This window comes from Felis catus, chromosome A1 (assembly GCF_018350175.1).
Source record: "Felis catus isolate Fca126 chromosome A1, F.catus_Fca126_mat1.0, whole genome shotgun sequence".
Taxonomy (NCBI): Eukaryota; Metazoa; Chordata; class Mammalia; order Carnivora; family Felidae; genus Felis; species Felis catus.
In genome coordinates this window covers 43,901,515-44,045,693 of record NC_058368.1, presented here as the reverse complement: position 1 = coordinate 44,045,693, position 144,179 = coordinate 43,901,515, and the positions used below count along the sequence as shown (strand labels likewise).

The 144,179-nt window shown below is 33.8% G+C and overlaps 2 long non-coding RNA genes across 2 annotated transcripts; one reads left to right on the top strand and one right to left on the bottom strand.

Annotated features, from left to right (window-relative positions):
* Nucleotides 1–39,653: 39,653 nt before the first annotated feature.
* On the bottom strand, nucleotides 39,654–143,665 carry LOC123384433. The gene is made up of 3 exons (XR_006595508.1): nucleotides 143,514–143,665; nucleotides 135,282–135,335; nucleotides 39,654–39,893 (listed from the first exon to the last, which is right to left on the bottom strand). It is a non-coding gene; the product is annotated as an uncharacterized LOC123384433 (long non-coding RNA).
* Nucleotides 40,852–51,293, top strand: LOC123384432. The gene is made up of 2 exons (XR_006595506.1): nucleotides 40,852–41,608; nucleotides 50,818–51,293. It is a non-coding gene; the product is annotated as an uncharacterized LOC123384432 (long non-coding RNA).
* Nucleotides 143,666–144,179: the final 514 nt, after the last annotated feature.

The window sequence follows — 144,179 nt, the reverse complement described above, 5'->3', positions numbered from 1 at the left end:
TCATTAGATCTAGTTTGGGCTCTAAAGGGAAGTCACTCTTCAATCTACTGTTGTATTATTCTGAGGAATTAAAATACTGTCCTGAGAAGTCTCCCTCCACCAGAATGTATAAGAAGTACAGTCCAAGGCCTGGTGTAATTGCATCTGGAAGGGTAATGGCAAATTTTTGTGATGTAGAAGAGATAGAGAATTTTATCTTCCTCTGATTTCCCCAACATACGCTCCCATTCACACTAATACACATGAAACCTTTCCAAAGAATTCCCCACTTACTACTCTTCATATTTACATGAAGCACACATTCAGCCAGTCTAGGCAGCCAGTCCTTCATTCCTTTATAGTCCCCTTTTACAGTTACTGTGGCAATGTAACAAATTACTTCAAAGCTTCCCTCAAAACTGTGAGCAAACTACATCAGCAAAAATAAAACACTCATCTATTATGTTATTAGATAACACTGGTTAAGAATTCAGAAAGGCTACAGTGGGAACTTATCACTGTTCCATGATATCTGAGGTCTGAGAAGGAAGGCTCCAAGCATAAAGGCTGAAATCATATGAAGGTTTGCTAATTCACATGTCTGAAGGAAGATGCTGACTGACAGTGAAAAGGACCTTATTTACTATCTGAGCAAATCCATGCAGATGTTCCTTGTTGACTTCCTCACAGGATGGTGATTGGGTTCCAAGGGCAACTACTCAGAGAAAGGTAGAAGCTATATCCTTTTGTGACGTATCCTCAAAAGCCATATAGTATCCCTTTTGCTGTATCTAAAGGTCTAAGTAGTCCACAAGGTCAATGTCAGATTCAGTGGGAGGGAATAAAGACCCTATCTCTCAGTGAAAGAGATGTCAGTAATAACAGAAGTACAACTTGTGAGATGGAGGAAAGGGAGAGAGGAGACTAAAACACTAGGAAATCAGTGAAAGCCTAAAAATTGGTAAGTAGAATCCAAGAATAGGAGGAGAGAGGACACAGAAAGCCAATATTTTAAATGGTAATGGACATACATTTCCAAAATCTGATGAGTCTAGAAAGGAAAGGTGGATGTCTAGCTTGGCAGTCTTTCCTCTAACATCAGGGGTACCTGGAAATTTGATTTTTGATTAAATTCACCTTACAGTATTAACTCAAGGAACTATTAAGGATTTGATTACATTGGATCAATGATAACAGAGACTCCAGCCTAGGGCTATGTACTGAATTAAGCATCTGTATCTCATTGTCAACATTGTTTATCAAGTAATGACTAACTGGATATGATGAGATACAGCTGCACTAGAAAATGGACATTATTATGTATCCCTTGACAGGTTTGAAGCTAGCTCATCACATAGCCTTAAGGGAATAATGTGACCAGCCAAAGGTAATCACTGAAGGGAAACCATGGCTTATTTGAGCTGACCTCTTCCTCAAACAATTATGTTCATCTCTTATAATTACACACATCTAGACTGCAGAATATCTGGGTTTCTGGAAATAGAGACTAGTAGTAATAGACTTTAGCTCTGCTGATTTGGTTCTCTTACTCTCAGAAAAAGAGAATATCCTTTCTTGGCTTTTACGTAAATAAACTTGATATGGAAAGAAGCCAGTTTTTTCTCATGAATCTGTTAATCCCAATCCATGACTACTGCTGCTTAAAAGGCAGAATGGACGTTGCAGAGTAGATTACAAAGGGTAGGGGAGAAGCACAAAAGGTAGAAAATGACTATGAAGTATCATTTTCTCGTTGCTGCCAATCCCTAAGTGTAGTACGTCCACTGATATAAGAAGGCAAAGTAAACAAAATCAAACAAAGAAGTAGTTAAGACATATTTGAAGCTGTGGCAAGAAGAATAATGCCCCCACACACACACACACAACGTGTTATGCCTTAATCCCCTAATCTCTGTATAGGTTACTTTATATGGCAAAAGAATCCACAGATATGATTAAGTTAAGGACCTTGAGATTTTCCTGAATTACCTTGGAGGACACAGTATAACCATGAGAGTGTTTACAAGAGGGAAATAGGAGGCTCAAGGTCAGAGAATTAAGTATGGTAGAAGCAGAAGCTGGTTGGAGTGAAGAGGCCAGGAGCCAAGCAATGCAGGCGGTCTCCAGAAGTCGTGAAGGGGCAGTACGTGGATTCTCCTCTAGAGCTCACTGAAGAAATAGAGCTCTGCTGACATCTTGATTTTAGCCCCATAAGACCCATTTTTGCATTCTGACTTCCAAGAATATAAGATAATAAGGTTATATTGTTTTAAGCCACTAAATTTGTGGCATCTTGCTACAACATTAACAATAGTTATAGGTACCACCAATGGAATATACAATGATGAGTAATAAGGCAAATCAAATGATATGCCCCTGAGGTAGCCAATTATAGAAGTTGTGATATGGGTTGCCGTCACCCCATGCACAAACCTTTATTCAACTCTCCTTTTAAGAGGGCAAGAGACCATACTGGAACCTGGGCAAGACTGACACTAGGCAAATATAGTCTTTAATGGTATTAACAATATTTGAATCATTCAAAATAAGAAGAATGGTTGACATAAAAATGGTGATGATAATAATGGAAATAAGAAGGAGTTAAACTAAGTGGCAATGTAAGATTAAATCAACACGGGGATAATTTAGAAAGAGAAGATTGATGTGGTTGCTACAAAAAACTAGTGACACGTTGTTATCATCGGGATGGAGGAAAACCAACCCCTGATCAGGCAACACAGAAGCTAAAAGAACCTGTCAAATATGTTCCCTTCATCTTTTGGGATACACTTACATCCAGTAATGATAAAGGAGATTAAAAAACAAGCAAGCAAACAAACAAAAAACAAGATATTAGAGCAGGTTACTGAATAAACTCAATCCTTCAATGTGCTAGTGTAGAAGATGAATGAGTTGAGTATCAATATCATTTCACCAAGTTTCCGGCTGGGGTTCCAAGGCTGAATGCTATAGTTAAAGTTAAATAACATAGGGTAGAAAACACCAATTTGGGAAAGAATAGTATTGATGCATAATATACTGGAAAAATACACTAACATTGAAATCTGGATGGTAAATTCACACTATGGCAGCAATGTTAGGGTGCAACTGTAGATTAACCTGCACCATTGAATGGCAGCATCACTTGAACCGGGATGCATAATTGAAATGAATGAGATGGTAATGGGAGCAACCATCATGGATGGCTTATAGTTGGATGTTGGGTAAGTCTGAACTTTGTTTTATCGTTATGCTAAATAGAAACTTTAGGAGTTTTTGAAAGCAGAAAATCTGTATTCAATGAAAGGATGGCAGAAGTAGGCATACTACACCCAAAATATCTCTACTTGCAAGAGTCCCCACTGGCCTCTGAGAAAACTAAATGGTTCCTAAAAAGTAAATGCTCACTCTTATGGCTTGAATTACGTAGTTTCTCTAATAGCATCTGCTGCCAGGTATGATGACAGGCTAAAGTATAAAATTGACTGTTAGGCTGTCATAGAGTTGGCTAAGGTTTCCTTTTATGTTCTATCTCAATTTTGAAGAAAGCCAGGCACATATTTTTCTTCTTTTTTCTTTTCTTTCCTTTACTTCTTTTTTTTTTGTTTTTGTTCATTGACTATTTTTTCCTTAGAGTGTCTGAATTTCCCAGCATACTGTTACAACCTGATGATATGAGAAGTATAGATTTGATTCACTATATTAATTATATTATAGCATTGTCTTTGCAGAAAAGAAAGCCAAGGAATTTTGGAAACGGAATGGCATATATGACTGATTATTATAGCTTATATAATATATTAATGGGATCCATTATATACAGACTAATGGTAAATTAAACCATATAAAATATAGGACCCAAATGATTCTGTTAAGTTTTTAGAATAGCTTAAGCACAGCCCACAAAAGACATTCCAATATGATTATAAAGATGTATCACTGCATTCTTCTAAAAATAAAGTGTTTCAGCCCTACATGAAAATTGTTAGATCTTGGTGGACACATACACATCACATACCTTATTAACATCTATACAAAAAGTTACCAGAAATGAATCTGAATTTTCCTGGAGTTCAGAACAAAAAGAGTTGTCTGAAAGACTTATAATACCAGCAGTGCTATTAGGGAGATCTGATGCTAATGTGGGAACATATCATCAATGATGATTTTGGGTGGCCGTTATCTTACCTGGGGGCTGTTTGTAGCCCTCCCTCTTAGAACCAGTAGAACCCCAGAAGAATTTCACTATCTTATTTGCTGAATGGACTAAATCTTATCAGGTGGTCAAAAACAGCAAGCCAATTTACTGATGGAATCTTCCAAATCTCATTTCCACATTTTAGTTGGAACTCTATTACCATTTTGCCTGCAGAAGTTAAAAAGTAACACTTCAAAATAGGCAGAATTGAGGAAAGCAAATATGGTTGTACAGGAAAACCTGGAATCTTGTCCCTAGCCTGTGATATTTGGCTATTTAAAATCATATGACATTACTAAATATCTTTTCTTATGGCCAAACAAATGGACCCTCTTTAACTGGATAAATTAAAACAGTTATCCAAGGGGAATATAATCATACACATTTCTGTGGAGAACATGAGGGAGAAATATATTTGACTATGTAGCTTCTCCAACTCCAGAAAGGAAAAGAAAGGAAGCAGTTGTTTCAGATGGAGTTTAGAATTCAAAAGCGGATTGCTTTCTGTTCCTTGGAGGCTGCTATTTGGATACATGAAACGATAAGGCATAGAGGTGCTTGGGCTATATAATATCGACAGAACAATATATTCCTGTCACAAACTAAACCTGCTAATGCAGTAAAATGCTGCTTAAGAATAATAAAGAAATCTAAAACTGATTTTGGAAAAAATTCTTGGAGGAAAAGTTTCAGGAAATGGCAGTAGCCCCAAGTGGCTTCAGATGGGTCCTGGCTGAGAAGACACAGCTCTACTTCAGGTGCTGTGTATCCTCTGACCAAAATAACAACCAAAAAAGAAGTAAACGTTTGGAACAAAGGATTTTTTTTTTGCCTCAATGTGTTTCATTGTGCTGTGTTTCAATGTGCCCCTCAATTGGGTTACATGTCTCAATATCAATATAAATGTTTCATTGGAGGCAATATAGAAAAAATGCACAAGAAGCAAAATTTTGTACAGACCTATCATATCCCTTATTACCACCAAGTGTCAGCTAAATTGAGAGTTGAAATGAGGAAATAAAACACTTGTTAGCAGAAAGGCAGCTGTACAGTAGCAGATTATATTTTGCAAAAATGATCTCTCTCTTTTCTTTGCCTATGTTTCCATTTGTATACTTTCAAGTGACCTATCTCCCAGTTCCTTTTGTTGTTGTTGTTGTTGTGCTTTTGCCTGTATATAATCTGCTAAATTACTTTTAGAGTTCTTAATTCTATATGTCCTAGAACATCTAGATTTTTAAAATTCACTCTGTAGATTCCAATCCACTGTTACATCTTCTATGCATTTCTTTCTATTTTCTAATAATTTTCTGTGTGTTCTGGAACCTATTAAATGATATTTGTTTCTTCTTTGTTACGCAACCTCAATATGTGGATCACCCATGGGTGTAATTCTATTTTTTTTTCTTTGATTTCTAGTCAAGAGGTACATTTTGTGTTTGTGTTTACATGTGTGTATATCGGTGAGCCTAGTAAAGCTTGACAATGTTAGACATTTTCAATAAAGAAAAACTTTATAATCTTCAGATAATGTTATTTTCCTTTAGAAATAATTAACTTTTCCTTCTTTTAGACAAATAGAGTGATGGCTATTCTCGTTAATTATAGACTGTTTTGAGTTGAGTCTGTATTGAGATTCCTATAAATCTAGGTTTACTTTTTTTTAATTTTTATTTATTTATTTTGAGAGATAGAGAAGAGGAGGGGTAGACAGAGTGAGAAAGGGAGAATCCCAAGCAGGCTGCATGTCCTCAGTGTAGAGCCTGATGTGGGGCTTGAGCCCATGAACCCTGAGATTATGACCTAAGTCAAAACCAAGATTCAGATGCATAACTGACTGAGCCACCCAGGTGCCCTGATAAATCTGGATTTACTTTTGATTTGCCCTTGAGTTTCCAGAGTTTTCAACTGCAATTGTCTTGTATTTTGTGGACCTATTGCTCTAGTGCTTTTGAACTCCAATATTTGCCTAATAAATCTTCCAAAAATGTCCTGTTTGCATGTCAGAGAACTTTTGCTGATGATTTTGGTCATAGATCTCAGGTAACTCCATTATTCAGCAAATGTATTAAGATGGAAACAAGTCATGCCTTTGGAGTTCCATATCTCCACCAGAAATTCTTCTGACATTTCTGTCTAGTCACAGTGCTACCTCCCTGGGCTATCATCTGGATCTTTAACTTCCTGCTTTAATCAAATTTAAAGAATTATTTTGGAGTAGAAGTGGCTACAGGACATAGGTAACCACTCCAATATTTCTCTGGCTCTATGCTCATGCCTCTCTAGTTCTGATTGGCACAATTAACTCTGTTGCCTTCAAACAGATCATATCTATGTTTTGATGGATTTTCTAGTTATTTTAGGTAGAAGCACAGATTGTCAGAATTTTCTATTCCACAAAAAGAGGAAATATATCAAAGCATAATTTATTAGACTTTTTCATAATTTATTAGACAGACTTGTTAGAGCTCAATAGCATATTTATGTATAAAATAAATATATAAAACATATCCAACTGATACACGTCTTAAATTCAAAAAATTATAGGAAAGAAGTTGGACACGGAGATCTTATTTTCCCATCCATGCATTTTTGTAAAAAAAAATGTGCATTTTATTGAGCTTACAAACTCTTATATATTGATGGTACATACTTAAATTTTTGAGCAACCAGGCTACTTTGCCCAGTATTAAATAGTTATTAATGATGCTCTCCATGATACATGATGGAAGTATATAACTGTGGTGAGTTTTTGAGTGTGTGTGTGTTTTTTCTTCTTTTTTATCTATGTATAATTAACACATTATGCTATATTAACCTCAGATATACAACATTAATGAGTCAACATTCTATATATTACTCAGTGGTCACTAAAATAGATGTAGTCACCATGAGTGTGTGTTGTGTGTGTTTGTGTTTTGTCTTTAGTTTTTTTTTTTCTCATGAAATATGTCAAGCAAAGTGTTCATATTAGAACACAGTTGCTGCTGTTTAGAGAATGGAAAAAACCCACAGTTTTATCTCATTTGGTTGTAAAATAACTATCCCTTAATAATAACATGTATTATATACATTATTTCAATTAAGAAACATTATTCACAGTCATATTTTACCTAAAACTCTTAATGAATAAGACTGAGTTACTTCTTAGTTCCAGCATTTGGTTCCTAATAAAAAACAATGTGACATCTTAAGTTTTTTTTCCTTATATAATAGTATTCATTGTCTCTAATGCATTTTATCTTTAGTATTTTATTGTGCAAATCATAATCATGGTATTGAAAAAAATATTTAAATTGTTTTTTCTAAGATAGTATTGCATTTTTCTTACCCTTATTATCATTAATGTTATTGTTAGTTATTTTTGACCACCAGGAAAGGAAGCTTAATCAGTGACTAATTAAAATGCCTTCCCAGCTTGATCCAGTCCAATCAACCCCGGGACCAAATGTCCAGGTTTTTTATGAAGCAAACCATATTGAGTTAGACTTGAGCCACAATTCTGTACTGTGGTGTTGTGGCCCTTGATTAAATTCACAGCACCTTCCTTGCAACAGGAAAAGTTTAGTCATATGTTCTGACTTAAAGTGGGGTGTACAAAAGTCCCAATGTGGGCTATTATCTGATCCATTACGATGGCAGGCTTTTTGTTAAAAGTTGATTTGTAGGCTAATTTGGAAATTGTTAGAATGGATTATTTCTGCATGTTATCCAAAAGTGGCCTTGGGCTATTAGAAATTATGGTAGCATAATTATTATCACAGGGAGATAAATTTTGTTTGCCTGAATTCTCTTTCTGGCTATCTTTGTGGATATTCAAATTAGTGTCGTTTCTACTATTAAATAGCACATGTAGATGTTTTATGTGTCAGTAAAAAGGCAAAACAATTATTTTTAAATCAAGTTATTTGATCAATAGGCATTCAGATTGTATGGATCAGAGAAATAAAAATATGATAACACACTTTGATTTTTCTGGTTTAAATAAATGCCTTTAATGACTTTCATAATTTTAATTACTAAAGATGTCTACCTGTTCCATTAATAAATGTATGTGCAGGAAACTCAATTACATATTACTCCTTAGTATCCCATTCTAGAATTTTCATACTTACTCATGTTTTTTTTTTGTTCATTTGTTTTGTTTTGTTTTGGTAACCCAGGCCATTTTAGCAGATACTGTGGTCTCCCTCTCTCTATCTCCATATATATATATATATATAGATATATAGATATATATATAAAATATAGAAAGTGGATAGAAATTTTGAATAAAAGTATCTGTTTAATGTCTCCTCATTTAATTTATTGTTCCAAACAAAAAAATTTCTAGACCCCAAAGATCATAACTGGGTATGAAAAAGAGAGTGATGCTTTATATTAATTACCTCTCAAGTACTATTTCTAAGATATACAGCATAGCTTATTCATACAAAATCAATAGACTTAAAAGAATAATCTTCCTCTCTCACTGACTACCTTCATCTACTATTTGACTTCTATTTTTTAGAGTGGATAAGTTACTCTGATTTTTATGAAGCTGTGCTAATATTATACAAAAGTTCATCATAATTATCATCAATTAATGATCTGTCCTGGCCCATTCAAGTGCACTATTGTTACACATTGTCAGAAATGACAGCTTTCTCTACACAAGATGAGTGTAGAGAGAGGAGGGGTGTGGGCTTTTTCATTTTGAAACAAGTGGTTATTTTATATAAAGGTGCAGAGAGAGAATGAAAAACAGATCATTATTATTGTGGAAGGTTTATTATGTTATTGTAGAAGGTTTTGTTTTTTTCATGCACTAAACTGAAAAAAAAGCCAAATATGGCCATTTATCTAACACATGGAATGTCCAAAATATAACATAACTTAACACCCCAACTGAGGTATAAAGAGTATTTATTTCACTAGATTAAGTAGTAATTTACTGAACTGTCACAAGAAAACCTCCTTGACTGAATTTAAAAGAAAGAAATAAACAGAAAAAAATGAGATTAGTTAACTTAAATTGCTTCTAGTTGCAAGTAACAGAAAAACTGAAAAAAGTAATGTGAAAGGGGGATTTATTGCCTGAAACAAGACAATGAGAAGAGACATTTACTTTTATTACAGTAACAACAACCACTTCTGGTGAATTCTTTAAGAACATCTAGCATGGTTAGTTATACCCTGAAGGACATTCACCATGGTCAACAGTATTTGCACCTCTTTGGGGAAGCTCCAATGGCTCAAGTCCAAAAAATGCTGGGGCTGGGGAAGCAGAGGCCAAGAGAAATTTTGAGATCTGAGAGACCACAGCCAAGCAGGAAAAGGCTCAATACCTGAGTAGCATGGAGGTGGCCAAGGTGCAGAGGGACTAAGAGTTGAAGAAGGCCACATTGGACATCAAGGTCAACACCAGCCTAGCACAGGCTGACCTGGCCAATTAGCTTCAGGTGGCCAAGACTAAGGAGACCAAGGAGTAGCAGGTACAGGTGTGGATGGTGGAGCAGGCCCAGCAGGTGGCAGTGCAGGAGCAGGAAATTACCCCAGAAAAGAGTTGGAGGAAGCCACCGGAAAGAAGCATAATGCTACACTCTGGAGGCCTAGCCAAAGGAGAGAAGTCCCAGCTAATTATGCCGCCAGAGGCAGAAGATGAGTGTGTATATGTGTAAGGAGTCCAAAGCCTTTGCTATAGAAGAAGGAGAGCTAGGTGGAAGCTGAACAGACAGCTAAGAAGTCAAAAGCATTCATTGCAGCTGTACCAGGAGACCACTCAGCTAGGCATGCCGCTAGAGGAGCTGACCCCAGTGGCACAGTGGTCCTTTGACCTTAGCCAATATGATCAAACTGGCGTCCAGTGGAAGTGGAGCTGCAGGGGTGGCTGAAATGCTCTGTAAAGCACCAGACATCCTGAGCTGCCTCCTTGAGAGTGTGCAGAGGCACTCAAACATCACTCAACATCTCCCAGATGAACCACAAGCTTTTACCAACAGCCCAATCCCTCAACTTTCCCTGATGCTTACCTCCATGGATCAAGTGGTTTTAACGGTCCCATTCTGCATAGACTTCAAATGGCCTTCTTGGCATGTTCTTTGACAGTGGGGTTCCACTTGTCATGTCTCTTTGCCAAATAGCTTGTGCCTTACCTTGGAGAGGAAGAATTGTTCTCCTTCCCATTCTTACATGACAAAGATGGCCAGTCCTCCAGGGGTCCCATGCCAATCTTCTGATTATCCTATTCCACTCACAGCTTACTTAACTTCCTAATTAAATCAGACTGTCTGAACCTGTTGTCTAGAATTCTTTTCTCATCAACACTGAGGAATAGCCGGGAGGTTCTCAACTTCACCTGTCAAATAAATTGTTGTTCATAAGTTAAAAAAAATCTGGTTAATTATTTGTAACTAATGTAATCTCCATTCAGTAACATACAATAATGAGTAAAAACATTTTATGCCATTCACTATGATACAAATGTACTATTTTGGAGGGGAACCCTCTCCCCACCTTGACCTCCATCTAATTTGGCGTGAGATAAGGCTTATTTTTCCACTAAAGAATTGAGTGAACATAAAAATCCCTTAGTCTCGTACTGGTGTTAAGGTCACAGACAAATGAAGCTTCTAAGTAAGAGTTTAAGAATTTAAGTCTCAAGGAAATAACTTGAAAACAAAAGGTCAGTTTAAAATTCAGCTGCGGAGCCATTTCCAAAGCTGCAGAAACAGTGACCAGTATGGCAGCAATCTTACCGAGTAGCACCAGTTGCAAGCAATGAGAAAAAGAGATTGTTTTTGGTAGTGTTTAACAGTGGCATGTCTGTGTGTTTGTGTTGCTTATCTAAATGTAGTTACCAGAGAAAACACAGGACACAGGGTTAAATTTGAATTTCAGGTAAACAAGAAATACTATTTTCAAGAAGTATATTCCAAATGTTGCATGGAGCATACATTTCTTTTTTGTTGTTGCTGCTGTTATTAACAGAATTTCCAATATAACTGGGCACCCTGTATTTAAGTTTTTGCTAAATTTGTGATATATCCAGTAGCCTTATATTAAATGTATTTTTGTCTTATGTTAGCAGATTCTTTGCTACCAAAAGCTTTGATTTTATAAGACTTGGTACCATGAAGCTTCCGATAATAGGTACTAGTCTGTTCATTTTAATTAGAGATAGTGAGAAGATTAGAGAGGTATCTGATATATGCTGGCTTTAGAGAATGGCAACGCTTGCTAAACATGGGCAGAACACTTTTAAAGTGTAACATCATTTATTATTGGAATCAGGATTTGGGATCTGAGCAAGAAATCTTCAATGTTGAAGTGTGTTGGTTACTTTAAATCTTGAGTAAAAGGAAGTCTGCCTATGTGACTTGCATGGTACACAGAGAACTTTCCAGAATAAAAGAGAAAAGAGAACAATATGGTATTGCCAGGAAAGGTCCTGTGTCCCTACAGTTAGATATTAAATTTGACTGCTAAGCAAATAACCTAGAACCTTGGCAGGTTTAGAAAGTTGATTTCTCTCTAACAAGGTAATGTTCATATGAGCAGACAGATTAAGACCAGGGGCTGAAAAGAATTATATGGAGTACAAGAGAATCCTGTATATGAGAAGAATCAAATATCTTCTATTTTCCTTTAAGTAGTTCTACCTGATGAAAGGTAAGTTCACTTGTGAAGACACAGCTACAATGGAACCTGAAAGCAAAGTTGTAGGTGAGTCACAGGATGGCGTTTTGATCTCTCCTTAGGCAGATCTAGAAAGAAGGTAAAAAATACTCAAACTGCCAAAGTAAGGGATGGAATTAGATGGTTCACAATTAAATCCTACCTTCCCAATTTTCTAGTCGTGTGATGCAAATTATGTTCACTGATGCTGTTATGAAGTCACTTTCTCTAAATGCTGAGATGTCAACGATAAAAATGTTAATAACAATTTTATATAACCCATAGTAGTCTAGAACAATTAAATTCATTTTCACATCAAAACAACTTGTTGATATAAGTGAAGAAAATGTTAGTTATTGCTAGTCACTTCAAAATACCTATGTCAAAAGATAATATCCTGCATAGTATCAATGTTTTGAACTTTTTTGAGATCCGCTTCATGGACAAGCCTATTGTCAGTTTTTGTAAGGTAACACATGATGGTGGTGAGGATGTTGAGCAATGGAAACTCTCATTCATTGCTGATGGGAATGCAGAATAGTACAGCCACTTTGGAAGACAATTTGTAGTTTCTTATAAAACTAAGCATACTCTTACCATCTGATCCAGCAATTGTGCTCCTTTGTATTTATCCAACAGCTGAAAAATTATGTCCACATAAAACCCTGCACACAGATATTTATAGCAGCTTTATTCATAATTGCCCAAACTTAGAAGCAATCAAGATGCCCCCTAGTAGGTAAATGGATAAATAAACTGTGATACGTCCAGACAATGGAATACCATTCAACTCTAAAAAGAAAAGAGCTGTCAAGCTATGAAAAAACACAGAAGAAACTTAAAATGTATATTATTAAGTGTAAGAAGCCAATCTGAAAATCTGTATGACTTGGAATATATAACATTCTTGGAAAGGCAAAACTATAGAGACAGTAGAAAGATCAGGGGATTTGGGGGGAGGGTAGGTGGTGAGATGAATACGTGAAGCACAAAGGATTTTTAGGGCAGTAAAATACTCTGTATGATACTATAATGATGATACATGCCATTATACTCTTGTGTAATCCATAGGATGCATAATACCAAGAGTGACCTGTAATGTAAACTATGATTTTGATGTGTCAGTGAAGGTTCATCCATTTTAACAAATGTACCACTATGGGTAAAGGGGGTGGCTAGGCATGTGTAGAAGCAAGAGATACATACAAAGGTATGTACCTTCCTCTCAATATTGCTGTGAACATAAAACTGCTCTGAGAAAATAAAGTCTTTAAAAAAATACAAACACACGAAAACTCAACAAGGACATTACAAGAAATTAAATGTACAGGCCAATAATACCATATAATCACAAACAAATTAAAATGCAAAGTAGGTTTAAATTTATAAATTTGGAAATTATTAGGTAAAAAAAAAAAGCCAAAAGTACTCAGCGTAAACTTAAGAAAAAGGGAGTTGAAGGACTATCATATATCAAGAATTATTTAATGTTTAAAATGAGGAAAAGAGTAGGGTGTGGTTGGAATGAAACACAATTGAAAGAGCAGAATCGGATGCGTACACATTTGGTCACTTGTGTTGGACACAGATGGTACTTTGGAGCAATTGGGTAAGGATAGTGCTTCAATCAGCTAGGCAACATTGTATGTCCGTAGGGAAGAAAATGAAATACAACTCCTATTTGACATCATTTAAAATGATAAATTATATAGGAAATGTAAAACAATAAATATACTAAAATCTAAAATAAAATAACATATACATCTCTAGAGTACAGAAACTCTCTTTATAGGATATATAAGGTAACTTTAAGAATAATTGTCTTTTTTTAAGAAAAAAATATTTTAAAAATAGGTACCATGGAGTAGAAGAATTTATTTGCAACATGTGTAATCAAATAAGGTGTCTAGTCCAGAATATATGTTAAGAATCCCTTCAGGGGCACCTGGATGGCTCCATTGGTTAAGCATCTGACTCCTGGTTTCTGCTCAGGTCACGAACTCAGAGTTGTGAGATCTAGCCCCACGTTGGGCTCTGTACTAGGCATAGAGCCTGCTTGGGATTCTCTTGCTCCCTCTCTCTGTCTGCCCTTTCACCACTCGCTCTCTCTCTCTCAAAATAAATAAATAAACTTTAAAAAATTTAAATAAGCTCCTTCAAACCAGTAAAAAAAACCAGACATCACAACATAACATTGGATAAGAGACAGTAGAAGGACATATCAAAATGGCCAATAAACATATGAAAATATTTTAACACTGCTTAATGAATGAGAAAATGAAATTCAAATTACAATAATATATCAGGTCTTTACCCCTACTCCAGATGAGATATGAGAGAGAGAGAGAGAGAGAGAGAGAGAGACCATCTTGATATAATGAAGACAATGTGGACTCTTTTTTTTTTTGGTAAGATTTTTTAAAGTAATATCTACGCCCAATGTGGGGCCTTGAACTTATAACCCCAAGATTGAGAGTCCATGCTTCACTGTCTGTGCCTACAAGATGCCCAGGAGAATGTGGACTTTTAAGCATTGCTTGTGGGAGGGTATATTACAAAGACTCTTGAAGACCATTTGAATTAACTAAATTAAACATAGGCATAACCATTGTGCCAACAATTCAAATTTCATGCATGTGTTCTTCAAAAATGCTTGCACATGTGCAGTGTGAGAAATGTACAGTTTTTTTTCATAACAACATTGTTAATAATAGTCCCTTCCAAAAATTAAAATATCAACAATAGAATGCATAAAATTTTGTTGTATATGCATACAATAGAGTAGTACACATCATGTGTCATGTGAAAACAACCTATAACCAAACTGTAGTTACACACAAAAATGTAGGTAAACCTGACAAAAATGCTGTGCTAAAGAAACAGGCACAGAAGATGCATATATGCATTGTGATTCCATTTACTCAATATTAAGAGGAAGGTAAAAAAAGAAAACTGTACAATAGGTTTAATTTGTGACTATACCAGTAGGCAAGATGATTATTTTCATAAATTCCCACTCTTCAGTATATGTTATGTTTATATAAATATGTTAATGCAGCTGCATGCAACATATATGCATAAATACAACTGTGTGTGTGTGTGTGTGTGTGTGTGTGTGTGTGAATTCCATCCTTCTAAATCTCATATATCCAATATGGCATTAATTTCTTTTTTGTTATTGGTACTAGAATATAAGTAATCATATTTGGCTCTGAGTGATCACATTGAAAAAAATCATCAAATCTTATCTTCTTGGATATAGCAAAATTATATTTCCTCCTGCTCTCATATTTTATGCTTCAGGTCCTCAAAGAACTTTTTTAAACCTAATTTTGTACAAAAAATAGCTGATCTTAATACTTCTTTTTTGGGGTATAATTGAATAGTAGTGTAGCTCATAGCAGTATCACAGGATCAGCATGAGAAGTGGGTTATAGGAGTCAGGATAAACTGGACATGCTGAAGTTATAGCCTGTTCCCTCACCAACCTTAGTGATGCATCACATGTTTTATTTTCCCATGCTACATAACCGCCTCAGACCTGGAGGTTCTGCTTGTTTTCCTAAGCTGGGGATGTAGGCAGAAAATGCTTATCTTAATGAGTCCTTACACCAACTGTATCATGGAAGAAGCAGATATAGAAAATTATATCTCGGCCCTCAGAGGCCTCTAAACAATGCCATGGGTTACTGCCACTCACACTCCAATGGCCAGGGAAAACATGGCCACATCTAGCTTTAAGATGTGTGGGGAAGCTTGGGTGCTTACAAATAGGAGCTCCAAAATATTTGTAGGAGTTCTGATCATTACAATATGGAGGCTTCTTAAATTTAGATCTGCAAATACTAGGTGCTAGGTCTTGGAATTCCCTAAAATGATTGTACCATATTCTTTTTGAATATGTTTTAAAAAGCAAGCACAAAAATATATTGTTAAAAGATGCTGTGCACTTCATATATATATGTAATATTACATATATTATATATATATTATATATATATTTTTTTTAAATGTCTTCTAACGGCTCATAACCATGAGAAACAATTTCTTTTGGTGGTGTACAGTTACATTTTATGTAGTTTACCACAAACATGGAGTCTTAAATTTTTATTTTGAATTTGTCTGTTTAGATGATTACCATATTAAAGGAATAGAGATGTTGAGGATGCTGTGTTACATGATTACTTGATGGGGCAACTTGATTGCTCTTGTAATATATTCAGTAGTTAAGATGACCTCCAGAACCATTTGCAATAGTAAATTACTGCCTTATATTAAGGTTTCTTATCCTCTTTACTCTCCTAGGCAATTAAAAATTCATTATGTTAAACTGCCCAACTCAAAAAAAGTCATTGTTATGAGTTTTCTACATTGTCTTATTTCATGAATACAGTATATATCCATGCATGTTTTATGTATGATTTTTTGTGTGTTGTATTTTATTAATGCAGACTAGCTGATTAATATCTTTTCAAAATACTGTGTGATATTTAAATCCTAGATTCCCCACTTGAATTACCAGTCCCGTTTAGTATCCTGTATGGGAATCAGACAGGATAGGCACAAAAGAAAACACATGTATAGTTCCCTGGGGTCCATTGATTTTTCCAGGGTTGGCTGTGTTGATAAAAAGCTTTTAGCTCTCTTTCCTTAGTCTCCTTATCCCTAGTCCCAGGTGTCAGATAGACTTTTGTTTTCTTTCTCATTTTGTATTTGCCTCAAGTTCTTATCTGTCTGTAGCCTCTTGCTTGTTTGCTTTGGATTCTGCTAGCCTAACGTTATAAACCTTTCAGACTGGATTGGGATTGGGTCCTAAAAAAGGTTTTGAGGCTGACGTTTTTTTGTTTGTTTTGTTTTGTTTTACCTGTATGCCACTAGTTCACTTTCAAGTGTTATGTAAACTTATTCTCATTATTATATCCTGGTGCCTAATTGTGGTCTAGCTTCCATTTCATTTTATTTGGGAAGTATATTTCAGCTTATTTTTCTTTCACACTCAGAACTCCTCCTAGATGAACTGTTAATCTGTATTATTATTGTCTTAGAAAGTGGGCTATAGCTTAATCATGAATCAGAACTATCAATATTATAGTTCAAGACTTGTTCTTCATTGCACTGTAAGACTTGTAAGGGAAAATAATTCACTTATGTTCAAAAGGTAAGCTAATAAAATACTCAAAAGAAAGTAAAAATACATATAATTTTATCACCTATAAAAATATAAACAAAACAATGTTGCAAGAAAATATTAAGTAACAGTTCATAAAAGCCATTTGAGTTCTGATTATGTTTACAAAACCCTTTGCAAAATTTGATTATGGTCAAAGATTTTATGATGAACAATTGCAATGATTATAAGTAGAAAATATATTTCCTAATATATTTAAATAATAACTAAATAAAGCTTTAACCTCAGTATATATGGTAGCTGTATAAATGATAAATATCAGACCTGCCATGATAACAGCAATATAACTTGCCATGGAGGTTCAAGTGAATTATGGACAAGTGTCCTTCTGTCAGAAAACTTATAATCTGGTGTGGTAAAGGCATGTATAATTAACAAGTAATTTCTTTTGAGAAACTTTGTGAAAAAAATACAACAGAAAAAATGTGTTTCAAAGTAATTCAAGTTACATGGGCAGTCAGGTAACAATAGTCATCTAATGCCCTCTGAGGAAATTACACTGAAAATCATTGTCATTTTTGAAAAATAGGAACAAGGGCCAATGTTATCTGCATAATAATAAAGAAGGAGAGGAGGAGAGGAAGCAGATAGGTAAGCAGGGTCTGGTTCTTTTATGACTTTATTGAAAGTAGTAATGAGTAATGAGTTCACTTACTCTTCTAAATGAAATGGAAAATTGCTCTAAAATTTGAGGAAAAGGATTACGTGAACTGAGTTGTAATTTTTAAGACGCTCTGGTTTGTGGATTAGGTTTGACTGTGACATGGCAATAGTGTAAAAAGAAAGGCCACATAGGAGGCAATTTTAACAATCCTTGTGAGAGGTAATTAATACCATAGCAATGACCACAGCCACCTTATCTCTAATTCTAATAAATTTCAAACAATATACTCTTTCAAATGCCAGTAGTAGATAGTCTACAATAAGAGCCCAGTTGGAGAGAGACCAGCCAGCCAGCATCAAAGTTCCAGATATGTTATTGAGATCATTGCAGACCCTCTGGATGCACCTGAGATATTAGCGACTGCACTCTGGAGGGGTTTGTGTGATTTTTCAGGCCTGAGAATAGTCAGTGACAAAGGCTTTACCTGGAGGGCCTCACAGTAGAAAGCTGCCCTCTTCACACAGACTTAGTTCATAAACAGTGCTTTGCAGAGTATGAAAGAGTCGCTATCAAGGACTCAACAACTCTCTCATCCCCTGCACTCACACCCTGCTCTTATGCATATCCAGATACCTCCATTTAGAAGTCTTTCTATGGGTGTTGGGGCGAGCAGGATTTAGCAGAGGCTGTCCTCAGCTGCCACTGTTGAGACCTCCTTATCAAGGAGAGAGGAGGGAAAGTTGAGATGCTTTTCTTTACTCTGATTCAGTACTCACTATTTTCCAGTCCTGGCCCCTTTTCCTTCTCCCTCACCTGAGCCCCAAGATCCAAAAAACTATAGGGGCCTTCTGTTTGGGACTCCTTTACAAAAGAAGGGCTAAAGAACTTGGCTTTAACAGAAAAGGTATAGACTATAGAACCTACAGGTGAAATGAATCTTATCTAAGACCAACAAAAATCTAGTGCAGTGCAACTTAAAGTATGGTTCATGTACTTGCAACATCAGATTCACCTGGGATCTTGCTAGAAATGCAAATTCATGTATTAACCCATAACAGCTAGATCATATTCTCTGGGAGCCAGAGGCAGGGATCTGTGTTTTAACCAGCATTACATTTGGTTCTTAGGAAGGAAAACATTTAAGATCCACTTCTAAGGCATGTTTGCATTCTCTTAGGGTTAGCAACTTAATTTTTTTCAGTCAGAAGAAGGAATTACTGGCATAAATATTTTCATAACCAGGGTACAGAGGTACTCTGAGGCTAAACAATTGCCCAATCCCAACAGTAAATAAATTTTGATTAACATTATTTCCAAAACATGTTTGTTTGCTAGAGGAGAAACTATATAGAATTCATTTATTGAGGTAGTATATACACATAATGAAATTTACCAATTGTAAGTGTAATAATTGATGAGTTTTGATGTATGCATATAATCATGCAATGACCACCAAGATTAGAATGGTCTCATCACTTCCAAAATATCTCCTGAGCTGATAAATCAATCATATGCCCTCTCTCAGTTTCTTGAACATCATCGCTCCTTTTCTGTTCTTACATAAATACATACGTACATACATACATCTATTTATTTATTTAGTTAGTTATTATTTTCAGTTTAATGAATGCAATATAATGTAAATGCAATCATTCAGTATGCAGTCTTCTGTGTCTGGCTTGAATACACTTAGTTTAATGTATTTTTTTTTTCAATGTTTTTTATTTATTTTTGGGACAGAGAGAGACAGAGCATGAATGGGGGAGGGGCAGAGAGAGAGGGAGACACAGAATCGGAAACAGGCTCCAGGCTCTGAGCCATCAGCCCAGAGCCTGACGCGGGGATCGAACTCCCGGACCGTGAGATCGTGACCTGGCTGAAGTCGGACGCATAACCGACTGCGCCACCCAGGCGCCCCAAATGTATTTCAAATTGAGGCATGTTGCATGTTTGAGTATCTAGTTTTCCCTATTGATTTTTCAATAGTATGCAAATGTACTGATACCCTGTAATTTACCCACACAAGCTGATAGGTATTTGGGTTGCTTCCACATTCTGGCTATTATGAATGATATCTTAAACATACCTATACATATTGTTGTGGAAGATACGTATGTATGTATTTCTGCATTTCTTTTAGGTAAATATCCAGGAGTAGAATTGTTGCGTTTTAAGGTAAGTGCATGTTTACATTTGTAAGATAATGCCAAACTGTTTTCTGATTGTTTTTACAGTTTACCTTTTCATCAGCACAGTATTATAGTCCCAGCCAAACAATTCCCTCACCAACAACTGGTACCTTCAATTCTTTTAGTTTGGTCATTCTAATATGTACATAGTAGCATCTCATTTTGGTTTTGATTGAATTCCCTTCATGATTAATGTTTGGCATTAAAGTATTGGGGAAAATAGGCCAATTTCCTCATCAGAGATAAGGGCCATTTGAAGGATTTATATTATTGACTAGATTCAATTTTTTTTCATATTTTGGAAGCCAGAGAATTGAGAAAAATGCCACTGTTTTAACTATCAAGAAGAGAAAACTAAATGCTGATTTCATTTTTTCCATTATAAGTAATTTTGATTAAGCTTATGCAAGCTTCCAGCTAAAGATCATGCACTCATGTTCAGTGAACTCTCACCTCAATAATTTTTATGATATTTAAGTCTGTTTTAGATAAATATTCAATGTCTTAATGCTTTTAGTTTCCACTGAATATAACATCTATGCAGTGCAGATAAACAGCATTAAATCAAACTAGAAATGGTGAGAAGCAATAATACTTTGCTTTCAAAAACATTTTCAAGTATGGCTATTCCAATTATACCTCCATGCTCCCCCCTCCAAATTGTCATAAATAATACAGAGCATGGAACATAGTTTAGTGGGAAACTACAGGTAGCTTTGGTGTCACAAAAGTTTGTTTGAAATTCTCATTCCTCCTCTTCCGTGTTAGCTATGTGATCTTGAGAAGCAAAGTAACTTCTCAGATTCTCAGTTTCTGGTGTGTAACATGGTGAATGAGCTTTGACTGAGTGGGCCTGACTTAAAATGAAAATAAGTAGAAAGTTCCTCTAGACTATCTGCTAAGTAGTGAAGCACGATTAATACATACACATGTGTGCACACATTTACACACACACTCACATGCAGACACACATGATTTAGTTTCGTTTTTCTTCAGCTGCTCTCTCAAATAAATTATTTTTATCTCCTCCCTAGAAAGGAAAAGAAATAGGTTGGTCAAGAGTAACAACAACAAAAATAGATTATATAACTTTAGGGTTTTTATTGTACAATATCTTAAGCATTTTCCATGTTTGCATATATTTAAGTAAGTTTCCTGTGTTCATTAACAAACTTTATAAGAGAGATAATACATATCTGAGCTAAATTATTCTTTAACTGAAATGTTATATTAAAAAATATTCTGTACTTTTTGAGTTACATTTCAGTATTTTTATTGTTTGTCAAAATTTTATATTTTCTTATAGTATCATATAAGACAGCATTTTCTAGTGTTGTTAAATTATACTATAGATGAGAGTGCAATGATCTTTTATGAAACCAAGTATAAAGATGATAAAAATGTATATGATTTCTGTTGATGTCTGATTGTCTAATTATCTCAGAAAATTATGATAAAAAGTTCTGCCTCAGCCTTATTTTAGTGTACTCAATAGGATAATTGGAAAAATTTCTTCATATCTTTATAGAGAAAGAGAAGCATATAAAATTTGATAACGGTTGCTAACATGTCCATCTTCAAAACAAAGTAGAAAGAGACATTCACTTTCAAAATAAATAGATCATGGGGAAACTTTCCCTTGTAAACTGTTTATAAAAAAATACCTCCACAAAGCAGTTCTCAAACCATGTATCCACACTAAATTATTCTATTTGACATCTTCCTTAGGTCCCTCAGTACATCCTCTTCTCATTTCCTGAATTTACCTCTCTTTCTCTTTTCTACTGCTCATCATTTCTATTATACTATTTTTTAAACTTTTTTTTAAAATTTTTTAGTTCTGTGAACTCTGATATTTTATTGCTGAATTACATCGCAACACAGGCTCAGTGTAATCTTACTTAGCATTTTAATTTGATTGGCACATTTTCTTAAGGATTTTGTTTTCCCTCCTTGCTATTCAATAAAAGTGAAATGATTGACAGTAATAAGTAAGCAGTGGGAGTTTCCATAGACTTAGTCACCTTAAGAAGGACAAGGCTGATTTTTGGAAGAAACACTGAGAGGTGCAAGGCAGACAGCGTGATTTCCACACTCCTAAATAATACTTGTTACTGTGTTTTGAAATGTAACCATAGGGAGAGTTCAGAAACATATTAGTACAACATCTTTATGTAACATTAATGCAAACTCAATCTGTAAAAGATTTAACAGTCTCCTGGTCAATCAGGGACACCCACCTGTATAGAGCATAGCTTTTTGGTATCCTTCATAAAGTGTCTATTCATTTTATTTCCCATTCTTTGTGAAGATTTACTGGGAAAATATTTCAAATCCTTGTGGTTTGGGATATACCTACTTATTCACATTCACATCTTGAAAATATATTATTGTTTAGCATTTCATAATTTCCAAAGTGATATGATTCATAGTAGCCTCAGAGATTTTGAGATATAATTATATCATAATGAATTTGGACAGACAATTCATAGCTAATGACACTAATAAATAGTAGGGTGTCTAAAAAGTTCAACATAAGAATAGTTGTATCTATTTCACAATATTGCTGAATTTGAAAAAACTACTAAAGTAAAAGTGCCCTATAAACTGAAAATGCAGTAAGTAAGTGGTAGTTTCTCTCTATATATGTAGGAACAAGGGTGGGAATTTCCTGAGCCTGCACTGATGGGTTAACAAGGCATAAACAATTAGAAAGCCATAGGATGAACACACCCAAGTTTGGGTAAACAAGATTAGGCAAATAAGATTAGGTAAATGGGGCAAAGGCCACCAGTATAGGACAAGGTATAGGACAATAGCAGAAAGCTGCTTCCACAGGAAGGAAGGACTAATTAGGTAAACAGGTAAATAGGGCTATAGACTGCAGAGGGGCAAAGTTGCCCAGATCGGAGCTAATTAGCAAAAGAAAGATGCCTTGTTGCCCCTGAGGTAGTATGCTCTGTCTTTCTTGTCCCTTAGGCCAGTTTAGGTAATCAGAGGGGAGGCCTCATGTTTGCTGTAAACACCCTTCCTCCCAGCACCAGGATCTTGTTTTGTATTTACCCAAACCCCTAACACCACATACCTCCAACCCCCCCCTTTTCCCCACAGCCATGAGTTAATGTTCAGGGTTTCATTTTCTCTTTGTGCATGCCCATCACACTTGTAAGTCTTCTGATCCTAATAAAAATGGAGCAAGGACCCTTACTTGAGGATCTTGTCTTCTGGACATTAGCCTCTCTCACATTTTTAATCCCGTGTCCCACTCTCTTGCTGGACAAGAGAGAACTCCAGACCCAGAGTCTATGACATCTGTATATATAGATATATCACATCTTACTGAATTTTTTTTCATTATTCCTGAGTATAGTTGAAATTTAAAATACATGAGGTACCTGGCTTGCTCAGTTTGTTAGGCAACTGACTCTTGATTTTGGCTCGGGTCATGCTCTCATAGTTCATAAGTTCAAGCCCCCATGTAGGGCTCTGCACTGCTTGTGTGGTCTACTTGGGATTCTCTCCCTCTCCCTCTACCTGTCCCGTGCATATGCTGTTTCTCTCTCTGTCTCAAATGAAGAAAGAAACGTTTAAAAATAAAATAAAATGAAATAAAATAAAATAATAAAATAAAGTCAATAATAAAATAAAATACCATCCACATTTCCATTGTATGTTCATTATCATAGCTTCATAGCTTTATTTGAAGTTTCTAAGACCTCCTGAACTACTTAGCCTCCAAATGAAAATATATTTATATTTTAATGTACCTAATAGTTTTAAAAGAGATAATTCCTACATTTATAAGCATAAATATTTGCTTATTTTGAGAGATACCTTATATTTTTCATGCTATTCTAATATCTTCTTATAGATATTCTGAAATGATACACAGAAATTGATTTTCTTTTAAAGTAAGGCAGTATAGGGGCGCCTGGGTGGCTGAGTTGGTTGAGCGTCCAACTTAGGCTCAGGTCATGATCTCACAGTTTGTGAGTTCGCGTCCGGCATCGGGCTCTGTGCTGATGGCTCAGCGCCTGGAGCCTGCTTCTGATTCTGTGTCTCCCTCTCTCTCTGACCCTCCCCCATTCATGCTCTGTCTCTCTCTGTCTCAACAATAAATAAACATTAAAAAAAAAAAAAGTAAGGCAGTATAATTTTTTGTTTGGGTGTTCTTGAAAGCATAAATATTTGAACCATTTGCATATAGGAAACTGTTCATAAAAATACTAATAGGGTTTTTTTTTTTAACTTTCACTTTAAATCAAGTAAAAGTTTTAATTTTTTCCAATAGGTTGTATTTGACATTGTCTGATTGCTCCTTGAAGAGTTCACATAATAACAAAAGCACTTTGCAATTTTTATCTCATTTATTTGCCAAAACAATCCTTTGAGCTGGATATTATTAGATTCATTTTCCAAGAAAAGAAATTGAAGAGCTTTCAGCAATGTTACCAAATAGATAATTTATAAATGATTAGATTGTCCTTTGAATTGCAATCTTCATGACACCAAATAGTGTATTTTATGGACATACATATTTTTTGTTTATTAGTTGTATCGGAGGTTAATTAGAAACAAAACCATCAGGAAGTCAGGCAGTTGGGAAATGAAGATGGAGGCAATTGGGAGAAGAAACGACAGATGAACCTGTGAACGTGTGTGGGACTCCCAAAGCCAGACATGAATCAGAATTTTGTTCCACTCTGAAATCTTCAACTTTGTTTATGGGGTGATTTGGCAGAAAGCTTGGACATTTCACTATGGAAATGGTGAAATGGACACCATTTCACTTGGACATTTCACTATGGAAATGGTGAAATAGACACCATTTCACTTGGATATTTCACTATGGATCACTCATTGGTTAATGAGGCTGAGGCATCAAAGAAGCCGAAGTAGAAGATTCATCAAGAGCTGGACTTGCAACACATCTGTTTTTCTTCTAGAGAAAAAAAAAGAAAGAAAAAAAGTTGTTCAGCAGATAATTGGCAAGCTATGTCAGTTAAAACAGCTATCTTGTGCCTTGGCCCAAACTGGAATCTAAAAAAGAATGCGGCTGCTATTTCATTTCCACACAAAAAAATCTCTTGTAATTGCATATGTTTGGAAATACAGAGCAAATGTAATACTGGAAAAATACAGTTCCAGCCTAGCTACATTGGCACATTGCTAACCTACCACAGTCCAAATCTTGTCAACTGGGTCTCTACATATACCACTTCTAGCCACATTTAACTTTTAAGTAAAGACATAAACAAAATCATGATCATATCCAAAATCATGAAACTTGTCTTCATATAATCAAAAATATTCACGATTTGAAAGATGTCTCAAAAGTTTCCCCCCAGATCTCACTAACTATCTTTGGGTCTTGTATTTTCCCCTAGCTAAGGCATATGCCCCTTTGGTATTCTTTAACTTAAATCTTGAGATTCAAGATTAAGCAGTAAAGACAATAATGTTACACAATAGGGGAATGGAAGAGGTTAAGATAAAAATGATAAGTACACACACTAATATAACCATTTGTAATTTTAAAAAAAGAATGTTCATAATTATTGGAGCAAGCTACGTATTAGGCATTATAATAAAACTCTCCTACAAATGTGTGGTATTTTAGGCTTATTATTAAATATATTTGGGTTTGTCATTTTTACCTTAAGGTGAATGAAAACCTGAGGACGTAGCTATTCATATGCATTGCTACTTTCACAATTTTTATTTTATTTTATTTTATTTTATTTTATTTTATTTTATTTTATTTTATGTTTTTATTTATTTTTCAGAGAGAGAGAGAGAGAGAGAGACAGAGACAGAGACTGGGATCTAGGGGGAAGGGACAGAGAGAGGGAGACACAGAATCCGAAGCAGCCTCCAGGCTCCGAGCTGCCAGCACAGAGTTGGATGTAGGGCTCGAACCCATGAACTGTGAGATCATGATCTGAGCCGAAGCTGGACGGTTAACTGTACTTTGTTTTTTTTTTTTTTTAACAAAACAAATCAACTTTCCACAATTCCACATTAATAAGGTGATGATACAACTGATTTGGAAGAAATAACGACTTATTTCACTAGTTTCACTTCAAGTAATCTTAAGTATATTGTGTTTGATTGGTAGCCACGATAGATGGTGAAGTCCTAAAAGTGCAGTTCAACTATATAAAGACTAATGAAACAATAAGGCCATTAAAACATAAGCATCATTTATTTAACAAGACCCAGAAAAAACATCAAATCCAAGAGTTCTATGAAATAGAGTATTGGACTAAGACACTGACAGAAACAGATGTTCAAGATTTTGCAAGTAAACATGAGTGTTTGTGGGCTTATAAAGCAGCATTCTAGGACACCTATACTCTAGGTGATGATTAGGTTAAACAGAAAGATGATAAGATAGATAGATAGATAGATAGATAGATAGATAGATTCATGCTTAGATAAATATACAAAAACATATCCAATTGGTAAAATATAACAAAAAGACTACATCAAAGATATTTGTTTAAAATGCTGGTTGATTCTGCAACAAAGAAAGGTAGCTCAAGTACTACTTTCCAAAACCCAATTAACTTCACATCTTCAGAAACTAGCTATGTTATTGAAGAGTAGTTCAGGGGGAAAAAAAAAAAAAAAAAAGAAGCTGGCAGAGTATTTTTATTTCAGTTTAATTAATTTGCTTATTATTAACATCATAAATTGCTGTATATGTGCATTTGAAGAAATGCTCCCTTCAATTTCAAGACTCACAAATTCAACCAGTTCTGATGTGAATAAAGCATGAAGCATTTCATTGTCAAATTTGTGAACTGAAGTTTAAGTTTTGTGTAGAAATATGTTCTGGTTGTTCCCCAAATATAGGAAGTTTCACTAGGCCCATTCAAGGTATACTGATATAAAATGTCAGTAATGAATGATTTATGTATTAATATAAAAATATGAAATACACAAAATCTAATGCATTACATTAAATGTTATTCTCATTGCAGAAGCTTGTATATACAGCAACTATTGCATATTAAGATATGTGTTATTGAAGGGAAAACATCTCTTGAGAAACTTGAATGCACTCTTTGTATTTCTGCAAGATATCAATTTGGTCTCCACTTAAAAAAATTGACAGTCATCCTTGTTTATTTATCCAATATATTCAATATTTTAATGGCTATAAAACCACCTACAAGGAAGGAGTGCAACATGTTTATCAATGTCAGATAAATTTAAAGGGCAAAAACAGGAGAACAGAGGAAATGTGATTCTACAAACATTATGGCATGTTCAAGGAGTTGCCAGTAATTATCAGTGAAGTTTGTGATGATCTTTACATGGTATATCTGTAATCAGTTGTAACTAAAACCCTTACAACTGTAATAAAATATTTTATATTTTATTTTTCAATAAAAAAGATGAATAGAATGCACTGAATATAAATTTTTTGTAACATTATTATTTAAACTTAGCAGTAATCACATAGGATGCATTATTGGAACTGGCTACAGATAGACTGATGATACATTTTCTCACAATTTGAAAATATAACAGCACCTCTTTCATTTGGGGAAAAAAGTTTGAAATGACTTCCTTAAGACTGGCTAAAATTGCTTTAAATGTTTAGTCACTTGTTATCTTTTATACCTCTCTGAGACTTTATCTTATTATGGTTATTATTAAAAGACAGAAACAATTTAATTGTATTGTATCCTTTGCAGAGAGTGCTGCCATGAATTCAACATACACTAGGTAACTTAATAAGCATGAAATAAGGGGTACCTGGGTGGTTCAGTTGGTTAAGCATCAGACTTCAGCTCAGGTCATGATCTCAGTTTGTGAGTTCCAGCCCCGCGTCGGGCTCTGTGCTGACAGCTCAGAGCCTGGAGTCTGCTTTGGATGCTGTGTCTCCCTCTCTTTCTGCCCCTCCCCTGCTCACATTCTGTCTCTCCCTCTCCCTCAAAAATAAACATTAAAAATAAATAAATAAATAAATAAATAAGCATGAAACAAGCTCATTTGTCACATTGGAAACATTTAAGTATTTATACACAAAGCAGTTACTTAAGGAGACATATATAGGATTAATAGTAGAAATCACCCTTTCACAGTATTTTATTCACTTCAATAACAGAAAACAAGCAATGTAATCATAACAGAAATGTAGCATTCTAACTATGCACACAATTTCAGTGATAAGGGACTAAGGTATATATTTTTTTTGTAATTTTGCCCATATTATATTTGTTCTCGCTGTATTTACTGAAATATAATTTTATGAATCTGGAATTAGATAATTTGTTTTGCTTGTATTTTATGTCATTTTTATGTCACCTTCTAGATCATTATGTTGTTACTCAATTCTATAACATGTGTTGGTATAGATTTGAATACAGTGGTGGTAGTAGAAGGAGAGAGTTAGTTTTCAAACAGGTAATTTCACACTAACTTAAGTTTACTGTTGAGTAGGATCTAAAGTTGTGTCCGTGAGGTTTGAAACAAAGTGAATAAATTAGAGAAACCCTCCTAAGTGTAATTGCCTAAAGCATGTGATTAATAGATTATGGGGACAAAAAAAGTTAGTAAATGTCAACAATGCCTCATGTTTCTGTTTTCGACAATAGCAACTACTGGTGTGCTGATAAATATTTAACAACCGTCTCTCCAAAGAGGAGGGAAACAAGTTTATTCAGGACCTTTGCCGATTTCCATGGTATGAATATAGAAACTATGGCTGATTTCGAGCCATGAACACAATATCACTAAATGTGTAGTTGGGAATAAATGTGCACCATTGGCTCCGTGAGGCACTGGTAGCCAGCTGCATCAGACCACTGATTGCTACTGTGTCATTTACAGAAATAAGCAAATCTAGAAGATTAATGTATTTGTAGAAAACAGCTATAAATTTTGTTTTGGATTGTTATATATGTGCAGTATCATTGTATTATTCAAGAGTCTAGCACTCAAGAGATTTCTGGTATACAGAAATAAATCTATATAGAAATTCTCTTTGAAGTCACTGCAATATTTAAGATCATCAAGGAAAAGCTTATAAAATGAAGGCATGCAAAAGCAGAAAAACATTTCAATGAAAGCAGAGAAAGAGAGGGCCATAATTGACAATGAAAAGAAACATCTAGAAAGTTAGTAAACAAATGAGGTGAATGAATATTCACAAACATCAAGTGAACACAACACTTCAATCAGGAGGAAATGGATGGTCTATGGTGACAGTTAACAAACCACAGTTAACTATGAAACTGCATTTTAGTGCCCCAACATGTTTTGCTTACATTTGTAGATTTGTCTTATAACATGTCATTATTGATGCATAGACACTGGATTTAGATCAATGAATAGAAGTCCTTTTTTCTGTGAAGATACAGTTAACAAGAAAGAAACAGATGAATACAAGCAATAAACCACTATGTAGAGATTCTTTTTTCTTTAAGTTTATTTATTTTGAGAGAGAGAGAGAGAGAGGGAGAGAGAGAGCATGAGTAGTAGAGGGGCAGAGAGGGAGGGGGAGGGAGAATCCCAAGCAGGCTCTGTGCTGTCTTGAGAGGCTTGATCCCAGAAACTGTGAGATCATGACCTAAGCTGAAATCAAGAGTTGGATGCTTACTCGAACTGAGCCAACTGGGCACCCCTAAACCACTATGTAGAGGTTCTTAAGACTTCGGAAAATTGGGAATATTATCAAGTTCTTAGAAGTAGGTAGAGATTAGTAAATAAACTTTAGAACACATTTTTATAATTTTTTTTATGTTTTAGCCAAAATTGGGCTCCAAATCATTTTGGCTACTGATTGCAGTGAAATCAAACCCTAAAGCACATTATTTGTCCCTAACGAAAATGTTACTTTGTTGTTATTTTTATGTATGTAGTGAATGTTGAGCATTATTCCAACATGAAGCATAGGAAAGATTTATTATACAGAAAGACAAGTTGAAACAACATATAGAATATCAAAATGAAATTAATGGTATTGGAGGAGCCATATAATTTATGAACATAAAATAACATGTAAATAAAAATATAAAAAATGCAAAAGGAAAAGGAAAAATGATACAAACAATCATTAAACATTTATAAATAGTAGAAATGAAGATTTAAACTATAGACATTAAATGGTAAAATTGCTACAATGGGAAATTGCAAATTGAAATTACTCTCTTAGAATGTAGAGATAAAAGACAAAAAAAGAACAAAAAAAGAAAAGAAAGCATATGGGTTCATTTGGAGAGTAGAGAAATATGATACAGTCTACATACAAATGGAGTTCCTGAAGAGAACATATTATGATTGAACATTCATGATAATAAAAATACAAGGAGAAATGATTTAGGACACTGTGGTTGTTAAAATTTCTCTTAATGTAAATTTACATACATATATCACATTTTAACATTAAAATTACAATATGTTTTTTAAACATGGTAGAAATATTCTAAATATTATTCTAGAAAAAGAAATTAAATGTCAAGGATATCTTGAATTAGAATTGTAATGGTAAGGAATCTATGCTGATAACTTCTAACAGTTGCTCACATAAAATAAGTTAAGTAACTAAATGGATATTGATTGAATGTTAAAATATTTATTTAAAGGTAAAAATAATTTTAAAAATAAATTATTTTGTGAAAACAGCAAACTTTCTTAAGGAAATATAAATCTATTAACCTTTCATTACATATCAAAACAAACTAAACTTCTTACAAATCTGTATTTGCCTAGAAGTATATTTATTTTTCCTCTCTGTTTCTTGCTAGTTGAGTGAAATTGTAAGTGAAGTCTGGGTGTTTGTGTGTGCATGTGTGTGTGCATTAGAAGCAGTTTGTGTTAGGGGTGCCTTCATGGCTTAGCTGGTTGAGCGGCCAACCTAGGCTCCAGTCATGATCTCTCAGCTCATGAGTTTGAGCCCTAAATCCGGGTCTGTGCTGACAGCTCTGAGTCTGGAGCTTGCTTCGGATTCTGTGTCTCCCTCTCTCTCTGCCTTTCTCCTGCTTGTGCTCTTTCTGTCTCTCAAAAATAAATACACATTAAAAAAAAAAAAAGAAGCATTTTGTGTTCAAGCATGATGGTAAGGTGGGATTATGTGATCTCATCTAGAAGCTTGCAGATATCTGATACACCTCTACGATTCTTAAAATGCAAGAAGGCTCTGCAGTTATTTGGGCTGCTGAGTGCTTCCATGAAGTCTTATTCATGGTGTTGGAAGGACACACCATAAATCTGATAGGAGCCTGCCCATCTCTCAGTCAGTCCTGGAGTAAGGACCTGGAGAGAATTCCTCACCTGTGTTGAATGGATTCTTGCATTTTTACCTTCTAGCTCTTCATTGGTATGAGGGAGTCCACTACTGATATTGAACCACGTACTGAGTTCTTTTAGTTTTGGACTTTGTCAACAAAGCAACACGGCCATGATTACTGATGGTCACAATCTCCCATCAACTGTGTTAAAATGACTAAAATTTGATCATTTCAGATGTGTAAATTGAAGAAGGGAAACTAAGTTCAACAAGTTTAATAGTATTGAGGCAAAATCAATGGAACGACTAGAAAATATCTTTAATGTTAATGAGATATTCTGAAGCATACTATATTTTAAAAGTCAGCAAATAAGAGGAGATATTTTTGGTGAAAATAAAAGATAATGTCCACTTTGTAAAGTTTAATATGAATTCCACATGAATGTTTATATCTAAAAAATTGGAGACAAGATGTCCTGGAATAAATAAATGAATAAAGAAACCAGGAAATTAATATCAAAGTTGTAAAAAAGTATATTCTTCCTTAAAAAGAAGAAATACCTAACAATATTAATGAAAATATCAATATGACAGAGCTGAAGTTGACCACAAAGTAAAAATAAATCATCTGAATTTTCAATATCACTGATAAAATGAAATTATTAAGCACATGGGAAAAATAAAAGATCAATGCAATAAAGCGAATGAATAAATTAATAAAAATAAAATCAGACATTAATGTAATAGAAAAAAATAAAACATTTTAACCATCCCAAATAAATCAATACATGAGATAATTCTTTATAATGTTCAATAGAGTTTATAAAGTTTTATCTAACTTAATAAGGAAAAAAGGAGTGGGGTGCCTGGGTGGCTCATTCACGTAAGCTCCAACTTTTGGTTTCAGCTAAGGTCATCATCTCACTGTTCATAAATTCCATCCCCATATGGGGCTGTATGTTGACAGTGGAGCCTTCTTGGGATTCTCTCTCTCTCCTTCTCTCTCTGCCCCTCCCCTGCTCTCTCTCTCTCTCTCAAAATAAATAAACTTGAAAAAAAAGAGAATGTAATTCTGGTTCATTATGAGATCTATTAATTAATTTATTTTTTGAGTGTTATTTATTTTGAGAGAGAAAGAGAGAGAACAAGCCATTGAGAAGCAGAGAGAGAGAAGGAGAGAGAGAATCCCAAAGAGGCTCCACACTCAGTGTGGAGACGACACACGGGGCTAGATCTCAACATTGTGAGATCATGACCTGAAGGGAAATCAAGAGTCTGTTGCTTAACCCACTGAGCCACTCAGGTGCCTTGACATCTATTAATTTAAATGAGCCTTCTGATAGATTTAAGAGAAAGAATCATGCGAAGAAGTTGCTTCATGCTAGAAATAATTTCAAAATTTCAGTACACAATTTTGATAAAATGACTCAATAAAATAATTAGTAATTACTTCTTAACAGAAGAAAGTATATAAATATATATCTATCTAATACCATTTCTAACCTAATAGATTATGCAAGCAGTCCTACTATAGTAAGAAAAAGTAACAATCAATATTTTAATGGAGGGAATTAAGCTAAAATAATTTGGAATTATTATCCCTATTTATAGATGGCAGATGATGTAATTGTATGCCTAGGAAATAAAAAAAATCAAATCAAAACTACTGAAAATTACTGAAATCAAATCAAAATTACTGGAAAGAATTTTTTTTAAATAGTAGAAATAAAATTAATATATAAATCAATAGAATACATTAAAATAAAAACACAGTTAAAATGTAATGTAAGAGAAGACTTCATTCAAAGTAGCACTAACACTTATAAGATGTCTTCTACTAACCTAAAGATAAATACAGACAAAAATATAAGCATTTTTTAAAAAGACTTTCAAAAGACAAAACAGAAAAAAAGACAGAACTCAGAAAATGAGTTGAAGTGTGATAACACCAAAAAAATAATAATTAGCAACAGAGATGAACTGAAAGTTCACAGAAAAACAAAACAAATGGTCCTTAAATATATGAAAATATGTTTAATCCCAACAAGAATAAGACAAACGCTAATTAAACATGCTAGCATAATTTCTAACTTTTCAAACTAGTAAATACTCAAAATGCTGACAACACCATAGAAAAATAGGTGCTAGCTTATATTGGCAATGGGACTGCAAAATGAAAAAATATTTCAGAGAAAAACTTGGAACTTAACCCAATGACCCAGCAATCCCACTTCTGGGACTCAATTCTGTATAAATAGTACACATTTAAACTAAAACATGTTTGTAATTTGGATCATTGTTTATGATTTTTAAGATGTTGGAAACAATAAAAGAAGTCCACCTATGAGTGGCTCATTAAAAAAAATGTATAACCATTAAATGTATATGTAACTGTAGAAAATACTGAGAAATTTCCATGTAACAGAGTATATCAGTATGGGATGATTTCATTATTATGATTTTAAGCGAAAAGTTTAAATCTCAGAAACTAAATCAAAAAGGTGGGAAGTGATAATAAAGTCATATATATTACGAAGAAAAACAGACAAATGAAAAATAAAAGTGATGCTAGATGTGTGGATGCTTTGGTGAGGATAATTTGGTAAAGTATCTTTATACAATTTTAATTTTTGAGCAAAGTGAATACATCGTAATCAGGAAGATAGTTTTCATTAAAAGGCATTTAGAGCTTGAGTAAGTTTTTTTTTTTTTAATTTTTTTTTCAACGTTTTTCTTTATTTTTGGGACAGAGAGAGACAGAGCATGAACGGGGGAGGGGCAGAGAGAGAGGGAGACACAGATTCGGAAACAGGCTCCAGGCTCTGAGCCATCAGCCCAGAGCCCGACGCGGGGCTCGAACTCACGGACCGCGAAATCGTGACCTGGCTGAAGTCGGACGCTTAACCGACTGCGCCACCCAGGCGCCCCAAGGTTTGTTTTTTTTTTTTTTTTTTTTTAAATAACAAGCTGACAAATAGAGTGTATAGTGCTACAAACTATGTTTTCCAGAAACTCTACCAAATGAATGTACTATCTTTCAATACAAAGGAATATAACAAATACATTTAAAAAATGAGTTTAATGATGACATATTTTGGATGCCTAATTTGTCAATAGCATAAAAATAATATTACAAATTATTCATAAATATCCTCACGGTTGAGTTGGGGGTAGCAAAAATGCTCTTAGTTATTAAAATTAGTTTTTAAAATTTTATGTAGTGAAGGTGATGGCTTAAATAAATATATTGGGATAACTACAAGTAGATAGAAGGATCGAACAGGAGTTAAAAAATGAAAATAATTTCTAGTGTTAAAAGTAAGATAAAAATATAAATTAGTTATTGATATTCGTGCCTCAAACTTATGAACCAATAAATAAATCAATTCCTCCTAAAGGAAACAATTAAATGTTTCTTAGTCTGATACTGAGAGTAGAGTGACTCTATATTAAAAACCAAAAGAAAACATTAAAATTTTAATGATACACATTTAATATTTGTTTGGTATATAATACCATAAAATAAGAAGTAAAAAATATGCTAACAATGTAGATGACAAAAAAAGCATAAGTATATAATGTATAGGTATCAATTCATAAGGAGTTATTGAAATTGATGTGATACACAAAACAGTGGGTAAAAAGACAGAAGTGAGTCTTCAAGATCTTTGTGATGCAGAATTCCCCTCCACCCCAGTAAGGACTTAAAGAGGGTCACTTGCAATATATGAAAAGAGGAGAGTGATATCTCATTCACCAATCAAAGTTTGATTAAGCAGTGGATTTAATGAACTGCATCATGTGGCCCAGGCCTACATGAATAAGAGGGGGAAGAAAATTAGAGAATTGTTGCTGTGAATGGTGGTGGTGGAGTTTTTCCTGACAGTAAAGTGTCCTGCAATCTTACCAACTGGCATGGCAAAGATATGTCTCCAGTGGTATTGGTAATTCAAGAATGGGACCCACTGGGAGAGGGAATTCTACCAGAAAGAAATTCTGGAAAATAACTTCTTGTGCCATAATCTGACGTAGAGGAAAAAGTCTGTTGGTGACAAATGCCCAACATTAGATAATTATGCTACTTGAAAGCCCTACAGGGTTCCTGAGTAACAAATACATGAACTCTACCTGAGAACCAACACCTATATATATATAGGTGCTTGTTATCCAGAGTGAAATAGATGGCCAAGCTAAGCCAGAATGTCAGGAATAACCAACCACAAGTATCTATAGCCATGGAAAGCTTATCAAATCAATGTTTGCCCTATTTTTTACTCTTTTTTCTTCTTTTCCAAGCTTCTCAGAAAAATAGTAAGAGCTTTAAAAAGAAAAGAGGAGGCATGTCTGAATCAAAATATACCATTTATCTCTACATCAAAGAGCCAGAGTAAGTAAGAAGAAGAGTAAAATAGGAAGTCAGACACCTTTCTCCATTCAAGTTCCTGGAGATAATATTTTTCCATTGTACGAAGAATGAGAAGAAAATATGTAATGTGGTGATAAAAGATGGGCTTTTAATTTAAAACATGTAAACTGAAAGTTATGAAACTAGCTGCAAATTTTAAGTGAGAATATTTTATACAGCATAAATTTAACATTTATTAGGGAAAAATATATCTTATTTGCACTCTTCTTTGATGAGACTATACTTAGACAATAGCTCTGTCTATTGATGAATATGACCAAAGACTGTCCTAAACTCTAAAGCTTCAAGTTCACATCTCCTTCCACCTTATAAGAAGGCATCAAATGTGGTAGGTTAGCTGTCCTTCACTTGAATAGGGACTAAAACTTGCTTGCGTCCAAGGTGTTTACTATATGGCTGATAGCAATCTCCCAAAATAAAAACTGAATCATCTTTGGATTGTACCAATAAATACTGAAAACAATTGACAGCTTTAGTAATCATGATTTACAGTCTTTGTCTCTAAAATTTTAAACAGACATAAATACATTTTTTCACTCTGAATTTTATCAAAGAGGCTTTATTTATTTGTTTGTTTGTTTATTTATTTATTTTTCTGTCGGATGAAGCACCTCAAGAGTTTTCATTTGAGGATCTGGCATTCAGTTGTAATATGTTTACAATCTATGTAATGTCATACAATCTGTTCATATCTCCAAATTCTCAACTTTTCCAGTTCTGAAACAAGGGTAATATGTTGAAGGTTTCTAAAGTACTTTCATCTCTTTAATTCATTGCAATTTTAAGTATACCAACATGAAGAAGAGAAGATCATTTATGGCATTTTGACAAATTTAAACCACTTTTTATAATTTTATTTTACTATACTTATGTTTCAGCATTAAGATTTACAAAATAGGAGACACATCATTTTATCTGTTTGGGTTTTTGCAAAGTATCAAATTATAGAATACTCACAAAAGAGCTTAGTCACAGTTTCATCCTATCTGTGACCCAGAACATTACAACAGCTTGTGCAGCATGAAAGGGCAAGAAAGGATAAACATCCTTTGCAATTATATAACAATAAATGAACCATAGCTGATCAAGCATTATGATGGGATGTGTCTTGAGAGAATTTATTTAGTCAGTTAGTCATTTAGGAGAATTTGCACAGGGTAAATTCATTGGGCATATGGACAGCATGTGTTCAAGGACTCCCTGCAGCATTGAGATGACACATTATTTTAAAATATAGTGTACCATCCCTGTTATTATGGTGATTCTTATGAGAAAAATAAATCTATGTTTTTTTTATATACACAAATTTCCTGGGAATAAAATAACATAACAAAAAAAGGTGATGTGGAATGTATCTAAAGATATTTTTTAACTACAAAAAGTAGTGAATTAGAATGAAATTTGATTGGGAATGGCATACACTATATAAAGATTTTTTTTAATTTAATTTACCAGATGCCTAATGGTTTTTTGTTTTGTTTTTGCTTTTGTTGTTTAGTTTTTGTTCTTTGTGTCATTTATTTTCTTTATTTCAAATCTAAAGTTCTAATTGACAATTGAAGTTGGGTGTTTTCTTTTTATTATTGGAAATTCAGAACAAACATCTAGGACTACATGGTTTAACTCACTCTTGCAAGAATATTCACTGAGTAACACTGTGTGGGGTATAGTCGCACTTAGATGTTTCTTCTCTAAGAGATTATGTTTGTTTTCCTTTCTTAACACATAATTCACTACTGTAATAAATCCACAACAATCAGTTAAATAAATCAAAACTTTGTCTTCAAAAGAAATGGTTCCAGAAGAATTATTGAAATTCCCAATGTACTCTTTGTACTAAGAACAGTGGAAAAGATAGACTGTACATGTTCACATCATCTTAGGGAAATCTTACATTTGAAAAAAAATAAACAGAAGCATGCAAATAAGAGAGGATTTGTGAAACCAGATGTATTTTCAGTTCTGTGTCACATAGTCACTTGTTTAGCAATAAAGATCAGACAGTGATATTAGGTACTGATATACAAATAATTCTGTGAAGAAGCCAAATCATACCAGCTGTCTAGATCCACTCGTTAAACACAGCCATGATTAAATCTATTTTATACTGATTAAATTATGCTAAAGACAAAGATAATAAAAACTTGAATCTCATTACTTTCTCATTCTTCTTTTTTTAATGTTTATTTATTTTGGAGAGAGAAAGAGAGAGAGAGAGAGCTTGGGGGAGGAGCAGAGAGAGAGGGAGACAGAGAATCCCAAGCGGGCTCCAGGCCCAGCCCAGAGCCTGATGTGGGTCTCAATCTCAGGACCGTGAGATCGTGACCTGAGATAATATCAAGAATCATATGCTCAAACCACTGAACCACCAAGGCATCTCAACTTTCTAATTCTTCTACTACATTCTACTAATGTCCCTTGTCTTGAGGTTATACCTATTCTAGCTGTATAATGAAAATAATAAGTAGCTGCTGCCTTGCATTTTTTTTTCTTACCTGCAAGTGGAGTTAAATTGGTAGCTTGAAAAAGTCTCATGTGAGTGTTTGCATCATGAACCTGGACAAGAGCTACCAATCAGGGTTGAATTTATTGTTCTGTTGATTTTTTAGATATATAAAAGTGATTGAAAATGTTGTGTATGCCATGTCTGTAGTTGTTTTATTATGGTTAGAACAGCAATATGGAGTAATATTCTCTTACTATAAAACTATCACCTGTTTCGGCAAGTAAATCATACACATCATTGACAGACTTTTGAATTTCCAATATAAGTCATCATTGCTTTGCTTAATCATCAATTTAAACAAAATTATCAATCAAATTTCATGTTAAAACTATTCGCATCAATTACATCCATGGATACAAAAGGTTTGGCAAAACATTTTAAAAGCCTTCTTGAGAACTGATTGTCTCTAAGAATTTAGAATAAAGAGAATTGTCAATAGTTGTATATTTGCACTCTACTTCACATATATCAGTAAAATTTGTAATAAATGTATGTATACATGCACACATTTTTCTTTCAGTGAGCTGTGAAATTGCACCATTACCCACTGTATAAACAAAAATGAGGTGACTAAGACAAGTTAGAGGGCAAAGAAAGGGAAAATTAGAAAATAAAGAAAAAGAAATAGGAGATATAAGTTTCTCCGGAAATTCTTACTCTATGGTTAATAAGAGTGAAATATTCCATTTCAAAAAAAGGCAAATGATTCAAATGGACATTTCTCTAAAGAAGGTTTACCAATAGGGTCACCTGAGTGGCTCAGTTGGTTAAGCAGTCGACTCTTGATTTTGGCTCAGGTCATGATCTCATGGTTTGTTGGTTTGAGCCCCATGTCCAGCTCTCTGCTGTTAGCACAGAGCCCACTTCAGATCCTCTGTCCTCCTCTCTCTCTGCTCCTCCCCCACTCGCACATGCATGAGAGCATTCTCTCTCTCAAAAATAAGTAAACATTAAAAAAAAAAAAGGTTTATGAATAACCAATGACCACATGAAAACATGCTCAATAGCATTAGTCATCAGAGAAATGCAAATTAAAACCAGGAAATAATCACTTTACACATACTATGATCACTATAATTAAAAAGAAAAAAAAAGTGGAAAGTAACAAGTGTTATCAAGGATATGGAAAAATTGGAACCCTTTTACATTACTTACGGAATGTTAAGTGGTGCAGGTTTCTCAAGATGTTAAACATGCGAATACTATATATACAGCAATACCACTCCTACATCTATCTAGAAGAAGTTACCAAAGCAGTGACTCAAACAGACATTTGTAAACCAACGTTCATTTGTTATAAAATTTAGATGAATTATTACAACTTACTGCCTACTTGCATGGTTTCCACATCTCTACCTCCTCTTTCCTGCCACTGTAGGTCAGTGCTCACATCCCATCTCTCCTTGAAATTCACCCATATTTTGTGCTAAATCAGGCCTCTATGTATGTGCAGGAAAAGCCACCACAGAGATTAGATACTTCTCTATTCCTGTCTCCAAATTCCCCAATGAATACATGGTCGATAGCCAAGCAGAGGAGCCAGTGAGTGCATGCAAACTCCACTCTGTCTGCAACTCCCAAGGTTCCTATACACACAGCCAGCATATTTTCAGCTTTTAACCATTTGTGAAAAAATGTAGATGAATTCTTACAACTTATACATACTTGTATGGTATCCATGTCTCTTCTTCCTCTTCTCTGCCACTGTGGGTCAGTGCTCACATCAAATCTTCCCATGGGAAATTAACTCATATTGTCTTAGGTATCAGGCTACTTGTTTGTGCAATAACCTCAATTCTCTGATGGATTCATGAAAACTTATGTGATTTTGTAATTGATCCAGCTTTTTCTTATTGTTAGAATGGTATTCATGCTCTTTCTGGCTTTATACATCACAGGGAGAATCTGAAAAAAATTTTGGAAACAACTGTAAACCTTTTATTTTTAGATACATACACTGAGTTCTCTAGGTGAAAGGAGTTAGACAATGGGAGCAAACCATTTGGCTTAACTCACTCAGAAAAAGAAAAGCTCTAGACATAAGCAAAACACCATTCTTTGACACCAGTTTGGAATGATTGAAGATAGCATTTTTTTTTTCATGTATCCGTATAAAAAAAAAATGACTCATCAAGTTCCAATAAATGTTCTTGTAAACCATTTTCTACTTCTAGTTTATCATTTCCAGTGGTGTTTTATTGCCTTTTTAAGTCAATGTCTGTCTTGCTGTCTTCATTCAGGCTGCTGTAAGAGAATGCCATACATGGATGGCCTATAAACAATAGAAATATATTTCTCATAGTTCTAGAGGTTTGAAATTTAAAATCAGGGTGCCAGAATGGTTGAGTTCCAGTGAGGATCCTTGTCCAGGTTGTAGACCATACACTTGTATCCTCACATGTTAGAGAGCAGAAAAAGGAAGCAAGCTCTTTCATGACTCTTACAATGGCATTAATCCTATTTATAACTCCAGGGATTAAGCCACTGAGGTTTTAAAATGTATATGTGAAAGGACTAGTGTAGCCTTATTAATAGAGAAACTGATAACAAATATTGCAGATCCTCTTTGGTAGATTAATGCCACTGGTTTAGTATTCTGGAGGGAGAGGGCAAGGAGATAGATATTTCTGGATGGAAGGGCAGAGAGGCTTCTTATGTGAGAAAACACTGGTAAAACTGTCTCTCTTCTGTGATGATTTTCAAGGCAAATGAAGTGTTTACTGAGGCTGTATCTCTAAGAGAAATGGAAGGATTTCTTGGAAGGATTGGATTTCTTGGATTTCCTTCCATCCTTGAAAGGATTACCTTGTTAATGTGTTTGGCTATTATTGGAGTCTTCAGGCAAGGTATTATAATAAATAGTTCAAGAAAGAATATTGTTTTTCATTTGTTTGCTTGTTTGTTTGTTTGTTTTTAAGTGCAGAGATGAAGAGAGATAGTATAAAGATCAAAGCATTTCATGTTGAAAATCTTTCTGGTTCTAGACCCCAAAGAGGAAATTATAATAATAACCAGTAGAGCAACAAAATTGAAAAAAAAAAAAAAAAGGCTTGGAAAGTGAAAACTTTATAAAATATCTCAGTTGGATGAAGTAAAGCAGCCTTGTATCAAACTTCAGATTAAGTATGTGGCCTTCCAGATGGCTTTGAAAAATGTCATTAAATTGAGGAAAACAGCATGGGGAAAAAGAAACAAAGGAGTAACAGAAAGACTGAAACTTATGTTCAGATAAAACCTTTGTCTTTGGTTGCTTGGCGCACAGAACGGACAATAAACAAGAATATTAGGAGCCAACCACATTTTTCAAGCAATCATACAACCAGAAATAAAAATCCTAGTCATCTGTCAAAAATGTAGAGAATTAATAAAACCTGAACACTGAGAAAGCATTCTTGCCAACATCTTTTTTGGGACAGGCCACAACGAATAATGTGGAATGAAGAATAGGGATAGTTTTGAGTGTGAAGCCAAGGTACATAAAGGAAAGTGTCCAAGAAGACTCCTCCTGGAAAGAACATTCAAGAAATTTTCACCAACTAACTCAATAACTATACTTTCCCAACTTAAAAGTTGTTTTGTACTAAAGTCTGCGGTGGGACTCCTCTTCTTCTCCTGCACAAGTGTTTATTGTACTTATTTTGTCTTTCATTAGCAAAAATTACCATCACTTTACTGGTCGTTGAAAATTAAGACAAGTATTTCCGTCTTATTTTCAACAATTATCAAACCCTCAAAGGAGCCATCCTTGAGTACCCTATCTAATATTATGCCCCCCACAATTCCTTGTGTGTAGGTATAGAACCCCACCCTACCTATGCATGTCATTTTGTATGCCCTTATTCTGATTTATTATTTTATGGCAACTTTAGCAATATGGAATATATTAAGTATATTTGTTTTTTTATTGTCTAAATATCCCTCTAAATTAAGCTTCTTGAGAGGAAGAACTATAGGTCTCCTTTCCACCACTGTATATCCATTGACTACATAAGTGTATAAAACATAGTAAGAGCTGACTAATTCATAAATTGTAGATACTCAGATAAAATCTGCATGTTTTCCACATGCATCTGTGAGATGACTTCCCTGCTATTAAATAAAGAGAGCTGTTTATATTTTGTTTCCTAAGGTTAATTCACAATGGGGTTTCTGAATATAATAGTAATAAATATCTATGAGTTAATATGGAATTACATATCCAATATTTTTCACACTAACATTTTTTCTAACTATATTCCTAGTGCAAAATAAATATGCCAAATGTTAAGTATCCTAGGGAAATAATACCTTTATATATATGCTTTATAGAATTTCACTTTTTATTTCTAGGCTAGAATTTCTAACTAATTATGTATCAGTCGAGGTTAAATTACCTATGCAATAATTCCACCTGCCCAATGTATCATTTAGAAATGGTTACTTTATTTTTCTTTGATAATAAATAATGCATATTTAATATATAAAAATCAGAAAGTGACATTTAAATACTATACATACATAAATAACTACTACTATTATTTTGCAACATTTTCCAACCAGTTTTTAATTACTTAACAATGTATTATGAGCATAGTTCTATGATGTTATATATTCTTCAAAACTATCATTTTTGAAAGCTTACTACAATCTGTCATGTAATTTTACCATGATTAATCAAATTATATATTCTTTACGTTATAATTTCCCTTTATATAAAATACTGTTTTGGCCATATGGTTATATTATTATGGAACACATTCTCAAAAACCTCTATCTTATATACACACATGTGTAACGCATATCATGTATGTGTCAGATACATATATAAAGCAGAGAGGTATCATAAATTTTGATATCATGTATATTATAACATATAGTTGCTTAATTGTTTTAACACATTTACAACTTACTGTGTACAATTACCTGAATGTCCTGCAAACATTTCTTTTATACTAATGTAGCAATTTTCTTAAATTATTTACAGTTTTTAAGGAGAACACTTGAGTTTCATTTTTCCCCTTTCATTTTCACTCCACTGCTAAGCAGTAAGTTTGGATTTGTTTTCATATATATTGGCCTCCTGGAATTCCTCTTTTGTAAATTTATATTTCACATTCTTTTATAATCATCCAAATATTTTGTAAAGAAAATGTGAGCTGAACTATACATATACTGCTAAGATCCTTCCAAAATAAATATTTTAAGACTCTCTATTCAGAATTAATCAAGTATAGCCTAGAGATAGCAAATCAACAACAAAATTAAATATTTTAAATTTGAAAACTTTAATAACAAACTTCATTATATATTTTGGTTATTTTATTTTATTTTTTTATTACAGCTTCAATGCCAAATCACTGGTCTAGCATTTTTGGTATTTTAGGAAACTGTCTGGCCTAGCAGTTAAACAGAGGCATTTTTAGTAGAAAGGAGTGTTGAGATTAGATGCATATTAAAGAGTGTATACACATTCGTTAGACAGAGTAGATGTAGAAGATAATTCAGGTTGATAAATCTAAAGGTTTTGGCATTTAGACATCATGTTTCAGAAAACAATAGAAGTTTTAGCTGTTAAAACTGAAATATTAGTTCAGAAATACACAGAATAAATAGTTTTAGAGAAATCATGGTATTTTAAATCTAGATTATATTGCTCTCTCCTTTAGACTCCTGTCTGTTTTCCTATTTTAGACATTCTGTCATGTCACAAGATGATGTACAATCCCTATGCAAATTTTCTTTTTTTTATTAATGAAATAATTGCTATTTCATTCTTAGTCCTAGAATTGAGAGTTCAATGCTAAAGCTTTGTTTAAAGAACATATTTAAAAAAATGTTGTCTTTCAAAGTGTTATTTCCTTTACAGATTTAATTAAGGAAAATTATGTTTAAGAGATCATTTGCTTATTTAAATTTACCCCAAATTTCATAATTACTTGATGTAGAGAGAAAGTATTAATTCAAATTTAATATATTCAATAATGATCTCATTTATTAACTCTGTATAAGCCAACTTAACTTCATCATATAGCTGGAAGATAAGATACACATATCAGCTATTTATGGGATTCAATGTTTTCCAAGAAGTACAAACATCATATAGTTTTCTGTATATCCAACTGAGTGACAGAAAGTTTATCTAAGATGAAATTATAGAGATAGGTGTGCAAAGGGCCAATTCTTGAGTGACTAACAATAAGAAGTTTTTAAAAATAAATTAACTAATAAGCCACTGGAAGTTTTAAAAATTGTTTTTAGGACTTGCTTGATAAAAGATAAAAGCCAGCCTTGTAGTGTAAAAAAAGGGATAAAGATGTATTAGACTAGGGATTCAGAAGTAGATCTAGGGTGAATAAAGTTTTAAAAATGGGATTATGTTTAATTATAATAATTGATAGAATGGGTTTTAAGCAGAAAAGTGAAAGATGACAATGTTCCCCCATTCCTATATTGCCAAGAACACTCCAATCACAATGACCATCCCTCAGGAACTATAAACCATCAAGTAAACACAATAAACAAATTCCAAGTTACTAGAGATAAAACAACAGTAGACAGTTTTGAATAGTAATCAAGTTGGAAGAATGTAATAACCAAATCTGAGTTTCCATTTTTCACAGATGTTTTGCCAGAAGGCCAAGTCCTACCAGTATGGCATGTGGTAATTAGAAATCTCTAGAGAATCTGCTCTTGTTCTGTGTTCAAGAACTAAAGATCTGATTCTGAATTGCCCAGGGTTGTTGGAGAGTGAGGAGGGAACCCTAGAAAGCAGAGTGCCAGAGAAGGGGATATCAAATGTTCATGTATTATTTGGAAAAAAAAAAATAGATGATTTATACCTGAACCATTCAAGTATGGGACAGACTCACCAGATTTAAACTAAAGCTCAAGAGACAGATTTTGTTGTTTGTGTCAAAAGAAGTCAATTGTTTCATTAAAACATAAAAAGAACACAATAGATTTCAGCATTTCTTACAACATTCATAATGCCCAAGATACAATGAAGATTACAATTTCTGTATTCCAAAGAAAAAGAGTCAATGAGGCTGACTTTGAGATGATCCTTATGTTGAATTGGCACTTAAGAACTCCAAACTATTATAACCATGCTGAATGACATAGAAGCAAAACGTTCATAAATAATGAAAAAACAGAAGTCTCATCAGAAAAAAAATATAAAATATGAAAAAGGACCAACATGAAATAATGGAACCGAGAAATAAAAGCATTTGACATTTAAAAGACACTGAATAGGGGCGCCTGGGTAGCTCAGTCGGTTAAGTGGTGCACTTCGGCTCAGGTCATGATCTCACAGGTCCCTGAGTTTGAGCCCCTGGACAGACTCTGCTGCCAGCTCGGATAGAGCCTGGAGCTGCTTCAGATTCTGTATGTCCCGCTTTCTGCCCCTCCCCCACTCACACTATCTCTAAAAAATAAATACACATTGAACAATTAACATAAAAGGCACTGAATTGGGTTAATCTCAGAATAAAGATGACTGAGCAAAAAGTTGGTAAACTGGATGATACAACAATAGATAGGATTCAGTCTGAAGAAAAAGTTTACCTGGAGTTTGCAATATACGTTTACAACTAATCCAAATTTTCTTTCAAATAGAACTATACAACTTTATAAGTAGTGTCTGTAGTTTAGAATGACAAAGTAATCCTAATTTCCCCCTTCCATCAATTGTGGTAGTGGCAGGTCCCTTGGCCTCTGTGCCTACCTTGGTTCCTGAGTTTGGCCTTGAAAGAGTGAAGAGCCAAACTAAAACAAACAAGAGTTTATTAGAAAGTTTAAAAAGAGAAAGAAATGACACTGCCAAGATGGGAGAGCAGGCAGGCCCAGCTGGCAGCTACACTTGGGGTCGGTGTAGTCTTTTCTTTTTCTTTTAATGTGTTACGGGTCTTAGGTAGGGCGGTTCCTGACTAATGTTGCAGCCAATCATCTAAGGAACCTCTCCCACCTGTCAGGAGGGGGAGTTTTTGACCCTATATGGTCCTTGTCGGAACTGTCATGGCAGCCACGCCTTGCGGGGGTCGGGGGTGGGGGATGCAAACCCCAGTGTAATTGTATTATGAGGAAGCTATATTTTACTGTAGGGCAGTGGTCATAGGGGAGAGTGCATGCGTGTTCCTGGGCATCTCTCCCTGCTATCTGAAACTTGGTTTCTGCCCTTCCTCACCTGTTCCCTACTCACAACTAGCTAACCGCCTACCCTAGCATTTTTATCATTGTTGTCATTTATTTTACTTCTCTTTAAGCATAGATAAATGAATGCATTATTGCTATCATTATTCTGAGCAACTTTTATCTGATAGACAAGCAAGAGTAGGAAAAATATGTTTTTGTCTTATCTTCACTTACTCCTTAGCTGCTCTTCCTTTCGTTCAATAGATCTTAGTTTCTCACATAGCATTTTCCTTCTCCCTAAAGAACTTACTATTTCTTGCAAGAAATATTTAATTTTTCTACTGGCAACAAATTTCCTCAATTTTTTCTTCTTGAGAAAGTAATTCTCATTCACCTTTGAAGGATAATTTCTCATGAAGAAAAGTTCTAGGTTGATGGGTTTTTTTGGTCAACTGTTTTACTACTCCACTCTCTTCTTGTTCACATGCTTTCATGTTTTCTGAGGAGATGTCAGATATAATGCTTATTTTTTTTTCCTCCATAGGTAAAGTGTTTGTTTTGTTTTGTTTTGTTTTCTTCTGGCTCCTTCCATTTTTTTTCCCTGCAAAATGAAAAAAAAAAAAAGAAAGCATCTTTTCTTTATTTTTGCTTTTCTGTGGTTTGAAAATGATATGCCTGGGTGCAGGGTTTTTTTGTTTTGTTTTGTTTTTTTCTTTTTGCATTTTTCCTACTTGGTGTTCTCTGAGCTTCCTGGATCTGTGGTTTGGTCTGACATTAATAGTCCTTGGATATCCTATGCTATTTTTTTCAGTGTTTGTTCTCTTTGCTTTCCAGTTTTAGAGGTTTCTATGAATATACCCTCAAGCTCAGAAGTTCTTTTTTCAACTGTATCTGGTCTTCCAATAGGGCCATCAAAAGCACTATTCATTTTGGTTACAGTGGGTTGTTTTGTTTTGTTTTGCTTTTTATTTCTAGCATTTAAAAAAATTCTTTTAGGACTTCCATCTCTTTGCTTATATTGCCCATCTGGCATTGCATCCTGCTTTTTCAATTAAAGTCCTTAGCCTATTAAGCATAGTTGTTTTAAATTCCTGGTTTGATAATTCCAACATCCTGACCATACAGGTTCTGATGCTTGCTCTATTTCTTCATATTGTGTTTTTTGCCTTTCAGTATGCATTTTAATTTTTTCTTTATTGGCAGACATGATGTACTGAGCATAAGGAACTGCTGTAAATAGGTCTTTAGTAATGTGGTGGTGAGATGTGGGGAGGAGAGGTGTTCTGTAAACCTATGATTAGTTCTCAGTCTTTTTAGTGAGTGTCTGTTTCTCAGTTTGTTTTTTATCCCCTCTTCCCACTTAGGTGGGACAGAATGACTAGAGTGGGATGGAGTTGAATATTTCCATTCCCCAGGTTGCTTAGGCTCTGATACTCAAGCAAGTTAGGCCCTTGTTAGCTAGTTTATCCTGAAGGCAGGCCTTGTCAAGAACAGAGTACTCTGGTGCATTTACAGGTATTTTCCCCCTTCTGCTGTCTGATGCATGAAGGGATCTCTCTCTTACATTTGCTGTGAGAATCTGGGGGACTCAGGAAGTAAAACTCATTAAAAGTGTAGAGGATTCCCCTATGACTGTGGCTCCCTGGATTTTTAACTCTCCAAGGTGTTCACACTGAGCCTCCAGCCATTTGCCAATTACAAGGATGCAGGTTTTCTGACCCCACACTCTTTTCAATGGAGGTTCTACTCATGGGCCTCTCATGAAGTAAGCAGACTCCCTGCATTTGCCTTTCTTCCTAATTTAGGGGACAGGGTTTCCTTTGAGTCTTTACCTCTCTTATCCAAGAAGAGTTTTTGATTTTTCAGTCTGCTTAGCTTTTTCTATTTTGTTAGGATGAACTGGTGACTTCCATGCTCCTTACTTACATGCAGAACCAGAAACTGCCCAGCTAGTTTTTTGAAGCTTTTATATGTTTTCTGTTATACTTATTTCTCTAGCACAATGAATAACAGCTTAAATGCACATACTCAACCAAGCTTGTATTAAATTGTATTGTGCTGATTATTTATTTAATTTATTGTTTATCTTATTCACCAAAATGTATCTTTAGTCAGTCTAAATTGGCTTTCTATGAAATTCGAGCGTATGATTTTATAGGATATTTACAAAGCAGAAAATTGTAGTTTGGCAGAGATTCAAATCGTATCTAGCTCTGAGGTAACTGTCACAGCCTGAAAACTCTACTTCATGAATCTGTATAAAGAAAAAAAAAGGAAATGAACTACTATTATGTTGAATAGGGGTGTTCAGTTCATACAGAGCACCATAGATTCCAAACAATGTCTTATTCATGAGATTATGATATTATTCACATAGGCTGAAATATATTTAAGCATAGAATTCTGACCCAAAGACAGTAATAAAAATGTTTTACCACTTCTAGCGACAAATTTCATAGCAGAGGATCCTTAAAACCAAAAGTCCCTCAGTCAGTATAAGTGATAGACTGAAAAGATTCAAATTGACTGAGATTGATCCTAAAATGGATGCCAAGTGTAAATTTAACATCAAAGAATCCCATGTGACAAAGGATCATGCCAAGAAATCACAGATAAGGAATAACTTTTCTTTAAAAGACAAGTTAAAAAAACTAACTCAAGGCTACTTCTTGAGTAACTTACATAACTAAAATGAATTCCAGACCTTTTTTATTGGTTCTTCACTTTAAGCACTAAGCTGGAATCTTAAAAAAAAAAAAAATCTCTAATTTGTATTTTTGGAGTCTAGATTATCTCTGAAACTTGCTAATCCTCACAGTAAAAATAGATGACTTTCCTGGTTTTTTCCCCCGTTAATATATTTTGAGTCAATTTGATGTTCTCTTTTCCATGTTTTGCCCTAAGTTTGTTATTCTAAAATTTTCTGAATGATGAAAAATAACTTATACTAATCTGTTGGAATATTTTTGCTTCATTACTTCCTGGAGTTTCCTGAACATCACTTGAGAAAGTATTTACATTCATTTTAAAAACAATATCTGAATAACAGTCTAAGATTCTTGATGGAATTCCTTAGACATAATCAGTCAAGTTGAAATGATGCAGATTAATTCACTAAAATGACAGGGACTGTGATTTACTAGATTTTGTAGATTAGTAAGCAAGCAAATCCATGCACAATAAAAAATTAAGGGTAGCACAGCATAAATTGATTTTTTTCATTTATCTTGACAACTATAGTTTAAATTATTTATGACATGCTTCACAGTATGCTAATGAATAGCCTCTAGTATCCTACAAAATAGAATTTTGAAGTTTAGACAAGTAACTAAAATCCTGTGCTAATAAATCTTGTCTGAGAGTACACTGAGATGCGAGGGCTTTGTGAGAAATTGGTTTAAAAAAAGTAAAGAAAAGAAAGAAAAAGAGCAGAAAACTGCTATATAGGTTGGCTTCCTTAAATAGAATTTATTTTAAAGTGTGATGTGTCCCTCTGGCATATCTGATTTCTTTAACATTTCTGTGTCCCAGAAAAGTCTAGTAAGTTCTCTGAACTGCTATTTGATTTTCTTTGCTATATTCCTCTGACAACTTTGCATGATAGAGATATATAGTGTTAGTGTAAAAGTTATCAGAGGTCTTGCAAATCAAAATTAAAGAATTGATATCTCTTTAAAATTCATTTTGTAAAAAGAGACACTTAGAAATTAATTGTTATTTAAAATCACAATCTTATGATTTCCACATTATTTCAAGCTATTGGTTAGGATCATACTCATGGTGTGACCCTTCATTTACTCATTTTGCAAGAAAATCTGAGATGTCAAAATGTATTCTCAGTTTTTAGTTGTAAACACATATATACTTCAAAACATACAGAGTGCAAGGCTTTGATGTCTCACTGAAGTGAAAATTTAATGAACTAATAAACAATGTGACCAATTTTCGAATTAGAGGTGAAAGACATATAAGCTATTAATTATTTACTTCACTTTTTCTTTGTTTATGCCTATTGAATGATTGATTTTTGGCACACTTATTCAGTTTTGTACACTGAGAATGATAGGATTTATTAATATTCAAGACGGTATTTTAGGTGAAATGATACACTTATATTTTATTTGGCATTAACATACTTCTTACCCAAAGTCATTTTTCTCCTTCCTCAACACCCAAACATGTACATACTCTAAAACACACATACACACACACATACACACAAATAGAAAAAAAATCTAAAGAATAAAAATATTTTTTCAATAGCTGTGTCTGAAATCCCATTTTAAATATGAATTAAAGCATCAATTTTTTGTTTCTGTGGCCCATAAAACTTACAATTAGTCTACCTATCACGTTGAGGACTGAAGTAGACTGGGTAAGTTTACTAGTCTTGTAGGCCTGCCATAGCAAAGTACCATGGACTAGGTGGCTTAAACAACAAGAAATTCATTTCTTATAATTCTGGAGGTGAGAAGTCCAAGGTCAGGATGTTAGCAGGCTTGGTTTCTTTGTCTTGCAGCTGGCCGCCTTCCCACTGTATCCTCACATGGTCTGTCCTCTGTGCTCACAAGTTTCAGATATTTTCCACATTTCCTCTACTTAAAAGGACACAAGTCATAGTGGATTAGAGTCCACCTAAAAGACTTCATTTTACCTTTATCACTCCTTTAAAGACCTTATCTTGAGTTGAAATGTCATTTCTTCTATTCTGCTGTAGGCTCAAGTGTCTACTATAGTTCATGGCACCCCAGACGTTGGTTCTGGTCCTGGCCCTGGCCCAATGCTACTCTGGATGCAAAGCAGCCATTGTGAAGAACAATGATGATGGTACCTCAGATCATCCCTACAGCCATGCTCTCTCTGTGACTGAAATGGACTGCTATTCCCACAAAGTGACAGCTGCCATGAACAAGAAGAAAATCGTCAAGAGGTCAAAGATCAATGTTTTGTGAAAGTTTATAACTACAATCACCTCATGCCCACAGGGTACTCTGTGGACATCTCCTTAGACAAAACTGTTATCATCAAAGGTATCTTCAGAGACCCAACTTTATACATGCTACTTGTCAGTGTTTATTCAGGAATCTCTTTGTAGCTATTGTGAAGGATTTGCCCAGCATTAAAACTGAGTAAAGATAAATAAGCATTGCTTTGTAAGTTCATTACAACCTAAATTAAAAATGAATACAACGGGGAGTGCATTGTTAGTTTCTTTTATTATAAAACCTGAGAAGGAAGGGGATAATGTTGTTCACCTGTGTTCCATTTATCTGCAGTTCTGCGACCAGGCACTCACAAGGAAAGAGAAGGCAAATGGCCCCATCTAATATTTTTGTAAGCATGAGAACTGGACTTCAAGGTGAACAGTATTTGCTAGGGGGGAGTATTTATCTTGGTAATGCTGTTAATAGTATATTACTAGTTTATGATCATTTCGTGTGAACACCCCTGCAATCTATGGATTTATGCCTAACTCCACATCAAATGTCAGGTAAGTAGTCAAGTCTCTGTGGTAAAAAAAAAAAAAAAGTAAAAAAGGAGAGGTTTCATAGCATGAATGCTCCCTGCTGTATGAGGTGATGTAGGACCTCATTTAGGACCTGATGAACCTACCGTTCTGTACCAGGGAACAATAAGTGAAGTGTAGAACAGAATGGGACATTTAAGATATGCCAGACATCTCTGCTTTACCTATGCTTACTTTTTAAAAGTTTGAAATTATTAGTAAAATGTAACTTGGGCAAGATTGCTGATTCCTGTGGGTTGGATCTGGCAAATCAGTCTTTATCTAGTTTTAGCTCAATACACACATACTCACACACACACACACACACACACACACACACACACAACTGCAAGCTTCATATCCATTTCATATCCATTTAATTTAAATGGATATGAAATCAATTTGCCTTTGGATTCGTCTTGTATTTAATAACAAATTTGACTGAAGTTTGATTTACGTATATAAGATGATGAGATTTTAAATGCACAGTTCGAAATTTTTCACAAATGTGCACAAATTTAGACCAAAATATAAAAAGTTCTGTTACCACAGAAAGTCCCCTTCTTCTTTTTTCCAGTCAAACATTATCCTTTCCTCAACCAATGGCAATTACTGTTCTTACGTTAATCACCAATGTATCAGTGTTGCCTCTTATATAAAGGAATGCTAAGTTTTATTCTGACAGATAAATTACCAGAGGATTATTGTGATCTTGTGGAGGCCTGGTTTTGGTTCTACAAAAAAAAAAAAAAAAAAAAAATTGTAGCTATTTGTCCTTTGTCCTACAGAAAAACCTTTAGTCCAGAACTGACTCCTAAGATAGTCCACTTTGTCTATCTGAAACACCAGATTTTTTTTTGTAACAAACTACTCTCTTTTGATGAAATTTTAATGTCAAGGGTTTTTTGTTTATTTTTTCTTTTCCCCAGGAGAGGTTGTAGCTTAAAAAAAAATTACCTCTAAACTGCTATTTTTTTCTGAACCTCTTGGATTTTTGTCACCTGATGGACTGTTAGAGTCCCAAATGGATTTGAAGAAAACGTTTGTGTAGATTTTGGGAATCCACTCTTAGTGACTCCCTTATTTCTAGAACTTCCCATCAACTCCTACTACATCTGATAGGTTCAAAAACTTTGACCATTATTCCTGCATCTCAGTAAGATCATCTGTTTCTATTTTCCTTCTTCCTTTTCTATTTAGCCCTACCTGGGAAGTATTCTTAAGAAAAGATAGCTAAATATAACACGTATCTAGTTTGTTTATCTTTATTCAAGGACAGGTAGTTTCTACTTATGTTGAGTCGTTCTTAAATAGTTGTTTTTTGTATTTTACTACAGTTTAGACTTGCTAACTCAAGTTATAGCCAATACAATTTACTCTGCTATAAACAGAACCAGAAGTCCAAATTATGTTTCTTACAGTTCAAATAAAATGTATATTCAAAATATAAAACGATATACATTATTAAGATGTATCTGCCACACAGATCTTTTAAATTTATAAACTTTAGAGTAACTTTATTTGGCTACATATTTTCTTCTATGAATTTCCAAAAAAATGTTAGATATGTATCCAGTGTCCAAAGACTTTACAGTCTGCTTACAAGGTAAGATATGTACATACACTAGTAAGAAAGAACTCAATAATAACAGCAACATCAGCATAACAATATTAACAACAACAACAATAATAATAAATTTGTGGCTACATGAAACATGAGAATTGTTCCAAAAATTTAAGAAATGACACTCTTACCTAAACTAATTCTCAAGATATAAGCATTATGTGGAATTGTGTTTTAAAAATTATAACTATAGTCTTAAATTTACTGTTAAACTCTAGTCGTAAATTTGAATTTCTGTTCAACTCAGTATGTTTATAAGATTTTTGAGCTTCTCATATTTATCTTTTTATTTTTTCCTTTATTTCCTCAGATTTGGTTATATTATTGCAAGAACTAAGAACAACTATGAAAATTATTTCCTTTTCATAACAATAAAATGTGTAATTTTAATTTCCTTTACCTATCCCAGAAGCACATGTATATTTATAGAAATATTAAAATGCCTAGCACTCGACAAGGTAAAATTGACAATGTATGACATAGCACCCCAAATTATCAGGTTTGTAATGAATCAGGAAAAACTAAAATTAAATGAAGCAAGAAAAAAAAATCAATGAATGGAAATTGAACCAGAAATGAAACAAATAATAGAATAAGTGAACAAGAACATTAAAAGTTATGTCAATGTTATTTATAGGCAAGAAACTTGAGTAAAACTTGACCAAGGTAAGCAAAGTCATGAAAAACATAAAGAACATATGAATATGCATTCTACAAAAGTAAAATATAATGCTAGAGAGAAAAAACAAACACTATTTGAAATTTAAAAAAGACTAGATATTATAAAACTAGGGATTAGTAACTTTGAAAACAGTAATTAAAACATATATGATATTTATGATGTGTATGTTATATATAATAGTTATGATATATATGGCATTTGTGATATAGGGTATATATGATATTATAATATTTATGATATATATGGAATATATATATAATTATATGTATATATGGTATGTCCTTTCGTATCTATAGGATACTTATATGTTAATTCCTTAGGAACCATTGATGATTTTGATAATTGCAAAATTTTGCAGATATAATAATGGATATCTTTCAAGAAAATTGTTATATAAGATTTTTGCAAGTTCTGTGCCTAGCCAAAGCTTCCAAATTGTGATATCTTCCAAGCGCATGCATCTTATAAAGCACAACATTAAATTTTATAAATTAACAATATTTTACTAAAATTTATAGCTCAGGGATTCTAGAAAACAATGTCAGTATAATGCAACAAATAGTCCCCAGAGTTGGAGGAATCTTTCTGATAAGCATTAATAAGCCTTATCAGAGATACATTACTTCAGTATTTTAAATGGAATATTTTGGACATTCATAGAGAATTATATTTAGTTCTCATATGACCATTTTCCTATAGATACATAGGTTTGTCAGTAAGTACCAAATGAACTGTTTGTTTGTTTGTTTAGTTTTCCTGTACAATTACTATTTTTTCTGCTTCCAATGTTTATAAGAGTTACCAGAATAAAATAAATTCCCAATCATAAATTTAAAAAACATAAACAACACAAATCCCCAGAGTGTATTCTGGATTCCTTAGAGTGTCTGGCAATTTCATATGATTGTTTACATATATACAGCAGTATGGTGAACATTAATTTTGAAATAATAGGTCCAATTATTACCAGACATACAATAATCAGAGAAAAATAAAATATTATTTGTTGTAATTTCATATTAGGGCAAGATTTGGAGTATTGCATTTCAGACATGTTGTAAGTAAGTGTATCATAAAATGGGAATCTTGGTTAATTAAATGGCAATTGTTTATAATCAACATCAATAAATGTGTATCACACATTTGGATTATATGAATCCCTTATTCCTAGTTTGATATCTACAATTATAAAATGTTGGATTTCTTAAGAAGTTCAGGAATATTTAGTGAAATGTTAAATAGTGATTGTGTGTTCATTATGAAAAGTTCCTGCTGAATGTTTTCCTAAGAACAGTGGCAATCAAAAGGAAGCCAGTGACATTTAACAGTATATATGTATATATGCACATATGTGTGTGTGTGTGTGTATACCTGTATATCCACGTGTACACAGATATCTATATACACAGACATATTCATTCATTCATTCACTCATTCATTCTCAGTATTTCTAGATGTTTTTTTAATTTTTGATTGATTTTGTTTTTGAGGAAACAGTTATTTGTTTCATTAATTTTTGCCCATGTTTTCTTATTTTCAATTTAAATGTGTTTTTTTTCTCTCTTGTCCTTATTATTTGCTTCTTTATGTTTGCTTTGGATTTATTTTGCTGTTGTTTTTCTAATTTCTTTTTTTTTTTAATTTTTTTTTCAACGTTTATTTATTTTTGGGACAGAGAGAGACAGAGCATGAACAGGGGAGGGGCAGAGAGAGAGGGAGACACAGAATCGGAAACAGGCTCCAGGCTCTGAGCCATCAGCCCAGAGCCTGACGCGGGGCTCGAACTCACGGACCGCGAGATCGTGACCTGGCTGAAGTCGGACCCTTAACCAACTGCGCCACCCAGGCGCCCCAACTAATTTCTTGAAAAGAGATATTGAGTTATTTATCTAAAAATTTTCCTCTTCTCTGAGGTAAACAGTGTTGGTATAAATTTTTATCTCAGCACTGCTTTAGCGTGGCACTACAAATTTTAATATGCTGTGTTTTCATTTCATTTAATTCAATATATTTTTGTCTTTAAAACATAACTTTTGTAGACATTATTAAAATATTAAAGATATAGATAAAATAGAATATCCTTTGTTCAGTAATTTTCCATTCTAAGTCTAACTTTCATGAAGATGTCATTTCTTTCATGTGCTCCAAAATTATCTGGTACAACTCTCAATTACAGTTCTTATCCAATTTAAATGTATTAAAATTACAAGCCTCCTTTACCTAAATCTTAGATCTAGAAAGCAAACAGCATGCCCTTAATCTTTGTACTACCATAACCATGCAAAACTCCTCTTGTATAGTAGGGTGTTGACAAGTGTAATTCAACAAGGTTATTAGAATATGAGCCACTTTTGTCTGTATGACTTTGAAAAAGTTACTTAAATCTTCTGAATTGAGTTTCTTCATTTATATATCAGTTGCGTTAAAATTATAAATGTTTTTAAAATTCTTTTTTAAGTCTTCATTTAAACTCCAGTTAGTTAACATAGAATGTAATATTAGCTTCAGGTGTACAGTATAGTGATCCAACACTTCCATGAAACACTCGGTGCTCATCACAAGTGCACTCCTTAATCCCCGTCATCTATTTAACCCCTTCCCCCAACCATCTCCCCTCTTGTAACTATCAGTTTGTTCTCTTTTTTTACTCTTGCTCCTGCCAAGCGAATGTAAGAAACATGGGTATATCATTAAAACACAACAGCATGGTTTAGGAAGCTTACCTGAGAATAGTTTATGCACAAACTTGACACCACTTGAGTGTTGTTGCACTTGAGTGTTGTTGAGCATTGTTGCACATGCTGCGTTGTATTGTATTGTTTGTAACTATTTTTAGTTTACTTCCATTAAAATATATAGATCTTCCTTGACTTATGATGAGGTCAAAACCCAATAAACCCATTGCAAATTGAGAATATCATAAGTGAAATGCATTTAATACACCCAACTACTGACTGTCACAGTTTAGCCTAGCCTACCTTAAATGCACCGAGAACACTTACTTTGGCCTACACTTAGGCAAAATCATCCAGTGCAAACCTGATTTTAGAATAAAATGTTGAATATATCACGTAATTTGTTGACTACTATACTGAAAATGAAAAATAGAATAGTTTCATGGGTGCAGAACAGTTGTTAAGTGTATGGGTTGTCCACTCTTGTGATCTTGCGACCTGGTAGCAGAACTGGGTGCAGCTACCCAGAATCATCAGGGAGTATCCTACCACATACAACTAGCCTAGAAAAAGATCACAGAACTCTGAGTTCTGTTTGTACTGAGTGTATATTGCTTTTGCATAGGCATAAGACAAAAAATCGTAAGTGGAACAATTGTAAGTCAGTGACTGTCTTTACTGTGACAAAATCCATTTGTGAATAATCAAGAGCTATAGTAATTATCATTAAAATGTGGGAGGAAGAATTTCACTTCATTGAAGGAAGTAAATACATTGAAAGACTGCAGGAATGAAAAAAATGCAATAAATGATTTAATTGACATTTTATGTCTTCTATCTTTTGCTATCTATACATAAGGTGGATAAATATTAGTGAATATTAAATCTCATAGGATTGTTTAAGGACATAATTTTCACTTTTTAAAAAAAATTTAAAGTTTATTCATTTTTTCCTTTTTTAAGAGAGAGAGAGAGACAGAGCATGAGTGGGGGTAGGGCAAAGAGAGAGAGGGAGACACAGAATCTGAAGCAGGCTCCAGGCTCTGAGCTGTCAGCAGAGAGCCTGACATGAGGCTTGAACCCACAGACTGTGAGATCATGACCTGAGATGAAGTCAGATGCTCAAATGAATGAGCCACCCAGGTGCCCTGTTCACTTTTATTTATTAACATAGGGCCCAGAAATCATGGTCATTTTGGAGCATGGTAATTAGAAAATGAATGGAAAATGTCATAACAAAAGATATGGGATATTTGTGCAAAATTTTACAAGAGATAAACTGTAAAATAGGCCAGATGTTAAAAAAAATTAAAAACCTGAATTTCATTAAAGTTCTAAAATTAATACAGAAATTTTGAAAAATAGAAAAATGCTGATTTTATATCATGTAAAACAGATTTCAATGTTTTAGGATATGGTTTTCATGAGGCCACTAAGAGAAACATTGTTAGGATGAAATTTTGTGGGTTTTATTGTTGTTGTTATTGTTTATTTCATCAGAAGCATGGCTCAAGCTCTCAAACCGTGAGATCATGACCTGAGTGGAAGTCAGATGTTTAACTGACTGAGCCACCCAGACTCCCTTGTATATGCCAAAATTAATGATAAATGTTTTATTTATTTATTTATTTAAAAAATTTTTTTAATGTTTATTTATTTTTGAGACAGAGACAGAGCATGAACAGGGGAGGAGCAGAGAGAGAGGGAGACACAGAATCTGAAACAGGCTCCAGGCTCTGAGCTGTCAGCACAGAGCCCGACGTGGGGCTCGAACTCACAGACCGTGAGATCATGACCTGAGCCGAAGTCGGACGCTTAACCGACCAAGCCACCCAGGTACCCCTAATGATAAATGTTTTAAATAAAGTTAATGAGCAATAGCTAAGTTCCTTTATTCTTTCTTACTGTATACTACATAGGGTGGTGTACTGGAACTAGCTCCCACTGTCTTGCAAAAACTGATTGTTGAAAGTTCATAAATCATGTAAGTCTGTTGACATCACACTGTTAGTTTGACGTCAGTAATGGTGATTGGTTTGATGAGAGGCAAATGCTACAAATTGTTTTGGTTCCTTCCCTAAGAGCTGTTTGTTATTTACTATTACTTACTAGCTCACTGCTAATTATATGTAATTTAAAATATTTTTTCTTTACACACAAACATAGACATAAAATCTACATTTGCATACCTGCATGTAGATATGCATGTGCATATGCATATATATACACATATAAATTATATAATATATATATATTTCAAGGAAAATTTCCATAAAAATAAAGATGTTAGTATCAGTTTCCATATATATATGTATAGTTACACACATATGTAAATATGTTTACACACATATGTAAATATGCATATATTTACATATGTGTGTAAATATACATATATATGAGTTGAAATGTATGCTTGGCTATAGTCAATTTCTAACATACTGCACAATTATTTTCTTTCAAATCTGCATACGTATTTTACTCTATAAATACATAGATAGTATAAAAATTCATGGGCTGCTTATTACTTAAGGTATTCTGTTTTTATATTCTTATTTTAAATGTTAAAGTCATGATTTATTCATTTTTTCTCTTTTATATAACGAGCAGTTACACTCTTTGCTATCTTTGTACAAATAGTCACTGAGATTCATGCAAAAATAGTCTTGTAAAAGAGTAAACTCCCAATTCATTATTAAGAATTTGTCTTAACTATAAAAAATAACAATATTTTCTACAAATAACATATTTGGTATCCTTAGTTCTAAGAAATAGTTACTAACACTATATACTTTTTGAAAAGTTTATACATAAAATAGCTTGATCTTTTAAGGCCAAGTGGTTGAATATGTAAAACTTTTAGTCAGTAATTTTGACTGAAATAATTAACAAATTACTATTGGCTAATATTTGAATATTGAATATTGGTTAATATTTAAAACACTGTAATCACAAAATCTTTTTATCAGCCATCAGAAACTAATTTATCAAAAATGCTTATTTTCCTACTATTTAAATTGTAAATGAAATAGGCGTCCTTTTGTGTCAACAAGTAGGTATTGTGTTTTCATTTTGTTCTTCTAAGTTAGAAATTGCATACAAAGATAAACTCAAAGATATTTTGATTATTCTTGATCCATTGCACTTAATAAAATAAACCAAAAATGAATATGTTATATTTTTTAAATGTGTTTTTGCATGGACAAATTCTTTTAGCTAAAAAATAAAATATTTATATATTTTCCAATGTTTAAATAAAAGTCCACGTAGATGGGCTCTTTTACAGCATGGTGAAAGGAGAAGGAAAAAATCTTGCCTGATAAACAATCTGCTCCTAAATTTTACTTCTGTGTGTTTGTGTTTGTATTTTAATTTCCTATGTAAAAAAGAGTGGAAAAAATATGTCTACCTTCTTGTCCATAAGTCCATCTTTGATATGTAAAACTGTACGGAACCATATATAGTTGGCAGAATTTCTGATCCTGGGAAAAGCACATTTCATTTCTCAAACTCTTATCAATTTATAGATGTGAGTTCAATGTCCTCTAATATGTTTACCAACTGGTCCCAAATTCACAGGTGTTCAGTTTCATCTTTAAAATATTTCTCCCTTGCAATTCATTCCAATTTTCATTGCCCCTAATGGTCTCAATTTCACAGATTTTAGAAATTCACTTTAAAGTTCCAGCTTTTAAATGATGTGCTTGTCAGCATTTAATAGCAAAGTCCATCACTTCCCTGACTTTTTAATTGATGCTTTTAGCAGGTAAGGACTCATTTTGCCCAGTTGATTTCCTGTTTAACACAAACTATTAATTTCCACTGGATTCCAAAAAAGCAATAAATGTTACTCACAAGTGTCATAAGGAATTTTATTTTTCTGGAAAAAGAGTGAAAATGGTCTTTACAGGGTGGATTTTTCATTCAGAATGTCTCACTACATATTGTGCTTTAGTCAAGTTTTCCTTTAGAGGATGGAGTCTGATATGGAAAATGAAAAAAAAAAATCCTCAATATTTGTATCTCTGTCTAACAAGTAGGGTGTTGCTTAGAAGGGATCTGTTTTTACTTAAACAAAAAACAAACTACTGTTACAAATTTTACATAAAGATCCATTTCCATAAGAATTCCTTTGGTTTCTAAAGTTGATAAAATTCACCTCCTGTCTATTGCTTTGCTTTCATGAACGTCAAAGTGATAGTTAATAGTGCTGCACAGACAGGGCAAAGAACAAAAATCGGAAGGGGCAGCTGTGTTTGGGGACTTGTCAAATCTAAAAAACAAACCGTATATATGCTACTGTACAAGTAGAGGTTATTAAAGAGAATTTAGCAAATTTATTAAATGCAGACATACATATATTTAGGAAAGCATGGCATAGACACTAAAACCTTTCCATTTCACAGAAATATTTTCATTATTAGCAATCTTAGATTCACTTGATGAAACAAGCATATTGGATGAATATAGAAGAATAATCATACAACTGCACTGGTTTAATTATTTTAAAAATTACTAAAATGAATGTCTTGTGGATAAACTGATGCCTGAAGGAATTTTATTAATATTCTGATTTCAGAATAGATAAAACCACAATTATATTAGTATCAACACATACTTTGTGCATGGAAAGATTTAATAAATATTCTTAACTGTTACAAGTTATTTGTGGAAATCATTGTTTTCTGAATATAGCAAATTTGTTTTCCTGAAAGTTAGAGCACGTGCATGTGACAATGGTGTTTGGAATGACTATATAGAGAAAGAATGGTCATTTGGCAAAATATCCCTGCAGAGGAGAGATATGCCAGCATTTACAGCTGAATCCAAATGTTCAACAGATGGCAGGCTGAATAAGGTGCAGCTGGAGCTAAAATATATTTTTTTAGAGAAAAAAAGTATATGTTGAAGAGAAGGTGATAATGCAAAAGAGGAATATTAACAAGATATGTTGAAACAATAGTGAAATAAGGTCAGTTTAAGTCATAATATTAATATTTCATGCTGAGAAAAAATAATGGGACCCTGCTGGACTAATTTCAGCTTTAATTTATGACATGACCTTTGGGCCAAAGTATGACATTATAATAAAGATATGTCTTTACTCTAAGCTAGATTTAGTTCTGTAGTAACAGTAATTTGTTTCATCATAAATCCGTATGAATATTTTACTTTAATGCATGCATTCTTATAAACCCAAGCCATCAAGACATACATTTCCATTCAATTATTCTGTGATCCTGCTTCATGCAAAATTAGATTCCTATTTTTTTTAAAAAAACTGATTTGCTACACACTTTAAATAGTACAGCAACTTGCAAATATTATCAGAGCTTATGTAAATTATTTGCTGAAGATTAATACTCTGCTCCCATGTTTGTGTTATGACTTTCATTCCTTAGATGGGATTTCTTGAGAATGATTTTACATTCCCATTCTTCCAATGTTCATATTCCAACCTTTTTGTTGTTGACATTTTCCAGTTAATAAATTTGTCTCTGCTTTTCCAAAGGAGTAAGGCGACATCTTTAATATAACCATTACTGTAGCAAGTCAAACTGGAAGCACAATTATGATGGCCAACATGATTATGAGTGAAATGGTAAATTGTGTGAACCAGTCTCTGAATATTACCAATCTGTTAGGATTTCATTTCCCTACATTTATTCTGAATTGCCCATAAACATATACATACTAATACTAATTTTTATAATTATGCTCTCAAGTTTAGCAAACCATAATTTAACAATTTATAGTTAATGGACTATATTAAAAGAAGACAACAAGAAAATCGATTTATTCATTTTTAGAACTAATTTTGCTCTAGTTTCACAGATACATGTGTCATGAAATTAAACATCTATGCAGTTGCAATGACCAAAGCAAAAGATTTTAACAATTGCGAGTTAAGTTTCAGTTAAACATATTGATAAAGTCAGTCTTCTTTCTGTTATATTCAGCATTGTACAATTAATGGTTTTTTTTCAGTTGATATCATAGTGGTTTAGAGCTTAGTTTCTGGAGGAGGAAAGTTTTTCAGACTGACCCTACCCTCACTGCATAGATTTTTGGGAATTCATTCAACCTCCCTGTATCTCAGTTTCTTTCTGTGTGACATGCCATTACTTCCATTGACCCTCAGACTCTGTTGACTCTCAGACACACCCTGGCACAGGGTGAGGGGGGCCAGATAGAAGCAGGGCTCACTGTGGGACATCTTAGAGGTAGCTACAACATTCTCCTTCTGAAAATAACTTATTTTTGCGCCTTTGTTATCAAGTGAGTATATTCTCAGAATTTCTCCTTACTTTCCTGATGATTGTTATATAATTTATCTTATACTATTATTATTTCATAGTGTATCCTCTAGTATAATCACCTGGCCATAGGAAGAACTTCTCGTTTTGCTACCTCATTAAACATATGATATTGTTAGCTTTTAATAATGTGAAATACATATTTTTTTAAATTTTGTATTTGTTTTTGGGACAGAGAAAGAACAAGTCAGGGAGGGCAAAGAGGCAGGGCGAGAGAATCTCAAGGAGGCTCCGTGCTGTCCATTCAGAGCCCCATGTTGGGTTCAAACTCATGAACCATGAGATCATGACCTGAGCCAAACAAAGAGTCAGATGCGAGCCATCCAGGCACCCCAATAACGTGAAATATTTTATGTTTAACATTCCTTACTACAAAAAGTAAAATGCCTACCTCAACCTCTACAATGTGGCATTTCCATGTTTGTTTGTTGTTTCCCATTTTAAGCCCTATTTTACTGCTGACATCGTAATACAATATACTATGATACCCTGTTAAACATCGTATTTTGAATTTCTCTCTCTTTTTTGCTTTCTTAGAAGCAGTCAAGGAAGTTACATCAAGGGACATTACAAAGATATGGTTCTGATCAACTTATCAGCTTTTCTGCATCAAGGTGGTCACTGTTCTCCATTTATTTGACAAGACCTAGTGTACCAAGAAAGGAATAAAATTGTTTAAACTGAGTTCTGAAATTGTGTCTGTCAGAGTTTCATCTATGTTTTAAATCTGAGGTCGGCAAATCTCCTCTGTAAAAGTCCAGATAGTAAATATTTAGGACTTTACAGGACATGTCATCTGTCATAACCACGCAACCCTGCCTTGAAGCAAAAAAGAGCCACAGATAATATATAAAAAACATGAGTGTGGCTCTGTACCAATGCAACTAAATTAAAAAAAAAAAAAGTATTTGGTCAGTGGTCTATCGTTTGCTGACTCCTGCTTTAGGTGCTAAAACTTCCATTCATAATTTATTAGATAATTGACCAAAATTCCTGTTGTAAAATGTGTTCCCATGTTTTCCATTTCATTTTGTTTTTGCTTGCATGAATATAGCAAAGTAATACTGGGGAGAACAAAATCTCATCCATTTATTTATTTCTTCAAATTTTTATAGAGAACATACAGTGAACTAGGCATCCCTTTCCATATTAGGAGAAGGAATGACTCTTGATATCGGCTGACTATTGATTTTGACTTGGGTCATGGGTCTTGCAGTTCCTGGGATCGAGCTCTGGGTTGGGGTTTTGTGCTAACCGCACTGACAGCGTGGAGCCTCCTTGGGGCCCTCTCTCTACCTCTCAGTCTCTGCCCTTCCCCTGCTTGTGTGCATCCATGTGCACTCTCTCTCAAAATAAATAAACATTAAAAAAATAAAATATCCGCTTTTAAGTAGCATACATTCTAACTTGCTCATTCCAAAGTCTTCTGGTGGAAAATAAAGAGGGGCAGGATCATAGACATTAGTCAATTGTTAGAGATAAAAATAAATGTTTATTTAATTATATATATTTTTATTTTTTAATGTTTATTATTTATTTTTGAGAGGGAGACAAGAGTGTAAGTAGTGGAGTGGCAGAGAAAAAGGGAGACACAGAATCTCTGAAACAGGTTCTAGGCTCTGAGCTGTCAGCACAAAGCCCAACACAAGCTTGGACCCACCAAGTGAGAGATCATGATTTGAACCAAAGTCAGACGCTCACCTGATTGAGCCACCAGGCACCCCTAATTATATTTTATTTTAGCAGAAAGCAGTATAGTTTGGTTGTTTGGTTGCTGAAAACATATTCCTAAGTCTGACTTCCTGTATTAAAATCTCAGACATTTCCTAGTTCATAACCTTGGGTAAATGACAAAATGTCCTATAATTTCATTTTTTATTTCTAAAGTCAGAGATTAATAGTACCTACCATATAGTGTTGCTTTATGGATTAAATACAATAATAAATATAAATTTTTTATCTCAGTTTCTGAGACACTTTGTAAGCACTAAATAACATAGATATGATAGTCTTAGAAATCTATGGTCATTCAATGCTCTATTATTTTCCAAGAAAGGAATATATCTGGTCACAAAATATTTTATTATGTAAATTAAAACTAACTTTAATTTTTAATAACTACACCTTGAAATATTGTTATTGAAATCTGAATAAAATAGCTACCCTTACTTTGAATCAGACATCAAAAGAATTCAGAATAAGATATAGTTCTTTTATAGTTTAAAAAATACAGCAGAAATAAATTTATATACATAATTTGGGTATCTTTTACTAACTCTCATCAAACTTCAAATACAGATTGTTATTTTACCTATTAAATATATAAAATATTTCCATATAATAATATTGCACAGGATTTGTAATTAGATTAAATTTTGTGAAGTTATATATAGGCTTAAAAAAAAAGAATGACCAATCAGCCACCTATAAAATATGCCTGTATTGGAATCCCACATATATTTTACATGCATGTACACAAGCACACAAGAAAAGTATCTGGCAGATGGACAATAAAAACTTTCTCTCTTCAAAAATAGAAAAACGTGATGCTGTTTTAAGAGACCACTTATTTGAGGAAGCTATTCTGCATCCTGTAAAATATGTTCTTTTCTAATGTTAACCTTAAAACACTAAAAAAAAAAACCTGTTTTGACCTGAATAGTTGTGTCATATTTTCTTTTTTATACTTTATCATGATATTCTATGTTGCATTTACATGAAGTTTTAAAACTCAAAAATATTTTAATTTAACTAAGTGAATCAGCCAGGTAGAGGTCTGGATCAATTGTCAGTACAATAAAAACTTGGATTGTGAGTAACTTGTTCTGCAAGTGTTCCAGAAGACAAGCAAACATTTCTCAAAAAAGTTAGCTTGATAAACACGCAATGTCTTGCAATATGAGACATCACATGATCACAATTGAGTCAATGATCCTCTCTCTCTCTCTTTCTCTCTCTGTGTCTCTGAGAGATTGTGTGTGATTGTTCTCCCATACTCAGATGCTTGTTCTCAGGCCACAGTGTTTAGCAGAAATCAGTGATTTTTCAGAACGTCAGAAGGTGCCCAAAACTGGAACGAGTTTATTTCTTGTGACTTCACAGCACCAATGGACAGTCTGTTGCCTTTCCATACAAGATTAAGCTTAGGAACGCTTTGCTTCATTCTAGGTCAGACTGCCTGCAGTCTTAAAACAGCATCACTTTTTTTCTATTTTTGAAGAGAGAAAGCTTTTATTGTCCATCTGCCAGATACTTTTCTTGTGTGTTTGTGTACATGCATGTATAATATATGTGGGATTCCAATACAGGTATATTTTATAGGTGGCTGATTACTCATTCCTTTTTTTTTAAATCTATATATAACTTCATAAAATTTATAAACCATTTCCTCTGCTGCCTTCTTGTCACTTACATTCAATACAGTATATGACAAGAGTTTATTAATACTGTAGTCAACATCCGTGCAATCATACACAATGGCCCCCATGCAGAAAAATGTTGAAAAGAAAAGTGTTAAGAAGGAGATGACGACTTCCACAAGGAGTGGAAGTTAATTAGGAAATCATCAAAAAGTATGAACAGGGTATGCGAGTAGCTGAAACTGCAATATTTTATAAGAAGTCTACGTCCACATCTTGTCTGTAGAAGAGGAGGAGAAAAAAGAAGGATCCTTCACTTCAAATGAGATTAGGGAAATGTGGGGAAAAATGTGAGAAACAGTACAAAATTTTATAGAAAAGCACCACCTGAATAACTCTGTAGTAGTGTGAGCAATGAATCTGTTTAATGACAATCCAATGTCACATTTCCACAAAATCCTCAAAAGGAGGAAAAACCAAGTGTCATTGGGTACGTTCCTTGTTAAATTTTCATGAAAAGAAAGACTCCATTAAGCCAATAGATAACAGAGATTCCATTAGTGACAGTGAAAGTAGTCCTACACCATAATCCTCCTCTCTTGTCTCCCTCACAGCAGCCACAAAGGTTTTCAAAGGTAAACAGGTTAATTTGTTTATTTTTCTTTATATTTTGCATTTTCTTTATTATTTTGTATTATATTACAGTATTTTAATCATTTTTTATATAAATATTTTTGTTTTGTGAAACAAATTATCTGGAAATGTGCTTTGGATTACAAGCATGTTTCTGGAATGAATTATGCTTGCAAACCAAGGTTTTACTGTATTTTTGTTGCATCTGCTGGTAAAATGGAAATTGCATAATTCACAAATTTTAATGATTTGGTATTGAACATGCTTTAAACTTAAAGTCTGTAATATATAGGTGAACAGTAAGAGTTTGATTTTTCATTATTTCACTATTTCTTACTGTAGAATTTGGACCTGTGATAGGGATTAATCTGGGGCAAGAAATACAACGGGGGACATAAAACTCTGAGCTGTGTTAGGAGAGTTGATTGAAGGAAGCTTAGGTGAGACCTTGATATTGGAGGATTAAGCCATACCTACAGAAATACCTACATTTTTGACAGTTGCTCCAAATTTTTTTCTCTTAAAAGCAAGCAACAAAAACATGTGGATTCTCCCTAAAATATAAGATCCTGTTTTGGGTTGAATCGTGTCCTCCCAACCTTCTGTTGAATCCTACCCCCCTAGTACCTGTGAATATGATTTTATTTGGAAATACGTTCTTTGCAAGTATAGTCAAGTTGCAACAATATTATACTGGGTTAGAATGATCTCTAATACAGCATGACTGGTGTCATTATAATAGGAGAAGAGACACAGCCAAAAGAAAGAATGTCATGTGATGACAGAAATAGAGATTGGAGTTGTGCTGCCATAAGCCAACTAATGCGAAGGACGGCCATCAACCATCTGAAAGGCATGAAGACTGGTTCACCCTCTGAGCTCCCAGGAAAAAGTCAACTCTACTTAATACCTTGATTTCAGATTTCTGTTTCCAGAATTATAACTAAATAAATATCTGTAGTTCTAAGCCACACACTTTGTGGTAGTTTGTTACAGCAGCATTAGGAAACAAACATAGGTTTTGGTATCAGGAAATAGGATGCTGCTCCAACAAATACCAAAAACTGTGGGAGTGGCTTTGGAATTGGGTACTGACTAGAGGGTGGAATAATTTTGAGGAACATGATAGAATAATTGATTGCTCCGAAGTGATGGTTGGTAGATAGATGGAAGTTAAATGCAATTATGGTGAGAGATCAGAACTAAGTGAAGAAAATGGCAAGGTTTCCATCTTGTTAGAAAGTATATATGATATCGTGAATAAGAGTCTTGTAGAAATAAGAAAGTCAAAGCTGCTTTTGGTGAGGTCTCAAATGAAAATAAGAACATGTTACTGGAAATCGGAAGCAGGTGATCCTTGTTATAAAGTGGCAAAAGACTTCGCTGAATTGTGTTCAACTGTTGGGTGAAAAGCAAAACCTGGAAGCAATGTACATGGATTGTTAGCTGAGGATATTTCTAAGCAGAGAGCTGAAGGTGTGTCCTGGGTTTTCCTAAATGCTTACAGTCATATGTGACAGAAAATAAGTAAGTTGAGGAAGGAACTGCTAAACAAAAAGGAACCAGGACTTAATGGCTTGGAAAATTCTCAGCCTATCCAAATTGGAAAAAAGAAAGGAAGGAAGGAAGGAAGGAAGGAAGGAAGGAAGGAAAAGAAAGAAAGGGAGAAAGAAAGAAAAGAAAAGAAAACAGAAAATAAAGAACAGAAAAGAAAATAAAAAAAGAAAAGGAAAGGAAAAAAAGAAAAGAAAAAAGAGCTAAAGTTTGCTCTGGAGAGAACACCATGGTGTGGCTGGGTAAACTTTTGATGGAGAGATTAAGCATGTGATTCAAAGACCTAATCCAGTATCTTGGTAGGAATATTGCTAGAATGGACTGAAGGGGGCAGAATAGGGACAAAATGATGGAAGGCTGTCAAACTTCTGTGATTCTACAAGTTCAAAATAGCCCAGTAGAACTACTCAGTGTGTGTACATGTGCTGTCCTTCAGGAAAAGGAGAGAAGGACTTTGAGGATGGTTCAGAGGCCATTAGGGTTGCAACTGTCTACCACAAGCTTAGTAGATAAGCTCACTATTAAGGACTGAGAAGATGGGGCTATTGCCCACTCAGACTAGAGAATGGGACACTGAGACATATAGCTTATTCTCAGGATAAGAATCTCAGCTCAAGATCTCAAGAAACATGTCCTTCTGGATTTCAACTTGCTTTGGACCTGTATCCTCCTTTTCCCATTGTATTCCTCTATTTTGGAATAGAAATGCTTAATGTACGCCTGCTCCACCATGGTATGTTGGAAGCAGATAACTTGTTTTCTAAGTCTCACAGGTCCACAGATACAGAGGAATTTGTCCTCAGATGGAACATACTCAGAGTCTCAGCCATACCTGATTTAGATGATTTTGAAGATGAGATTTGGGACTTTTTTGAATTGATTACATGTAAAAGAGACCTGGGACTTATCATAGATGCTGTAATGGGTTATGACCTTTGGGGATACTGGAATGGAGTAAATGTATTTTTCATGTGGGAAAGCCATGGACTTTGGAGAGTCAGAGGGCAGATGAGTATGAATTGAATTGTTTCTCCCCAAATACTTTGAAGTTGTACACTCCGGTACCTATGAGTGTGATCTTACTTGAAAATAGCGTCTTTTGCAGAATGAAATAATGTTAAGATGAGGTCATTCTGGGTTAGAGTAGAACCAAATCCAACACACTGGTGTCCTTATGAGAAAAGAAGAAGAGACATCTATAAAAAGGGAGAATTCCATGTGACAACAAAGGAAGGATTGGAGGTTATTTGGCCACAAGCCAAAGAACACCAAGGATTGATAGCAATTACCAGAGGCTAAGAAAGAGCTATAGAACAAATTTAGCTTCTGAGACCCTAAGAAGGCTGCCAACATTTGGATTTTGCACTTCTGGACTCCAGAATCATGAGACAATATATTTCTGCTGTTTTAGTCTGTGGTACTTTTTTAAGGTAGCCTTAGGAAATTAACACAAATGCATAGAACCTATTGGTGAATACAAACTCATGGGGTGGTTGCCCATCAAGGGCTCAATTATGATAAACATAAAATCACAATTAGCCCCTGCAATGGAGAATCCCCCCAATAGAGCTTTATGTTCTTGTATGTTAGACTCCAGATAACTAGCATACACTGACAGGTATAATGTAAGGAGGGAAAAAAACTAAACATTTTCCATCTAATTTCAGCTTCTCTACTTTTTTTTTTTTAAACCAGCTGGTCACGTGATGGATGTGACCCAACTGTGAAGATGGCCCCCTTGTATTGTGTAGCATCAACTGACGAATGGATAAAGAAATTGTGGTTTATATACACAATGGAATACTACGTGGCAATGAGAAAGAATGAATTATGGCCTTTTGTAGCAACATGGATGGAATGGGGGAGTGTTATGCTAAGTGAAACAAGTCATACAGAGAAGGACAGATTCCATATGTTTTCACTCCTATGTGGATCCTGAGAAAATTAACAGAAGACCATAGGGGAGGGGAAGGGAAAAAAAAGTTAGAGAGGGAGGGAGCCAAAACATAAGAGACTCCTAAAAACTGAGAACAAACTGAGGGTTTATGGGGGGTGGAAGGAAGGGTGGGTGGGTGATGGGTATTGAGGGCACCTGTTGGGATGAGTACTGGGTGTTGTATGGAAACCAATTTGACAATAAATTTCATAAAAAAAAAGAAATCGACTAATCCTCCTACGTAAATTGACAAAATATTTTACACATACATGTATAACAATGATTAATGAAAGAAATATATTGTGAGACTTTTAGACATAATTTCTTGTATTTAAAACTTCTACAGAGGAATACTAGGATCCATAGGATTTTTTTCAATCCAAAACATATCCCTGAAAATGAGCAATGGTATCTTTCTCCTCTTTTCAAATGTAATTTTGTCATTTAATACAGAAATTGTCCAGTCACATCTTGGACTTTTAAGACAAAGTCCATTCAATACCACATACCTAGCAATATGGCTTAAGAAATAGTTAAATGTGAAAAAAAAATGAAGTGGTGCTATTCCTAAAACAACATTATCCCACAAAAAGGGTTTACTGAAGGGAAACAGTGCAAATATGTTTCAGTTTACACTCCAATATATATAGAAATTTGCAAAGGCCTTTAGTGAAATATAAACTAAGTGACTATGTAGGAGAGCCTGAGTGTATGATGGCTGGCTCAAACCCTGGCTTGATTATTTGCAAATATTACACCAGGTTTCAAAAACACTCTGTGGCAGTTTTTCCATCTTAAAATGGGAAAATGATAGGCCCTATTTCATGGGACTGATGTGAACAGTAAATTAGTCATGTATGTAAAACACTTAGGACAAGTACTGATACTTGCACTAATTCCAAATTTATTAAGTCCAAATATTTTTAACTTCCAGTATTATTAAAAATCACCATTTTAGTAAGGATATTAAATATTATTAAAATTGTAAATAAAAAACAAGATATAAATTACTACTTAAATAATAATAAAATTATCAGCTATGATTTTCTTTCTCAAACATTTTAATTTATTTTTGATTTGGTTAATGATAGCAGATTAAAACTAAGTGCTTTTTAACATTCAAAAAGTGCAAAAGATGATGTATTTAGTTTTAAAACTATATATTTGAACTTAAAAATTTATAGTAATATTATTAGCAATATAGTTAAATCCATTCTTAGTTTTTATAAATTAAGAATAATAGATTCTCTTTTTTTTTTTTTTTTTCATTTTTACACTGGTCTACTTTTGAGGACAGTCTAGTAACCTCTTAATTGTTCTCCATTATCCCATTTTCTATTCATACTGTATGAGCCAGACTTCTCCAGAGAAACAAAACCCCGAGGCAATAGGATATATACCTGCTCCTGTTCCCTTTAAAATGGAAGTTAGGAACAAAGGGCCGATGTTTTTCAAATTCCACATGATAATCCTTCTTAAAATTGATTTGTCTTTCTTCCCCAGGAAGTCATTGCCTTTATGGAATAAGAGAAGATTATGAATAAAAGCTTAGCAATATAAAGTAGCGTGCCTGAGATGCCTGTGTAAGGTGTGCCAAGGAGTTCAGTGTGACGGAATTTATATTGTCCTTTGTTCTGAGGGGAGTGGGGAGAGGTAAGGAGCCAAGAGATAAGACCTCTTATTACTTAGGGGAAATTAACAAATACAATCTCTAAACTTAGTGATTTAGCACCATACCTGTTCTTTGTGCACCCCTAATTTTAATTCTGTCTCTATGCTTCTGTCACAGATTTCTGTTGCCGATGAAAATGTAAAAATATGAGATGGGAGAATATAAGGTGCTAAAGCTGGCAGTATAAGTGAGGATGGAAAAATAAACAATATTCACGTGTCGTGACTTTGTTAAATTAACATTTGTTAAGTAGAGCCCTGAGATGTCCCAATGTGAGCCATGGTTCAACAAAAGACTGCAGTGTAGAGTGAAATAGAGAAGGTTAGGACTCACAGGTCCTGGAGGTGGTGAAAGACAAGCCTCCAGGAGCCTCGAAGAGAGACCAAAGCAGGATGCTGACAGGGTGCTTTGGGGTTCCTGGGCTAAGGCTGGATTGGTCCATTCAAACCCAAAATAGGAGGGTTTTGCTAAGCTCTGCCTGGCTCTTACCTAAGGAGCACACATAGGGAAGGCCCTAGGAGGCGCTGAAGAGTGTTTATTGGTAGGGCTCTTGGCATCCTGTTGGGAACTTAGAATTACTTGTGACTGCTATCCAGAGCATGTGCTGGCAGAAGGCCAAGTGGCAGTTCCAGTCCCTTGCAGGCTGTTTAGTCACACAAAGTGGATGCTGAGACAGCAATATTATGGAGTAGTTTTGCTAAGCTCTCAACAAGACACTTAAGATTTAGATTTAGCTAAAGTTTCTCAAGAGATGTAGAAGAGGATAGAGGAAAGACTCAAAGGTGATGTTATACAGTGAAAGCTGAGGTGGTTGACATAGGAAAGATCAGGAAAGAATTAGTCCATCAGTATAGGATTTGATAAAAATTGATTGGATTTACTTGTGCCTATGCTGAAATACCATACACACACAATTAAGTGGATGTGAATGTGTCCTCTTTAATTTATTATGAGCTCCTATAATTCAGAGACTATGATTTTTGTGTGGTAATTACCCTAGGAGATAAGCACAGGGTCTGATTTTCAGTGAGGAAAGAATTAATAAAGAAATTGAACTTGTATAAGATCATAGGGTACTCAAAAGTGGTGCAAAAAAGAAAGGAGTGTCTGCAGGCATGTAATATACTTTAGTTGATAAGGGTACAGTCTGCGATACAAAAGATCCAGTTTGAATACTATCTCTAGCATTTATTTTCCATGAATTTATTAAAGTTCCCAAGGCATAACATAGTTCTTCACTCAAAAAAATGGGTATCATGATAAAAGCTGCTCTCACCATTATCTCTAGGACTGAATTATGTAAGATAATGTATAAAGGCACTCAGTGGCAAAACATAAATACTCAGTAAACTGATCCTAAGTTTTTATACTGGCCATCCTTTTCACTTGAACTTTATGAGACTTTAATCAATTAAACTACATTTTATAATTCTTACTTTATATGATAAATGATTTTAATATATCTTATTATGCCTGTTTCAAAGAACTTAATCCATCAACACTACAAGGAAAAACAAACTATGGCATATTCAGTCAATATCAGACCATATGACACTTAGACGAGGGATTAAAACTACAAGCAAACAAGCATATATATTTACTTTCACAAACATTGTGTACAGCGAAAGAACCTAGACATAAATGAGTATATACTGAAAAATCCCATTAATATAAATATAAACTATTTTAATATAATATAAAGATCAAAACCAATACAAAATTAATCTATTAGAAGTTAGGATAATAGTTGCTATTGTGAAAATTAAAGGGCTCTTAGGGTTCTGCTCTTTTTTGTTTCTAGATATGAATGCTATTCACACAGGTCTGTTCATTTTTGTGAAAACTAATTGAACTGCATACTTAAGATTTGTACATATGGCTATAAGTATGTTATACGTTAATAAAATGTTGACATGAAACACGAACACTAAATCATAGTATTGTTAGAAAATAAACAGTTGAGTAAAGAAAATAAAGATTCTATAAGAAGATGAGTTACATACATTTCAATTAGTATTAATTGCAACCTTTCAAAAACAGGTTGATCATATTGTATTCAATGTGTCTAAGTATAAATGAGCCCACACATTTTAGAATGACCATCTCTTTATCAGTATATTAACTTAAGTAATGATATATTTGTTCAGAAAAGTGAGTCTACTCAAACTATCACTAAGTCATTAGTGAGGATAATAATATGATTAGAACCTATTCTATTGCTTTTGGAGGGAAATGGCATTTTTTTGCACTGTTCTCATGTGACTATTGCATGAGAACATTTTATAATTTTTTTAAAAGATTCACTGTGGAATTTTTATGTGTATCACTTATTATTTAAGATGTCACTCTTATTTAAAACTGTTTTTGAACATGGAAATTATTGTACAGAACATAGGATACTGGGGCGCCTGGGTGGGTCAGTTAGGCGGCCGACTTCGGCTCAGGTCATGATCTCATGGTTCATGAGTCGGAGCCCCCCGTCGGGCTCTGTGCTGACAGCTCAGAGCCTGGAGCCTGCTTCGGAATCTGTGACTCTCCCTCTCTCTCTGCCCCCTTCCCAGCTCATGCTCTGTTTCTGTCTCTCAATAAATAAATAAATGTTAAAAAAATAAAAAAAAAAATAGGATACTGAATAAGGCTGTCCATGCCCATGTTGAAGTTTCTTGATTGCATTACTAGCTCTTGAATGAAGGCAGACACTTCCCCAAAAGAAAGTGCTTGCCTCCAGGCAAACAAGTTTGAGGATTACTGAAAGACTCCATAACAAATGTTATTAATAAAGCGTAAGTGAATAATAATAATAATGGTGATAATAAGTCATAATAACAATGACCTCATAGATATGCTAAAGGATGGCAGGAAAATCATAGGGTACCAGGGCAGTCTTAGCCTTCAAGTATTTCAATAGTTTTTAATAAAATATATCAAGAGAAACATGCCAAAATTTGAGTCATGTAAAGAGATCCAAAGTGAGCACAGTAGGACCCTGGAATTACCAACTAGGGACATGAATTAAAACACCAGTGAGGAAGTAATCTGGAGGAGATGAATTTCACAAAACACTACAAACGTGGCTTAATAGATAAGTCACTTATTTGTTTGTTTGTTTATTAATTACATGTTGAATAACCATAGAGGAGAAAACCCTTAAGGGATAAAATTAGGACAACTTCCTTATTTTAATCATATTCTCTATATAACAACCTCTTTATAAAAATGCCAGCAACCATCTTAATGGCAAAGGAACCACAAGGAAACCTTGAGCCAGTTTCAGTAGTATAAGTAGCAACACTGTGTTATTATTTAAATTAGTATATGGGTATTGCAGGATTAATATAAACACTATTATGTTAGTTATCTTAGAAACCAAAGTTTTCAACAACAAAAAACCAAGATGTATATCAAAGAATTTAAGTTACAAAATTTTATTACCTTAACATTGAATCAAAAACTCTTTTTCCCTTGTTTTGACCGGTAAAAAAAGGACAACAATAACAGAAAACTAGAAATAAATAAACCTAGCACCCAGACTCTGATCTCCAAATATCACTTCCCAATAACTGGTACAGGTCTGATCCAGAGTAAGCCTGGAATACTGTTTTGATACAGAGAAAAGAAAATAACTGAAGACTTCTGATTTGATATCAAAAGTTTACTGAAAGTCAGGGGTTCCTACTATTGAATGATGAGACAATGGTGAGTGCAAATGAGAATGAGTTCAAACACACACACATATATATATATATATATATATATATATATATATATATATATATGATATTTAAATATATTCACTGAACATCATTAACATCATTAATTTTGCCATTATTGCATAAACATATTTGTGATTAACTGAATAGTTTGAGGGAAAGTTCTTGATAATACTTTCTGATGGAATGACAGAATTAGAAAATAAACATCATAAAAACTCTGAGTGAAGTAATTTAAGCAATAATCAGCAACAGATAATAAAACTACTACTCGGCCATTTGTAATAGATCAATCTGTTAATAATTGAACACAATGATGAATTATAGCATCCGTAATAGTGGGATTACCGTATGTCTATGCCTTTGGTTGTGGTACCCAAAACAGGCTTGCAGAGTGATCCTAGATCTTTTTTAACTTCTGTATTTCCTATTTTTAAGATACAGTGAAAAAAGTAGGAATAACTAGCTATAACCAGAATGTGGAATTTTCTAAGGAGACATATCCACATTTTTCTCAGCAACAATATTGCCTGGAAAAAAAAGTTGTGTGTGTAGTGCTGGGGATGATTATAAGTTAGACTAAAATGTATGAACAAACTGTGACTCTTGTTTAGATTCTGATAGAACCAAGCACACTGTAAAATCACAGCTTCAAGATACTTAGGGCAATCTGATTATGAGCACAGATGATGTTATAGAATTACTGCTATACTTATTAGAAGTTTCATGGCATTTCAGTTATACAAAAAAATCATTTTTAAAATTTTATAGCATTACTTACTTACTGAGGTATTTATGGGCAAATGAAGCAACAAGTTGGATTTGCTCTAAATTACTTGAGCAAAGTAATGAAGAATTAAATAAATGCACAGAAACATACCCACCTACCAACATGCAAACTACATACTTATCTTTATAGGTGAAATGAGATGGATTATAGATACAGTATGCACTTTCTACTTTTGTATTTTTGTGTTATTTGGGAAATTTCATAAATATTGCAGTTACTTGATTTTTTAGCAAGGTACTTCTATATTAACAGGGATCCATCTAAATCTCTGAACACACATCCTACCACTCCTCTAATCACTCTGCTCTGTTCGTAGTGAGCATCTTGGCGTTCCTCAAACCCAGGTACACTTGCCTTTATATTTAGCATTTTCTCTAGTTGTAATGCATTACACCCCGATATTCACATGAACACTTTCAAGTCTTTGTTCTAAAATCTCATTTGTGGTGAGTCTTTCTTCTATCCATCCTCGTGCAAATTGAACCCTTCACTAACATTGTTTCCTATTTTACTTTCCTGTTTTAATTTTTGTATTAGGTATCACCATCTATCTTACTATATTTCCTTTAAATTATTTTATTATATGAACCCTCCAATAGTATATGAATAACATCAAGATAGCAATTTTTGTCTCTTTTGTTCAATTGTGAATAATCCAATACCTAGAAAAGTGACTGGCACATGATCATTACTTAACAAATATCTTTGACTGGATATGTCATGTAATAAAAGGAGTACAGGCTTGTAGTTAGACAAAACTTAGTTTGAGATTTAGCATCACCAGGTACCATCTAATCTTGAAAAGTAGTTCCTCACTTATGAGACTAGTTTTCTTTACATATCAAGAGCAATAGCAATAGCAATTCTTTTTTTTTTTAAATTTTTTTTCAACGTTTTTTATTTATTTTTGGGACAGAGAGAGACAGAGCATGAACGGGGGAGGGGCAGAGAGAGAGGGAGACACAGAATCGGAAACAGGCTCCAGGCTCTGAGCCATCAGCCCAGAGCCTGACGCGGGGCTCGAGCTCACGGACCGCGAGATCGTGACCTGGCTGAAGTCGGACGCTTAACCCACTGCGCCACCCAGGCGCCCCAGCAATAGCAATTCTTGACTGTAAGCGCTGCTAGGAAATTTAAATGAAATAATGCTTAGTAATGCTTATATACTTGGTATATAAGTTTGTAATTCCTCCTTTTATTTTCATTATCACTAGCAACATGATTATCTTCCAAATGTTATAGTGTTATTATAAGGAGTAAACCATTTCGGTGTGACAATTAATAACCAATGAAATATATATATATATATATATATATATATATATATATATATATTCTTTCAATTTAGTTATAATTCACTGTATGACTTGCTAAGACATTTCTTGGGAGAATGATTCAATAACTTGAAGTTAAGTAATTCTTTTTTTTAAATGTTTTTTAATGCTTATTTAGTTTTGAGATAGAGACAAAGACAGAAACAGAGTGCGAGTGGGGAAAAGCAGAGAGAGAGAGAGAGAGAGAGAGAGAGAGAGAGAGAGACAGAATCTGAAGCAGGCTGCAGGCTTTGAGGTGTCAGCACACAGCCCAATGTGGGGCTCGGACTCACAAACCACAAGATCATGACCTGAGACAAAGTTGGACACTTAACCCACTGAGCCACCCAGGTGCCCTGAAGATAAGTAATTCTTACCACGCTTACTTCATGAAAAATAAACACAAACATAACACACATATTTACCAGAATTATATTTATGTTTGGAAATTTTCTAAGTGGAAACAGTTGCTATAAGGCTTAATTTAATTAATCAGATAAATGACTTTTAGGTATTCTGGTGGCATTTTAAGCCAACGTGCAATAAAAACTGTTCTAAGTCTCCCAGACAGAACATTATAATTTTGGCTTATCTGGAATATTTTTGAAAAATATAGAAGACTCTAGGAAATCAAGAGTGAAAGTAATAATAGGCCAGAAGATGGAAAGAATCCACACTGGGTCTAGGTTTAAGATAACAAATTCTTCTAGAAATTTCAAAAGGACAAAACGAATGGACTTTGATATTTTAAGGATGAAAATGATAGATCCATATACCGTTAAAAATGAATTTCAATACAAATTTTTGTGAAGTGTTCATAAAATGTACTTTTAAGCAATGTAAGGCACATGACCTACTATTTCTGTTTAAGTATAAAACACAAAGGACGTGAAATTCTGTCATCATGTGGTAGTTTGAGTTTCTGCATACCACTACTAGAAAGATGTAATACCACTATTTTATTTGTTAGGGCTACTACAACAAAGTACCACGGACTTCCTGGATTAAACATCAGACATTTATTTCTTTACAGTTCTGGAGGCTTCAAGTCCAGGATGATAATGCCATCAAGACACGTTTCTTTTGAGGCCTTTCTCCATGACTTATAGAGAGCTGTCTTCTCCCTGCGCCTTTACAGTCTTTCCTCTGTATCTGTGTCCTAATCTCTCTTATAAGGACATTTGTTTTACAGAATTAGGGACCACCTTAACTACCTCATTTAAGCTTAATCATCATTTTAAGGCCCTGTCTCGAAATGTCACATTTTGAGGCATTGAGAGGGCTTCAAATATGAATTGTAAAGGGACACAATGTAGCCCATGACAATCACTATGCTTTTACCACTGTATCTTTCACCTTTGATCTTTATGATTCACCTTTATTGTGAAAACACTGAAATATGGTGACATTGTGGTTCCTTACTTTGGAGAAGTGTGCCATATATAATAGTATCTACACTAATAAACTCACTTCATTTTTTTTTAATTTTTAAATGTTTATTTATTTTAACAAAGAGACAGAGTGTGAGCGGGGGTGGGTTGTGGGAGGGGGGCAGGAGAGAGGAAGACACAGAATCTGAATCAGGCTCCTGGCTCTGAGCTCTCGTGGTCTGAGCCACGAGATCATGATGGGAGCCAAAGTCAGACCCTTAAATGACTAAGCCACCCAGGTGCCCCTAAACTCACTTTAATAAAAGCAGTTAGTTGATATATTTGGATATTAGTTTCAAAAAATCATCAGAACGCCATAATTTCCATACTCTCATGATCTTTGTGCATAATTTTAGAGGGATTATTTATTAATGAACATATTTTGGGTTAAAAAATTATTTCTGATTTAACATTCTCATCATTCTTCTGTTTTCTCCCTATATTTCATTAAAAGTAAATTAAATACATTTTCAAATAGTATGCATAATATAACCTTCTTTACTATTATCTACATGTATTCAAATGTTTATTGAAAATTTAAATCAATGATCAAACTTCTCTTTAAATGATGGTTTTGGTTTATTTTGATTTATCGTGTTTATTTTTGTATGATTTTTTTGGAACATGTCTTTTATAAAATGAAATCTATAAGCCCATAAGTTCTAAAATGAAAAGATATAGGTAAGAATTCTAAGCATTTAATAAATTACCAATCATGGAAAATTATAATTATTGTGCCATTGACTCCCACTTAAAAAAAAGCTTCAAGTGACTTTCTTGAGAATAGTGATATATATTTTTTAACATATTGTACTTCCCAAGATTCCAGGAATTATCCTTTATAAAGTACAATATGATCTCTTGTAACACATTTCTAGCACCATTACAAATATACCCACATTTTTCCAGAGTATAGGAGACCACAAATATAGGTTGAATCACAATACTTGTAGAAAAATAAGTATTTTGATAATTTCACCGCTTCTCAGACTGCATGAGCTCCACCTTTCTTAAAATTTCCTAAACAACTTGGGGCACCTGGGTGGCTCAGTCGGCTAGACATCCAACTTTGGCTCAGGTAATGATCTCATGGTTCGTGGGTTTGAGCCCTGTATCGGGCTCTGACAGCTCAGAGCCTGGAGCCTGCTTCCAATTCTGTGTCTCCCTCTCTCTCTCTGCCCCTCTACCATCAGCGCTCTGTATCTCTCTATCTTTCAAAAGTCAATAAAACCATTAAAAAAATTTTTTTTAATTTCCTAAACAACTTTTGGTGTCCTCAGGAATTGCTCTTGTGTGCCTGTGAACTTACCTTCTTAGCTCATTTAAGGAGATCCTCAATTTTATTCTTTTTCTGCTGCAATCTGTTGAAATGACTCATGTTAATCAACAATTCTGTGCTGAAATATACAGTCTTGTCTAAATATTCTAAAGTCACTCATTAGCTGCTCCTGGGATGTTGCCATAAAACCACCAAAGCAAGATGCCCTTCAATGCTTTCTTTTTTTCTGCTTCAGTTGTAGGCCGATTTACTCTATGCTCATAAAATGCATAATGTTCCTAATGCAAGGCCCTCTCTCCCAGAGCAGTTCTAAAAGGAAAGATACCTTTCTTCATTACTTGCTTCTATTGCACATCTTAAAAATAAGTGTTTATTGTGTCCACAGTATTCTATGCAGACTTAGAAAGCAACCCCTTGGTATCACTTGCTTTTCATTGTAATTCCTATTTTCTGAAGTCACATGAAATCATAAGCAGGGCAGGTTCTTCTAAGTGAAAGTCCCCATTGTATCAATCACTCCAGGCTAGAAGCACTGGTCATATAATTATTGGATAAAACATGTGCTTAACACTTTCTTCCTTTTTAATGAGTTCTCTGTTACCTTTTGGGTCATACCATTTACAAAAGCAATTTTTCTTTTAAATGATGATAAATAGAATTAATTGTTATCTCAGAGTATGCATTTTCTTTCCTTTTTATCTCCCTCCATCTTTAATTTTTTTTGGGCATCTTTATTATCTATTCTCATGTGTGGTAGGTTAGAAATGTATCCTTTTATATAGTGTTCTGGGCCAAAGTATTAATCATATCATTACATAATCAATATATAAGCAACTTGCTTAATGTGTCTATCTCTCAGAAATGGAAGATAAATTGGTACTGGATTCATTATAGTAAGTGTGGTTATAATTTCGATAGTACTAGCAAATTTCTTAATGATTAGTATGATAAATAATAAAGATTAGGTAGTCTTAGTTTCTTATTTGGTTATTCAATTTGGATTCCCTTCTATCGATAATTTAACTCCTGCCTTAACTCCTCAATAACTATTACCTCTATCCTTGGCTTTATTGTGCTTTTCAAATCAGAAGACGCTTACTAGACATGATCTCAAGGTTGGCGAGATCAAGCGCACCCTGAGTGGGGCTCTGTGCAGACAGGGCTGGCCTGCAAGGGATTCTCTCTCTCCCTCTCCCTGCCCTTCCCCGACTTGAGCACAGGTGCACATGTGCTCTTTCTCTTTCTCTCTCAAAATAAATAAACTTAAAAATAAAACAAAAAACAAAAAACAAAAACAGAAGCAGATTAGACATGTATCCTGCAATTATTGAAAATCAAACCATCTACAGGAGTTGAGTTTAAGTTTCAGCTGCTGCCAGAGTGGTATTTGATAAAATTTTTTTTTGGATATACAGTTAAATTAGTTGAGTAAAGTGATAAGAAATCTCCCTTTCTAGATCTTTCATTCACCTTCTTTGCATGTCTTGGCATCATGGGAATATCATAGCTTGGCAGTCTTTCCTGAGTCTCTGCTTTTATATTAATTCTTAAATGTTTTTTCTTCCTAAGGAAGTTCTAGATTATTAACTGAATATTCTTTGCCAGTGCATTGTTCTTAAAACTATTGTTCAAGTCACATAAAGTAAGAGGGGAAAAGGTTTAAAAATTAAACAAAACAAAACAAAACAAAACACACATTTCTTTCATTAGAAAGAAAAATATATGCAACAATGTCAGGACAAAAGAGTTTCTCTAATTTTACATGAAGATCTTTTCTATAGTAAAATAATAAGACTATAAGCCCTAAAACCTTTAATTTCAGGTTCTTGGTATGTATATTACATGTTTGTATTTTATTTTCTTTATGGTTCAATTATCCATCCAGATGGCTTATTTATGTCAATACTAACATATGACAAATTTCAGTATTATCACCATTAAGTTTTCACCCTTAGAGACTTTAGATAAAAACTAGAGAGCTTCCAACTTACAATTCTTTGTCAAAGAATATACTTACTTTCTTGAGGTTTATGTCTTATCCTTATTACTCAGAATATATTTCACCTGTACACTGAAGAGAAGCAGATTGGGTTTACATCATTTTATCCTGATCTCATTTGACTAAATATCTATATGCATTTTCCAATATTTTAAAAATATATTAAACAGGGTTGAAGTCAAAAATGAGAAACAACAAGTGTTGGTAAGAATGTGGAGAAAAAGGAGCCCTCTTGCACTGTTGGTGGGAATGCAAACTGGTGCAGCCACTCTTGAAAACATTTTGGACATTTCATAAAAAATTAAAAATAGAGCCACCCCAAGATTCAGTAATTCCACTACTGGATATTTACCTCAAAAAGACAAACACATGTATTCAAAGGATTACATGTTTATTGCTGCATTGTTTACAATAGCCAAGCTATGGAAGCAGCCCAAATGTCTACTGATAGATGAATGGACAAAGAAGATGTGCTATGTGTACAGTATATATACACATATAAAAGAATGGAATCCTGCCACTTGGAACAATGTGGATAGAGCTAGAGTGAATAATATTGAGGAAAATAAATCAGTCAGAGAAAAACAAATACCATACGATTCACTCATATGTGGAGTTCAAGAAACAAAACAAATGAGCAAAGGGGAACTAAAGAAAGAGAAGCAAAAAGGAAACAGACTCTTACTCTAGGGAACAAACTGATGGTTTCCAGAGGGGAGATTGGTGGGGTTTGGGGAAAATAGGAGATGGGGATTAAAGAGTGCCCTTACCATGATGAAAAACAACAACAACAACAAATGGCCAGGCAAAATAACACAAAACACATTAAAAATATTATGCATATGTCAAGTATTATTTAACCCTTAATTTTAAAATAAAATTCCTTCCCTGAATTTTTCAAAATATATATATTTTTAAATTTCTTAATAGTATTGGGTTTACAGAAAAGTTGCAAGGACGGTACCGAGTTATGTACACCTTACTCCCAGTTTTTCCTAATTCTAACATCTTATGTACCATGGTACATTTCAAACATTAAGAAATTAATAATGGTATATTATTATTAACTAAGTTCCAGGATTAATTCAGATTTCACCAGTTTTTCTACTAATGTCCTTCCCAACCCTGTTTTCTATTTCAGGATCCAATCCCAGTAACACAATCCAGTAGCCAACTTTTTCAAATAAACTATTTTTCCTCATTTCCCTTCTTAGGATCTTATAGAGTAAACTTTATAAAAGTGTAATAACATGACAATATTAAGTAACTTAATGCCAAATGTAAATCAGGTATAAAGAACATTCTTTTAGTTCATGCAAATGTTTCAGCAAAGTAAATAACACAGAGGACAATCCTGCACTGTTAAAACAAAATGTTTAGTGATTCAGTTTCATAGAGTCCTTTTTTTTATATTGCCTAGATAGTTGCAATAACTACAAACATTTTATGATACTGATTCCAAAAACATGAAAATAATGCTCCCCAGTAGAAATAATATCCAGATCATGGTATCTATGCTAGATTAGTACAAAATGCCAGGAGACATGTTACTATAAAATGGGAAAAAGGCTGCTGCCAAACTATGTCACTAAGACATAAATGACCAAACAATTTTGCAAGCCTACTGAAATAATAGCTATTTTTCTGCAATAATAACATTTAATTGTTTTATATCTTAATATTTAATTGCATGGACTTCATTGGAAATAGGTACATTTAAATTCACATACCTTACTTTGACTCACAATACTGTTTATCTTAATTTATCATTGCTGTTTACCGATATGCTTCAGTTATAAGAGAAGGTCAAACAGTCCTCCTCAGGGCATTTCAATCTCTGGCAACAATTTTTATTTGCTGATCATAAATGTACTTTAGATTTCTGCATTGTTATTCTATGTAATAATGTCAAGGACAAACATTCTGAAGCATGTCTAATAACACTGAGATCCATTTTCTTTCCACTACAATTCAGCACCCCATCAAATTTAAAAATAACTGAACAATTCTTTAGCTTGGTAGGGGTTATTAGATTTTCTTCAAAAGATTTTGTTTTTGTTTCCTAATTGTTCTCATTCCTCTTGGTTTGGAGAATGTCTGTGCCTAGAATAATATGAAGTATAAGAGAAAAGTCTGGTGGAAGAAGAAGATTCTACTATATTTTCTATGCTATCCTTGTTCTTGATCCTAATGAAGCAGTAAGGAAGTATAATGATTCTGGGTATAAATGATGCATTAATTAAATTAAAAAATGTAATAATTTAGAATAGGAAATCTGTTAAAAACAAGACAACAGACCCAAAATGGAGTCGCTTGTGCTAAACTCCATGTCACCAAAGTGAGACTTAATTACAGTTTTGACTCTCCCAAAAATAGAATCTTACACTAGTCAATCAGGAATCACCCAGTTAACATCGTTTAGGTAATCTACCTGATATACCCTGCCATCCCCTAAAGAAAAATAACCTTGCAATAACCAAACTACTTTTTTGCCTACTAAACTTCCTTCTGCCTATAAAAATGTTTCCTTTTGTGCAGCTCCTCAGAGCTCCTTCTTATCTGCTAAAATAGATGCTTCCCATTTCATAAATTTTTGAATAAAACCAATAAGATCCTAAAATATACACACTTGAGGGGCTCCTGGGTGACTCAGTTGGTTAAGCGTCTGACTCTTGATTTCAGCTCAGGTTCATGAGTTAGAGCCCTGCATCGGGCTCTGCAGTGTGGAGCCTGCTTGAGATTCTCTCTCTCTCTCCCTTTGTCCCTCCTGTGTGTGCTCTCTCTCTCTCTCAAAATAAATAAACTTAATTTTTTTTTTAATTTACACAATTGAATTTTGTTTTTTTAAATAAAATTATATTCTATATTCTTGTTTAAAAAATTTCCTTACGGAGTACACCACTTTTAAAAAGTCACTTAGAAAATGTACAAGAATAAATCCCTAAGAACTATCCATTTGAACTTAAGTCAAATGTGTTCGCTGCTGTGCTTTTTTTGTAACAGATCAGCAGACTATAAAATCTCTGATAATAACACTTGTGCATTTACTTGCCCATCATTGCATCCACATAGGAGTCCTTCAAAAGGTTTTTTTTGAACAAATGAATGCTCCAGTATGGAATCCTTTGGGGAAATGTTTCAGTTTTTCATATGCATTTTATTCTATTTTGAAATATTTTTAAAAATATAGGGTGAATATTAACCATTTTCTCTCATTTATGTTGCAAATACTTTTTTCCTTCCTAATACTATGTTATTGTTTTTTATGGTATTTACTTTTACAAATAAATTTGCTAAATTTTAACACATTGAGACATTTTAGTATCTTATCTTATGGATTTGCATTTCCCTACAGTCAACTTATAAAATTAACTATTTTATCAGGCTCTGGGCTGATGGCTTGGAGCCTGGAGCCTGTTTCCGATTCTGTGTCTCCCTCTCTCTCTGCCCCTCTCCCGTTCATGCTCTGTCTCTCTCTGTCCCAAAAATAAATAAACGTTGAAAAAAAATTTAAAATTAACTATTTTAATGCATTTTCAAGTATTATTGTTTATGTAGAGTGTGAGGCCACTCATGTCAGATTCCCCCTACTTACTACTTACTAGTCAGGTGATCATCTATTCCTCAATGTCCTTTTCTTTTCACATTTATATTTTTACTATTTGAATATTTTTGTATTGTTTAAGAGCTCTAAAGTTATGTTTACACTTTAAAAGGTTTCCAATTCCCTTAACCTATTTGTTTGAATTATCCATCCTTCTACCAAAGACTTAAAAGTTCTTTTTTATCAAAACTGAAATCTCATCTATAAATTGGCCTATTTCTGCATTATTTATTTTATTTCATTGATCTGTTTGTTGATATGTCATTTATGCACCCTTTTAATTACTTTACACTAAGAATCTTGTTGCCTAGATGTTCAAGTCATTCATCATTCCCAAATATCTTCTTTCCCTTCCCCCCCTCTTTCCATTACTAAAATTAGATTAGTTTATTAACAGTTATGTTCTCGAGAAAATAAAGATAACATCAAAAAAACCTGAAATTTCAATGGAAAATGATGGGGTTCATAGGCAAATTTAAAAAGAAATGTCAACTCTACTGTATTGACTCACTCAGAACACAAATATGTCATGTATTTATTGATTCATATTTTTTGTATGTTCTCGTAAAAATGTCATTGCTTTCTTAATGTATAATTTGGTTCATTTAAAAAATAAATAAAAATAAATTTATACTTCTGATTGCTATTTTAATGGGATATATGAAGATACTAAATGAATTCCAATAAACTGATCCCGAAAATAAAGCAAACTTAATGTCTCCATTGTCAATTACAATTGACAAAATTCATGCCACTTTCATAGACTGAACACTATTTTCATTGCAGTACACACATACTCTACACTTAGTGTTTTTCAAATGTATGTGGGTACTATAAAGCAACTATTGTCTACGACTTACTTTTTCACTGAACTGTCTGACACATTTATTAGTGTTTGTCTAATGTGGATGAGCTGCTCCTTATTTAACTAATTATTAAGAAAATTGATCATGTTCGGGGTAAATATGCCTAAAATTTCTCTTGGCAACTTTCTTCAAATCAAACTTAATGTGTTTTAAATCCGGTTATCTGCACCTATTGGAACCAGTGATGTGCAATGAGACCAACACTGAGATCACAGAGAGAAGCATTTGTCCTTTCTCTACTGTAATTCAATCTAAGCAGCAGCAGGTAAGAGCTGTTAGCTGTCCTCTTCCTACCGATCACTTGAGATTTGGTAACACATGGCATAGAGAAGAAAGGCCTGAGAAATGGATACAGACAAAAGCTGTATGTTGTACTTTTAAAATTTTAGGCTTATGAGAAGAAAAGAAAATCCTATTTGTTTACAACAGTTTAACCAAAGTGTATAAACATAGGAGGACACTGGTGCAAGCATGACCAAAATAAACAACAATATTCTCTGGTATGTATTTATGTATGTGTGTATTTTTATCTACTTTTTTATTTGAGAGAAAAAGAGAGAAAGCACGCACTAGTGGGGGAGAGGGGCCCAGGGAGAGAGAGAGAGTGGGAATCTTAAGCAGACTCCATGCTGCACATCCCTGGGATCATGAACTGAGCAGAAATCAAGAGTCAGATGCTCTTGTGCCTAAATGGCTCAGTTGGTTAAGTGTCCAACTCTCACTTTCCATCCAGGTCATGATCTCAGGGTTAGTGAGTTCAAGCCCCACATTGGGCTCTACACTGATGGTGTGGAGTCGGCTTGTGATTCTGTCTCTTTATCCATCTTTTTCTGCCCCTTCAGCACTCTCTCTCTCTCAATAAAAAAATAAACTTAAAAAAAAACAAGAATCAGACTCACAACTAACTGAGCCACACAGGGGCCTTCTCTGGTTTTTCATATGCATTTTGAGATATCTATTCTTTAGGAATCTAAAGGAGAGAAGAAACATGATGCTATTGCTAATAAAAGCAAAGTCCCAGCCCTAATTATATTAAGGAGGAAGATAGTATGAAAAAAAAGCAGAAACGACTGAATTTGGTATCCAAATACCTTAGTAGATTGTTTTTTAACCTGTGTTTTCTTGCACCTATTTTTTTCTTTAAGCCATATAATCCCACACATTTGATAAGTGAAATCACTTCTAGACTCTATCTCTAAAATAAATGTAAAATTTCCCCAAATTTCTGAAATTTATTAAAGTAATTAGATGTATTGACACTTAAAAAGTATTGTCAAGGCTAAGACAATCTTAGGTTGGTAATTCTTACTCTAGCATGATGAAAATACAATTGGATTATAGATTAAAACTCAGTTCTTAAAACACTATTTTATTATGGTTATTGTTATTATTAATCATAATTCAGGTAATGTGTAAATGATTTTACTGGAACACAAATCAAAGTAATGAAAGACCACAAGAAGTAATACATGCACTACTGAAAAAGGTTTTGTTCTCTTCTACTTTTTTAATGCAAAACTAACAGCAAATATATATATATATATATATATATATATATATATATATATGTGTGTGTGTGTGTGTGTGTGTATACAGTATATATATGTGTATATATATGTATGCATATATATTTAAGTTAACTGAAATGAAATTGAAAATATGAAAACAATGTTAAAAGAAAAATTGCACTGGAAAAGTTTAAATTGGCAAAAAAATTTATTCAAGGTTTTTGTTTTTGAAACAAAGCGCTGAAAACTTATTAAGAGTTGATGTAGGGGATTGTAGGACATTTCCATTTGGCAATTGGTTTTGCACAAAGAAAAAGTAAGGTTTCTCATATCTCTATGACAGGAGGTAGTTTTAAAATTGGAGGAAGGCACCTGCTAAGTTTAGCCTTATGCCCTCCTACAAAAACTGGGAGATAGGGGCATCATGTTCCTTGATGATTACATTTCAAAGGGCGTGGTTCCCTGGTCCCAGAGAAAGGCGGTCCAGGTTGTAAACTGGCAACACCTTTCACTCTGGACAAAATTTCTTCTGTTTCTAAGGATAGCACAGTTTAAAGAGACTTGCAGGAGAACATGATTAACTTTTATTGGAGAAGGTTTTATAAAGGTATCAGCAAGTACACTAGGCAACTATTACTGTTCCTAATCCTGTTTTGAATTTTAATTCTGTCACCCGTTGTTATTCAAATTCTGGCTGTTTCTCACATCACCAGAAACAAAAGTGATTTCTCTACATGTATCTGGTGAAAATAAGCATGTCTTCAGTTTCTCACAACTGAAAGTCAAACTAGTGCGCTACTAAATGTGACACTTGTCACAGATTGGTTGGCTTCTTCGAACAGACTTTTTTCCCAGAACTTAAAAAGTCCACATGTACAATAAAATAAATTTTTTGCTACAGTCTCTGGTCTATGTTTTGGTGCCCATCTGGATAAAAAAAATGTTCCTGCTCATAAGAAGCTCACAGTCTATTGGAGTGATTCATGACCATCGGTACATATTACAATAACCTGAAAAGTAATTCCCACATCAGAAATGATCCAATCAGAATCCTATAAGAAAATGTATAGCACCGGCATATTTTGTATTGTTAAAAAGATCCTGAGAATATTTTATTTATTGAGGCTGGGGCTAAGATGGATGATTTCAGAGACCATAGTTTAAAAAAAAGGAGGGTCTGGTGCATTTACACTAAAAAAAAAAAAATCATTATTCAATATATCAGGACAAGCCAAGTAAATATTTACTAAACTAGGATTTCTCTTAATAAAATGTACCTAGTAAAAGAAAGAAATCAATTAACTAACACTTAGCATTTAAAAAGTGTTCCCAAATTCACTTGTGATTATGAGGAATGATACTTTAGAACATTCTATTTCAGATTTAGACATGCTATATACATTTTGAGAATTGGGATAGAAAGTAAATCTGCCCTGTCCTAGCTATTTGATAAAATGTCAAAAAAGACATACAATGATTTCTTCACTAATTGAGGCTTTAGCGATCTTTGAGTTGCCTATCCATGGACCATTTAAGAATTGTTCTTCAGGGACATCTGGGTGGCAGTCAGTTGATTTCAACTCAGGTCATCATCTCACTTTTGTGGGCTGAGCATGGAGTCTGCTTGGGAATCTCCCTCTGTCTCTGACCCTCCTCCACTTACACTCTCTCTTTCTCAAAATAAATAAATAAAAACATCAAAAAATATTTAACAAAAAATTAAAAAAGAATTGTTCTTCACATTCTTTCACTTAATTTTTTTACCCAATTTGCTTAGATTTACCCTTAGTTCTAACAAATTCACAGCTACTGATAACAAAATCTGGAATCATTAATTAAAAGAATTACTGGTCCATCACAAACAGAAAAAAAGGTAGTAAGTACCTATTGATTGTTTTAATTTGGTACGAGACATCATCGTCATCATAAATTGCCAGCATTTTCAAAATTAATGATTCATTCTGTTTGTACTCCAGATATTTCAGGGAGATTGATATCTTAACTAAATTTATTTGATTACTAAAACTGTAATGAATACTTGATATCTTATTCTTAAAACACCTATATTACTAAACATTTCAAAACTGAGACTTATAGAAGAAGTCAATATAATCTATGGGTTAAATCTAATTTAATTATGTCCATTATACAAATATTCTTAAAGGATAATGTTTTTGAGGTTATATCTTTGATTTCACTGAAGTTACTTAGCAAAGTCAGAGGCCATTATTCTGTAAGTTCTTTGTCTGTCTTTGAATAATAATACTGTATAACCAAATAAAGTCAGTGAAGTGTATACAATCATATTATCTAATGCTGTTTGTGATGCTTTAACACATGCTTCCTTGGAACTAAAGAAAAATGTGTCCTCATCGTAGGAGTAATAAACACAGGCAATTATGCATAATTATGGAGATTAAGTTCCAATTAAGGCTCAATTTCAATAATATCCCTATCCACAAATCTTCTCAAGTTTTCAGTGACATGAAACAAGATCAAGGTAACTCAAGATACTAATCTCTATTATGGTTAAAGATAAAATAAGTTTGATTAGGGAGTTCTGCATGTATTCCAGTATTTTAGCAGCATGGCATGTTCAAGAGCCTATCTCCATTTGCATCTATGTTTGCACAGTTATCTCTAGTAGTATTGTAGAGCCAGGAAACAGTTTTTACATCCCCAAACTCCATTTAACATTTGAAAACATGCAGAAGATTCAGTTGTCTGCTGGATAGCTCAGTCGGTTAAACATCTGAGTCTTGATTTAGGCTCAGGTCATGATCTCACCATTTATTAGATCGAGCCCCAAGTTGGACTCTGCACTGACAGCACAGAGTCTGCTTGAGATTCTCTCTCCCTCTCCATCCCTCCTCCACTCATTCTCTCTCTCTTTCTCAAAATAAATACATAAATAAATAATCTTAAAAAAATTGGTTGTCCATCTTGTTTTACTTATAAAAATATGTTTTAAATGTCAGTTACAATGTAACCCAACAGGCTTTAGAACATTTTCAGCTTAAACCGGATATTATCTTTTCAGAACACAATGAAAGTCTTTGTATTTTATATTGGTAATAAGAATAACATGATTATACAAAACAACATAAGAAAATGTATGGTATATCATTCCATTAAGAAGAAAGGAAAATAAAGTTATTTTCTTGTTTGCTTACAAAAAGCCCAGAAACCTAAATATGATTGCTATTTTCATGTAAATTCGTTGTTGGAAATGAATGATGAACTATACAATGATTTATACATTCTAAACTATTCTATAAGTATTAATTATTTATTGTACTACCCCTTATTTATATAAACAATATTATGGTCATTACACACATTATTTTTGAAATAAATCACTTTTGAATTACTGTGTTTTAGGCACTGATAAAAATCGTTCTGCATCTGTCCCTACTAAGTAAGTACCACGATTATCACTTTATACAGATAAGGAAACTATGGGTTATGGAGTTTAAATAATTTGACCACTACAACATAGCTAGTGAGTTATGGCATAACTGGGTTTTAAACCCATGTAATGGTCTTGTATGCTTAACAAATTTCCTTATTCAGAGTAAGCAACTGTATTGCTTTAAATGTAAACATCTATTTAACTTGTTTTTACAGTATTCTTTAAGCAGAGAGCAGACAAAAAGGGCTATACCATGTGCTCCATAGACATGTCCACACTTCATGCCGTATTTAGGACTTGTCTAAGGAGTGAATAAATTAATTATAATGAATTGTCTTACTGGAATTCTATGATCAAAAGTTTTTTAGTCTTGCACCTTTACAGCAAAAGATATTCCTTGGTCTTCTTCTAACACCCTTTCCACTCCACTTTCTTATTGTTTCCTTATACAGATTACTCTCTGCCTATCACATGTGCATACACGTATCCACATAACATGTTATCAACATAAACATAGTTGAAAGTGCAGGATAAAGACAAAAGAAAAGGGAAATATTTAAATGAGGGAGTTGGAAGGAATCAGAGTTCTATTTTCATATACTCACTTTAAGAGAAATATTATCTTCCATAGTCTGACATTCATCTAATAAGAAAATGTAATTTCATTATTCCATTTATTTATTTTTTATCTTTTTAATGTTTATTTTTGAGAGAGAGAGAGAGAGAGAGAGAGAGAGAGAGAGAGAGCACGCAGGGGAGGGGCAGAGAGAGAGGGAGAACCAGAATCTGAAGCAGGCTCCAGGCTCTGAGCTGTCAGCACAGAGCCTGACTCGGGGCTCAAACTTACAAACTGTGAGATCATGACCTGAGCCAAAGTCAGATGCATAACCAACTGAGCAACCCAGGTGCCCCTATTTTTCTTAGTTTTTAAGTGTCTATTTATTTTGAGAGATAGAAAGGGAGAGAGAGAGAGAGAGAAATGGAGAGAGAGAGAGAGAGCATGCATGAGCAGGGGGCAGAGGCACAGAGGGAGGAGAGAGAGAGAGAGAGAGAGAGAGAGAGAGAGAGAGAGAGAATCACGAGGAGGCTCCATGCTGTCATGGCAAAGCCTGATGCGGGGCTACATCCACAAACATGAGATCATGACCTGAGCCGAAATCAGCGGTTGGATGCTTAACTGACTGAGCTACTCAGGCACCCCTGCTCCATTTATTAAAACAGTTATGCGTTTTCCTTAATGGGAGCATACTGGATAATAGCAAAAGAAATAAAAATCATACCTCCTTTATTTTTAGTGATGAATTTTTAAACTGTGAAGACATGTAGGTGTATACCACTCACAACATATAGCAGCCAAGAAAATTGAATGTTTACACAGTAAAAAATAAATTAATGAACAAATGTTTAACAGGGAGGCTGACAGTTCTTAAACAACATAAAGCCAATTATTCTGAAATAGCAGGCATTTTGAAGTGCTTTTTAGGAATAAATAAATAAAGTCTAGAACACAGTAAGATATCAAACAGAATCAATTATCTAGTAGCAACTGAAGTTGACAGATATGTGGGATAGATAGGGTTAATGCTTGAAGGTCTTCATTTTGTTCCAGTGCATTTTCTAATAACTCAATGAAAATAAAGGAGGGGTGTGCTATGGACTCAATGCTTATATCGCCCTCCAATTCATATGTTGATGCCCAGCCCCCAATATGAAGATATTCACAGATGGGACCTTTAGGAGATAATTAACATCCATTAGGTTATGAAGGTGAGACTCTCATAATGAAATTAGTGGCCTTACAAAAAGAGACCAGATGACAGGCCATGTGAGAATGCAGCAAGGAGGCGGCCATCTACAATGCAGGGAACTCTCACCAGACACTGACCCTATTCACACTGATCTTGAAATTCTAAGACCTGTGAGATCTTCCAGAACTTCAAGAAATAAATTTCCATTGTTTTTAGCCAGTCAGTCTTATGGTATTTTGTTATGGCAAACTGAGCAAACCAAGGCAAGACAGTAAAGTTCAAGACTTTATGAAAGTGTATTTATCTTCCTCTCACATTGAACTGATAGTAAGGCTGGGTGTAAAATTTTATGTGGGAAAATCTTCACTTCAGCATTTTGTGGTTCAGTGTCTCATAGCTGCCACTGTCACTGGCAAGATCAATGACTTCCTGAGTTTTTATTCTTCATGGGAAAATATTTGTTATGATTATATTTTTCTTATCAGAGGATTGCAGAAATTTCTTTTATTTCATTCTTTTGACACGCAGTGATGTATTTTCTTATAAACCTATTTTAAATAATTGTGCTATTACTCAGTGATGCTTTCTTTCAATTTGGAAAATGTACATATTTTATTGAACTTTAGTTAATTGTCTGTTAGATGACTTATTTTCCCTGTTTGCTCTATTCTCTCACAATGGGACAATTTTTTTCAAGATCTTGTTATTCCTGAACTGTTTCTATAACTTTATAGCTAACTTTAACAGATAGATATTAACAAAACTTTTGATATGATCATAATAAAGTAATGCAACATTTTTCAAAGTATATTTTACAAAATGTGAGGACTCCAAGTTTGTTAATGGGAATTATAAGAAGCAAATGATTCAGAGTCCATATTAGCTTGGGAAATGCATGACTGAACAAAGTAATCAAATATCTTAACTGTAGGTATTATCAGACTATTTAGGATACCATGTATTTTTGGGGAAGATTTTCAGAAAGAAAACATGCTATAGAACATATATCTATGACAAATGCTTATTTTAGAGGATTATTCACAAAACTAGTTGTTAATAGTAAAACGTGAATCTAAAGAAATCACTTTTACTTTCTTATATGTCTTCAGAAAGCTTTCAATATAAAACGTCAATTTAAAGTTAGCTTTAAGTAGGGGCGCCTGAGTAGCTCTATGGGTTGGGCGTCTGACTTCGGCTGGGGTCATGATCTCACGGCTGATGAGTTTGAGCCACCCGTCGCGCTCTGGGCTGACAGCATGGAGCCTGGTTGGGATTGTCTCTCTTCCTCTCTCTTCCTCCCCCCCTCCGCCTCCATTCATACTCATTCTCTCTCTCTCTCTCTCTCTCTCTCTCTCTCTCTCTCTCTCTCTCAAAATAAATAAACATTAAAAACAAAAACAAAAGGAAAACAATGAACTGTACTGAAATAGTACCGGGAGAGACTAACAACTCCTGTATTTAATAAACATTTAGTGAAAACCAATGGGCTAAGCTATCAGATTCTAGAGAGCAAAGATAGTCTACCACCTAAAGGAGTTCATAGTATGCTATCAGGCATAACCCCAGTGATCGTCCTAACTTCTACATGGCATTTGTGGCACATACATTTTTCTGCTCACAGAGTCAGACACTAAGACTGGTTAAGAGGCTCTGATTAATAATAATCTTGGGGCGCCTGATGGCTCAGTTGGTTAAGCATCCAACTTTGGCTCGGGTCGTGATCTTGCAGTCCCTGAGTTTGAGCCCTCCATTGGGCTCTGTGCTGAGAATCTGGAGCCTGCTTCAGATTCTGTGTCTCCCTTTCTTTCTTCCCCTCCCGAGCTCACACTGTCTCTCTCTCTCTCTCTCAAAAATAAAAATAAGGACATTTAAAAAATTAAAAAAAATAGTCTTGCTGAGCAGATGATATCTAAATTTTGAACTGTGATTTGGCCTTTGTGTGTGAACGAAGCAAAGTTGGGAATGGGGTATGTAAACCACTCACTCAAAATGAGAATTCTTTAGCACAGCAACTTCGGAGATTTAGCTAAGATTTACTGTTCTTTTTTCTAGTTGACTTCTGTAACAAATAACCTCATCACTAGGGAGAAGAGTTTTTGTTTTGTTTTGTTTTCTTTTTTTGTTTGCTTGCTTTGCTGTGTTTTGCTTTTTTCCCCCTCATGTAAGCAGTACTCAACATCCTGAAGTAGAACTGAGTTAAATGCTGATATTCAAGTACCTTACTGATTCAGAGGCAAATTTATCGCAATTTATGGTGCTATTGAAGTCATTTAGAGCAAGTGTGGCTAACTGCTTTCATTTTGTATTTGTGGTAATATATTCACTAAGTAGGTGAAAGATTAACAGTTTATTTCCCTATATATTGGCAAAAAATAACTAGTACTGTTTTGTTTTAAAAATAGAATATTCTTCAAAAAGTCCAAATTAAAAGACTTATTAACTCTCTGTTGAAAGATGGTATAAGAATAAAGGATATTATAAAAAGATATTTACAATATCCCCCCTATTCACTTATGGAAGCCTTAGAATATAACATTTTCAACTCAAGATCTTCATCAAAGGGTACAGTTCTGTCCTAACCTCTGAAAATGTTTCACTTCAAATATGTATCAGGTATAGTCTCTCTGCCTGACCACATTACACTTAGCAGCTGGTTCTGTCTGGGTATAGTGAATTATAAAATTTCCATTTTGTAGTCCCCCATCCCTGTTCTTTCACTAAAGATCAGGGAACATTGGTTTGGTAGTACCAACTGATCACATCAGACATCCTTATTCAATAATTTTGTCTTTTCCATCCATGATTTGCTGTTGCTATTTAAATATCCCCCCTGGTAATCACTGTCATGAATTCCAGACAAACTTTGTTTGTAAGAATATGTGAAACATAATAGTTTTATAAAAATTAGGAGAAATGACTTTTATGATGTAAACTGTAGTATTTCTTGGAGGGAGGAGATTTGGAGGCATGCTATTGATTTATTGAGGTCATTAGAGTAATGAAATAACCATTGAAGAATCCATTATCTTTGTATGTCTGCAGTTATGGGGGTACACAGATTAGCTTTATGACTTGAAAAATGCTTCATAATGCTGCACCAAGAAAATAGACTTATTTAAGACATTATAATACGTCTTTGATATATCCCTTGCTATTTAAACCAAGCAACATTTTATTGAGTATGTGAATTATATTTGTAAAGTAAAAAGACCAAATTAAATCTTCATTGGATTAAGATTACTTATTCAGGAAATTACATTTCTCAAGGCATGAGGCATAGCAGGGAGAAAGGTTTTATTTGTTGTAGACTTTCATTACTAGTATCAGAATATCTAATGCTGTAAAATATATTCAGTAAATTCAAATTCATTTACATACTCTTTATTCTTAAATATTCCAAAGACAGTCATGTGTCTAGACTAAAGAAGATCTAGTAAATGCCTCATATAATAATCCTTGGGTCTTTTTGCTTTTTCTTATTACTATTTACTCCTCATCCTGAGGCTTATTTGAAGCCAGAAGGGCAGAGCAGCATGGTTTCCCATGCCTGTAGTTACTGCTTCTCATTCTGACAAATCAATATAAAATGTGAGCCTTAAACCTGATATTATCAACCACATTTTCTCAGTTTCACAGCAGGAAATAAAGTCATTTCAGAATCCAGGGCATCAAATGCATAAGTGTTTATCATAACATATTTTTGCCAGGCAAAATACTGAACTATTATTTTCTTATAATACTGTGGCTTAAAATAGTTGATTTGATATTTTTGTAAGAATATGCTGTAAAGTATATATCCCTTTTTATATATACTTGTCGATAATATCTATTATTTGAATGTAGGTCAGTCTAGTGCAAATCGTAAAAGAAGTAAAAATATGTTTTCAATAGTTTACCTTTAATGGTTTCATTGTTTATTCTATTTTTTATGCACGTCTTTTCTGTCCCTTAGCATCCATTGATACTGTAGTCTCTAGTGTATTTGGCATTTAGTAAAACTGAGCTAAGAAATAATTTGTATGAATTTTAAATAAAATGACCACAATTTTGGTACAATTTCAATCAAATCAAGGGGATATTTGACGTTGAGTGGTTTCCCTTTATCCACAATATCACGCTACAAAGATCATTATTTATAATGTGTGTCCTAACTTGTAAAGCTCCATGTATGATTGTTAAGGATTAAGAATTCTAATATTTCGAATAGTAGGTATAATGGTTATGGCATGTATCGTAAGACAAAGAATCATCTCTGTAAATCTCTGCCTCTGTGACATTCTGAAAGGAAGGTGGGTGAATAACATCTTGCTGCTCAAATATTACACTGGATTTCAATGTCTTTCCCAGAAACAGTGTACTGGCATTTTTCAATATTGTGTGAAGTTTTTGGAGTAACCTGGAGTCAACTTTGTTTGTGAATCACAAGATCTCTATGACTGTACTGAGCCAGAATCGAGAGTCATGAAAACAATAAGATGTTATCAAAATAGTGGGGAAAGTACATTTTAAAAATGCTAAATATTTCTTCCAATTCATATTGTCTAGATGGACTGGGACAGAATGAATCTAGATTTTGGGGTTTGACAGAAGGCTTGTTTGTTTTATGAGAGGGCTATTATCACATCATGTACAGATGAATGCACAATTTTAAATATTACATCCTGTAACAAGTCCCATTTTCTTTTTCCAAAACAGTCCCCAGGAATTTTAAGATACACAAGTTTTAGAACTGGTTTTAATGTTATGAATGGCTTAATGTTAAAAGAATTTCAGTGTCTGTAACTTTGGATTATTGATCACTCATTACTTATTTGTATTTATATTGCAATAGCAGGCAAGATCTATAATTTCCCCCAGCTATTCTGAGGAATTGCTTCAATTTATTAATTGGTTTATGTTCATGATATTTTATTCTATTAAATGTGAAAAACTTTTCTCCTTTAATTGTATGGGGAAAACAGTGCCAAATATATACAAAAGGAATAAATCAATTTGTGATGACACTAGGTACTTTATCAGGTAGTAAAGTCCAGATGTTTCAAATGCTGTTTGTCCTTTCTATACAGTGAATAAAAATATATTCAATAAAGAGGAAGGAGGTTCAGTGAAGAGGAAGGAGCAACTTGAAATAGCATAATAGGCCCCAAATAGCGCAAGATTATTTCTTAGAAATTGAACCAAAGTTCATCATTCAAATAGCTCTCAACAGTTTAACTATTCAGAAGGATGTTTATGTTGTGTGTCAAATATGAATACATTGGAATAACTCCTTAGACAAGCCAGATTTTAGCTCAGTAGGCATTGGAGTTGATCCAGGTAGCTGGCACAAGGCCCCAAATAAATACATGTTGAAGAATAGTACACTGAAACAGCAATGCTAAATTAAACTTGACATTCTTAACAAAAAGATTCATTATTTGTATACTTTTGGGAAATCTGATTTGTTCCTGTAGTTCCCTTCCCTTAGTATTCTGAGCAGCTGGTATAAAATAAAATCTGTTTCTGCCACCTTAATCTATTACTCATAATTAATACTTATGAAAATACAAATATTTACAAATCACCATAATTTACTAGTTAAATTAGTTAGATCATAATTGGAAATATAATTTGAAATCACATTATTATGCAGCTATTAGCCATTTGAAAAAATCCATTAACTTGTATTATATTACATTGCTTTTCCCTAGACCATACCCATCTTTATGTAATAATGATGTCAAAATAGCACTAAAATATTTATTAAATTCACCTCTAGGGGCCAAGCTTACACTTCAGCCTCTTCAAATTATTTCTGGATTATGTTTGAGGATCTCTAGGGGGTTATTCATGGATGCACATAGCATTCCTTTTTGATGTTCTGTGGTAAATGTCAATTTCCTCATCTAGCATACTAGGGTGACAAAGACTACAGATATCAACAACAAACAGCCAGGTATGTGGATGATGATTTAATTCCAAGGTGTCTGCCTTAGACCATCCAGACAAAGACCTCTCTCAAGAGGAGATGTTTTCTTGCTAGTAAGCTGCACTGCTTCCCATTGCTTTTTTCTTAATTCAAATGGTTCTACAGTAATAGGAAAAGGAAGTGCCTTTTTTCCCTACCAGTGGAATTCTCCATTATTTCATACCTACTGCTTACAAGTACACGTCATATATACCTGTATCTACAAAGTGTATGTGAGTGTATATCTCTGTCTTAGGCTAACCTATCTATATCATTATCTAAATATCTGTATAAAATGTATGTCAACTTATTTCTCAACTTGGTTTTGGGAATTTATTTAATAGAAACATAACATGAATAAACAATTTTTATCTTCAATTATTTAGGAATATTTAATTTTCATATATATACATATATATGTATATATATGTACATATATACATATACATATATAAATTATATATATAAAATCACAAAAGGGACTGGAAAAATATGTACATTTTATAATAAATAATTGTGCTTGTTATTCAACAAACAGGGGTGCTTGGGTGGTTCAGTCAGTTAAGTGTCTGACTTCAGCTCCAGTCATGATCTCGCGGTTCGTGGATTTGAGCCCTGCGTGGGGCTCTGTGCTGGCATCTTAGAACCTGGATCCTGCTTAGGATTCTGTGTCTCCCTCTCTCTGCCCCTCCCCCACTTGTGCTATGTCTCTCTCTCTCTCTCTTTCTCTCTCTCTCTCTTTTGAAAATAAATAAACATTAAATTTTTTTTTAAAAAGAAAACATAGATAGAAGATATAGGAAGAAGATAATTAAGGAGTATAAATTAGAAATCTATCAAAAGTCTCATAGTAGTATTTTATAGTAGAAAATGACTCAATAAGTTGCTTCGATTTTAAGAGATCAACAGCAATATTTGAAAGAGACAGCTTCACTTATCTCACAAGATAACCAACTTGCATAAAGGTACAAAGGAAGACATTATTAACAATCAATAAAAATATAATGTTTACTTTTAAAAAGAAAGAAAAGAGTACAATGAAAAGAAATTTTCATAATTTCACACTTGTCATGGAATAATATGAATTTGCTGTTGTATGGGAAATAAGGTTCAATCCTCTCATTTCGAAGATAATATAATATGACCTCAATATATTAAGTGATTTATCTAGGTTCAAATACTTAACTAATACTAGAGAATTGCTGGTTTTCTGGGCCATGTTTCAAATATCTTGACTTTTAATACCAGGACATTTTTATCTATTTTGTTTTACATTAAAATAAACTATGATTTCTAATAAGTTTTGCTGGCAATATTAAGTTACAGATGGACAAAGTGTAACTAAGCTCACAGTTGAGTGCACACGTTATATTCTACTGCAACAAAAGACAAATAATTATACAAGGAGAATGTTTGATTCTAGACCAAACAGTCACAAAAGGAAAAGTTATCCATGATAAAGGCACAGTACCAAAATATAAATGAGTGATGAATAATTAAATATAAGTGTCTGAGTTAAGCCACATATTTATGTATACACATCAGTCCACATAGCTTCTCATATAGATAAAAAAGGCATTTTTTATAAACTTGAGAAGTTTAAAACTGATAAAGCCATTACTAGGAATTCGATAGAAGAACTTACGTGACTTTACATTTTTACTATTAATTAAAATGTTTTATAAGTAGTGCAAATAAGTTTTAGAATTAAAGGGATGCCAACTTTTTGAAAGTTGTTTTTTGAATGGAAACATCTGCTTGCATTCACTTGAGATCACCTTTTTTTTCCAAGCTGTAGAAAGGAAATTGATTTAGAATTGAATTTAGAGAAAATGTCCAAGTAAAACAGTTGTGATACATTTAGGAAAGTCTTTTCAGTCAATAAAATACTCCCTAAAGATATCAAGCACTTGGTCAAATCGAATTAACACTTTCATGACTTTAGGGAACAAAGAATTAATTAATACTTTATTTAGTAACGGACTTAGAGATTTTTTAAAACTCACTTTCATAATATATTTGATTTTATCAAACAATAAACATCAACCAACATAAGAAAAAAAGGAAAATTAAAATATGATATTAATACAGTATTTATTTATTTATTTATTTATTTATTTATTTATTTATTTTGAGAGAGTGTGTGCAGCAGAGGGGCAGAGAGACAGGGACAGAGAATATTAAGCAGGCTCTACGCCCAGCTCAGTGCCATTGCAGGGCTCCATCTCATGACCAAGGGATCATAACCTGAGTCAAACCCAAGAATAGGATGCTAATCAACTGAGTCACCCAGGCATACCCATCTTTGTAGTTTTATTGGGTTTGCCTCACATAGTCCGACACTGTGTAGTTAGGTCCATGCCCATTAAGGACTGTTATGCTTTCTTAGAGAATTTGCACCTTTATCATTATATAATGTCATCTTTATTCCTGGTAATTAATGTTCCTTGCTTAGAAGGCTGTTCTGTCTGAAAACAATACAGCTATGCCTGCTTTCTTTAATTAGTGTTAGCATGTTATATTTTTCTCCATCTATTTACTTTTAATCAATGTGTCCCCATATTTAAAGTGGGTTTCTTGTAGACAAAATATAGTTAGGTCTTCTTTTTGATCCACTCTGACAATCTCTTTAATTGGTGCATTTAGACCACTGAAATTCAAAGTGATTATAAGATATAGTTGCATTATGTCTAACATTGTTGTTACTCTTTTCTGTTGTCACTTTTTGTTCATATTTTTGTCTTATACTCTTATTATGCCTTTTGTGATTTTAATCAAGCATTTTATATGATTCCCTTTTCTCTTCTTTCTTAGCATATCAGTTATATCTTCCCCCCTGCCCAAACTTCTTTGGTGTTTGCCCTAGAGTTTGCAATTAAACATTTACAGCTCATTCAAGCCCACTTTCAAATGATACTCTACCACCTCATGGATTGTGTAAGTACTTTATGGTAACAACAACAACAACAACAACAACAAAAACCCTATTTACTCCCTCTTCTCCTTTGTATCAATGACATCCATTGTGTATTTGCTTATGTATGTGTGTGTGTGTGTGTATATATATATATATATATATACACACATGTGTATACATATATATGTGTATATATGTATATATATAATATGTATAAGATATATTCTACACACACTATATATAATGCTTATGTATGTATGTGTGCATATACATGGTGCCTATATATATATATGTGTGTGTATATATATATATATATATTCTACGTACACTACATATAATATATACATACATTAAGCAAATATATTACTTAAGTATATATAATTAAATATATTGTTCCTATTATTATCTTCAACTGTTATCTGTAGATCAATTAAGAGTATGATCAATTAGAGTTTTTATTTTACCATAATGTATTCTTTCTTCTATTCTCTTTTCCTTTTGTAGATTTGAGTTTCTGACTATATTGTTTTCCTAAGTGTATCTTTTTAAAATATTTCTATATGGCAGGTTTATTATCAATAAGTTCCCTTAATTTTTGTTTGCCTGAGAAAGTTTTCACTCCCCCTTCATTTTTGAAGGATGGTTTCACAGGATACAGAATTCTAGGTTGTTTATTGTCTCAACACTTTAAATATTTTATTTCACTCTCTTTTTGTTTGTATGGTTTCTGAGAAGTCAGAGGTATTTCTTGTCTTTGTTCCTTTATAAGAGAAATTTGTTTGTTTTTTCTGACTTCTTTTAGGATTCTTTCCTTACCTTCAGTCGTCTGTAGTTTGAAAATGATGTACCTATCTTTAGTTTTTCGTAGTTATTCTCTTTGGTATTCTCTGAACTTCCTAGATCTGTGGCTTGGTATTGGACATATTAGGGAAAATTCTCAGTCATTATTATTTCAAATATTGCTTCCATTTATTTCTTCTTTTGATATCCCCATTACATGTATATTATACCTCTCGTATTTGTCCCACTGTTATTGGATATTTTATTCAGTTTTTGTTTTGAATATTTGTTCCCTGCTCTTCAGTTTTAGAAATTTCTATTGCGATATTAAGTTCAGAGACTCTGCTCAACCATTCAGTCTACTAATAAACTTATCAAAGAAATTCACCATATCTATTTCTGTGTTTTTAATCTCTAACATTTTCTCTTTCTTAGGAATTTTATCTTTCTGCTTACATTGCTTATCTGTTCTTGCATGCTGTATATTTTATCCGTGAGATAATATTAATCATAGCTGTTTTCATTTCTAATTGTGATATTTCAACATCCCTTACATGTTGGTTCTGATGTGTGCTCTCTTTGAATTTATTTATTTATTATTTATTTATATATTGTATACCTTAAAAGTTTTTTCTTGACAGCCAGATGTGATGTGCTGGGCAAAAGGAATCACTGCAAACAGACCCTCAGTAATGCGGTTGTAAGGTGTGCAGGGAGGGGAAGCAATCTGCAGTCTTGTAACTAGCTCTCAGTCTTTGGGTGAGCCTATGTTTCTGGACTATTAACTTCACAAGTGTTTTTCAGGGTTTTTTCTCTCCCTTTAGATGGGAGAGAATGGCTAGAGTAGGTTGGAGTCGGGCATTTCCCTTCCTCCAGGTAAGTTATGCTCTGATAATACGGCAGCAGGTTAGGATCTAGTCATCTAGTTTCTCTCAAGGGCAAGCCTTGTTAAGAAGAATTGAATACTCCAGCATATTCAAAAATGGTTCTTTTAACCCTCTCCTTGGTGAAAGCAAGAGGAAATTTTTCTCTGATATTTACCGTGAGCATCTACTGGAACTCCTGGAAGTAAATTTCACAAAATTGTTTATAAATTCCTATGACTGGGACCTCCTGGAATTTTGAAAGCTCAGAGCTGTTCACACTGAGGCTCCAACATTTCCTCAATTACAGTTCAGGTTTTCCTATGGGTGATTCTAGGGTGTATCATTCAAGACTCTCTGCTCAAGTAAGGCATGACTCCCTATATTGGACTGTGTCTCCAATCTTCAGTTTACCCTGTGACCTCATCTTTCTTATGGATACTAGAAGAATTGTTGATTTTTTCAGTTTGGACTTTTTCCTGTTGTTAGAATAAACTGGCAACTTCCAAGTTCTTTATATGCTGAGCTGGAAACTATAACTTTATCCTTGCATTTTATTACCTTCTTGTTAGACCCTGTGCTACATTACAATATTGAAATGATTAGAGAGGACGTCTTAGCCTAGTTAACAGTTTAGGATGGAAGCATTTAGTTTTCACCATTAAATATGAAGTTATCTCTAGATTTTTTTCAGAGATGCTCTTCATGTGCCAGGTTTGGTATAAGTTATTATCATGAATGAATGTTAAATTGTACCAAAAACTATTATGGCATATATTAAAAATATCATACGTTTTTCTTTATTTTGTGTTTCTTTTTTAGTCTGATAATATGTTCAAATGTTAAATAAACTTGCATTCCCGTGATAAACCCCAATAGAACATGTTATGTCGTTAACACAAAAAAATCAATTGAATAAAACTATAAATCTGAAAGAAAAACAAAAAAAATATTTACAACTAAGCTCATACAGATAAAAATGAATGAAAATAAATATATCTATTTAAGAAATACATCAATAATAAAGCAAAATGTATTTTGATGGTTTCTAGAAAGGAACCACATAAAATGGAGTTTTTCATAAAGACTGAAATACACATATGGAAATATATAAAGGAAAATGCAAATTGAAAGTTTGGAATATAATTTTAATATCAGATAAGGTAGATTTTGGACTAAAAATTATTACATGGGACAAAGAATAATTTACGATGCAAAAGACTGATTACCTGTAAAGTTACAACAGTTATTAATATATCTCTGCATCTGTAATATAGTAAAAATTTCTATAAATTGGATAACTCAGGAAAAGAAAAGAGAAATATATAAGCATATACCTGGGATAGAATACATTCACACATTTATCTGAAATCTGGAAACACATGCCTATTTTCAGGTGTTGAGGAAAATATTTGGAATCTGTTGAAATGTTAGCATCATCTACAGGTGAACTGCTATACTAGTTTCAAATGCCCTCAGTGTAAAGTATATGTAAAAGACATACATATATATATCTCAAGTCTTATACTGTGGGAGGACAGGAATAAAATCCTCCCACAGTATAAGACTTGAGATATATATATATATGTGTATATATATATATATATATATATATATATATATATATATATATATCTCTGGTGTGCATTTTGCTTAAAGGGGAAATGGTCAAATATGTGTATATATCCTGCTTGATCTGAAGTGGTAATAACTTGGCTAAATGAGGAGGGAACAAGATCAGAGGATTGTACAACTATAAGACTTGAAAAATATATGTGACTGGATCTGTCAGAAAGGGTTCAGTACATAAAAATATATGTGTTCCATTTGAATGCTTACTCAATACTGATGAGGTCCTTAATACTCAGGTGGGAAAGAGGACTTATTTTATGAAAGTCAATCAGCCTTTTTCTCAGCTATCCTACTTATGCTCAATAAGCTCATGAGTAAAGTAACTATGGTGGGAAGTATCGAGGTATTTGCCTAGGTTCAACTAGATGACTTTTTTTTCTCTCCAAGGCTAAACTGACCCCAATATCCAAAAGCAGAGATCAATTGAGAGTCCAAAATGATACCATTACCCAGGGAAGCAGTAGATGGCTTTCATTCTCACTGAAAGAGATACTTTGATTGGATTTAAATGTATATTTTGCCAAAATGCTCTGATAGCCATGCCATCTGTTGATTTAGTGAAAGCTTTATTTATATAGTGACCATAAGAGAGAGGCATGGAACAGATTCTCCCTCACTGCGCCCAGAAGAAATGAACAGCCCTGATGAACCTTGATCTTGGACTTCTGGAGTCCAGAACATGAGACAATAGATTTCTGTTGTATAAGCCATACAGTTTGTGGTGCTTTGTTACAGGAGTCCTAGAAAAATAGTACAATAAGCAAAAGCATGATGTTGTATAATTTTTCTTTTAGGTTTCATTACAAATAGAAGTGTATTTAGGAATGATGACTAATAGGTTACTGCCTGTTGACAGTAATCACAATTCCTGCCTTGATAACTTTTTGTCCATACTAGAGCTGATGGAGATCTCTCTTGCCTGGAAGTTTCCACTTAAAATTTTGTTATTAAAAGACACTTGTGCAAAGACCTGGAAAGTGAAATAGAAGCCGGGTTTTTCCTGCAGCAGTGGTAACTGAGCACATTGGCTTTGGCAGGCGATAGATGTGAGGTTTTGCTGGTAGGTTGTGGGCATACTCTTCAAATCCCACGGTTGAATGCTGCGGACAGCTCGTCTTATCTGCAGAGACTCCTAGCGATATCTGCTTGTCCTGATTTCTTAAACAGGATTTATGGATTCTTTGACCTTCTCACCTCAACATTTCTCATATTATTTTAAGACTGTAATTCCCTATATTACATCCCTGGCAGTTTGAAATACCTGAAGCAGTCTGTTTTCCTAACCATATGCACATTCCCTCAAACTTAATAAAAAAAAATAAAATTTAGAAATAGAAATCCTCAGATAATCCAAAAATAATGAAAAACCTTATAGAATATTACTTTAAAAGCAAAACTGTATGACCTTTAGAAGGAAAGACCTATTTTATTTTCCAAAGACAAATGCTAATTGATGTTCTGCTTATTCTAGCTTCACATTGTACTATAAAATTTTCTGAAATAATACATATCATAAGGCATTAATGTGACTTTTATGTCAACTATGGATTGATAGTTCAGAGAACCCCATGGATTAAGCTCACTGGCAGGTCTCTATGTCTTCAAAGTGATGTTGACTTTAAATGAGAAAAGCTAAAAGCGGCACCTTACTTGGTTAGAAAATATTTTACATGTTAGATTATTTCATGTGAAACAAACTGAGACTGCTGTCAAACTGATTTTATCGCCTAGAAAATTATGCTACACTTTCTATCACAATACAGACATTTATTATAGAAGCAAAGTGAATCTAGTGCATAGTTGTCATAAGATAATAACTACTCTTGGGAATTACAGATACTTGGTTAAGTTTAGTATCTCTTACCGCCTTAGGCATGTGGTTATATTATGACAAACAGCCCTCATCATTTCCTTTTTAAATATATTATTAGTATAGTATTTTAATACTATTAAATTTTAAGTTTTAAATTCCCACAATGGAGAATTCTAGCTATTAAAACAGTTTTGAATGCTTCCTAAACTCTTTAGTCTTGCGATAACTGCTATGCATTTCATAGACCGAGCAGTACAGAGGCATTCTGTTAGTCTAAATTCTCAGTCAGTCCTGGCTGCTATGTTTTCCACGAACTGCATGCTGATAAGGTTCAAATTTGTTTGGGGAGTTATGTTCAAGCTGGATCCTTAAATGGTACATATCTTCAGGATTAGAAATAGCTGCTATTAAAAACTCATTTTCCAAATAATTCCAAATTGATGATGCTAGGACATACCTGAGTGAATGAGGATGCTGCGTTGTTCAGACCTCCATTAAGTCCATATTCTCTCACAAGCAAGTACTCAATTGTCTTTAGGGCTTTGTATTAGGTAGGATAAGTCTACGGGTTTGCATATTTATAATTAAGGCTGATTTGTCTTAATCCCTGCCACAGAAAGTCCCATATCAGACGAGTATGCTTAGTGAGGTTGTAAAAATAAAATTAGGCAGGTTCCTACTTTAGGAACCTTGAAAGTCAAACAAGCACAGTACACTCTTTCTCTCCTAATGATTTTGGCTATAAAACCTAAACAGAGCACATAGGGGAACTAGGTGAGAACTCCAAAAAGTAAATAGCAGCAGACATATTCAGAAGATCAGAATTTCAAATATCATTGAATTATCATTTTTCTCTGTTTTTTTTTTTTCCTCAATCTGGTCTCAAGGCAATTCAGAAACTAGACTTGGACATAAACACAATCAGAAAGAATTCCAGAAGAAGCCTCTCTGTTCAGCCTTAATGTGTAGGAAGAGATTCTTCTGGCAAGGACAGTAGTGATAGCCAAGACTCATAAGACCTAAGACTCTGTATGAGGGGAAAATTCCTCTTCAATTCAAAAAACAATCTTACCAGATTTTAGGAAAAGTCCCATTGATGTTTTTCTCCCCCTGTCTTTATGCCACTTTTTCCAGAATGAAGGTGCAGTCAAGAAATTGAACACTGGTGGTGTTAGGGGGTAAATGGAGTCCCCGTTGTCTAGCCAAAGGACCCAAAAGCTGATACCAGGAAGATGACAGCAAGAGAGGACCTAGAGAAACTAAACTCTTGGCTCATCCTTAATGAAGCATGAGTGAATCTAAATACTAAACAGAGATAAATCACTACTTTTTTCCTCAAAGTGGCTACTGACTGGTGCACATACGGGGCCAGTCAGAATATCACTGCAAAATCTTTGAAAATTGAAGTAACATTAAAACCAAAACCCATAGGATACTAAAAAGAAAGTGTCAGCCAAATTCAGCCATGTTGATTGCCAGCTTAAAAAAAAAAAAAAAAAAGGTTCAATCTTAAGAATACAAAAAAAAAAAAGAAGAAAAAGAAGATAGGAAAGGAAGACATCAATAAAGATGATAGATGTAGGAATTATGAATAAATGAAATTGAAAACAGTAAGTAGTAGCAAAAATTCAGTGAAACCGAATTTGATTCTTTAATACACTTACAAACTTTTGAACTTCTCACAAGACAGAATGAAAAAATAAAGACATAAATAACCAATATCAAGAATGATGGTGACAATATCACTACCACAACTGAAAGCAGTGTAAGGAAAACTATGAACATTTTTATGCATATGTATTTTAAAACTTAGATAAAATCAACCAATTCCTCTCATTGCTTCAATTCAATATCACACTGAAATCAAAACTAGTGCAAGAAGGCAAGAAAAAGAAACAAAAACATACCAGTTGGAGAGCAATAAATAAAATTTTCCCTATTTGTATCCAACAATGTTATCTACAGATAAAATCTTGGAAATACACAAAGAAACTTTCAGAACTAATAAGTGAGTTTATTAGGTGTACTTGAAACAAATTAAACACTCGAACGTCAATCATATTTCAATATACAAGCAATGGATGGCTGGAATCCAACTCAAAAATAGCATTTGAACTAGATCAAAAAGTCTTAAAATTCTAAAGTTAAAAATGATTAAGTAATGAAAATGATAAAATAAAAGAAGGACTAAATTAACACAGAGGCATTATGAGTCTATTGGTTCAAAGATTCAACATAATAAACAGCTCAATTCTCCCAAATTGATCTACAGATTTTATACAATGTCCATCAAAATCCCAGCATAATTATTTTGTAGGTATAGCCAAGCTGGTTCTAAAATGCAAAAGGAGGGCAGGGTGCCTGGGGGGCTCAGTCAGTTAAGCAGCCAACTTCGGCTCAGGTCATGATCTCATGGTTCCTGTGTTTGAACCTCTCCTTGGGCTCTGTGCTGACAGCTCAGAGCCTGGAGTCTGCTTCAGATTCTGTACTCGTTCTCTCTCTGCCCCTACCCCACTCGTGCTCTGTCTCTCTCAAAAATAAACATAAATAAATGAATAAATAAATAAATAAATAAATAAGTAAATCGTAAATGAAAAGCAGAATACAGAATATTAAAACAGTTTTAAAAAAGAATAGAGTTGGAAGTCCCACACTGCTTGAATTGATAACAATATAAACTTACAATAAAAAAGACAGTGTAGTATTAGTGAAGTGAGAGACACATAGATCAATACAACAGAATAACAGACATTCCTGAAATTTTTCCACATGAAAATGATCAGTTGATTTTTGACCAAGGTGTAAAGGCAAAAAACTATTGATATTGGAACAAGTGGACATCAGTACATATAAATATGAATCTTAACAAAATTCTTGTATTTTTACAAAAATCAACCAATAATAGATGTGAATGTAGACTTCAAATTATAAAAATTTTAAAAGAAATCAAAAGAAATTTTCATGATCTAGAGTTAGGCAAAGAGTTTATAAACCTCATACTGAGGGTACAAACCATTAAAAAATTACAAATGGAAGTTCATCAAATATTAAAATCTGTTTTTTCTTCTGAAAGACTCATCCAGAAAATGAAAAGACAAGCTAAATATAGACTGGGAGAAATTATTTGCATCCAGACTTAATAAAGAACACTCAAAATCAATAGTGAAAAATAAGCAATCCAATGGGAAAAGGGGAGAGTAGACAAAAATGACTTAGACTCTTAAGCAAATAAGACATGTATATATGTGGAAGACAAATAAACACAAAGAGAGTGTGCGAATATATAGAGGGCAAGTAAGTGTATTTTCTAAATAGAGAAGTAAACAAATTTCATTCATTCATTCATTCATTCATTCATTCATTTATTCATTCAGTATTAGATTCTAGTACATAATTATTAGACTGGCTTAAGAAATAAGAATTATGACAATATCAAGTCCTAGGGGGATGCAGAGCATACAGAACTCATACACATCATCCACTGAAACAAAAAAAAATATTCAGCCAATCTGGAAACAGTTTAGCAATGTTTTTTTTAAATAAAATTGCCCATACACACACCATATGACTCAGCAATCCTACTTATCAGAATTTAGACTAGAGTAGTGAAAGTTATACTAGCCTAAAACAAGAACACAAATGTTGATAGAAATTCTATTTACAAAATAAAAACCTGGAGGGCGCCTGGGTGGCTCAGTCAGTTGAGTGTCCAACTTCGGCTCAGGTCATGATCTCACAGTTCCTGAGTTCGAGCCCGCGTCAGGCTCTGTGCTGACAGCTCAGGGCCTGGAGCCTGCTTCAGATTCTGTGTCTCCCTCTCTCTCCACCCCACCCCTGCTTGTGCTCTGTCTCTCTCTGTCTTTCAAAAGTGAATAAACATAAAAAAAATTAAAAAAAACAAACAAACCTGGAAACGACCTAAATGTACTTCAAATTATGAATGGAATGGATAAACAAAATGCAGTACCTCCATGCAATGGAATAATACTGGGTAATCAAAGGGGATATTTACATTTAGATACACCAAATCACTTGGCTCCTGACAGAAGGTTTTATTGATGCACACAACTTGTATGAATTTTAAAGAGTAATTGAAAGAAGCCATCTGAAAAGTCACTTACTTTGTGATTCTAGCTACATGACTTTCTCACAAAGGGAGAAATCCTAATGACAGATAACAGATCAATGCCTGCCAAGGATTAACAATGGGGCAAGTGATTGACTACAGAGGGATAACAAGAGGGAGCCTTTGGAGGTGATGGGACTGCTCTGTATCTTGATTATGGTGGTGTTTATGTGAATATACACACATGTCCAAAAATTCATAAAACTCTTCTCAATAATAAACTCAATTTTGCTGCATGTTAATTTAAAAAGTAATGTGATATTAATTCTATGTGAAGTGATGTTATCATTTTATTATATGAGTAATCTAAAGACTGTCAATTTCCAATTAATATTTTAGCTAGGATCACTTCTAAGTTTCACTCTTGAATAGCCAATTATCTGTCTGACATCTCTAGGGGTCATGGGACTGAGGCATTCCACATTTATTTAAACAAAACATTTAAACTCTGAATTAACAAACTATACTCCCCATTTATAAATTTTCTCCATTCTTCTGCAATTCTGAAAAGAGCAATATCACTACCCCAAATTATATTACAGAGATAGTAAATTCATCTCGGCATCTAGCTCTCTCATCTCACACTGAATCAAACATCAGATCTCCCTGATGTCACCTTCATTAGAGGCACACACAGACACAAAGTCACACACACAAACACTTAATTATCTTCCATCACTAATATTTATTTTAGTCCTAATGGCCTATAGTTCTTGCCTAGAGCCTTCTAAGAGACTTTTGTATCTGTTTGCTTCATCTCTCATTCTCTTTAAATCTATTTTTTAAACAACAGGCTAAGGAATATATTGATAGTTTCTCAGACATTAGCATGCTAGAGTTTAAAGTCTTTCCATAAATTTGTACTTGGATTTATAATAAAATACACACACACAAATAAAAGGATCTGTGAGCTCTTATATGATCTGGCTCATGCCAGTTTTTCAGGTATCCTTTGGTACAACTCTCTTGATTACTACTTACTAGGCTCTCTAATTTCCTTTTTTTTCATTTTCCTTATGAAAGGAGTTCTTGCTCTCTCTCTTTTATTCCCCCTCTCTCTGTGTTTATATCAAAGCCCTCATCATGTCGGTCACTTTGCCTACAGGACATGTATCACCTTCTACACCTCAACTAACTGTTATTCATCACAAATATGTCTGCCTAAATAGTATTTCTGGAAACCCTTGACTCCTGCCTTTAGAGAAGCAACTAATTATGTTCTTTCATGCTTACCAGTTGCTTCCTTTAGAGCATCGTCATTATATGGTTATATACAATGTTGTGGATTTTTAAAATAACTGAAGTATTAGTTGCCAGTAATTTCCAATAAGACAAGAATCACAAAGTCCTGTTTTAGCATAGCTCTAGCCACAGTGTCCCAAATCATCTGCTTTTAGTAGGTCTTTAATATTATAGTTAATTAATAGATGGATTTTAAACATTTGATTACTTTTGTTACAAATTATTGTGTTTCTTTGGAAAAGACAATAGTGTAGTATATTTTGTCATTTATCTGATGTAATTTTATTACATATGAGTTGATAGTATAAATAAATTAATACATAGGTTGAAATCTGCTAAAGCCCTTGCCAGTAGTGGAACTGCTGAGTGTCCATGCCAGTTTTCAATGAGTAAATGCTTCTGTGCTTAACAGTTTTCTTTAAATAAAATAATCTACTTTTTATGATTTAAAAATACTCATAAAAGTGAGCAATTTAGGGATAGATACCTCTTGTCTTTAATTCTATATATCCATGTTCTTTTTATTACGTATATAGCATGTCATAATGACATGGCATAAAAATGGTCTACATTTTTTAAAATTCCAACTGGAGAATTAGCTTCATCATGCCTCAGTCAAGAAGGGCAGTATATTAGTGAGGATTTTATGTTTTAAGTAACATAAAACCTAACTCAAAGTACATTAAACAAGTAGAGCATTTAATGCACATGTTTCTAAAACATTGAGAATTAAGAGTTTCAACTGGAAAGCTTAAAAACTTTCCAGGCTTCTGGATTGTGCTGCATGGTTCAATGCTTTCACCTCCCAGCTGTTTCTTTCTGCACTTTGCCAATTTTAGCTTTAGCAAATAACTGGCCCTTATTTTCCACAAGGTATTAACCAATACTGTGGTATTACCTCTTTGCTCACCCAAGAAGAGAGAGGGCAAGATAGGAAAAGAGGAGAGGAGGGAAGGAGGAAGAGAGAGGTACAGGGAGAGAAAATGATTCTCTCTAGTCAATATACTACTGCTACTGCTATACCTGTGATTCACTGAGATGGGACCAAATTAAGACAGGCATCCTTACCTAATCCAATCATATGTTAAAAGAAGAACCTTTGGCTGACTGGGTGACAAGGGTTATGGATTAATATTTAATACCCATAGGCTAATGGGGCCTCACTTTGAAAATTTCATTGGGAAAATTTCATTCAAACTATATGACTGTGATACAAAATGGGTGTTACTTTAAAGAAAGAAAATCTGAGAGATGCAGTAGGGAAGAAATAAATATATAAATGTTAAAATGCCGGTCTGGGTAAATGAGGCTGCCTGTAACAAATCACAGGCAATTATTTAAATATTTGATTAATTAGCTAATGAAATACTACCTGAAAGATCCTTAATTATATTTAATAAAGATGCAGGCCATCTATTTTTTTAATAGAGTTTTCATTAGATAGTAACTATTTATTCAAATGCATTTGATTTCAAAAGTCCATGAGTTTTGACCCACAAGATGATTGTTTATTACTTGTAAAAGTTGCAGTTATAGGGGCTTCTAGGTGGCTTAGTCGGTTAAGTGCCAGACTCTTGGTTTCAGCTTGGATCATTATCTTATGGTTCGTGGGTTCAAGCCCCACCTCAGGCTCTGTGCTGACAGCATGTAGCCTGCTTGGTATTCTCTTTCTCCCCCCCTCTCTCTGCCCTTCCCCAGGTGGTGCTCTTGCTCTCTCTCTCCAAATAAATAAATAAACTTAAAAAAAATTGTATCTATACAAAAATCATAATTGAAATTAAACATATTGTATTAGGTAAAAATGACAATAATATTAATTTCTCCATCTCCACAAACATATTTCCCTTGTATCATTATTATGACCTATTATGTGCCAATCTACTTCACATAAAATGAATTGTATTACAGACATTCTTGCCTCGATGTATACACAGAAAATGGAAAAAAGCAAAAGACACCCATTTAATAAAAAGCGTAATTTCAATTGTTCTAATTTTGCTAGAGTAAGCTTTTTTATAAAGGATCATTGCTTACACAAATAATCTTATCTTCTAAATCTAATTAACTCTGAGAGAAGGTTTTATTGTACTCTTTTATGTAGAAGACTATCCCTAGAAATGATTTGCATTATCCCTATAAACAAAGATGATGTTTCTAAGATTCCCTCCAAACAATGAGAGATCTGTTCAATACACATTAAATGAGGGACCTTTTGTACAAATAATCATTCAACACTTTGTTTGGATGGATATTCTTTCATGCTGAAGACTGGGAGTACCCTGTAGCAGCTCTTTGCCTTAAAAGTTTGTAGATGTTGGTCTCACATGCAATTCAGTTTTGTTGCTATAGCAATCACTACAGGAAAAGAAAAATAAAAGAAAATTAATCTGCCTTACAGTTTAGGTTCCTAGAGTGCACCCACTATGTGGTGAGTGCAATAATTAAATCTTGTTTACTGTTTTCTCTAAAACCTTTGATGTACCTGATGATATCATCACTGCCTGATTGATTTTCAGGTAAAGGAAACAACCAAAATTAATTGCCCTAATCTTCACTCAAGGGCAACACAGACATTTTGAGCTGAAACAAATTGTAGGGGTGTGTGTGTGTGTGTGTGTGTGTGTGTGTGTGTGTGTGTGTTATTTCAGTTTTAAAAGGATGGAGACTTTGAATTTTCTTTTTCATTTCATTTTCTGTATTATAAGAAAACACATTCTCAGGGAGGGAAAAGTTGTTGTAATGCAGAGGTTGAGATTTTGGATGTGAAGCTTGAAATGGACAGAACAAAAAGGGTTTGCTCTTAAATTAATACAATTTCCCTCCTGATACAAAATTACAGCAGGAAAGGAAAATTCTTCTCATATCAAAAAGGAAGATATAGTTTAAGGTGGGCCTGATATATTAAATTCTAAAAGCAAATAATTATTAAAACTGTTTTAAATTTTTTCCTCAGATTTTTATGTAATATTTAATACATATATTAATGATCTATAAAGTACTATATAGGACTATTCCAGAACAGCAAAAAAGAAAAAAACTTAAAATGTATTACTTATGTTCTTATGACTTTATTGCTGTTGTCAGTTTAACACGGAGATGAAAATTTTCACATGTCACATCACAGACATAAGTTTCTATTGATTAATCAAAGAAAAAAGTCTGTCTTTAAGAAAATAATCAACTTTCTGTAGGCAGTCCCAATGCATGTCAACATTTACTGTGATTACCTAAAACCAACATAAGATGTTCTTTCAATCCTTCTGTTAAGTGTTTTACTCATTCTTAACTGCCAATTTTCTTTTATACCCTTGAATAGTTATTCCTTGTTTTTGCCACTATCCTGTTAAATGTATATCCCTTTCATAAAATGACCTAGTTTCTCACTTTCTAAACAAAATGGAGAATATTACTTATGTCGTTTCCTAATGTTTTCTATATTGCAATTATACAATTTATATATCCATGCTCATTTTATGTCTCCTTTTCTCCATGACACTGGAAATTCCTTCTTCTGCTTCAAGGCAATCTTTGCACCTATATTCTCAACTCGCCCCGCAACCCCTCCCCGACCAGAGGTCATAGATCAGTGCAAATCTCTTCTATTACCCATTCTCAATTTTAATCCCGTGTCAGTAGCAACCTATATCCTTTGCTTTATCAAGCATATTTCTCATAGTGTTTGCTTCTAAGTCCCTGAAGAAAAGTGCATGCCCCAGATTTTTGTGTTTTCCCTAGCAATATTAAATATACTCCTTGTTAATAGAGACTAATTTCTGGTCATGCCTGAAGCATTATTGGAAAATCTCTGCAACCATTTATGTACCGCTCCTCAGTCTGGCTAGTTATCCAGGTTAGTTTAAAGCTTACATAAAATAAATACTTTTTTTTCTCCTGAATTCATCCTTAACTAGAGGTGATTTATATTGATTATTTTTATTTAACTCTTGACTTTCCTTCATATTCGCTTTTGTATCCTCCTTCAGTATAAACCCCTCAAGTAAGGATAAAGTTTTTATAATCTTATATTGACAAAGATCAATATCAATACATTAATACAAGATGGAATCCGATCTCTGAAAGCAACTACAATAGTATATAGCATAGTTTCCGAGGCTAATTTCTATTTTTTTTCTTATTAAGAAACTGATGATAACAATTTGAACTTATCTTTCAAAACAGCACACTTTTGAGAGTGACAAATACTCTTTTAATAATAATATCAAAGCAACAAATTAACATCAGCAAGTAGGGTTTTCCTATAATTCTGGGCATTATATTAATTTCTCTCTAGGCCTAGATGTTCTCTCATACATTTTTCTTGGTCACTGAGATTTGTATTGGGATTCCCAGTGTGAACTCACTGTACTTATAACAATTGTTTTTTCTTACATTCTTTTTAAAATTTAGCTTCTAAAATATTTTGCATCCATATGTAAAAACAAATTCAAAAAAAAAAAAACAAAGGCATATATATCATGGTGTTTACTATACAACTTCAACAATCTTGTTTGGAGTATATCATGGAGAAACTGTGCCCCACAGGGTTAATGAGGTTGAGACTAATAGAAACTTTAGAGCTTGTTTTTCAGGGAACTACTTCTTCCTAATCAGCTATTGTGTCTTTTCAGACCCCACTAACAAATCCATTAGCTGTCTCTGCAGAAGCCTGGACACAAGGTCAACTGATACAGTTCCAGCTTGTGAACAAGTAAGGCCCTTCATTCCTTACCCAAGAGAAGGGGCCCAAGAACCCATCTAGTTTATACCAGCTCTGGAGGCATGCTGCCAGCCCCTTCACCTTGTCCTAAGAGAACTTCCTCACCTCAGGGGCTGAATTTTGCCTTATTCTGATGCTAAGTCTCTACTCCAAAGTGAGCATGGGATACATTAGGTATATATTTGCTCAATGTGCTTGCTACATTTTTCCTTATGAATAGTTATATTTCCCCACCCTTTTCATCAATATGTATATAATCTCCATCCTGATGATTATAAACTTGTTCTCTCCCCCTTTGGGGAGGTGGATTTGAGGCTTGCTCTCTCCTCTCCTCCTGGTTTGGCTGCCTCTCGAATAAACCCTTTTCTAGAGGCATACTTAATGTCTCAGTGATAGCTTTTGCTGTGCATAAAGGCAGATGGGAGTCACTGTGTATAAAAGTTATTAAAATAAATAAAGGAGGAGACCATTGGACTGAAGTGTCTCTAATGTCTTCAAAGCCTAAGAAAGGAAAGTGAAACCTTAACCAGAATAAATGCCACAAAATACCTTAAAATTATGAAACCTCACCCTAAGAATAACCAGTCACAAACAGCCAATTCAGCTTTCGCAAATAGGGCTGTATCTTAAACTATAGTCAATCAGATGATTGCCTTGCTTTGCTTCTGCTCCTGGCACTGGAGTGGTCCTAACCAATTGTGGTTTGGTGCCACCTCATTTGAAATCTATGTTTGCTCAAAGGAACTCTTGAGAATTTCAATGTGCCTCTGTTAATACAACATACCTCATAGATGAGATAATATAAGATGGCATGTGATGGCTACGTATAAAAGTCTGCAATACTCTAAATGGAAGTGAGAAAAGAGTACCATTCCAATGATTTTGTTTTAATTATTATTATATTTTGGGTGTGCTTGCCAATGAACTTTTTCTTTCTTCAAGTGTTTTCAAGGTTTCAGATCAGAAAAAAAAAAGGTTTTCAATATTTATGTATTATTTTCATAAGTATTCTGATTATTTTCAGAGATACAGTTATAGCTAGCTACACATTTGCAAGCAACACACACACACACAAATATAAGCATATAAGGAGAGATTTTCTTATATATCTATTCATTTGTCTATTTAAATATTATTTTTTAAAGTTTTTATTTATTTATTTTGAGAGAGAGAGAAGGAGAGAGGATGCAGGAGGGTCAGAGAGAGAGAGGGAAAGAGAAAGAGAGAAAGAGAGAGAGAGAAAGAGAGAGAAGAGAGAGAGAGAGAGAGAGAGAGAGAGAGAGAGAGAGAGAGAGAGAGAATCCCAAGCAGACTCCGCACCATCGGCGCAAAGCCTGACATGGGGCTCCAACTCACGAACCATGAGATCATGACCTGAGCCAAAACCGAGTTTGAGGTTTAACTGACTGAGCCACCCAGTTACCCCTTATATATCTATTTATGTAAGTGTAAACTTATATAAAACAGATTGGTGTATTTACATCTCTGAATTTACATGGCATGATTCAATTTTTATTTGTACAGATTTTGCTAAAATAATTTTACAAAAAATAATTAAATTAAGTATGCTTGCCCTGTTACCTAACAATTAGGGGCTAGTTAGTTTTCTTTTCTTTTTTTTTAAGTTTATTTATTTATTTTGAGAGACAGAGGGAGAGAGAAAGAGAGAGAGAGAGAGAGCGCACGCACTTTTGTGTGTGTGCGAGGGGAGGGGAAGGTACAGAAAGAGAGAGAGAGAGAGAGAGAGAGAGAGTGAGAGAGAGAGAGAGAGAGAGAGAGAGAGAGAGAGAGAGAGAGAGAAAGAATCCCAAGCAGACTCTCTGAAGTCAGTTTGGAGCCCAAGAGACTTGATCTCACAAACCATTAGATTGTGACCTGAACTGAAATCAAAGAGATGGATGCTTGACCATCTGAGTCACTCAGGTGACCCTAGGCATTAGTTTCTGTTTGTCAAACATACTAATCACTTTCATGACAAGTTCAAATCTTATACACAGATTTTATTTTTGTGCTTTATTTTTTAACTGGAAAAGAAATAGTGTAATGAAATAAAATGCAATAAATTTATCCTTAAATCCATATAGATGGTCTTTCATGATTTAAAACTTTTTAAGATTAATGTAACAATATTATATTTTAATATTGAGAATTCATAAATATATATAGTACAAATAGTAAATTTGACTTTTTTCCAAATTTTTATTAGATTAATATTTATCAATAGAGCTACTTCTAAGTGTTTAGAGATTTTATTAAACATAAACATTTTTTATATCTCAATTATAAAACAAAGTAGCATGATATTCTGTTTGAGAAGAACCAATTAAGGGGCCCCTGGGTGGCTCAGTAGGTAAGGAGTCCAACTCTTGATTTTGAGTCGGTCATGATCTCACAGTTCATGAGCTCAAACCCCACAAAGGATTTTGATAGTGTGGAACCTGTTTGGGATTCTGTCTCCTTCCCTACCCCGTGCTCGCTCGCTCGCTCTCTCTCTCTCTCTCTCTCTCAAAAATAAACAAACTTTTTAAGAAGAACCAATTTATAAAAAAAATAGAAGAAAATTACCTTCATGTTGAAGAAATACAGTTAATTTAAGCCACACATTTAAATACATGGTAGGTTAATGTTTGTGCTTACTATGTTAGTCATAAAATGCAATTTTGAAAAATATACTGGAGTCTAATATATCTTGAATCAAATAATAAAAATATTGCCATCAGAAGAAATACATGAACTCTGATGGTCAATCACGTATTCATTCAATATCTAAAGTATGCTACCTATTGTGTTTAATTTGAAACCAACGTAATTTGATAAAAAATTCACTGTGTTTTAAAGAAACAATGGAAACAAATACCAGAATTGTGCCTACATGAGGGCAATTGTGGATTGTGCAGGTTGGATGTATCCATGCTGTGGTTAGAATAATATTAACTAATTCCCTCACAAATATGTATTCATCAGCATCATGAAAGCACTTATTAATTCCCCACACACCTTACATTAATTCTTAATTAGTAACTAAAAATGTCAAAGCCAAATGGGAAATGCTGTACAAATTAAAAATAAATGAATTATTAGCATTAGTCACCAAAAGAAAACCAGAATTGTTCCTTATTACATGTACAGGGTACTGCTAACATTCATAATGACTTTAATTATGTTTGGATTAGTAAATTTATGATAATTTTTCCAATGGTAGATTGTAATTATGTATGAGTTGGTGATAAAAATAAAGAAGATGATTTGTTATATGAAAATATATCAAACTGAATATCTACATATCCATGTTAATTTTCTAATAAAAACCTTGGAGATTAAGTAAACTTTTACATGCAGAACATCATTTTGAAAAAGAAATAAATGAAAGAAGCATCTAAGGAAACATAAGTTTACATATTTGAATTCAAGTGTCTAAATATTATAAATCTACAATATAAGATGTATTATATTTGTCCACCTGAATAAATGTAATAATTTGACTATTTTAAATTATCTTATTAGAAGACACAGAGAGGAGAATTGGCTAAAAGCCAATCAGTAAATTACACTAGAAATGAAAAATGGGAAAAAAACAAACAAGGCAAGAAAACTAATAGCAAAGCAATAAATCTGGAACATCTTAATATATCTTTAGATTCTAAAAACAGTAAATATTAAATGTGATTAATACAAGGATATTAATACCAGAGGAGAAGAAGTATGATGCATACACTTTCAATCTTGGGCTAGGAAGGGAAGTACCTGACATACAAAACAGAGTTTTTAAAGTCAAACACTGATAAAGTGAAATGCAAATGAACACTGAAAATGTATGCAGGTAAAAAAATGTATTTAAAAAGGCAATAATCATTCTGGGAGAAAATGTTGCAACGAATTACCAACAAGAGTTTACATCATTAACATATATTTAAGTCACAGAAAAACATTTATATATTTGTTCATATATAAATATACTTCAATAGAAATATGTATCTACATACACCACATATATGTGCCCCATAGAAAAAATAGACAAAACCAGTAGTGCACACAATTAATAAAAAATACAAAAGCCCAATAAACAAGTAAAAAGATGACATATTTTCATATATGCATTATTTATGTGTATTACATGGATCTTAATTTTTAACATTTAAATGACTACATCAAATTAACAGAAAAATCAAGCTCTGGAACACTATACATACATATTGATAACATTTACCAAATTCATTGTTGTATAAGTGTGTGCAACATCAGGTTTTGCAAACCATTGACAGGGAGCATTCTGTATTTATTAACATCTCTTCAAATATCTTTGTAATTTTCATTGTGCAGGTCTTGCACTTCTCTGATTAAACTTATTGCTAAGTACTTTATTATATTTGATATTGTCGTAATGGCTTTACTTTTGAAATTTTCATTTAATTGTTACTGGTATATAAAAATATGCCTAATTTTTGTATGTCAATCTTGTATGCTGAGACCTTGCCGAAACAAGGGACTTGTTAGTTCTTGTAGTATTTTATGGCAACTTTACAATTTGAGATATTCAGGGTCATGTTATTTGTGAATAAAACAACTCTATTTCTTTCTGAATGATTTTTAATTTGTTTCTTGACTGTTTTTTTCTTTTTGCCTTGTTGCACTGGGTAGAGCCCCAGTTGATCAGAAGTGACAGGAATCAAATCTGCCTCATTCCCAGTTTCAGAGAAGAAAATCATTCTTTCACCATCAATGGTAATAATAACTGTAGGTTTTTCAATACTCCTTTTTATCAGGAACAGAAAGTTTCCTTCTATTACTAGTTTGTTGCAAATTTTTATTATGAATGGATTTTGCAAAATGATTTTTGTGCACCTGTTGAGATGATCATGCCTTTTGACATTTGTATTATAAATATAATATATTACATCAATTGATTTCTTTGAACATTAAAGGTATCTTCATTCCTGGAATAACATCACTCGGTCATTTATACACATGGTCACATCTATTAAAAATGTGTATAATGCTTTTTTATATTTTGCTAGATAAGGCTTGATAATATTTTCTTGTATTTTTCATCTATATTAATGAGGAAAAGTGATCTTCGGCTTTATTTTCTAAATTTCTTTATCCGGTATCAGGGTAATATTGGCTTCGTAGAACAAGTTGAAATGCATTCTCTCCTCCTCTATTTATTGAAATAGTATATGAAGGATTTGTATTCTTCCTTTTTTACAAAAAAGTTTGATAGAATTCTCCGGTGAAAACTGCTTTCTTCTTTGTACCAAGTTTTTGTTTTTTTGTATTAATAATGCAAACTATTATCATAGGTCTATTCGCATTTTCTATATTTTGCCAGTTTTCGTATTTTTTTCTCCTGTAGGAATTTGTAAATTTCATACAAGTTGTATAATTTTTGTACAAAAATTAAAGTGTTCCTTTATAGTTCTTTTTATTTTTTGTAAGATATTTAGTTAAATCTCCACCTATATTCCTCATTTTGATCATTTCTATATTCTTTCTTTTTCTACATAGTCAGTCTAGCTGATTTGTTAGTATTTTTTAAAAAGTCTTTCCAATGATCAGATTTGTATTTTGTGTTTTCTCTATTTTCTGTTGTCTGTTTCATTGATTTCTGCTCAAATTTTTATTATTTTCTTGATTGTGCTTATTTTGTGGTTAGATTGTTCTTTCTGGTAGTTCCTAAAATTAGATACTTGAGTTAGTGGTTCTTATTTGTTTTCTAGTATAGACCTTTGCAGTTATAAATGTCCCTCTAAACACTGCTTTAGCTACATCTCATGATTTTCGATGTGTTATACTTTCTATTTTGTTCATCTCAAACTACTTTCTAATTCCCCTTGTGATTTCATTTTTGACTTCTTGGTTAATTTTCTTTAAAACAATTTTTGTAATGTTTCATTTATTTTTGAGACAGACAGAGACAGAGCATGAACAGGGGAGGGGCAGAAAGAGAGGGAGACACAGAATCCGAAGCAGGCTCCAGGCTCTGAGCTGTCAGCACAGAGCCCGACGTGGGGCTGGAACTCACAAACTTTGAGATCATGACCTTAGCCCAAGTTGGTCACCCAACCACGTAAGCCACCCAGGCGTCCCTTGGTTAATTTTCTTTTAATTTACAAATATTTGTAAATACACTTACAAATATAGCCCTTCCTTCAGTCATTGATTTCTAATGCCATAAAGATCAGACAACATATGGAGTTAATTCAATTTTTTAAAACTTACTGAGACTTGTTTTACGACCTTTTATTATGATTTATCGAGAATATTCCCTATGTCCTTCAGAAAAATCTTCACTCAGCTGCTGATGTAGCAGTGTTCTTCTGATATCAGTTAGACCAATTTGGCTAATTGTGCTGTTGGAAACTCCAATACTATTGCTGATTTTCCAATTGTTCCATCCATTATTGAGAATGTAATATTGAAGTGTCCAACTATTACTGCTAGAGTGCCCATATCTCCCTTCAATTTTGCCAGGGTTTGTTTCATGTATTGTGTAATTCTGTTGTTAGTTGAGAAGGAGTTTGTAATTGCTATAACTTTCCGATGAATTTGTCATTTTATTATAAAGTGTCATTCTTTATCTCTGATAGCTTTTTTCTTGAAACCTATTTTGTCTTATACTATAGCCATTTCATCTCTCTTACTGCTTGTTGCATACTGTACCTTTTTCCATTTTAAAACTTTCAATCTGTTCATGTCTTTGAGTCTATATTGTGTCTCTTGTAGACCTCAAAAGGCTGGCTCTTGCCTCTGTTTTTGTTTTTATTTAGTATGATTCCCCCTCTCCCTTGTGGGTAGGGTATTTAATCCATTCACAGTTTGAATATGTCATGCTATGCCTCTTCATTTTTTTAATGAAAAAAATCTATTAATCATGTGTTGTGCCCCTGTAATTGATACATCATTTCTCTTGACTTACTAAAGATTTATTTTTGGTTTCAGTTTTCAAGTTTTGCTATGCTCTATCTAGATGTGAATTACTTTCTATTTATTATACTCAAATTTTTTAAGCTTCTTAGATCTGTAAATTAATGTTTTTCATCAAATTTGAAAAGAATTTAGCCATTATTTATTCAAATATTTTTATTTTTCTTGTCTTTTATATTTTCTCTATTTTCTATTTTATTTACAGCATTCTGAGCATGCTGCTATTCTTATATTGATGTACCTGATATTTTTTCTCAGTTTTCTAATCTCTTCTCATTCAGTGTTCTATTTTTCTGTTCTTCAAATAGGACAAGCATCAAGCTGTGTTGATAGCTCACAGCCTAGAGCCTGCTTCTTATTCTGTCTCTCTCTCTCTCTCTCTCTCTGCCCCTCCCCTTCTTGTGCTGTGTCTCTCTTTCTCAAAAATGAATAAACATTATTTTTTTTAAAAAGTTATACAATTTTTTAATTTATAGAAACTTGGAGATAAAAATAATTTGTCCAGTAGTAGTAGGGTGTTTTCACTGGCTATGCTTCCCATCCCATTTCTTTATTTTCTCAGCATTGTCCTTGATCCTTGTAACAGACCTGATTTATTGAGCTTCTAATGTATGGTAGTTTTTATACTAAGATGTCCTTTGAAAATGGTTGGAACATACCTACACTTGCTGAAGAGGATAGCCATCTTCTATATTTAACAATTGATGAAGCCCTTTTTTACTCAGAGAGATTTATTATTACTTCTTCTCAAAAGGGTAATACCTGTTTCACAAAGATTTGGTAGGCCTAGCTGTACTTCATGTCAGGTAAGTTCATTCTGTCCAATTTGAACAGCGATATCCAAGAAACAGGGAAGAAAGAATCTTAAATTTCACATGACAAAAACATATACCTGATTCTGAGAGATCCTGAAACAAGCAAAACTATGTCAGAAAATTTTCTCCTTAAAGGTTCAAGTATGGGGCATGGAATAGCCATGCCATGATATTTTATCTTGTGACTTTAAAACTCATTTGTTAGGGCAAGTTTGGATTTTAGAGAAAAAAATCACCTCATATTTAAGATGATTCAATGAACTTATATTTATTTTATTTTTTTTTTAATTTTTTTTCAACGTTTATTTATTTTTGGGACAGAGAGAGACAGAGCATGAACGGGGGAGGGGCAGAGAGAGGGAGACACAGAATCGGAAACAGGCTCCAGGTTCTGAGCCATCAGCCCAGAGCCTGACGCGGGGCTCGAACTCCCGGCCCGCGAGATCGTGACCTGGCTGAAGTCGGACGCTTAACCGACTGCGCCACCCAGGCTCCCCAATGAACTTATATTTAAATATATTATGATTTACTTATTGAGCAAATATGGTCACAAAATTAATTCTGAGGTATTTTCAGTTTCCCAGAAAAAGCTGAATAGTAGATTGTGACATTAAATATATAATTGCGATCAGGTTATCAGGGGAGCTCCTCAGATCCCTCCTTTTGTAATGATGTTGGTTATTACTTGTTTTACTGTCCAGAAATTTCTTTCTGTCCAACATTCCACTAGGGAAAAACATCTACACTGCATGTTCTATACCATGTCAAGAAAATTTAACACAATATCTAATGTAGAATATTTTGCTGCAAGGCAGAAGCTTGCACATTATGATTATAAAGGGATAAGGATTAACTAGAAATGGTAACAAATTATCTAAAGATCACCTTTTTAAAACTCTTCTGCAATTTTATTTAAAATATATTATATATATTCCATAGATCCACCCAATCTTACTGAATATGAGTTTTTGATGGTAATATTTTAGAAATCTGTAATATGTTAGATAATCTGTAATATTTCAGATAATCTGTATCTGTGCCAAACACAATTGTTGAACCACCTGTACAGTAATGTTCAAGAACACCCGACTTAGAAACACTGAAATGTTTAGAAACACTGAAATGAACCAGGTTCATTCTATCTCAAAATCAATGATAATAAAAAATATCCCTGACTCCAACATTAATATCATATGTACCTCAAGAAGATACAAAGCTTGGCACTCTGAGCTAATATAAAGTCCTCTAGTAGGACTCTATAAAATACTAAGTATAATGAATTAAAACAACTTTCTATTGTTGGTTCTTTAGATCACAGGGAAAAAAAGAACTGTGAAATAAAACTTTCCCCCATTTTCTAGTTATGATGAACTTACATTTAAATTAATTAAAATTTCAAAGTTATGTGGTGTCAAAAAACATAATTCTGTTTCCACAGAAAATGGACACAATATATCTGTTCTCTAACAAAGGTATTTTTCAAATATGCAATTTAAGTTGTATTCTAGCCCAGCACAGAGATTCTTTGTCCAGCATAATTAGAGAAAATGATAAATCTGAAGAAAAAAAGAAAAGCTATTTTAATTTTAATAAAGAAAGATGGTATTGAATAGAAAGTACATTTATAATTGATTTTTGAATCAATTTCACTTTGTGGATATTTAAAACTGAGAGAACAGGTGCTTTTGTATAGCTCCTACTACTACAATGTGCCAATTAAAATGATTTAACTGATCAAAGTCCTCTGCACTATGTGGAGTTTTCTCACATAACATGCTTGGGGTTTCTAAATATGACTTCCTTCCTAACTGAAATTGAATCAAACTATGTTAGAAGCAATTCTTTTTTTTTTAATTTTTTTTTCAACGTTTTTTATTTATTTTTGGGACAGAGAGAGACAGAGCATGAACGGGGGAGGGGCAGAGAGAGAGGGAGACACAGAATAGGAAACAGGCTCCAGGCTCTGAGCCATCAGCCCAGAGCCTGACGCGGGGCTCGAACTCACGGACCGCGAGATCGTGACCTGGCTGAAGTCGGACGCTTAACCGACTGCGCCACCCAGGCGCCCCTTAATTTTTTTTTAATGTTTATTTATTTTTGAGACAGAGAGAGACAGAGCATGAATGGGGGAGGGTCAGAGAGAGGGAGTCACAGAATCTGAAGCAGGCTCCAGGCTCGGAGCTGTCAGCACAGAGCCCGACGCGGGGCTTGAACTCACAGACCGTGAGATCATGACCTGAGCTGAAGTAGGACGCTTAACCGACTGAGCCACCCAGGCGCCCCAAGAAGCAATTCTTAAAATAACCATTGTAGAATAAAATAATATAAATTAAAAATACAGCACTACTTTTGTATTATAGAAAAATGCTTTTATATAAAAACATAAGTTTCTTTTCTTATTTGTATTTTTTGAGAGAGTGTGTGTGTGATAACACACACACAGGTCGGGGAGGAGCAGAGGGAAAGAGAGAGAATCTTAAGCAGGCTCCAGGTCCAGTGTGGAGCCCAAAGTGGGCTTGACCTCACAATCGTGAGATCATGACCTGAGCAGAAATCAAGAGTTGGCCTTCAACTGACAGCCATCCAGGCACCCCTGAAAACATAATTTTCTTGTTATTCCTGGAAGATAATTAAAATTAAACCACCAGAAAGAATGACTGAATGAGGTTAAATCAATCAGTGTGTTCTTTTCTATCATTATGAAAGACAAACACTCTTAAGGATCACCTTGACCAGAAGAAGAAATCTGGATTTTGGATATAACACAATTCTTGAAGCTTTTCTTGCCTCATAAAATATAAAGAAATCTTCCAAATTTGTTTTCTTAAAAACAAGATAAAAGAAAAAAGGAGATTTGAGAAATATAGAAAATTAAGTTGTGGTCACTAGGAAAAATGGTAATTTCCAGATGACAGAATTTTGCGATAAAACTGTTAAGTAGCGAGGGTCACATGTATGTATTAAACTTTTAGCCTAAGTTTGTGCCTTTAGAGAGTGTGTAAAACAAGGATTATTTGTAAGAAAAAAAAGATAGTATTGAAAGGATGTAAGACATCCATGAATACTTTTCTGGGTTTCAGCACCACTGTTTCACTCTAATTGTTAGGATAAGTCATCAGAAAATTAGTAAAGATATAAAAGATTTGAAGAATACTATCAAACAAATTGACCTCATTGATATTTATATAAGATTCCATGTTCATACAATAATAGCAGAATGCTTTGTTTTTTCACTCATTGTATATTTAGATATTTATTTTTTATTTTTTAAAATATAACTTATTGTCAAGTTGGCTAACATACAGCATATACAGTGTGCTCTTGGCTTTGGGGGTAGATTTTCATGATTCATCTCTTACGTACAACACTCAGGGCTCATCCCAACAAGTGCCCTCCTCAATGCCCATCACCCATTTTCCCCTCTCCTCTGTTCCCCTATCAACTCTCAGTTTGTTATATTTAAGAGTCTCATGGTTTGCCTCCCTCCCTCTCTGTTTATAACTGTTTTTTTTTCCCTTTCTCTTCACCCCTGGTCTTCAGTTAAGTTTCTCAACTTCCACATATGAGTGAAAACATGATATCTGTCTTTCTCTGACTTATTTCACTTAGCATAATACCCTCCAGTTCCATCCACATTGCTGCAAATGGCAGGACTTCATTCTCATTGCCAAGTAGTATTCTATTGTATATGTAACCCACATCTTTTTTATCCACTTATCAGTTGATGGGCATTTAGGCTCTTTCCATAATTTGGCTATTGTTGAAAACACTGCTATAAACATTGGAGTACATGTGGCCTTATGAATCAGCACTCCTGTATCCTTTGGATAAATTCCTAGTACTGTTATTGCTGGGTCATAGGGTAGTTCTATTTTTAATTTTTTGAGGAACCTTCATACTGTTTCCCAGAGTGGCTGCACCAGTTTGCATTCCCACCAACAGTGCAAGAGGGTTTCCGTTTCTCCACATCCTCACCAGCATCTGTTGTTTCTTGAGTTGTTAATTTTAGCCACTCTGACTAGTGTGAGGTGGTATCTCAGTGTGGTTTTGATTTGTATTTCCCTAATGATGAGTGATGCTGAGTATCTTTTCATGTGTCTGTTGGCAATCTGGATGTCTTCTTTGGAAAAGTGTCTATTCATGTCTTCTGCCCATTTCTTCACTGGATTATTTGTTTTTGGGGTGATGAGTTTGGTAAGTTCTTTACAGACTTTGGATACAGGAATCAATCTTCTCCATGACATGTGATAGTGAAATTGTCAAAATACAAAGATAAACAGAGCAGTTAGGGACAAATGGACCTTAACCTACAAAGGTAGACACACAAGGGTAGTAGCAGACGTATCCACTGAAACTTGGCAGGCCAAAAAGGACTGGCAGAAAATATTCAATGTGCTAGATAGGAAAAATATGCAGCCAAGAATCCTTTATCCAGCAAGGATGTCATTTAGAATAGAGGAGAGATAAAGGTTTTCCCAGACAAACAAAAACTGAAGGAGTTCATTACCACTAAATCAGCTCTACAAGAGATCCTAAGAGGGACTCTGTGACTGGAATATTGTAAAGACTACAAAGGACCAGAGACATCACCATAAGCATGAAACCTACAGATAACACAATGACACTAAATCCACATCTTTCAAAAATAATGCCGAATGTAAATGGACTAAAGGCTCCAATCAAAAGACAAAGGGTATCAGAATGGATAAAAAAACAAGACCCATCTATTTGCTATCTACAAGAGACTCATTTTAGACCTGAGGACACCTTCAGATTGAAAGTGAGGGGATGGAGAACAATCTGTCATGCTACTGGAAGTCAAAACAAAGCTGGAGCCATATTTAGACAAACTAGATTTAAACTAAATACTGTAACAAGAGATGATGAAGGGCTTTTTATCATAACTATGGGTCTATCCATCAAGAAGAGCTAACAATTATAAATGTTCCTGCACCCAATTTGGAAACACCCAAATATATAAATCAATTAATAAACATAAGCAATCGGTAATTGCAGGTGACTTTAATACTCAAGTTACAGCAATAGCAGAATACTTTCAAGCTCATGTGTAATATTTACTATCACAGACCATATGTGGGCTATACAATATGTCTTAACAGATTTCAAAATACTCACAACAGAATTAAAAGAGATGAGAATAACGAAAAAAACCCTGGAAAATTCCTAAGTATATGGAAAATAAATAATACACACAAATAACCCATTAATCAAAAAAGAAATAAAAAAATTAAAGTATTTTAACTGAATAAAAATGAAAACACAACATTAAAAGCTACATGGGAATATAGCTAAAGCAATATTTAAAGGAAAATTTACATCTCTAGATTCCTATATGAGAATTGAAGGTCACAAGTCAAGAACATCAACTTCCAAATAAACAACAACAAAAACAACAACAAAATTAAAAATAAATAAATAAAGAAGGCTAATGAACAGAAGGGAGATTAAAGTATTCTCATTTTAATGAGGAATTCTAATAGTAGAAAAGTAGAAAATAGAAAGTAGAAATAGTAGAAAGACAATATAGATCTTAACAGAAATCAGTGAAATAGAAAATGCAAAACAATAGAGAAAAATTGATGTAACCAAAAAATGTTCCTTGAGAAGACACATCATATTTAAAAAAAATTTTTAAATGTTATATATTGTGGAAGGAGACAGAGAGACAGAGCATGAGTGGGGGAGGAACAGAAAGAGAGGGAGACACAGAATCCGAAGCAGGCTCTAGGCTCTGAGCTGTGAGCACAGAACCCGATGTGGGGCTCAAACCCACGAACTGTGAGATCATGACCTGAGCCGAAATCAGACGCTTAACCAACTGAGCCACCCAGGTGCCCCAAGACACATCACATTTATGGTAATACTTTTTATAATTTAAATAAAAGAAAAAAGATACAAACTACAAAACCATGGTCAATATTAAACAGATAAATGAAGCAGCTTTCTAATTATTAAAAATACAATTTTTCTTTCAAACAGACAATTCTGCCAAAACTCCATCAAAGTATTGGGGAAAAAGTGACTATTTTGCAGATTTTTCTATGAATTCAGATTACACTTATAACAAAAGCAAAGAAACTATTTATAAAAATAGAAAACCAGAGAATCTCTTGATGTTGATGTAACATTTACCAAAAAAAAAAAAAAAAAAAAAAAAACCAAACAAGCAAAAACAGCAAATAGAATCCAGCAATAAATAAAACAGGGTGATTTTTCATGACAATTAGATTTTATCCCAGTAATGAAAGGTTGCCTTAATATTGGAAAATCAATGTAATGCACTATATTAACCACTTAAAAAGAAAAAAAAATGTATATATTTTAAAACATCCTGTTATATAAGGATCAAAATGTCTATCAAATTTTATGTTAAATTATAAAATATTCTATTTAAATTATATTGAGGCTCATATTATTTACTCAAAAAACTATATAAATGTATAAGCATTGATATGTTAAGCACAAAGTTATCCATGAGATATTTTCATAATGATGCAAGTTTTACAACATAGTGTCTTTTTTAGAAAATGTAAACATTTAGGGCTTTTTTGGCATAATCTAGTCTAAATTATTATAAGGTATTAAACATATCTAAAATATAAAGAGCAGGTAAAATAATACAATTCTATGATAAAAAGCATATCAAATATAAACTATCACACTAGTTTGCAAACTGCACGCCTTGAAGACATTTTAAGCTTCCTGGGGGTGCCATTGGTGTCATTTTGGAAGACATGGGTACTTGATAAACTCTAGGCCCTACCACCATTTAACATGAACAATCCAGCTTGTATTTTTTTTATAAATCAAATTTCTCTAAAATTATCTTAATGTTTTCCACTGTTAAAATCCTGAATAACCACTGATCTAATGCTATGACTCATAGCTTAGAACAGTTGGCCAGAGTGGTTGTTTCATGGCAAACATCTATCAGCCAGACACACAAGGGACCAGACCCCAAGCTCTTGATTCATGGTTCTTGGTTCCTTAAACTCTAGTTAAATGAAAAAATGTCATTTTGTTGTTATTTGAAATAATTACTAAGATTAGCAACATTTGATAATTCTATTTTAAATAATCCCCATTCATTAGGTTTTTGTTTCCTCTAGTTTTTGAAAAATAAACCAGACCATTGATGTAGAAATATAAATGACAGTTACAATTCTAGGAAACAATTACTGTTGTATTTCTGTGCAGTATATTAAATCAGTAAGATCTTTCAAATATTTAATTATCTTTGAGTCATAGTCAGTGAACCAGATTCTGTAATGATATTTGCTCTCTTTGATCATGAAGTTTTCTATTCAGTGGAGTAATAAAATAGCTTATTAAGAATATCTCCAGCTTGAGGGAAAGACAGTAATGAAACCTGCTCCTTAGATACATTATGCACGTATACCATAAGACACTGCAAAATACATTGTTTCCTTTAGGCTACCAGGTTATTACATGATAAGACACCTTAAACACTCATGACTTTATTCAACATATGTTTATGGAACACCTGCCATGTGGTAGGCAGAGTGCAAATCACTGGATATACAAAGCCAATCCATACAGGCACAATGCTTACCACCGTCCTCAACCTTTCAGTTTGTGGGAACAGGAACAATGAACATGTTAATACCGAATTCAATTCAATCTGTTAAGTGCCTTATAAAATAAATGCAACGGTTATCAGCACAGATGGGGCAGGAAGTGGGAATTTCTGGCCAGAAAAACATTTCTAGAGGAAATTGCTAAACTTAGAAATAAAGGAGCCTGCATTGCTGGGCAGTATGTGTTGAGAACACTGAGCCCTTCTTCCTAAAACATTGAGAAATAGGTAGTATACATTTTTATATTTTCCATTTACACATAACACAGAGAGAGGTTGAGAAACATGTCCAAAGTCTCACAGTTCCTAAGGGATAGTGTAAAGTCTGGAGGCTCAACCAGGACAATCTAATTCTGAAGTCCTACTTTTTTCCTACCACCTAGCAAAACACTAGAAGAGAATATTGATAGTGTGTAACAGTATAACATAGGTAGACACTCACTGAAATATAATATGTGTATGTGTATATATGTACATATATATATATAATTATGATTACACTGACATTAATAGTTATTACCATTCTTATTACAAACATTCACATTCTACCAAATTACTTTTATCCTTTGGTTATTTCCAAATGATTATAGATAAGTGGATCAAAAAGTATTCATTGTTTCTGTGAATTATCCTGTGTGTATTGCTGTTCAAAAAAATTGCTTTATCTATATTTAGATTTCCTTATAGATGTTCATATTTCTTTTACTTCTCCAACAGGAGATTTAAAGAAAAGTATGCCATAATAGCTTATTCTTTTTTTTTCCAAGTTTATTTATTTATTCTGAGAGAGAGAGAGAGAGAGCACAAGCGGGGGGGGGGGGGGGACAGAGCATGAGAGAGAGGATCCCAAGCAGGCTCTGTGCTGTCAGCACGGAGCTGGACACGGGGCTCTATCCCACAAACTGCGAGAATCATGACCTGAACCGAAATCAAGAATCGGGCGCTAACCTGCTGAGTTAGCTAGGCGCCCCAGGATGGCTTATTCTTGATTTAACAGGAGAAAGTTTAGAAACTTAACAATTATATAAACTGGTTAGCCTTGTGTTTTTCATTTGACATGACTGTGAGGGCCACTGTTCCCTGTGGTATTTTTGACCTCTGTAAAGAGCCTCTGAATCCTGAATTCCACACCTACCCTGAGAGATATCCTTGTTCAACCTTTCAAAGAGCTTGAACTATAACTTATGAGATATGATTTTTAGCCTGATAAATTATTATATTTACTCCATCATAATAACTGAACATCAGATCTAATTTCCTAGACAATCTAATCTATATTTTCTCTGAATCTTTTAGCAGTAGTGCAAATTTTTATATATTCTTTGTAAATAGAAGGAGTACCAATGGACTTTTACTGTCTGCCTTCTTTCCTGGAATTCAACAAAAAGTCTCCCTTCCTGACTTTCTGAACTCATTCTCATTTTCCCTATTCTCACAAATTGCTCACTGTGAAGCAATCTTTTATTCATTTATTTTTTTACTCCAAGCGGAAACATCTTAGTTCAGTGGATACTTTAATAACGGCCACATATACAGGATGATAAGCCACTGTTGGGTCTTATGGGCTAAATTGTGCCTCCCTATCACCAAAATTCATAAATTGACATTTTAAGCCCCATTATCTCAGAATGTGACAATATTTGGAGACGGGATCTTTAAACAGGTAATTTGTTTAAAATGAGGTCATTAGGGTAAATCCTAATCCAATATGACTGTGTCCTATAAACATCATAGGCACATACAGAGGGAAGATCATGTGAAAACAGGGAGAAAATGAGCCAACCAGAGAGGCCACAGAAGAAACCAAATTTGCCAAACCCTTGTACTTGGACTTCTAGCCTCTAGAGTTGTGAGAAAATAAATTTCTGTTTTTAAGTCACCCAGTATTTGGCACTTTGTTATGACAGATATAGCTCACTAATTCATTAGAGAAGGAGAATATTGTTCTTTTCAGAGTCACAGCCACTGCTTTGCTCCCTATTAAAGTTCCCCATGGTGAACAACAGCATATATGTTAGTCCTGTAGCCAGCATTCATGAATGTAATCAATAGTCATGCCAAATTATAAGCTCTGCAATAGCATTCATATTAATAGTTTCACCAATTTGCTCACAAAATGAACATGTGAAAAGAGATCAAAGTGGAAATACAGAAGAATGTGAACTTTACTCACTCATAATTTTCAAGTGCCGATCTTTTGACTTTATCTCCAACAATTAGTGCTCATCTGAAAATTAAAGAAAACAATAGCCTTTAAAATGCTAGTCCTTTTGCAATGCAGGAAGATAAACTAGTGGCTTAGGTAGATTCACATTGATGTGACCACACTTGTGGAACTTCATGACACAAACAAACACAGACTATTTATATGCGGCTCCTTATGTATGTTATGTTTGTGGTATTCTTGGGCTACTTTTCACAAGTGTCTTGTAAATGTCATAGTCTAGGGGAGGCGTGCAGGCAGGAAAAGGGGATGTAGAAAAGAAAATTAGGCCCACAGGGACACTGGTTCTGATATTTCAAATTGAGTCTACGACTTGAAAAGTTCTATAATTCTACTGCCACATTACACTATGTGAGGAGTTGCTGTAGTTTATATACTGAAGTAATGGAGGAAAGCGTAAGGATCTCAACACTTCAACTAAATGTGTGGTAAGTCTAGTTCTTAGTTTTATTTTTTCCCCTGGATATGTCATCTATTATCATAGTAAATGACAAGTAAATATCATTTATTTAAAATACTAATCTGAACAGCAGTCAAATACGTTATAAAGCATTCAGGTATTTATGCTAGTCATATTGGTTTTAAAACAAAGGACTAGAAATAAAACAGACACAAAGACAGAAATAAAACAAAGATAAATGAAGTTCCAAAAATGTAAGCAAAATATTTCATACATGTAATAAAATATTAAACAATAAAAGCTGCATTAATAGAACTCTAATATGAACAGTTGATTATTAGGACATTTTGTAAACATGCTATTTCAGAAAGGACATTTTGTAAAGATGCTATTAAATGCAATTGGAGACATTCCTATATATTTTTGAAAAATGTATGGGTTTCAAAGACATTGCTAAAAGATATCTGACTTTGGTAATTATTTGATACTAGCATATTTAAAGTTCCTAACACTACCTACATATTAAATTATTCATTTTTTTAAAATAAAAACTGAGTAGAAATACATAGTTTTATTGTTTCATATAGTGACAGGCAAAAAATATTCTTTTTTTAAGTTTTTATTTAAATTGCAGTTAGTTAAGATACAGTGTAATATTAGTTTCAAATGTACAATTTAGTGATTCAACACATACATACAACACCTGGTGTTGATGAACACCTGGTGCTCATCACGAGTGCACTCCTTAATCCATATCACCTATTTCTTCCATCTCTCCGCCATCCGCCCCTCTGTTAACCATCAGTTTGTCCTCTATAATTAAGAGTCTGGTTCCTGGTTTGCCTTTCTTTTTTCCCCTATAGTCATTTTTTTCTTAAATTCCACCTATGAGTGAAATCATATGGTATTTATCTTTCTCTGGATTATTTTTCTTAGCATAATACTCTCTAGCTCCATCCACATCATATATATATATGTGGTGTATACATATACATATACATTCTTTACCTTCTTTATCTATTCATCAGTCCATAGATATTTGAGCTCTTCCATAATTTGACTACGGTACATAATGCTGTTATAAACATTAGAGTGCACGTATCCCTCCCAATTAGTATTGTTGTATCCTTTGGGTAAATACCTAGTAGTGCAGTTTTTGGATTGTAGGTATTTCTATTTTTAACTTTTGAGGAACCTCCATACCGTTCTTCAAAGTGGCTGCATCAGTTTGCATTCCCACCAACAGTGTAAGAAGGTTGCCCTTTCTCTGCATCCCTGCCAACACCTGTTGTTACTTGTTTTGTTAGTTTTATCCATTCTGACTGGTATGAGATGATATCTCATTGTGGTTTTGGTTTGTATTTCCCTGATAACAAGTGATGTTAACATCTTTTCATGTATTTGTTGGCCATCTGTATGTCTCAATAAATACAACTTAATTAAAGAATATATAATGTATGTATGTAAATCAAATGTTAATATTAGTGATTGTGGTTGATATATAACAAAAAAGACAATACTACTACTAATAATAAATATGTACTGTAAGATTTCCATTGACAAACAATTCATTAAGTACTTATGGAGATTTACTTAATTACATAACAGGACAAATAATGAAGTATGTCATTATTACTATCAACATCTTTTTAGGTGAGGAAACTGAGGCACAGATTGATGAAATATCTTGCCGAAGAAGGTATAGAAAATAACAGAAATAGCAATGAAACATTACTTTACTTTCCTATCATTTATTCTACATTTCCCCTATAGTAATAATAATAATAATTATATATATATATACACACATATATAAACAACTATATGTATATATCTATATATACATGTTTATAGAGATAGATACATACATATGCAACTTTATATATAGAAAGAGTGTGCTGTGTGTGTTATAAACAGCAAATGCCTTGTTTTTGCTTGTTCATACAGTTATCTTCATTTGCTTATTAAGCTAATGGACTGAAATGAAGATACGTAAATGTATGAATAAGGACAGATATATAAACATACATGTAAAGTATTTATGCATTTTAACTGATACAAATGACTCCAATTGATTTTCTGTTTAAAAAAAGGAAATATGTATACATACTTTGCTATCACACTAAATCATTATAGATAATCAGAAATATTTTAATCATCAAAAAAATGCTCAAATAAATTGCATCCTGTCGATAGTCAAAATTTATAGAGAATACAATAAAAACTAGTCTAGATATGAGATTGTCTCTTATTTTTGTTCTCAACAATGAACATACTTTATATAAAAGGGATTTTATTGCTAATACACTTAATATTAGGAGTAAAAGCCAATTCTGATATTTGATATTTGTAAAACATATTTTTCTTGTTTTCATATAATTCCTTAGAGCATTTGTTACAGGCAGCAAAGTTTTCTTTAGTGTTTTTTTTAATTCCAATATTTTCTTCCCAGTTTTTGTACTGCAATATAGCCAAACTGAAAATGATACAAATGATACAAAACTCCATTTGTTCACTGATTTCTCCTAAAAATGGACTCATGTCTTTTTTTCTTTTTTTAATGTTTATTTTTTAGAGAGAGACAGAGACAGAGCACAAGCAGGGGAGGGGCAGAGACAGAGGGAGACACAGAATACCAACCAGGCTCCAGGCTCCGAGTTGTTAGCACAGAGCCCAATGTGGGGCTTGAACCCACAGACCAAGAGATGATGACCTGAGGCGAAGTCAGAGGTTTCACCAACTGAGTCCCCAGGCACCCCTCGACTCATGTCTTCTATAATCTCTTCTGATATCAACCTAGATCAGTGGAGGAGTATCACTTTGACTATCTTTGCAAATTTGCATTACAAAAATTAGAGTATATACTTAATTGGGAGACTTTAAATTACTTTATAAAACTTTGTTATCTTGTTGGACATCAGACGCATAAACCTTTGATTAAATATCAGATAAACAATTCATTAATAAATGGATTGATATGTAATATCTGTTAATTTAAGAAGTGTTTATCCTAAATCTATTTACTATATGCTAGCTTTTAATAGTGTAATTGTTTTCCATTTATCACAATAATAATTATTAAACAACACAACCCTGTGAAGTCACATTTTACTGCAAAATGACAGTCTTTAAATCCAGTTGCTGTACTATGGAGATGGTTCATAATGCCAGATTAAAAAATAACCAAGGGGTGGGGCGCCTGGGTGGCGCAGTCGGTTAAGCGTCCGACTTCAGCCAGGTCACGATCTCGCGGTCTGGGAGTTCGAGCCCCGCGTCAAGCTCTGGGCTGATGGCTCAGAGCCTGGAGCCTGTTTCCGATTCTGTGTCTCCCTCTCTCTCTCTGCCCCTTCCCCGTTCATGCTCTGTCTCTCTCTGTCCCAAAAATAAATAAACGTTGAAAAAGAAATTTTTTAAATAACCAAGGGGGGGGGGCACCTCACCATGGGGGACCCTCACCATGGGTGTCTCAGTAGGTTGAGCGTCCAACTTCGGATCAGGTCATTGCACCGTTTGTTCGTGGGTTTGAGCCACACATCCAGCTCTGTGCTGACAGCTTGGAGCCTGGAGCCTGCTTCAGATTCTGTGTCTTCCTTTCTCTCCACCCCTCCCCCTCTCATGCTCGCTCTCTCTTTCTCTTTCTCTTTCTCTTTCTCTTTCTCTTTCTCTTTCTCTTTCTCTCTCTCTCTCTGTCTCTTTCTTTTTGTCTCTCACTCTTTCTCTCTGTCTCTCACTTTCTCTCTTTTCAAAAATGAATAAACTTGGGGCGCCTGAGTGGCTCAGTCGGTTAAACATCCGACTTCCCCTCAGGTCATGATATCCCGGTTGGTGGGTTCCTGCCCCATGTCGGGCTCTGTGCTGACAGCTTGGAGCCTGCAGCCTGCTTCAGATTCTGTGTCTCCCTGTCTATCTCTGTCTCTCCCTCATTCATGCTCTGTCTCTCAAAAATAAATAAATATTTTAAAAAATGAATAAACTTAAAAAAATTTAAATAACTGTGGAAAAATAATACTTGAGTATTAAAGAGAATATTTTCCATTCAGGCCTCTGAACAGAGATCTCTTATATAACTAAGAGTCTTCCGCCATGAGATTCTGCAGTACAGGCTTCTGTTTTATGAAAAAGAACATGCCCAACAGAGCAAAGGAATGCAAATCATATTATACAAACAAAAGAAAGCCTGTAGATATACTCTGAAATTTATTCTAGATACACTATGCTTTATGAATATGCCTTATTATTATTAATAATATTATTAAATGTGCTGTAGGCCTATGGCTATGCTGATGGTGCTTTTTAATTTTCTTAAATCTGATGATAGACAATGATATGAAATTGTTCAACTTCCAAAATTTTACTAAATGCTCTTTTAAGCATCAAAAATCCTCCATTTTGTCAAATTCATTCTGATATTTTCCCTGAAGGTGAATAAAATAGAATAAAGTTAAGCAATCATCCTAAAAATTGGAATAATAGAAATAAAAGTAGAGAATGTTGCTGCTGATTCTGTGTGGGGAGAACTTTTTAGAACAGGCTGGAGGAGTTGAACATATTAAGAATATATGTTCTTTTGTGTTTTGTGATAAAGAAAAATAAACCAAATTTTTGGTATGTAGAAAAAAGAAATTTGTATGTTGAAGCAAGGTGCTATACCTCACAGATTTGAAAAATCAATCTGTGAACACAGTCACTTGGTCTTTGATCTGTTTCTACCTTCTCTATGCTCTCAGCATGACAAGGTGAAGGAGAAGGAACATTTTTTTAACAGTAATTTTAGCATTGGTTTTTGCGTGAAAAGCCATTTTGGACATTTCAAAAAAAAGTAGCAACTGAAATACTGTACCAGACACTGGAAATTTGTAATTAATGTCATATTTGAAATAAAACTAACATCATTCAAATGTTCAAAATAATGGACATATTCCCTGACAACACACACGTATGAATTATTATGTACTCTATACTTATCACTGTCAGATATGACTGCTTTCATCAGTAAGACATTTTTGCAGTGAGAAATTATTTGTTAATTTCCTTTGCTATATTTTTTGAGGGTACTATTATAAATTCTGAATATAAATATCATTGCAACCTTCTTTATTCTGTTGGGTATATTGATTAACTTAATTGCAATGATCATTTCACAATGTGTATTTATATTTAATCATCAGGTTGTACACTTTAAATGTGTACAATTTTATTTTTCATTTATACTTTAATAAAGCTAGGAAACAAGGTAAGAGTATTTTTCTTGTGAGGAAAAGTTTATTATCACAAATTTGACCTGCTTCTTTAATCTATACAACTGTGCTATAGGCTTGAGGGCTTTCCTAACATTGAGATTTATTTTTCTATATTATATATGAGAAAATGAACAATAAAATACTATAATACCATGAAACTTGGGGCGCCAGGGTGGTGCAGTCGGTTAAGGTTAAGCGTCGGACTTCAGCCAGGTCACGATCTCGCGGTCCGGGAGTTCGAGCCCCGTGTCAGGCTCTGGGCTGATGGCTCGGAGCCTGGAGCCTGTTTCCGATTCTGTGTCTCCCTCTCTCTCTGCCCCTCCCCCGTTCATGCTCTGTCTCTCTGTCCCCAAAATAAATAAATGTTGAAAAAAAAATTAAAAAAAAATACCATGAAACTTAAAAAATATTTTTGATCCTCTTCAAAAACTCAAAATAATCATGGAGAGCAATCCTCCATGTTATGATCTATAATGCACATCTAAAGAATATATTCTAATATTCTCTTGTTGCCAAATTGAAAGCTATTGGTCGGTAATATTTGTGCATTTAAAACACAAAATAAAAAGAAATTTTACCTTGATTTGTACATTTCAGAAATTGAGAATCTTTACCAATACCATCCCACTTTATCCTATCTTCATCCTCCACTTGGAGCATTTCAAAATGCTAACATCCTAACAGATGTACCCATGTCTTTTAATTCACCAGTCCATTTAATTTTACATGGAGCATAGTGCTTTTACAGAGCTATGATCATGTCACTTTCTAGTTTTAACTGAGTTAATTAGTTCTCTTTGCTCTTTCATTAAAACCCAAATTCCAACACATTCTATAATGTCATGAATGACATAACCCTTTGTCTGTCTATAAAGCCTCACCTCCCCCACCTTTGCCTAATTCTAACTGCCCCCGTTGGCAAGAGTTATATTAGTTATTTGTGTTAGTGGCACCATTTCCTTACATTTTTGTATTCTGAGAAGACATCCTAATTACTCTTAAGAACCAAAGAAAAATCAGCATGCCTGCCTATTAGTAGGTACATTTTCTCTCATCTTTGGAAAGAATATGTGAGCATCTGTGAGATGTATATTTTATAGACCCCATAATGACAGCTATTTTTCATGGAACCTTCTAACCTAGCAAGGATATCATTGATTTAAAAAGAAATTATGTGAATAATTCCAATTTTCTGAGGGGAAAACTTTAGAATATAAAATGAGTTAACATAAAAAATACAAAGTATGCTAATCTCAGATTTTTAAAAAATATGAATTTTATATTTGCAGGATGTATTCAGTTTTCAAATACTGTTAGAGTTTCCCCATAAGATGAATATGAAGGGAGGCCAAAATATATTTGAGCTGGTCTATACTTTGTTAACATTACTGAGTACAGAGAAACAAGTTTATAAATTATAAAAATAATAGATTTATAAACATTCAAAACATATGATGTCTAAAAGATCTGAATGATTTTATTTTTGGATTAATAATACCATTTCTTTTTTTAAGGTATATTTTTAAATGTTTATTTATTTTTGAGAGAAAGAGTACAAGCTGGGGAGGGGCAGAAGGGGGGGGCAGTGGGGACAGAGGATCCAAAGCAGGCTCTCCCCTGACAGCAGACAGCCCGATGCGGGGCTGAAACTCGCAGACTGTGAGATCATGACCTGAGCCAAAGTCAGATGCTTAGCCAACTGAGCCACCCCCAGGCACTCCAATTAATAATACTGTTTCTTCACACAAAGAATGCTATGGTCTAAATGTTTGTGTCCCTTCAAAATTTATTTTCAAAACTTAATCCTTCCTCAGTGTGATGGTATTTGGAAATGGGGCCTTAGAAAATTGATCTCTTCACAACCTTGATGGTTGTTTGTATCATTTTTGGATACTGGCATTTCATATGCACTTCCAGTTTTGTCAATGTCACACTCATATTTAATTTGATTTATGATAAATGTTATTTTAAAGTTCAATTGAGGAGGTGAGGGGTGGGCAAAATGGATGAAGAAGAGTGGGACACACAGGCTTCCAGTTTTGGAATGAGTAAGTCACAGGAACAAAAGGCACAGTATTGGGAATAAGGTCATGGATACTGTAATGTGTTGTAGTGTGACAGGTGGTAGCTACATTTGTGGTGTGCATAGCATAATGTATAAATTTGTCAAATCACTATGTTGTACACCTGAAACTATTATGATAATGTATGTCAACTACACTCAAATAAATAAAAAATTATGTGAGTACCACACAAGAACTTTAGGGAGATATTTTTACTTTTTTTGGCAGGAGTATGTCAACTACACTCAAATAAATAAAAAATTATGTGAATACCACACAAGAACTTTAGGGAGATATTTTTACTTTTTTTGGCAGGAGTAGTCTGTTTCGTCATAGAGGAATTTTTAATCACTGACATTGTTTAGAATTGCTAGTACAGGGTGATAAAAAGACTCACTTCTAGTCTTTACCATTATTATTATTTTTTATCATTATCATTTTAAAGTCTCTTTATACAACACATCCAATTATTACTTACATTTGACGGCAGATTGCTCCTACCAGCCCAAAAGTATTACATCTTCCTCACAACTTATTCTTTTTTGGTAGTGGCTGGCAAGCACATTTAATATTAATTTAAATCTTGATAATTTTCAGAATTACTAAAGCATGAAAATACACTTTTCTGAACCTGTGAAATAGAATATGTGTATTAGAAGGTATAATATAGAGACAAAATTAATGTTAACATATATGTGTATATATACGAACTATATTAAATGACCTCATATATGATCAGCGTAACTGTTAGTTGTCATATTCTGTAAATTTGCATAATATAATTTTTATAGTTAAAGTATGTTTTAAAAGAGTGGATAAATAGTATATTGTCCGTAACATTCCAAAATTTTAGAGCATTTACAATAACATAAAACATTTAACAACATATACTAATAGGAATTAGTAAATTTTGCCAATATGTGAGATCTATGGAGTACATGAATCATTTAAGCTAACATATCAATCCTTTTGCTCATCATATAATTAATTCTTCCAATTGCATATGATTTTCAAAACCATCTATTTACTTTAAGGTAGGATGTGTTATGGTTACAATATAAGACTTCTCTTTAACAAACCCTCTGCTAGTTATAGAAGGTTAGAACCTATTAAATAAATTTTAATTTTATTACTATTTTACTAT